This window comes from Trifolium pratense, linkage group LG4 (assembly GCF_020283565.1).
Source record: "Trifolium pratense cultivar HEN17-A07 linkage group LG4, ARS_RC_1.1, whole genome shotgun sequence".
Taxonomy (NCBI): domain Eukaryota; kingdom Viridiplantae; phylum Streptophyta; class Magnoliopsida; order Fabales; family Fabaceae; genus Trifolium; species Trifolium pratense.
In genome coordinates this window covers 5,023,347-5,167,525 of record NC_060062.1, presented here as the reverse complement: position 1 = coordinate 5,167,525, position 144,179 = coordinate 5,023,347, and the positions used below count along the sequence as shown (strand labels likewise).

The window sequence follows — 144,179 nt, the reverse complement described above, 5'->3', positions numbered from 1 at the left end:
TCAGACAGCTATCTTCCACCACCCACTTGTGATCTCTTAAAGTGAAAAAACAAATCTACAAATTACACCATATATTCCAAATCTTGACCTCTTTATTTTTGTTACTTTGGAGAAATTACATGGTAGTTCTAATATAGTAGTACATGGATAAAAATAACGTCCCATTCATTTTCTAAACTCAGTCCTGAGTTATCATTGTATATTGGCTATGACATCAATCCTTTCCTCTAATGAGTGACTTGCCAGTGTTGCCACTCAAGATGAAAATGACTAGAATTTGGGTTAGAGTACGTAGTAGTGTAGCACCACAAATGTTTTGGAAAAAAAAATAGTTACCTGAATCCATATATATTGAGCATGTTGAGCCATTTCTCCCCCAATAATATACTGTCTAGACTCGCATACTATAAATGTGAACTACACAACTTCTCCGATATTAATATGTCTCTAATAGTACCCAACTGAATTATCCTTACGAATTTAATATTCACGTTCGTAACTATAAAGTGTTGGAATGTAGGGGAACGTCGAAGAAACAATGGGCTGATGTTTCAGGATCACAAGAGAGAGATACGACACATCTCCACCTAAAACTTTAATGCATTAGGTTCATGAGTCATCCATCACCTCTCTTATGTATCCAACATTCTTTCTATTTATAGTCTATGTGAGATCCAATATCAGGATCTGCTCTTGTTCCCCACCAAGTCGAACCTCGACTTTGATACCACTTGTTGGGAAGTCTAGGGGCATGGAAAAACAATAGACTAATGCTTCAGGACTACAAGAGATGAAGACACTACATCTCCACCAAAAACCTTTAAGACTTTAGATTCATGAGTCACCTCTCTTATATATTCAATATTCTTTCGATTCATAGTCGATGTGAGATTTAATCACTCACACTTAAAACCCAAAATAAAGTATGTTCTAATTGTTATACCAAAAAAAAGTATGTTCTAATTGACTAAACTTTAGGTTCATGGCTCACCCAAATCTCGTCTTTTTTAAGGAGAGCTACAATTGGCTCATAAGAGCTTTTGCTCCGATCTCTTTCTTTTCTCTTATAAAAATTGAATCAAATTAGCAATTTTATCCGAGAGTCTATGAGAGCGCCATGAGCTGAAAGGATCCAAAACTAATAAGAGATTGGAGAGACCACATCTATGCTTAAAACCTTAATGCATTGAGAATGTTGGTCCTTTTTTATAAATTCAACGTTGAACCTATTTATAGTTGATATGAAACTAACCATTTTACACTAAAATCTAATAATCTTCTCATCAAATATGAGTCTCTCATATCTTATAGCACACCGTTATTAGTGTGACGGAATATTTTTCCTATAGTCTTTTTTCAAAGATAAATATGGTCCTATAGTTTTTTTTGTTGAGAAAAACATGGTCCTATAGTTGTATACTATATTATATGCAATGGTACATAACTACATATAGTTAATTAGTTATTAGTTATCAATGATTGCTGGTTTTTCAATTAATGGCTGATTCACTTGATTATTGATATTCGAACATGACAATTCTTTGGTGTATTGGTCTTATTCTTATTCTTTTGGTCCAATCGATTAAACTTTTGGTCCAACTCTTATTTTTATTCATTTTCATCCATGCATGTAGGTGACCACTATTTCAATCAGTGAATGTTTTTCTAATAAAGTAAATACTAAAATTAACAAATAATCATTAATTTCAATTGGTTAAATAATATAATTTTTAAGATTTGGACTAAAACTTAACACCTATATATCTAGATAATTCAATTGGGTCTATTATTATTTATTTTGCTTTCTATTGCTACTTGAATTCTTTGAGACTTACATGACATTATTTATAGAGAATTTCTTTTTCCATCTCATAGTTCTTAGAGACCGTTTCCATAATTCCATTCAAATTTATCTATCTCAATAGAAAAAAAACACCATTTTTCTTCCAAATTTATTCATTCAGACGCGAGAAAAATCACATTTTTTCCATCCAAATTGACAAATAATGTGGTTTTTCAGAAAAACAATAAAGGGGGTAAACGTAAGTAACACTCAAATTTGTATTGGGCTTTGTATAAGACATTGTGTTTCCTTTGCTTTGGGCTCTTTTTGAGTATGGTTGCTTATTTGAATAAAAAAATGGGGGTAAAAAAGAAATACGAAAGGTGGGAAGAGAAAATTCATTTGAATATGCACACCTCATTCAACACAAAAGAAGAAAAATAACATGGAATTGAATACGCACCATGTTCTTTTTTTCATTTTTCTAAAAAAATTACCAAAAATTGAGTGGATGTATTCTAGCAAATAATTATAGAAGTTGTCAACGAATTTCCACTTGTTCCTTTTTACTTTTAGCTGCACACATCTTGAAATATATTTAACCATTTTTTAGTCATAATTTGCTAAAACACTCCTAGTTAAAAAATAAGTGGATATAGATAGCAAATTCTTTATTTAATTTATAATCTTTTGGACATTACATATAAAATACAAAGAACCAAATTATTAATTGATGTGTTTTAGGAAAAGTAGTATCTTTGGAATACTGTACATAGAAAAGAGGAGGATAGTTAATATGTTGCTATAATCAAGGAACTGAATTAGTGTTAATCTGTAATTGAAATAAATTTTTTATTTTTTTATATCAGAGAGGGACTAAATCCTTGTAATTGCAATAATTTTGATAGGGAAAAAGGAAGGAGTAATTAACTACAATAATTACGATTTTTTATCATCTTTCCAAATATTAATTAAGGTTTTCCCTCCCTTGTAAATATGAGATTAGGGTTTTGATTATAGCTTGTTATTTGTATTAGAATTAGATTAGATTAGATTAGATTAGATATAAGAAGATAAGAAGTAGGATTAGGTGGTAATTTAATCTCTTAGAGTCAGTGTCCTAACTCCTATTTTAACCTCTCCGCATTGCGTAGGAAAAAAAACTCTCCGCTTACCGACTCTATGAACTCTACCTTTGTTTGGTAATAGTTTGTCTCGTTTTCTTTTCTATCTCCATTTATCTTTTCGCATGCAAATGATCATTTAGTTTTTAATTATTGTCGAGACCAAACAATCAATTTTATGAAATGGTTTTTGTAGTCATCTCATCCCATTTTATAAGATTTATTTTATTTTAATATTTTGATATAAGAGTTAATTTATTTATTTTTATTCATTTTTATTTATGTGTGATATAAAAATGACATAAATCATGAAGATACTATGAATCTCATTGTTCGTCCCTTGGATTGTATGTGATCTAATCGAACTCGCAAAATTCAAAATTCAAAATATATATACAATATAACATTACGTTACTTTTTGATACAACACAACACTGTTCTTTCTCAATCCCAAGAAGCTTTCATAATCCCAAGAACTGTTTACGCCTTCATAGAAAAAGAAAATGAAATTATTACTTTCTCCCAATTCGTCATAGCTGGTGATAATCTTGTTGCCAAATCCCCAAATTGGTCATGGTAAAGTTGTCATTTTTTGCCGAAAAATTGTATTTTTTTCAAAAGGGGTTTCAAGGATTGTAGGTTTATGTTCATCGTTATTCTAATTGGTTTTTTTTTGGAAAGATTTAATTGGGTATTTTCATTAAAGTTGACTTTTTTTACCGAAAAATTGTATTTTTTTTCAAAAGGGGTTTCAAGGGTTGTAGGTTTATGTTCATTATTGTTATGGTAGGTTTATGTTCATTATTGTTATCTATTAGCTAATATAGAAATTTTATTACTTGAGAATGAGAATATTAAAGAAACGGTCACTAATTTTTTATTCATGTTGTTCTTGAACTAGTATTCAGACCCGTGCCAAACACGGGTAAAAACACGTTTGTAGATTTATTGACTTATAAATAATATACTTTACTTCAAACTGAAAAATTAAAATTTTAATTGTTAATAGAAGATAATTAACGACAACTACATAAATATTTATAATCATATAAAATTTAATAATTAAAATAACACTCTGTGATAAAAAAAAACTAACTGTAAAATTTATGTATAGTATCATAGATCTTCTTAAGGAAGATTCCTATAGTTAGTATTTTTTCTTATCAAATTAAAAATGTATCATAATTGTTGTTTATATTATTCTCCACTAAAAGAATCGTAATGTTGATCGAAAATATATGGAAGAGACTTTGAGGTTTCGTAAAAAGGCTTTGAGGTGAATTTGAGTTACAAAAAAAAGTTTGTGTAACAATATATGAGTAGAAATATAGACTACAATATAAATAACAAAAAAAACCGATTCCCGTATTAATATTTAAGCAGAAATATACAGGTTCCCGTTGAAAGTTATAAAATAAATAGGTCTTCGTATTAATATATGACTAAAAATATAGAATCTATAAAAATTATAAAATAAAAATTACCGTAAAAAAATTATAAATAAGTAGGTCTTCATATTAATATGAGTAAAAATATAGATCTAAGTAGAAATTATAATGTGTCAAAAAAAAAGTAGAAATTATAAAATAAAAAAGTCATTTATATTAATGCATACAAAGAAATATACGTTCCCGTAGAAATTACAATAAAAAATAGGCTCTCGTATTGATGTATGAATTGAAAATATGAAATATATGTTCCCTAGAAAATGTAAAAAAGGTGACTAACTAACTCATAAAATCATAATATCTGCAAATAAAATGTAAAAAAGGTGACTAACTAACTCATAAAATCATATTGATAGAAATATATGATTAAAATGTATTGTCATACTATAAAAAATATACCAAAAATAAAATAAATAAGATTTTGGAATTGAACATGTGAAAAAATATATGACCATAAGAAAATTGTTTCAACGAAGAAGAAAAAACCAAAAAGATTTTTAGAAGAATTTCATAATGTATTTCCTAATTCCTAATGATTCCTAATGATGTATAAAAATGTGATACTCAAGAACAATATTTATAGAAAAGAAAAAAAAGCAATTAATCATATCAATTATTCCCTTATGTATCATCAAAAAAAAAAAATATTAATACTAGTGTTAGATATAAGTTTCAGAGAGGTTATAGTTACATATATCAACCTTGGTATGATTTTGATTCATCCGCCATCAAATTGTTGATATCCAACTTATAAGTTTCAGAGTGGTTATAACAAAAATGATTTTAAATTGTTGATATTCAGCTGATAATAAGTTTCATATAACAAAATAGTTTCTAGAGGTTAAATTCACAATTTATTTAGTTTATGAATAAAAGCATGTTTTCCAAGCATTGAGTTCTAGCTCTACCTCTTAAGCATAATTAAAACTTTAGGAACCAAAGGTTGCGTTAATTTAGGCTAGCTGACCCATTTCAACTCATAGATAGTTAATTTCCCTTCCAATCTAGGATATAAGAAAAGTCATATATGTTACTCTACGTGACAATAAGTAAAGCTAAATTTTTTATGTAAAGGAGAAAAATGTAGGAAGAAAGAGGATCTTCTTGCCGCATGCCACGAGTTGGAGTAAAACAATCTAACTTCTCATTATTCCACTTAAGAGATTAAGCGTAAGATTAAGATGTAATACAATATACTACAATTCATGATGCATTAAGGAAACCGAATTTAGACCGCGTGAGCCTAAAAAAAAGCCCCCAATCAATATGAGCATAGACCTTCTCAAAATCAATCTTGAACATGAGAAACCCCAATTTACCCTTCTTATGCACATGATTGAGCATACAATGTTTAACATGGGATGGACCATATGCCTTTTGACAAACTTAGGCATTAATGTTTGTTCCAACCTTTTTTTAAATTGGTTTACTTTGCATTCTTTGTAAAGCTTTTTTCAGTTCACCTTTCAATCATGGCCTATTCTAACATGAATAACCACATCAAGTGGTGCATCATGAACAAGTTTGTGATATCGCTATAACGAATATGAATTTTACAAAATCCACCGTTGGATTGAAAGTTTGTATTATATAGATCATCCATGTCAAATTTTTAAAAAATTGAAAATCATTTGATATGTCATTAAGACCCATCAAAATTAACGGTTTATAAGTTTTTATTAAATACCGTTAATCTTGATGGGTCTCAAAGACATATCAAATAATTTTTAATATTTTTAAAATTTGACATGTATGATCTATATGATACAAACTTTCTATCCAACGGTGAATTTTATAAAATTCGCATTCGTTATAGCAATATCAGTAACTTGTTCACCATACACCACTTAATGTGGTTGTTCATATTAGACAAAGCCTTCAATCATATGTTTTATTGAAAGGCCAACAAAAAAGTACATAACATCCAATTACAAATACACCCCACCAAAACATAACGTGATTGGGATTAGAACTAAGCCATTCCCTCTATGGTCTTTGAACTAAAAATACCAAGATTTCATAAAAACCTCATAAAAATCATAAGAAATATCATCATTAATAAAAACCTCATATATAAAAATTGGCATTATATCGGCATGGATTGCTTCAGAGGCAAGAAATTACCCACTTTTAAATGTGTTATGGTAATAAAAAACTTAAGGGTAAATAGTGTCATACCCCCCTGCAAAATAGGCGAGTTTTGCGTTACCCCCTGCAAAATATTTTTTTGAGATTACCCCCCTGCAATGTCAAGATTCCTTGCGTTACCCCCCTGGCTCAACAAGTGGGCATATGACATGGACGGATCTTGATGTGGCATGACACGTGGAAATTAATTTATTTTTTATTTATTTTTAATTGCCAACTCAGTAATTATTTATTTTTTAATTAAAAAAAATGAAAAAAACTTTTTTTTTACAGAAACTTTTTTTTTACGGTAACTTTTTTTTTTAAAGAAATCTTTTTTTTTTTAAAGAAACTTTTTTTTTAAAAAAAAACTTTTTTTTAAAGAAACTTTTTTTTAAAGAAACTTTTTTTTTTAAAGAAACTTTTTTTTTTCGTTCCGTTCATATGCAGCGATTGTTCTTCGTTTTCAATTTCAATTTGGGGGTTAGGGCAAAGCGATTGTTCTTGCGTTACTATGTGATTGCAGTTTTTTTTTTTGGTTACTCTATTATTATTAGTTATTATTATTATTATTATTATTATTATTAGTTTTTTGGTTACTATTATTATTATTAGTTTTTTTTTCATCTTCATTTTTTTTTGGTTACTCTATTATTAGTTATTATATATATATATAAGAATTTTTTTTATATATATATATAATAACAACTTTTAGTAAAAAAAAAAAAAAAACTTTCTTTTAAGTAAGTTCATAAAAATATAACAACTTTTAAGTTTTTTTTTTTCATTTTTTTAATTAAAAACCCACATTAATTAATGAGTTGGCAATTAAAAATAAATAAAAAATAAATTAATTTCCATGTGTCATGCCACGTCAAGATTCTTCCATGTCATATGCCCACTTGTTGAGCCAGGGGGGTAACGCAAAGAATCTTGACATTGCAGGGGGGTAATCTCAAAAAAATATTTTGCAGGGGGGTAACGCAAAACTCGCCTATTTTGCAGGGGGGTATAACACTATTTACCCAAAACTTAATCATTAACAGAAATATTTCTGCTTTAATTTTGCATATTTGTGAAAGAACATCAATTGAAAACTTCAAATAAACCATATTTAACGTTAAGGAAACATATTAGTTGATTGACTAGCTAATTTTAATCTATCTTTAAGCTCTTTTGATTTGCATATTTTAAAGGCTCATTCTAAAAAATTTCGACTCCTTTTTTATGACACATCCGACACTTACATGTCTTCGAGTGTTCGTTTAACTTTGTAGTTTTCTTTTCTTCATTTGGGGCAGGGGATGCCCCATTTTTGTACTAAAAAAAGTCATAAAAATAAATATATAATTTGAAATAAATGTAATTAATTAATAACAAAAATAAATATAAATAAACTGCATCATAGTTTGTCGACACCTCTCTCTCTCTCTCTCTCTCTCTCTCTCTCTCTCTCTCTCTCTCTCTCTCTCTCTCTCTCTCTCTCTCTCTCTCTCTCCCTTCCTTTCAACTCCGATTTGTCTCTTGAACAACATTTTTTTCTTTCATTTTTTGGTATAACACAAGTTTACGTGAGTTAGATTTCCGGGAGTCATTAGGGATTATGGCTCGAGTGCTCAACAAACAATAACAAAGAGATTCTCACATTGATTGAAGTTGCACTAACACTCTTGGGAAATATGAGTCAACTTTTTATCAATTTAATCAATTTATTTTGATAAAATGTAAATTTTTCTCTTTAAAATTAATTATCTCTTTTACATAAAGTATGATTTTTTGTTTTATAAATTAATTATTCCCATACATGTAATGGTTAAAACAATCTTTTAATTTTTCCAATAAAAACAATATTTTGAGTTATGTGATTGACAAATTGAACTCAAAGGGATCACACCATTTTGTTTTCAAAGTTTTAATGTTGTACTCTCATTCTCAATTTGAACTTTTGCCCAACTCAAATGAAAGATAATTTTTCCCAAAAGTTTCAATTTTAAAGTTCGGATTGGATTTAGAAACTCTTACTTAAGCTAGAAGAAACCATCACATCTCATCTAATTCTAAATACCCTACTCATCTAATTCTAAATACTCTACATGTGTAACTTATAATTTCAATTGCACAGTTTTTTCTTAAAAAGAAAATTTAGAAACATTACTTAAAACTCACATATTCTTAATACAAATTCAATTGAAAATGTCCAGCCAAAATATTTGTCAGTTTTTTTTATTATTTTATTTTTATTGATATTTGATGTTTTTTAGCGTCAATGTAACTAACTCATCGAAAAAACTCAGATCAATTTAAGCGTTAATCTCTTCTAACAAATATTGGTATTACAAATAAATGATTAAGAAACTCAAATACCTTACGATACAATCGTTGTTATTTTACTATATGTTATTTTTTAACGAGAAAATGGAACATGCACCGACAATATAAAATATTTTTACACTATCATCCAATACTTTTTTTTTTGGTACATAACTATCATCCAATACTAATCATGTATTATGTCAAATCATCCAACTGCTTATGACTTTCATGTTATAATGTTCATGTTATAATGTGGAAGAATAGTTAATTTCTATTAGACTTTAGTGTAAAAATAATTTTTTTTTACAATAGTGTAAAAAAAAAAATTTAATTTCACCACTAGTTTAATCCGATTCGGAGGTCAGTTTTGATATCAAGTGTTTTCAGCCTCCTCCGGTCGCATTTACCCCGATCAAACCGTGGTTCTCCCTACCAATTTCAGCGCAACCATCATTAAACTCTTTTTAATTAATCACAAATTTAATTATGGCTATTTATAGTTAATAATTAGGAAAACTAAAAATCACAACAAAAAAGGGAAGAAGTCAAGTGAAATTAAGGAGATGATTGTGCTTCGGACAAAAAGGGATTAGATTGAAATTTTGTAATAAAATATTTTTTTTCCTTTGTTTAAAAACAGAGTCTCGCTCACTTCCATGTTCCATTGTTTATCACTTGCTCTTTTCTCGGATCTCTCTCACACCCTTTCATTTTTTTCTTCTTCCTCTTCACATTCTCTTCAAAAAGTTAGTATTTTTTTTCATCTTGCTACCCTTTCTAATTCTGAAATGATCTTACATTTTTTTATCCAAACATTGATCTGATTTAACTATTTCATTGATTCATTGATTAAAGTTTAAATCTTTGTGAGTTATAAATTCAAATTATGTTTATTGTTGTATTATGTTGTGTTTTAAGGTTGTTTTGTTTTTTTTTATTTTAGTAACAAAAGAATTGTTTTTTATGGTTTATATGATCTGATGAGAAATGGGGTTGTGTTGATTTTTATTTGTAGGTGAAAAATGGCACAAATTCATCTTCATGGTACTCTTCATGCTACCATCTATGAGGTTGATAAGCTTAACGCTGGTGGTGGTGGAAATATTTTCAGCATGGTAATTTTTTTTATGACTTATTTGAATCTTGTGATTCAATTGTTTGATTTTGAGTTTTGGCTTATTTGAATCTTGTGATTCAAGTGTTTGTGTTTTCATTTGTTTTGTAAATGACTGAATTAAAAAAAGAAGAATCTTTTGATAGTGATGACTGATGGGTCATAGTGGACCCTGCTAGCTTTAAAGGATCTGTGATCTGTTTGGTTATTTTATATTGTATAGTACAAAATAAATAAACATAGTTCTATTTGTCTCTGTGAGCATATCTCATTTGACAGGAACATTACAATATGCAGGGGCCGATGTTCGAATCAGTGATTTTTTTGTTGTTGTGATTCTGTGATCATACTTACATTTCTAATCTGATCTTAAATTTTGTAGCAATAAGCATCATTTTGCTGATATTTTTGATCATTTGCAAACCTTTGTGTGAATTCTATATGGAAATGACAATGTTAATCTATATCATTGTTGTCAAATGTCGACCATGGCGGATTGTGGTGGACGGGTATGGCCATTGGCCAATTTGCTTAGGATGGCGGGGTCATGGTGTTTTTTGGCAGCTCTAAATGTTGACTTTTGGCTTTCCGCCATGGTCTACCATTTGCAATCAATAACACTGATTGATAGTAGTGGTTTAATTTGTTGTCATGATTTGTTGAACCAAACCTAATTAACACGTTGTAATTTGACTGCTTGCTTGAAATGATTCAACTTGTTTCCTTCAGTTGAAGTTACCTTGTGTTCATTCAACTGATCGTTTACCTGAACCATTAACATTATCTTATACATCATTTATAACATGATAAAGTTGATTAATTATGCATATTTGCATGCATACATTGCCCCTAGCGAAAAGAGAATATTCAGTTTCTTTAGTTTCGCTTTTTATTGTCCTTATTCGTTATTAGTGACTTCATTTAATGCTTATACTTAAACAGATCAGGCAAAACATTGAGGAGACTGTTGGTATTGGAAAGGGAGTTACTCAACTCTATGCTACCATTGATTTGGAGAAAGCAAGAGTCGGAAGGACAAGGATTATTGAAAAGGAACACACTAATCCAAAATGGTATGAGTCATTTCACATTTACTGCGCTCATTTGGCTTCAAATATCATATTCACTGTGAAAGATGATAATCCTATTGGAGCGACTTTAATTGGAAGAGCTTATGTGCCTGTCGAGGAGGTCTTGGGTGGTGAGGAAATAGATAGATGGGTGGAAATTTTGGATACGGAAAGAAATCCGATAGAATCGGGTTCAAAGATCCATGTGAAACTGCAATATTTTGATGTTACAAAAGACCGAAGCTGGGCTCGAGGTATTCAAAGTGCTAAATTTCCTGGAGTTCCGTATACTTTCTTCTCGCAGAGGCAAGGATGTAAGGTATCTCTTTACCAAGATGCTCATGTGCCGGATAACTTTGTCCCTAAAATATCACTCTCTGGTGGCAAGACTTATCAGCCTCATAGGTGTTGGGAAGATATTTTCGATGCAATCACTAATGCAAAGCATTTGATATACATTACTGGTTGGTCTGTTTATACCGAAATTTCGTTGGTGAGGGATTCTAGGAGGCCAAAGGCCGGGGGAGACGCAACACTTGGTGAGCTTCTCAAGAAAAAGGCTAGTGAAGGTGTTAGGGTTTTGATGCTGGTTTGGGATGATAGAACATCGGTCGGTTTGTTGAAAAAGGACGGATTGATGGCTACTCATGACGAAGAAACCGCACAGTTCTTTGATGGCACTGATGTCCATTGTGTTTTATGCCCCCGCAATCCTGATGATGGTGGTAGTGTCATTCAAGATTTACAGATTTCCACCATGTTTACTCATCACCAGAAGATTGTGGTGGTTGACAGTGAGTTACCTGGTGGAGGGTCAGATAAGCGAAGAATTATGAGTTTTGTTGGGGGTCTTGACCTTTGTGATGGAAGATACGATACTGCGTTCCATTCACTTTTCAGAACCCTTGACACGGCACACCATGATGATTTTCATCAACCCAACTTTCCTGGTGCTGCAATCACAAAAGGTGGTCCAAGGGAACCTTGGCATGACATTCACTCCCGGCTTGAAGGACCTATCGCTTGGGATGTTTTGTTTAACTTTGAGCAGCGATGGAGGAAACAAGGTGGGAAGGATATACTTCTCAATCTGAGAGAGCTTGAAGATTCTATTATTCCCCCATCCCCGGTAATGTTTCCTGATGATCAGGAGACATGGAATGTTCAGTTGTTTAGATCTATTGACGGCGGAGCTGCTTTCGGGTTCCCAGAAACTCCCGAAGATGCTGCGAGAGCTGGTCTTGTTAGTGGAAAGGACAATATCATCGATCGTAGCATTCAAGATGCTTATATTAATGCTATTCGACGCGCAAAGAACTTTATCTATATTGAAAATCAGTATTTCCTTGGAAGCTCTTTTGCTTGGAGTGGTGATGATATTAAGCCTGAAGAAATTGGTGCTTTGCATGTAATCCCAAAGGAACTTTCACTTAAGATTGTTAGTAAGATTGAAGCTGAGGAAAAGTTCACCGTGTACGTTGTGGTCCCAATGTGGCCAGAAGGTGTTCCAGAAAGTGCGTCAGTTCAAGCAATATTGGACTGGCAGAGGAGAACAATGGAGATGATGTACAAGGATATCGTTCAGGCACTCAGGGTCAAGGGAATTGAGGAAGATCCACGGAAATATTTGACGTTCTTCTGTCTTGCTAATCGGGAGGTGAAGAAACAGGGAGAGTATGAGCCTTCTGAACAACCAGAACCCGATTCAGATTATGAGAGAGCCCAACAGGCCCGACGTTTCATGATCTATGTTCATACCAAGATGATGATAGGTATATTTGAAAATTACTGTCATAAATTACAAGCTGCAGCAATTTCATTAATTTAGAAGCCATAATTTAATTATAACTTTTTTATCATTACTACTTTCATTACTATGTATTCTTTTTTCACTGTAGTCGATGATGAATACATTATCGTTGGATCTGCCAACATCAACCAAAGATCAATGGATGGTTCAAGAGACTCTGAGATAGCAATGGGAGCTTATCAGCCGCACCATTTAGCTACAAGACAGCCGGCACGTGGTCAGGTCCACGGTTTCCGCATGTCATTGTGGTATGAGCACCTCGGCATGCTTCACGAATCTTTCCTTCATCCAGAAAGTGAAGAATGTATCAGTAAGGTGAATCAGATTGCTGACAAATATTGGGATCTTTATTCCAACGATTCGCTCGAGCATGACCTTCCTGGACACTTGCTTCGCTATCCGGTTGGAATTTCTAGTGAAGGACAAGTTACAGAGCTGCCTGGATTTGAATTCTTCCCTGATACCAAGGCTCGGATTCTCGGCGCCAAAGCTGATTACCTCCCTCCTATCCTCACTACTTAGTTTGGTTTTTATACTTTTGTTCACAATATTATGACTGCTTACTTACATCCTAATCTTTGTTTTCAATACTATTTGTGGTTTTTATATTAATAGGAATCGAACTCGGTATCCTGCGGTACGCTGTTTATGTTTTGAAGAGTAATAATCTTTTTTTTTTAATATACATGTTGCGAGTAATATATAATAATCTTAATGTTGCATGTGATCATGTCTTGTGGAGATGATTTTAGCTTTCAAATACAGATTTTTGTGGTATGATGTTGTTAACAGCTATGACTTTAGCTGGTTTCTAATCTGTTTCTTTTATCCCTTAATGTCATTGTACACAAACTTTAAAAACTTTACTCTGTGACAAAATATAAGCAAATTTCACTTTTGAGGTTCATTGTGTAATTTATGTATTTCGTTTATATTGTATACCAGATACATCAATGAACCTAAAATATTAGTTTTACTTATGTTTTGTCATAGAAGGATTATTTGCTTAAATTATTCTGAGCAAGCTTACCTTGGCTAAGGTATTGGCTAACAAAAAGATTTCACGGACACTAAGTGCGGAGAAGAGAGGTATTGCAAGTTCGAATCTGCACTCCGAAGCATCAAAATGTTCTGTAGCCTTATATCATGTGCACTTATATGAGACATTAATCTTATATTTTTATATAAGTTGGCAAATGGGAACAATATTTTTTACTTGTTTGGAAACATTGCAAGCATTTCTATGATTAAGCTGGTCTTTGCACACTTTTTTTTCTTCATTTTTACTCAAACCAAGTTAATTCATTATTATTCAAAGTGTTTAATCAGGGGGATGAATGAAAGTTATTGTGAGGACTGAGGAGCATAAGAGATAGACACACTTGTTAAGGAATGAACGTTATCATTTGTTTGTCGCCTAGTAAAAATAACTTGATATTAATAATTCTGATATTTTTAAAGAAATTTAAGTCATTATTAACATGTAAAATTTTCTTTTTAATTAACATGTAAGAATTTTTATTTTTTTTTCTAAACTCAAAAAAGAGAAACTACAACGTTATTCGATGGAGAACAAGACACGCCCTTAATATCATCTTCTAACACTTGCACCAACCGAAGGCGGCTGATGATAAACTACAAGACCAATACCATGGAAGCAACCAATGTTGGCCAACACATCCGCACATCGATTCACCTCACGATAAATATGCTTGATCTTGATGTTTCAATCCAAGCTCAAGAGAAATCGAATTTTCTTTGTGAGACTCATCCGGACGCATTTGCTATGCTATTATTATTGATTGTCTGCACTATAATTGTTAAGTCCATATGCACCTCCACCTTGTTATGTGTAAATTCAAATGTTGACAATGTATGTTTTGCTTGTAACTCAAGGAATAGTTTGTTATAGAGTTTATAGTTAATGTTGTAACTTGTGGTACAAGTCAGTTGCTATATAAGCAAATGTGCCCTTTGTGTTAAGTGTTGTGAATAATAAACAAGCACTTCCCTAAACTCTTCTTCAATTCCCCAAAACTATTGTTCCATTAGTGATTCATTTTTCTGCTCATCTTCCTCAAGACAGTTTTCTGCATTTGAGGCTCACGCCTATTGCAGTGTATGTGTGTTACACAAGTGTGATTGTGTTCCAACACACCTTCTAATTATATCCCAACCTCCTCGCCATCAATAAATCTTCTAATAATCTCCATAATTCAACAACATACGCTGTCATTACATCCAGTATTTTAGAAAAACCACTTATCCACTTCCCTAAAATGTCTCTAAGCAAAGCAAACCACCACAGCTGGCATTGTTACCTTCACATTTAAAGGCCCAATCAGTATTTATGCAAAACAATTCATTCCCAATATGCTTATAGCATTTAGATCATGCAAAACTTTACCGTCGTTTCCTTTAATGTTAATGTTGTTTTTTTGACATAATGTTAAAGATGCTTATAGCATTTCATTCATAATAATATGGTTGATACATGTTGATACATCAATAAAAATATTAAAGCTAGCTAAAGATGTGGTTACCCTCGCAAGAGCATGAGCTGCCTCATTTGCTTGTCTCCTATTGAACTTAACATGAGAGTTTTCAAACTACAAACTAAAAACACATTTAAATTCATTCAACACAACACCAAATTCTGTAACATCATTTTGGCCTTTGTGAAAATAATCAACGACCTTTTTTGAGTCCAACACAAAATCGACTCCTTCCAATTGTAGCATATCCAAACGGAAGTCAATTTTGGCTTTTGATGTGCAATTTTAAGCACATTGTCATTATAGTCAGGTTTATTAGCATGTCCTAAACCAATTTTAGCACACTATGAACAAGTTTTTACACTATAGGCTTATGAATTTTAAATTTTAGCACTCTTATATATATATATATATATATATATATATATATATATATATATATAGAGTCAGGATCCGTTGACACCAACTAGTTTGACACCAAATGTTACACCTCTCAATAACGTTTTAACCGATATAAATTTTATAAAATCCACCGTTGGATTGAAAGTTTACATCATATAGATCATTTGTGTAAAATTTCAGACAAATCCAAAATCATTTGATATGCTATTGAGACACATAAAGATTAACGGCATTTAAAAAAATACAAAAACCGTTAATTTTGATGTATCTCAATAACATATCAAATGATTTTGGATTTATTTGAAATTTTACACAAATGATCTATATGATGTAAACTTTCAATCCAACGGTGGATTTTATAAAATTTATATCGGTTAAAACGTTATTGAGAGGTGTAACATTTGGTGTCAAACTAGTTGGTGTCAACGGATCCTGACTCATATATATATATATATATATATATATATATATATATATATATATATATATATATATATATATATGGGGAGGGATCATGTTACACCTCTCAATAACGCTTCAACGAATACGAATTTTACAAAATTCACTGTTGGATTGAAAGCTTATATCGTATAAAATGTTAAAAAATTGTTTTTCTTTAAAAAAAAATTATTTTAGGGATTTTGTTTTTTTGGTTTTGGTCCTTCATTAAATATTTTTTTTTGTTTTGGTCCTTCATTTGCCACGTCAGCATGCCACATGTCATGTCGTTAGCCACATCAACATTTTTGAGAGGGGAGGGGCGAAAATCGAAAGGAATTGGGCATGCAGGGACTGTTTTAAAAAAAAATCACTACTACAAAAATGAGTTTTAATAGCGCCCTTTTAATAGCGCTCGTTTAAAAAACGCTATTAAAACTTAAACTGTAGCATTTATAATAGCGGTTTTATGAAACACGCTATTAAAACCTTCAATCAGCGAACACTATAATAACGTTTTGTAAAAAACCGCTATTAAAGCCTAACACACAAAGCATTATGACATCGCTTTTTTAAAACACGCTATTAAAGCATAAAACGCGCGCTTGAAATTAATTAAAAAGGATGGTGGGTGAGTATCGAACCCTTGACCCCTTGAACCTTTTATTTTTATTTTTTAATAAAAAAAAATTAAAAATAGAAACAGAAGTTATAAAAAAAAACAAAATAAAAACTAAGAAATTAAACATTGAACACACGATGCAAACATTCTGAATTCATAGTTTCTTCAAACCCAATCTCGCAATCATAATTTCTTCAAACCCAATCGATTCCCAGCAAATCAAACAACCCTAGAAACGAAATTGTTCCTCTTCTCCCATCAAACTCAAAGCAATCGAACTCAGTGCAACCGTTTCCCAGAGAAATTCAACTCAGAACAATCGTTTTCCATAAATCGTCCCTCTCCTCCGATTGATTTTCTGCGATCAATTTCCTTCTCACATCGTTACGAACCCTAATATCCAAGAACCCATAAATCACTGTGAACCCTAACCCATAAATCCTGTTTTCTCCACCATATTGTGAACCCAGAACCCAGCAATTTAACCGTCCGAAGTGGTACTCGAGCTCGTTCCTTGCCTTGCTCATCACAACTCGTTCGGTCGCCCTTATCACAGCTCGTTCATTGACGGTGCTCATCACAACTCAAACCTCCGTCATGAAGGTAGGCTTAGGAATGGTTGAGAAAATTTAATTTACAAAATTGATTTAAGTTAGAAGACAAAGTTGTTTTGGGTGTTGTTCAAAATGTTTTTGTCTGTTAGCTTATGATTTTTGTTTGTTAGGACTTATTTAATATTTATAAGTTCAAAATTGATTTAAGTTAGAAGACAAAACTGTTTTTTGGTGTTGGCTATTCAGCTATGATTTTTTCAACCTTAGTAGATTGAAAAGATTAAATGGCAATGATGATATATGTATCATGTCCATTATGTAGTAAGGCGTTAACTTAAATGTATAACATATAGGTTAAAGAGTGTATAATTACTAATATCATAGTATTTGGTGTCACTGATGTTAATTTGTTGCCATTAGTTTGATATGATATCTGACTTTGTTCCTATGATCAGTGTTATGGACATGATTATTATGAAATGACAACCTTTGTATGAACTCTCTCCTATTGATATGTTTTAACTCTTAACATTTTGGTTGTCTTGTAGTCTGAACGTGCATGTAAACAAGTCAGTCGTAGGCCATAGCCCTTAAATTTGATAGAAAAGAGATCGATTTGGAAAATTGGGAAGAAATTGATTCATAAATTGCAATCGAAGAACAAGTCATCCAGCATGATGCCTTTGGCTGTTAGCTATGTTTTTAGGTGTTTATGATCAACTCATATCTACTCACCCTAATGACTTCTGTGGATACTTAGCTAAGGTCAGTTATACAGTTGTTATTAGTTTTTGCTACTTATTTGCCTTTATTTTGGTTTATTTCTAGTAGCATTCATATCTTTGATCTGTGTCTGCAAGGAAGGAGCAGGGTGCTTCGGTTCTAAATTTTGGTACGGTTGCTATGCTCATTGGTCATCGCAAAGCTTGTTTTGAGCTTCTGTTTGACAGAGTAGGTAGTCTCTCTTCTACTACTATCTGTTTGCTATTTGGCTAGTGGTGTTCAATTTATTTAAATTAATAATTCTATTTATTTAAGTTAGTAATGTATGCCATGTTAGATTGAGGAATTGACTTTGTTATGTAGCATGTTAAAATTGGAAATATATACGACAACCCAAAAGTTGTCATTGTGGAAATTAATAATTCTATAATTGAATGTATGTCGGATTATCCATTACACTTGGAGTTACTAAAGCTGGAGAAGGTGAGGATGGTAGAATAAAATTGTGATTGTTGAAAATGATTGTTTTGATTGCTTCATGCAATATTTAAACTTTTATTTTTGGTCTTATTTTATTAATGATGTAGTATCTGACCTTGTGAAACATCTATTTTAGTATAGTTGTGCTATAGTTACTCAATTGGAAAGGGACAAAGCATGCTAGTTTCAAAATTTTGGATCATTGAAAATTGGGGAAAAAAATCAAAAAGAGAGAAAATTTGTTTGATCGTTAGCTTCGACCATTGAGACATGGTATGCAACATCGTCTTGGGTTTGGTTGAGTATAAGTTAATTGTTTGGATTTTCCTGTAGAACTATTTATGCATATAGTTAGTTTGATGCACTCCCTTATTTTTCTTTCATTTGATTTTGATTATCAATATACCTTCTATTATTTCTCTATATAGCTGCTATGAAAAACATGTTCCTAAAATTGCAAGTCCCTTGGATTATATCTAGAGCAGTACATGGCAACATACAAATTAATCAAGCTGTTAATAAATACTTGTGTTTGCACATAAATAGGTACTCATGATAGTTTTCAAATTAGATATTATTGAAAAGAGTTACAAGCTTGTCTTATAGCTTTCAAAGAATTATCTTGATGTGGTGAATGTCAAATGACATTTGATGTAATTCTTTATGGGTAGTTCAATGACAATTTCTTAGAGGTATGTTAACATTGTTTTACATTTTGTGCTTTGGCAGATAATAATGAGCCAATGATTTTTCTTCAATTGTAACCCTTAGGGAGTCAAGAATCAAATTGCAGCCAGCAGGTATCTCTTTCTCTCTTTCACTTGAGTACTTCGCTGGTATTAAAAATAATTTAACACTTGAATTGAATACTGTGAATTGAATAACTTTCAGGTTAAGATGCTCTACACCTAGAGAGAAGATTAAATCAAATAGTAGATAAAGATCTAATGGGAGAGCGACTTAGTTAAATGGGAAGAAATGGTCCAAGTTGCACTCATGTGTAGACATTTTAGGGAACTTCATTCATTATGTAGAATTGCATATACTTGGTTATATTGTAGTGCACATAACTTATTTCTTATGTGTTGATTTATTTTATGATTAATAAAATTTGTTTAGTTTTTTTTACCTTATCCAAGTATAGCATAATTATGAAAAATATGCCTTTGAGCTCTCTCTGTTTAGAAAGAAAAAAAAATAGCATAATTTAAAACGATATGGACAAAAAAGGGATTATTATTTTTTTTGTTGAAAAAGACTTATAATAGCGCTTTTGAGCACGACCGCTATTATAAGTTGTTTGCTTGAAGGATTATAATAGCGCTTTACACGCGGGCGCTATTAAATAACTGACTTATAATAGCGTTTTCAGAATAAAGCGCTATAGAAACCTGTTTCCATAGTCCTTGTAGGTTGCGCAAGTTTACATACGAAAGCGCTTTTTTCAAAAACCGATATTAAAGGTTAATATTTGATAGCGTTTTAAAATGCTATTATAGGCACCCGTACCTATAATAGCGGTATCAGTGATAGCGTTTTAAAGCGCTATTAAAAGCCAAAATAAGCGCTATTAAAGGCCCTTTTTTGTTGTAGTGAATACATGGACTAAAACCAAAAAAACGGGAACATACAGGGACCAATGTGATATTTAAGCCTTAAAAACATGATGAAGAAAGCTTCCGCTTGAGGGGGGCATATCCAAGAATGGATGGACTCACACTTGAGGGAGAGATTGTTGTGCCAAGTGTGAGTGGTTAAGTCCCACATTGTTTAGAAAATTGGAGGTTGAACACTTTATTGTTGGGAAAAACAGGCATAGAGAAAATAAAAGAATGCAATCACAACACAAAAATATAACGTGAAAACTCCAAAATTGGAGAAAAAACCACGGCCGTTGTCAAAACCGACAACTAGAGAATAAACACTATGTGAAAATTGTTACAACACATAGACTTCACTCTCAATCACCTCATGCCCCAATACACCCACACTCTCCAAAGTAAATATTTGAACTACATCTCAAATACTCTTAAACAAGAGCATATGAGAAAAGAAAAAAAATACAAATATAAACTTAAAATGTTTACAAGTGTTACTGTTTGGTGTGTTGAAACAAGGAACTTGATGTCTCTTTATATAGTATTGAACTCTTCCACTCTTCACTTTTCTAAGTAATATGAGACTTCTCAAATATAATTTTCTTGACATTTTTTTCTTCATTAGCAATGTGGGACTTACATTGCAATCAACCCTAACATTTATAAGTGAGAGGACTCACTTATTAGAGTGTGATGTCCAACTCACTTATAGAGTAGTTCTTAAAACCCAATGTGTGGATGATCCCCGACGGCCCGTTGTGATAACCCAACATTAAAAACATTATGTTAATAATTTTGTAAACAAAGTTACATAATTGTGTCATTCATAAAAAATAAAATCGACCGAGAAAGCATTGAGATTTAGATCTGAATATAATATTAAAAAGTCAAGTTATCTTATTCTGTTAATTTAATTATTCAATTGTTGTGGAATATCCATTCTTAGAACATGGGGTGTCTATGAGAGGAATATTCAAATCTTCTCTGTCTAAAAACAACAGCATCGTGCTCAAAGTCAGAATCCATCGGGATGAATGAGAGAGTATGGGACACCAATGTTGAATATAAATTTCAGCCAATAACATTACATAGTATTTGTCCAAGGTGGGTTTGATCAAATTTGTTTTGCTCATGCTAGTTTATATAAACTATAAACTTGTTTGAAAAACAATATCCATTCATTAGTTAAAATAGTAAAGACAATTAGCAATAAGGTGTAGCATTATGAGGATTTCCATTAAATTATAAATCAATTAATTTTTTTATCGATTTACATTAACTTTTTACATATATAAATGTATTATTATAAACTAAAATTACAATATAATGTCATATATAGTCAAATTCTCTAAAATATTACGTTAAATATCAAAAGAAAATTTAATCTCATTTATTTATTAGTTCATTAATATATTTAAAAATAAGTATAATTATTTATTTAACTATGTTCATGTGAAATATGTTTTTAAACAGGCTAATAGGACATGTCAGGCTTTTAAAAGGTCAGACTCGAGCTTAAAAAATAAGTCTATGACAGATCTTCAATTTTTTGACAGGTCAAGTTCAAACTTGGCAAAGCCTAGTCCAACTTAGCGTGTGTTTGGTTCTGCGGCGGAGAGAATTGATTTTGGCAGAATTGATTCTGTAAAATTGATTCTGGCCAAAATTGATTTTAAGCTGAAGTGGTTTATGTTTGGATATATTCATGAAAAAGTGAGTTGAACAAAAAATTTGAGTGTAAAAATCAATTCTAGAATCAGAAGCTACGATTTCTAGCTTCAAGTAGAATCAATTCTGGAGGCAAAATCAATTCTACTTTTGAGAAACCAAACAAGTCAGAATCAATTCTACACGTCCAGAATCAATTCTGGATGCTCCAAAATTGAAACCAAACATACACTTAGTGCTTGTTTGGATCTGCGTTGAGAATCCACAAACGCACGTTTACAGTTTCAAACGTGATTTTAAGTTATTTGGAGGATGTTTGGCACAAAGCTAGGAACGTGATTCTTCGTTTTAGAATCAATTTCAGTCGAAGCTGGAATGTGTAGCTTCTGCGTCCACTAAAATCAATTCTGTGGAAGTCACATAATAATTTCCAGCTTTACCCTTCACCTTCCTGCTGCGTTTTCACTGTTCATGTTAAAGTTCTCTTATCTTCAGGTTGGGGAATGGGGATAGGCATGACCGCATGAGCTTTGTCGGTTTATACAGATGGCTTCTAATGGGCTTTTATTGCCTATCACTATACATTCAATTTATTTTCAATTTTTTGGTACATATGGCATTATGAATTTTATTCAATACTTTAGTGTAAAAAATTAAAGGAATTTTGTTTTTATGAATTGACGTTATATTTTTGCTTTACATGTTTGTATTTATTTTTTAAAAAAATTATGATGTAATTTTCTATAAAAAAAATTAGAAAGAAAAAAATTCTTAAAAAAATTTAAATTAGTTTAACACAAATAAACTAAAACCCATTTTAGTAATTATACATCCAAAATCAATTTTGATTCAAACCATCCAAACAACATGAAATGTTGAGAATTACTTTTAAATTAATGTATCCAAACATAAATCAATTCTGTTCAACTCACTTTTAACTAAAATCAATTCTATCAAACTCAATTCTGTCATAATCAATTCTTTCTAACGCTAAACCAAACACATACTTAGCCTATTTCCAACCCTAACTTACATCAATATTACAATGTATTTAATTAATTACTTTTTTTTGGTACAAAAATAATTACTTTTTTTCTTATATTAAAGACTGGATGAAGTATATAATTAGTGACCCAACAGATTTTTATATATTTATTCTATACCTAGATAATTTTGACCTCTAAATAATTTGGATAAGGATTTTGACCTCTACCTGATCTGATGCATATGAAAAAACATACTATATAATTAGGAGTATAAGACTGTTTTTATCCTTGCTAAAAAAATTCGGATGCCATTGAAAATTGCAAAGAGTATTTTTTTGAAGAACACACTTAAAGTGAATAAGCGGAGTGTTTGTAATTCGAACTTCAATTTTAAATATAAATGTTATGTCCCAACTACTAATTGAGTTAAGCTCATATTTTTTATATTATTCTTATCTTAACTAACGTAATAATTTTTTTTAACTTATACGAAAATAATGTTTACAAAATAAAAGCGCAACTTTTTTTAACCAAACAAACTTAATTCATATCATTAACTAATAAACGTTCAATACATAAGAAAATAATCTTAAATCTACGGAAACTAGCTCAACCTTTGAGTATTGAAGAAAGTCCAAAATAAAATTAGTTGACGATATACTGTACTCCCTCCGGCCCTATTTATAAGTAAAGTAACAAAATATTTTGGCCTCAAATATAGGTAAAAGTTACCAAAATCAACTTCATTTAATGATGTTCTTGCAAAAGTACTCTTATTAATTGTTCTACTTTTTAACATGATTGTAGAGTCCCATTTCATATTTAATATATTGTAAGGTAATTAAAATAAAAAGGGTACTCCATAAATGTGCAAAAATGAATTTTTACTTATAAAAGAGGCCGGAGTAGTACTTAGAGAGGAGGGTGTACCACTGTACCGTGTCGTGTGTACGACGTTCAAGAATATCTATGTACACGATTGATTAATCTGAATATGTTATGTTATGTGGTCCTTTTCTCATTTACTTCTTCGCCGTGTGAACGTTGTGTGTGACTACAACTGTTCATATGTGACAACCTTGAAAATGAAACTGCTTCTCATGACTGTTCCAATTAATGATACTAGTACGAGGAACCAGCTTCTTCTTCTTTGTCTTGCAATTATCCAATTTAGTTAAGGGTGTGTTGGTTTGAGAGAAAAAATTGTAAGAGAAAAAAAAAAACACGAATTTTAAAAAATGTATTGACCCACTAAATTAATTCACAAAAGCATTTTAAAGTATGAAAATACTCCGTTCGTTTCAAATTATAAGAAAAAAAATTCAATTTCCTTGTCTCTAATTATAAGAAAAATAAAATAAAATTTATTTTTTCCAAGAATTATTTCTATTTATTCTCATAAAATTAAATGCAAATTGCATTTAATTTTTTTTCTCTCAACTTTTATCAATAACCAACAACCAATAAAAATTATTTGTACATTTTTTCATGAAATTTATTTCAAGAAAAATACAAAAATACATACTCCAAATTATTATGTTTTGATTTTTCTTAATAACTGTAATTTTTATTTTTTCCCTTATAGTTTGAAACGGATGGAGTATGAAATTTTAAAATCAAAATGTCATACTTGATCTTATTTTAATGAAGTGATTACATTTTTTTAGTATCATAAATTAAAAATGTATATGATATCAAAAATTAAAAATATATATATAATATTAAATAGTGATTACATTTAAATAATTAATGAGATCTACATATAATAACATATCGTTAAAAAAACACGTGCGCAATCTCATCTACATCAGTCAAGAGTTGATGAGGAATCAGACAGATGAGTCAAGACTTTTTCAACAAGACTTGTAACCAGAAGAATATTGTCTTCCTTCGGGATTAATTTTAATCCTTGCTAGCGAGCATCCCTTTACTTTCATCCTCGGTGGCATTTGAAAACTCCATCTCCTTCGGCTTCGGAATCAAGACTATACCCTTTGGCAGCTTATTTCTTGACGTGCGATGTCATCAGAGTGCTTCCTTTTCCGCATTGTAATTCGCACCAGATCAGGATGTTGCATTTTTCTCTAAATACGGACTTTCAGAACTGACCTATGAGTCAATTTTGTGTGGAAAAACACCAAGGAACAAATTTTTGAGAGTGCTAGGGCTGGTGACTCATCCGAAAAGAAGATTCAACATATTTATTCACCAGATTTAATGTAATATTTCTCAAACTTCTTGCTATGATTATTGTAATTATGAGTAGCTAAGTTTTTGTTTGATTAGATTCATAGATGATATTCCTCATATCGGTTTAGAACATGTGAACTTCTGAGATTCTTATTATTTCAATTTTAATTTTGTTGTTATTCAATTATCTCTCTCTGTGTTAATGCTTATATGAATTACAACCTTATAATTGTTCATAAGTTTCAATTGATTATTAACCCTAATTGTTAACTGGAACCTGAGATAAACTATTCGGTCAATATTTACTTTAGAAATATCGAATAATTGACCGTGATTAAAGAAAGAATTAACATCCAGTAAAACTTTTTATAATTTTTGAATTCGTCTAAGACATTAATGTGTTATTATTGTAGAAAGGGTTCTTAGTCACTAAATAATAACTTTATTTAAAAATAAATAAAAGATAAATTCGAACATGAAATTGACGATTTTGTTTAAATTCAGAACAAAAGTTCACCATTTAATAAAAATTCTCTCATACATATAAAATAAATAAAATATAATATCCACTAAGTCTTGGTAGGATATGAAAAAAGAAAACTTAATAGTTTATTAAAAAAAAAAACTTAAACTACTCAATTATTATGTTATAAATTAATTTCACTCTTAAAATTGCCAAGAGTTGGAAATAGTCAAGCAACTATTTACAACCACAAGAATACATTAGATTTTTCTCCCAATTTGATCACCTACTTCACAAAAGTACCTTTCCATATTCACAACTATTTTTCGGTTAATTAGGACTTCAAATATCGTTTCTAACACACCCTCCTAAATAAAAAATAAAATAAAAAAGAAATAAATAAATAAAACAGAGTATTTCTACACCATGAAAATTCTCTCCCCTGTTCTAACTTCTAAGATGAAGATGATGATCATTGATCAGTGACAACACCCCATTCTTTGAACTCGATCCCTTAAAATTCCATTATACAAAGCAATTCTATTTGCTGGCATTCCATGTTTTTCTGGAATTTCATTTCTGCATTCACTAATTGATGATACTCTGTTTTTCTTCCCCTGTTTTTCTATATTTTCCTCATTAATTTCACTTTTTTCTTCCTTCACCATAACATATTCTGAAAATTTCACTTTCTTCTTCCTTCTTTTTTCCCTCTTCTTTTTATCTATATAAAAAAATATATAAAATGAAAATAAAGTAAGTATCATAGTAAACATAAATTCAGATCATATTGAGAAGGACGAAACTTAGATACAGTTCTCGAATACAAGATATAATATTATTAAACACCGCATGACACGTGAAATATTTATTTCAAAATTCAACGTGTCATGAAGTGATTAAAAAAAAAACAAATAATATATAAAAATAATTTTGTCAAAAAAAAAAAAACAAATAATATATACAAAATTATAATTTATATCTAAATTTTTTCAATAAAATAAGGAAATTCATATTTTTCATGTGAAGAAACAGAGTAATTTTTTTTTTCTTGAATGAATTGAATTACCTGAGTATAAGCAAGAGCGTAGAATTTGTTTTTCATGGGAATTGGGGGTTTCATGAATTTTAAATGGTAATGAATTTTTTTGTTTACAGAAAGTAAGGTAAAGAACAGTAGTTGAGACAACCATGGCTGTTGTTAGAACAAGACCTTGAGAGATTGAAGACATATTGATGTTTGGAACAGAGCAAAGAAAAGAGAGAAGAAGAAAGAAATAACCGTTGTCTTGTATTTTGAGAAACAGGGGACTTGTGTTGACTATTAAGATGAAAGAAAGAGCCTTTTATAAATATTGGGGGAAGAGAGAGAAAGAGAGATTATGAAGAAGTGCTTTTTGTGAAGCTTCACATGTGGCACTGGTTGGGAAAAGAACAATTTAAGAAAAACAAATTAATAATTTATTAATTTTAAACAATTATGGTAAGAGAGAGAGGAAAATAAATAAATAATATTGTTATTTTTTTACTAAAAGGGGGAAAAGAAATAAATAATGATTTTTTTTTTTTTGACAGTAAAATAAATAATGATATTGTTTTGTGGTGTATTGGTTGTTTGAGGCTGGTATAAGGAAAAGATATGACCAAACTACATTTGAATGAGAGATTCTTTGTTGGCCTAAAGGGAGTTTCCTAGAAATGTATGTATGTTGGGAAAGTGGGATAAAATCAAAGTTAGACAACAATAAATTATAAGTTAATCTTTTGGTGTATGAATGTTAAAAATATATTAGTATATATTTATAAATTAATCTATTAGTCTCACTCTCTTAATCTTTTGTCTATGAATGTGTTTTTTATATGTTATTTTTAAGAGGATTCATCTTATCATTTAAAAAGAGTTAGTGGGGGCAATTTATTGTCTGTTTGTCTTATATTCATGTGTAATTATTATATATTGTTAATTTGAAAAGATAAAAAAAAAGGACTAAAATCTTTTGCTAAATGATTTTAATCATTAATCTATTTTTAATAAACAATTTTAGGAGTGTTTGTCGCCTTTACTAAAAACTTTTTGTTTGTTTCAATTGTAATTCAATTGATAAGGTTGATATTTATTAGATTGAATATTGGAGTTTGAAATTGAGACCTCAAAATTATATATTTAAATTTCGGTAGTATTTATTGTTCTGTCTATAGACAAAAGAGTTTAATTGATATGCACTGACGGTGTAAAATAGTTTTACACCATCGTCCAATAAACAACCATTATTTTGCCATGTCATATCAGGAAAGTGGGGTGAAGTGGGGTGATGTGGCGGAAAACATGGTTGGTATTGGTTGATAGTGTAAAATTTTTTTACACCGTCGGTGCATATCAATTAAATCCTAGACAAAAAGGTAGACTTTTATTGACAAAAAAGAAAGAGGTTTAAGAGCATCTACAATGGAGATACTCATTTTTGAGTATTTAACTGGACCTCACGTGTACACATTATTCATTTATAATTTTTTAATAATAGTACCTAATAAGTATTCAATCCCTCCAACCAACATCTCTTAAAAAGTTCTAAATAGACCCTACCAATAACACATCTTACCAATAATTATACATCATTATAAATGAGACCTACAAAAACAAAATAGGTACTAATGCTTATACTCAAATGGACATTGTTCCAATGGTAGTACCTAATAAATATCATGAGTATTTAATAGATACTACACCATTAGAGATCGTCTAAGTCCTGCATTTTTCCTTTCTTTTTTTGTTGTTTGTTGGGTGTAGCTCTCTGTTTTTATTATAAAAAAAATCAACAATCAAGCATTAGCAAATGACAGATGTTTGGTCAGAAGCTCTTAAGTACATTTAGAACAATGTTTCTTTCTACACCATAATTTGGATTTTTTTTTTTGTTTGACACACACCATAATTTGGTTTAGAAATGTTATTTGAACCAAATTTCATAGCTTTGAAATTGACATAAAAATGGTGTAATCTTTGGATTTGAACTTTGAAGTGGCTCCAATTTGAAATAATTTTTTTTCAACACCGGTTTAATCTAGTTCGGGTCGGAGGTCAGTTTTGACATAAAGTGGTTTCAGCCCCTCCCGATCACAATTGTGGGGATTAAACCGTGGTCCTCCTTATCAATTTCGGCGACAATCACCACTAAATCAACTAACGATTTAGAAATTTGAAATGATTTTAAAATTATAAGGAAATGCTTTTATTCATCTTTCTTCGAGATTATATTTTCAAAGTCGGTGTAAAAATGATCTGAATGGAAATGAATCACAATGAATGTCAACAATTTCAGCAATTTGATTCACTGCGCATTATTTTTTCATCATCAGTATCTGGTCCATTAGATTGTTTAATCTGGTTCAGATGTCAGTTCTGACATTTAGTGATTTCATCCCCCTCCGATCGCAGTTACGAGGATCGAACTGTGGTCGTCCTTACTAAGTTTAGCGCTAATAATCATTGAATCAATTAAGGATCGTTATTCACTGGCCATTTTTCTTTGCTAATCATATAATTTTTCATTTTTGTAAGTAGACTAAAAATAATTCAACTAAATTATTACTAACCTTTCCTTTCTTTAATTCCTATGAATGATGTTGGACGTGTTTCTCTACCGCATGGTTTCTTAATACTCCGTATTATCTTTTCTTGTATTTTGCTAATAAAATTTTACAGTGAGCATAAGATGTCTCCATCTATTAATGTAAAGAAGATTATAAGACTCAAAAAACATTTATAAAACTACGTATATTTACCACCTCTAAAGATACTAAAAATATATATAATTTATTTACATAAATAAGTTTTCACTAGTTACAAGGGGCACTTAAAAGAGAATATAATTTCTTTACGTATTTTATGTTTTGTTTTGTGGGGATGAGTCAAAGCATGAAAGATCTATCTTTCTAGAAGAAGAAAGTGGTCAGGAAATAGGACTTTGCTTTTGGGACTGAGAATTGGATTGTTGCGTGTGACTCTATATAAAACAAGGACTAAACTTTATGGTCGTTTAGATTAACTTATTTTTCAACTTATGTAAAAAGTTTATCCAATATAAATTAAGTTTTATGTTATTTTATAAACTTACACTGGTGAAAATTGTATTTTTATAAATTATTTTATCATAAACTACATTGACAAACTTATAATAATACATAAAAATTGCGTAAATTCAAAAATAAGCTAATCAAAACGGGGTCTATATCCATTTTCATCAATTTTGTTTTAAAAAATACTGGAATATATATAATATATGTTTAATTTTAAAATTTCTATAATGCAAAATAGTCCACATATAAAATCACTTTTTCTTTTTATGTAAAACAAACATTTAATCAAAATTGTTTTGTTGTAAAAGTATATTTGAAAACCATAGCTAGTATGATCCAATTGTTGTATTTTATATGATTTATTTTAATATTAATGAATTTATTTTTCTTTCTTCTTCTTCTTCTTCTATTAATGGATCTCAATTACTTTTAAAATAAAAACTCTTTGTGAGTGTCTAGAATCGTGAGAAAACGCACTGAACGTGACAAGTTGTGCTATGGATATGTGATTATCATTACTGCCCCACATATCCTAATGTAGAACGTGAGCCTCACAATGATGCCCTAAACGACTTCTAGTTTTTTTTTTCTTTCTTTTCGATGAGAGAACGACTTCGATTAACAATTTATATTGGGGGTGATACACCTTAATATTTTTCTATAATCGAATACTTGTGCTAAATGAATATATAAAATATATAATTTAATTTGTATTATTCCTAATATTATTTTATACACACAAAATTGTAAATTTCCATTTTTTCATACATATGTGATCATTTTTTGTTTTTTTTATGAAATGGTTAAAGTCCTAGGTTCACTGGTTAGTTAGCAAAAAAATATCCACACTAAATTAAATATTATTCCCAATATCATCCCACATTTTATGTGTGTGTGTGTGTTTTGACTAATTTTTTATTTATTTAAAACATCATATACACTCACTCCACCAAAAAATAAAATAAAATGAATAGACACTTGTGTTGAGTCTGTGTGTGAACTGTGAAGTGTTGGTATTACGTGAAAACAAAGGCATAGGGTTACCTTATTGACTATGGAGAGAAGTGCACCACGTGTATGTGGACTCATAACGTAGACCATACGTAATTATTACACTCCAGAAATGTGATACTCCAATGCCACACGCACAACTATAATTTCCCAATTCTTAAAAAAAAAAAAACTATAATTTCCTAATAATTTTTTTTTGATAGATGTAATTTAGGTTCACGTAGTCTAGTAGTTAAACATTTTACTTTTAAAATGAATAAGTAAGGTGTCTGAAGTTGGAACTTCAAATCTTGTATATAAATATGATATGCTTACCAACAAAGCTATAAGCTTGCGAGACCATATAATCCTCTTTCCCAGATGAAGTAGTAAATTCACTGAAATTAAACTCACATAATTGTGAGATCCCGGATTCGAACCCGGGTCACGACGTTTTGCCTAACAATTTCGGCATTTTTTGTCAGTTGAGTTAGGACTTATGGGACTAATCCTCTTTACTTATGTGAAATAAGTATTTATGATCTTTGAAAAACTAGTTAAATTCTAATTTTGATCTTAAAATAATTGGTTCTCTTTCGTTAATTTTGTTTTAGACGTTTTCTCTTCCGACCCTCCGTGTTTCTTTTATACCCCTGAATTTTAAATTTTGTCCTTGCAAAAAACTTTTTAAAAATCAATTTTTTATTTTTGCCTTGAAAAAAAGTTCGATTTTTAAAAACCAAAATTTACTTTGAATTTGCACTAGAAAAAATTCGGTTTCTGCGAACCGAATTTTTTTGCATGGGCAAAATTGGAATATTAAGGATATAAAAAAATCACGGGTTTGGAAGAGAAAATATCTTTGTTTTATTTCTCTATGAATTTTTATGATTTGTAGCTTTTATGGACAAAGAGCCCACTTATGACGGCAAGATAGCAGAAAGGGTCCATTTCACAGCTCAAGTCTAGAAGTTTTCTCTCCCGACCTCCGCCTTTCTTTTATACCTCCAAAAATTTTATTTTGTTTTTTGTGGTTTAAAAAATTTTGGCCAACTTATTTCGATTTATACAAACCGAAATTTTTAAACATGGAAAAAAAAAGTCGGTTTATATAAACCGAAATAACATAAATGTTAAGAAAATAAGAAAGATTTATGTGAAAATTCGTGTAGAGCTACATGTAGTAAATTTAGCATATCTCTCTGAATATAAGTCGTATGCTAATGATTTTTAATCTAGTGTAAAGAAGACAAAATTTACTACAGGATTACACCGGAATTGTTAAATTTCATTAAGTATAGTATGAGAAAATCTACCTACAAGTTTGAGAAAAGTTTTTGCTCTGTTTCTGTACCAGTACCCATTATTTGGTCAAACTGAACCAATTGGATAGTTAACCCTCAAAACAAAAATTAGATTTGTAATCTTGACACCCTAAGCTTTTCAACGATTGGTCATTTACTCAAATCGGACATCGTTTAGTATTTCAAATAAATTGTGGAAGTTAAGGGTTTGATGCTGAATTTATGCGGGAAATCTGGAAAAAAAATTGGAACACGAAATTTCGGTTTTTATTAACCGAATTTTTTGAGCATGACAAAAAAATTCGGTTCGTACAAATCGAAGTACCCCCAAGGGCAAAAACGGAAATTCAGGGGGTAGAAAAGAAAGGCGGGGGGTCGAGAGAGAAAACATCCAAGTCTAAAATGAACAAAGTACCTCCCTATTTCTATTAGCAAGGGCCCACTTTCAACGCATTTAGCTATTTTGCAGGTTTTTTTTCTTTCTTTCAAACTTTTATTTTTCTTGCTTCCAAAAATTCTCATGCATCTTCTAAAAATTATCAAATTAACCCACAAACAATGTAGGGTACTAGCAGCTCTCGCATTCTAGAATACGAGTGTGTTAAAAATCATTCTAGAATACGAGTGTGTTAAAAATGTGATCGTTGTGCTGCCCTCAAAATGCATCCACTCTCCATGTGGAATTTTGAAAGAAAAAAAAAAGGTTTGCATCCTAAAGGCGAACACCTTTTATTAGTTAGTTACGTGGAATGCGAACTTGCCTCTTATATAAGGCGTGTCCCATCTTCTTCCCCTCATTTGAATAGTTTGCAGAAAATAACAAAACTCTCCAAAAACCCTCTCAAAACCCCAAAACACAAAAACATCACCAAAATCAACAGGTTGCTGCCCATTGGTCAGGATCCATCAAAATGTTACATTGAGTGATTTGAAGAGCCAACTGCAGTGATTCGAGGGTGTGTTGATTACTGTTGTCCATTAATGAGCTCAGATGGATAGATTTGGTTCATCAAAATGAAACTTGAAAGCGACGACGATATATTCACACGAGACTATGATAGGTATTATGCCTTCCATTCTGAAATAAATGTCGTCTCGATACAAGCAGAATAATGGAGTCTCTGCAAGAAAATTTGGAGGATTATGGAGCTTGATTTGGAAGCCTGTATTCGACAAACGTACCGGAAGGCCAACTTGTGTGCGCTGAAACTCTTGCACATATTGGGTGCGATTTGGGTTCCAATGTAATTATTTATGAGTACTAAAATATTTCATCTGTAACAGCTGAGGGATTCCCATCCCTCATACATTCAAATTTTTTGGAGTAACAATCTATAGTTTCAACTTCAAATGCAAAGCAGGTCACAACATGATTCTTCCCTATATCTATCTATGTTGCATAACATTTGTAACTATTTTTCTCCCTTACTAACATTTTTCTGACACATATAGTCCTACCAAATTCATTATCCATACCTAATACTGTACAGTATTGTTACAAGCAACATTACCAATGACATTGTGCTACTGATTATATAAAGTATAATATATAGTTTAAATAAAAATAAAGATTAAATGCACATCAACAAAACCTTCTATTGCTTCCATGATGATGAGCAAAAAGTTAAATATTCAAGCATTTGTCGCAGCACCTTGTAGTGCAGCCTTCACAAGTTCAATATTAGAATCAGAATTTTGCATAGAAAGTAAGCTCCGCACAAAATTTTCTGAAATGACATTGTCAAATTGTTGACTTATCGAAAAAACAAACTACAATTATGTATCAAACAGAAACTAATATGCAGAAGTAGTACTTGATCATAAATATAAAAGATGCGGTGTTCTCCCTGCAAATCAATGTCTAGCTTGCGCAAATTCGTTTTCTGCAGCAGGTTGATCAAAATGCTGCTAGCATCACTAGTGCTCACGCACGTTTGGCTATTATCGATTTTCTCATCACAATCTTCACAGCTGAAGTAGTTTCCCCTTTAGGATGCAATCTTCGATTCTGCAGCATTTTTACTTTTTATGCTTTCAAACTTAAATTCATCATAAATGGTATTGTGCTACCTAATGTCTAGTTGCATCCTCATATTGAAAGCCGTAACTGTGAAAGTTATTGACTATTGATAAAGAAAACTTAACAAAGAATACTCAGAAGACAGAAGCTAAGAAATCGGTGGAAGATGTAAATAATTAGTTCTTATAGTGTCAAAATCTTGTTGCAAAGATTGTTTCAACGCTTACTGTTCAAATTTCTTTGAGGACTCATAAATTTTCATTTATAAGCTTTCAAATGAAACTCTTGCAAATCTGAACATGTTTTTCCTCTTGTTGTAAAGGGCTATGAGCCACTATGCTTTGCTTCATTAAAAAAGAAACAAAAAAAAAGAAGGAATAAAAAGAAACAAACTTTGCTTCATGATGAGGTATAAAAAGAAGGAATACAGCTTTGAACAAGGAAACTCTTGCCAAGGTTGTGATTGAATGAGCAACTCTAGTTCACATTGCAGCAAATAAAAGAGAAGACACAAAGTTGGATAAATAATATACTCTCTTCGCCTACTATTAATGCAAAAACTTTTCAGATCCATTGAATAACAGCAAATTTTATTTTTTAACTGCTAAATTTTATTAATAACGCAACTCAGCACATCGCGTGAAACAAACACATTACAAGATAGAAAATAAAACTAAAACAACACATAAATCCATTGACACCCAAGCTGGGCCTTGCACCAAACACCATCAACCCCGACCCATCCAACTCAAGCTCGATCACCACAATAACAATCAATCCTGCTCTGATATTAAACCAAAATCCAAAATCCAAAAACAAAACATAAAAGCGACGGCATTCCTACTTTAGGAGTTGTGAGTTGTGACATTCCTACTTCAACCGGAGCCAAACATCAACGGCAATAATGATTGCCGCCAAAGGCAAAAACAGACAAATTGAAAGTCAAATTCTAATTCAACTAAAAGTCTAACATAAAACTCCAACTATATATCACAATGCAATCATCATCTAACTTATCCGGTCAATCAAGATGACCTCTTGAAGAAGCTGAAATTTCTTGCAGAGATCGTTAACACATTGGCGATCGAAGAAAGTACTAGACAATTTAATCTATCCGAGATTATGATAATGCATCATCATTGAAATTTAAAGTTAACAGAAATCACAGGATAACTGCGTTCAAGTGGTTCTTTGCGTGAAGGAACACAATCAGCCACTAAAACAAGATCCTTCTTGTCAATATAACACATTTGGGAACAATTGGTAAATAACATTCTTATCTCATTCGACAGAGGTTGGATCCCATCGGGAAAATTGCCGGAATGGTCAGAGAGATAGAGCGATTTGATGTCTATAGGGAAAGTAGAGATTTGGTTACGATTAACCCTGAAGTAATTGTTTTTGTCGCGGAGAATGAGATTGAGTAATGTGAGATTAGGGAACCTTTGAAAGAGACGAGGAAGGAAAGGGATTGTTTGATCAATAACTGCGAGAGAGAATCGAAGACGGTTGGTGATGGAGAGAAACTGTTTGGAGACAATGGAGAGAGCCTTCAACGTGTGGTGGTCGTCGTGACTGAGGAATTTGAAGATAAACTCCCATAATTCATCTGGTACATGTGAACATGCTGCTTCTACCGCCGCCATTGTAACTAACCAAATATCTCTCATTCTTTCGTTAACTCCCAATAATATATATATTATAAAACCCTAATTTTTTTTTTTTTTTTTTTGACAAATTTATTGGATTTGACAAAATCCTTTATTAAGGCCCCATGACATGTTTTTGTTTTTTCTTTATTAAAATATTCAGATAAAGACACCAAATGTTAGTTGGTTCAGTGGTGATTGACGCTAAACTTGGTAGGGAGGACCACGATTCGATCCCCGCAACTACATTTGGGAGTGGACTGAAACCACTTGATGTCAGAACTCGAACTCGCTCTGCCCTGAACACTGGACTACTATGACCCCCCTTCCCCTATGAACCAGAGGGTGAAAATAAATAAAAAATAAAAATACTAAACAGTTCCCTGGGTAACTCTTTAAGCATCTTAAATAGTAAGTTTTTGTTAAAATTTTATGAAAATGTGTGAAGTCAATGCATTGAAAATTGAAATGCTTCACTTTATGGATAATTTATTTCTTTAAATGGAAAGCTTAAAGAGTGTCCTGGAGCACTGTTTAGTAAGACAAAAAAAAATTAAGATAGAGACGTTGGAAGGAAAGTCTCAAACAATTAGTACAAAGAAGCACCAAATAAAGATTTGTTTCTTTATAAGTTCCAACATGGTGAAACCAATATGGCGAGTCGACTGAGGTAGGATTTTTTTTTTTAAGGATGGACTGAGGTAGCCTAGTTAACGGTAAACCCGTATAATATTTTTGTATTGATCTTTATGTATTGATTTATGTGTACATCAAATTTATTTTGGTCGAAAAAGTTTCAATAGATAGAAATCCAATTCAAACTCTCTTCTAGTATTTCTTGAATCTTCAGTAGTTAATTGCTATTTTCCCTAGTTAGATCCCATAATTTATTATCTTAGTTAAATTATTTATGATTTTCCTATTACAGAGTTGTTACCAACTTCTTTATAAAGCCATATAAGTGAATGAAATAAACATATCAATCGAGTTGTGTGGTACGGAGGGAGTATATAAGAAAGAAAGAAAACAAGAAATTAATGCAAATATGATTTAGGGTTTTGTACAGGAATCAGTGTTGTGTTCTTCTTCTCCTACTAAATCATCATTGTCAACTTTCAATTTCTTTATCGGTCGAGCAAAATCCTTCTTATTATTCTCAACTAATAATCAAAAGAAAACAAACAAACAAGAAATCATCCATTTCAATTATTTTTTAATTGTAAAAATTTGCAATAGTGGTGTGGTAGATTATTAAATGAGTCAAAACTTTAAGGTCAATTATATTAGGAGACAATTCAATCGAGTAGCTCATGATCTTATGCATGCAACTCGTTTTAATGTTAGTCCCTAAATATTTGATTATTGTCCACCTTATATTTGAAACTATAATTATAAATGAAATGCACTTGCTTAAAAAATATATATAAATGTAATAGTTTATAGTACCAACTAATCCATCTAATATACTGTCAACAACAAAACAACTAATCCATCTAATAATTGTCAAAATAACTAATCCATCTAATAATCATAAAGAAAAAAAAATCCATCAATAATGCATCATAAAATAACTTTAATTAAACTTACATTTTTTTGAGAAGCTAAATTAGCTCACTCAAATTGACACAAGAGAGAATCAAACCTTAGACCTCTGGAGGAGTACACTCACAGGTCTCAGGTCCCAAGTTAATTAAACTTACATTATTTTTTTTTTATTTTTTTACAATAGTTACATTTTTTTAAACAAGGAATATCATTCATATTCTGAATATATACATTTACATGTAAAACATTTTTTACATATTTATTCAACCAAATTAATCTATATTTTAATTATCCGTCTCAAAATAAGTATTATAGTTTTATCATACGTGTTAATTCTAAAACATATTGACCATTTTTTTTTATCATTATACAAAGACAACTGTTAATATGTAAGATATTATCCTTAAATAAAAATTAAGGTATCATCTGCATAGCAGAGTACATATCAATGAATAATTGAACTTTAGATCAAATAGCTAAAGATTCGAGTAACTACCATCTATGCACATATTTTTTTATTTTGGTAAGGGCATATGCACATATTGTTGATAATTAATATATAAAATTTTGAAAGTTATGCTAATTTTGTATATATATTGTTGTTAATGTATTTTTTTTTAATGAAAAAAGTGTATTTATTCAGTTACACTAATTTTTTTTAGTTTAATTGTGTGCAATGTCGGTGTAAATTTTTTTTACACATACATCCAATAATGCGTTGTCACATCGTTTAATGAATGTGACATGTCATGTGTTTTTAAACACAATACATAATTTGTTTGTATATTATTAAACACATTTACACTGACAGTGCATATAAATTAATTTTTTTTTATATATAATTTTTAATATTATTATTTTACATTTTCTTCATACATAATAATTAATTAATCTGTTATAGAATAAAGATGAAATTAAACAATTAAAGTAAGAGATGGTATGAGTAGCTTAAGTGATTAACCGGACTCTCGAGACATTTATTAAACAACAAAAAAAAAATTACATAAGATAAAATTTCCATATTAATATATTTAACCGGTGCTTCGGGACACGGTTTAAAAATAGCACCAACATGCAATATTTTATTCCTTTTTGGTTTTGAGAGAGAGAGAGAAAAGAAAGAAGTCTCTGAAGGAGAAGAAGAAGAATCCAAAAGCAATCCCATCTCTTCTTCTGCGTGTCTCTGCACATCAGAACTGAGAAGGGAGAGCTATCCAACAACACCGACCGACACACTTATCATCTCAATAAGGTTCCTTTTTCTTCTTCTTCTTCTTTTCATTTCTCAATTTTACATTTTTTTCATCATCATCATCATCATCATCATTTTGATGTTTTTTTTGTTGAATTTGTTAGGATTTCTTTGGAATCGAATTTCGTCCTCTTCAATTTCATCTTTGGCAGATCTAATTTGATTAGGGTTTTGTATTTTGGGGGTGTTTCAGATACTACATGCATATGGGGTACGTTTTCTCAATCCAATCATCATAATAACTTTATATAAAGTTTATTCCTTTTTAAGATTTTCAATTCAATTTCCTTTTATATCTTTATGGGTTTCTATGTTTTCTCCTATATTGATTCTTTGTATATTTTTGTCTCTCTTGATTTACATGGTTGTATAGAAAATTCATGAAGATGGATTATTATGGAATCCAATAACTGCATTTCTATTTTAGGAATAGAGAATACCAAGCTATGTACTTCCTCCGTAACATTTTATAAGCAAATTTTACTTTTTTTTTTAGGTTCAATGCATAATTAATTTATCTGGAGTCTGGATACATTAATTATGAATTGAACCCGGAAAGATGAAATTTTCTTATAAAATGTCACTGAGAGGGAGTATTTTTTAAGATGGTGGTCAAAATTGATTAAAATAGCTTTTGTCTTTACAATTGATTTTTAGGTTTGAATTTATTGTTTAACTCAATAAAGTGATTAGATTACAGTGTATGTTGATCAATTTGCAGCTAAGAAATTGATGTGTTTTGATTATGGTGCTGGCTGTTTTAGGAAATTGTATTCAATTATAATAATGTGGTTCATAACAGAAATTAATGTGATTTGTAACAGAGCAGTGGTTGTGTTGGATGCTATAAAAGGCCCGCACTAGTTACCACTGTGGAAGGACCATCAACAAAAGGGTTGACAAAACAAGGTAAGGCCGTGGAGAAACCTAGTACATCAGAAGATTTCTGGACTACAAGTACGCATGATATGGACAATAGTATTGTTCAATCACAAGGCAGTATATCTTCGACAAGTCTAAATAACCAAGCTGTAGCTCCTCATGGCAGTTCTTCGAACAACCCACCTGAATTTGTAAATCATGGTATTCTTCTTTGCTTTTGTTGTGCAGATAATTTACTAAACAAGCATTACATATTTTTTATATTGCTTTTTTTGTAATATATTCTGCAATTTTAATTAAAGAAAAGAAAAGGGGATGATATGGACTTGAATAGCGGTAACTGAAAGCAACTATGCTATCTTTTCAACAAGACGTTAAGCTATATATAATATGTTTATGTTCATTTGGGGGGGAGTATTGTGAACAATGATCACATTTAGCTGATGTCTCGGTAATGTAGTTACTTTACAGTTCAGTATTTCCTTTAGGGTTTGTTTTGGAGTGAAATGAAAGGAAGGGTTTTGGGGAAGAGATGGAAGGGCAAAGGGTTTGAGTGACATGGTGTCATATGGTGATTCAGTTTAGTTTATATTGAAATATCAAATAATGTTTTTTGAACACACACGCATTTGTGAAATGTGTTTCTTTTCCTATTCATGTGGTTTTGCCCACTGAATCTTCTTTCTGATCTCATGTTGGTTATCTTTGTATTGCATACCAACTACCAAGTTTCATGGAAATTGCTCGCCAGTTTTGCATTTTGTTGTCTTATTTATATCCTCTTGATTGTTGATGTCCCAATATTAAGTTATGCAACACAATTTTGGCTGCAGGTCTAATTTTATGGAACCAGACCCGGCAGCGTTGGGTTGGAAATAAAAAGCCTGAGAGTCGAACACAACAATTGCGAGAACCTAAATTGAGGTGAATAACATCCTTGCCGTTGGATTAATTCTATTAGAAGCTTCTTATTTCTGTAATTTTGTTTGTGCTGAGATTACTGCAAAACTATTTTTCTGTAAGCTTTTATTACTCTCTTTCTCATGTCTGAATTTTGTATCAAAGACATTGTGGACTTGTGGTTAGGCGGTTATACATTTTCCATAAGTTATTGCATGTTGGTGCGGCATGTTGTGAAACTATTCTAATTGGTCGATAAGATGTGAACTTGTGTGTCTATCTCTATCTTGTCAGAACTTATTCTCTGTGCCTTGCCAAAAATTTTTGGCTTTGCAGTTGGAATGCAACATACGAAAGTTTACTGACAAGCAACAAGCCATTCCGCCAGCCTATCCCTCTCGCTGTAAGCATCAACTTCTGAAGAGTAAACTATCACTTTAGTCCCTAAATTATCACTCTCTACAATTTAGTCCTTAAAGTCTATGAATATTATTAGTCCTTAAAGTATATAAAATCCATCAATCTAGTCCCTGCAATTAAAATCTTAGGGACAAACATGATAGATTTTCATATACTTTAAAGACTAAATTGACGGATTTCATATACTTGAAGGACTAAATTGGAAAGAGTAATAACTTCGGGACTAAATTGACAGTTTATTCACTTCTGAACAACCATGTATGCAATTTTGTTTGAAAATGATGATCTGATTGTTTGCTTATATACACATTGGTAAATAGGAAATGGTAGATTTTCTTGTGGACGTTTGGGAACAGGATGGCCTGTATGACTGAGCCGATGATGGTTGAGGAAGTGCCCTTTCGTTTGTTTGATCCCTGAAATAATATTTAGACCTTGCTTCTTTAGGAACAGGAGGAAAGGGAATGAATATGTTGCAGTTTGTATATCAATTTCGTTACATGCCAAAGAGTGTAATTTCTCTCTGCAGGCTTTAAGATAATTGTATTATACTTTATTTAATTGATTGCCCTGGTTTCCTCTCTGGTATCCACAAGAGGCAAGTTTTGAAAATTTCTCATTGTTGACTGCATGATGCACTTCCATTTGCTATGCTTATCTGTTAAATTTGACCAAAATTAGGTAAGGAAATGGTCAAATAGTACATCATTTCTGACTTGGTTTCATATTCATCAAACATGGCTTTTTTAAAAATTTAAAAATTTATGGGGGTCTTGATGGAAACCTTGTCTTAAATATATTAAGAGTGGTCAAATGACTATTTGACATTGATTCTTATTGGGTATTTTTAATTGAATTATGCTTCATTATTATTATAGGTACAAAAATTAGGTAGGGAAACCAAGTTATTTTTTCCCCTCTCATTTGTTATCTATCAATATATCAATGCTGCATACAAGAGTGGTGCATCTTCTCTAATGAAATTGCATTTAATTGTTTTCATTATTATGATGCAGTATGGAAATATGACACAAAATGTATAGTCAGCTTGGATTCAAAAAAATTTGTAGAAATGTTTGTATAAAAATTACATCATTGAATAAACAATAAACTGTAAAATCATCATCACCTAAAATTTTACATAAATATACTTGAATAAATCTCTATAAAGTGAGATATGATTAAACCATATAAATTCAATTTTCTTTCTTTTGTCTTAGACAAAAGTGACAAACACTACTAAAGTTTACACACATAATTGAGCTAGGACTTGTTGACCAATTAAATTTTTTACATTAATAAACTATACTGATTCCTTAAAATTATTTTTTTGTTGGAATTTCATTCGAGATATTAAAGTATATTAAATTTTAACCTGGATTAAAAAGAGACCTTAATTTGAGCCCAGCCCAATAGAATGAGGTCCACTAGAAAAAGAGATGTTTGGAAGATTCTTGTAAATTGTTCTTTCCCTCTCTGGAACACTCTTTGAATATCTTAGACCCTTCTCTAAGCATCCAAATCCTTATTTAAGCTGTCTCAACTCCTTCAATTATTCTGAGCAAAAAATAAGTACTTGAAGATTAAGGTAAACAAAATGGCTTTGGCACGTTTGGCTTTGAGAAATTTACAGCAAAGGGTATTATCAACAGGGTCATTGCAAAAACAATGCAATAGATTGAGTAATAATAATGAGTTGGTAGCAAGGTTTTCAACTGCAGTTGGTGAGAAGGGAAAATCTGAAGGTAGTGAAGTAGCTGTCTCAGAAGATAAGAAGTCAAGGTTGTTCCCAAGGAGGAGAGGTAGAAGATGGCTTTCTAGAGATTATGATCGTGACTTTCTTCCTGCTCCTTTTGGTACTTTTCTCCCTCTTGCTATATATTTTTTATATTAATTAATCGTTCGATAATTCAGAGTTCAATTGATAGATAAATAAAACTTGGTTTGAATTTCATTCACATTCACATTAGTCAAAGGAATTAGTTTTGTCACTTCTCAACATTTCATTCACATTAGTCAAAGGAATTAGTTTTCATTGATAGTAACTGAATTCTCAGTATCTGGATTGAATTTTATTTTATTTTATTTTCCTGTAACCAATATTATAACTTCAATTATATTATGAACTCTGTTTTTAAGTGGTAGGCATGTTTGTTGTTCAATTGTCTTTCATTTATGTGTAATTATTTTATATCTACTAATTAAATTTATTCGGTTGAATTACAACAAAAGATAAATTGGTAACATTGTCATATTTGATCATTGGCTAAATTGTATTTTTGTCCCTAACTTTCACAAATTTGTAATTTCTGCCATCTAACTTTCATAATGGCATTTTCCCCCTAATTTTAGCTCATTTTGCAAAAGGCCGACTCCTAGTTGATTTTAACTAAATCAATGTACATGTGGATCAGACTGACATGTCATGTCAGCATGTCTTGTAATTGCAACATAGAGTCACCGTCCAAGTGTGTGTTGATTTGATTAAAATCATTGGAGGTCAAAGTCTGTTATACGTGTAAAATGGTAAAATATGACAATATTATGAGACGAGTAAGTAGTTTGAGATTGGAAAAATCTTGTAAATGAGATACTTTATATCAGACAGAGTGAATAATTTTATACTAAGATACAGATGAAGTATTGAATATTTTCTCTAGTAAGATATGCTTAATCACATACAATTTTTGTTTATTTTTTAATCACATTTATTGTGTTTGTTGATTTTCAGAGCTATTTCCATCAGGTCTTGGAAATGCACTAATGCAAGCAACTGAGAACATCAACAAACTATTTGAAAACATGAATTTAACACCATGGTCATTAAGTGGACGTGTGAAAGAAAGTGACAACCATTATAAACTAAAGTATGACATGCCTGGAATCCCTAAAAAGGATGTGAAGATAACAATTGGTGATGGAGTGTTAACTATTAAGGGAGAACACAAAGAAGAGAAAGAAGAAGCAAGGGACAATGATGATCATGAGTATTGGTCATCATATGGTTATTATAATACTAGTTTGGTTTTGCCTGATGATGCTAAGGTTGATGAAATTAAGGCTGAGTTAAAGGATGGTGTCTTAATTGTTACCATTCCTAGGAGTGACAAGCTTATAAAAGATGTTAAGCATGTGAATGTTGAGTGATAAGGCCTAAGGGGATTCTATAAGAGTGTTGTGAAATTGTGAAGTTGAGATGGGTTTGTGATGTGAAGTTTGTGACTTTGTGAGTCTAAGATGAATATTATATATAACTTGTTTGTAGTTTTGAACCTAATATTAGAGAATAAATAAAGTTTATTACATAAATAAATTGTTTCATGAATAAAGTTTTTTTTTTTTGTTAGTGGCTAAAAATTCTATCTTAAGTGGTTAAATAGGATGACCAAAGTTCGAACGTTGTTCCACTACATATATAATTTAATGTTCCCGTCAACGGAGCAAAGTTCACCGAGTATGTATTTTGCAGGCAACTATAAACTTTGAGTTTGATTCACTTCAAATAGAATTATCTTGTTTGCTGAAGAAACAAAAGAAGTTTGTTTTGTACTTTTGTTTATTAATTTTACAGAAAAAGTTTGTTAAAAATAGTTTGTATATAATATTAAAAAAAATCATTTACTAATTTTATTTAATAATTAAAAATATTTGAATAAGTGTTAAGAAAATTTAGATTAATAATGCTCACTAATATTAAAACAATTTTTAATTTGTTTTACATTGATTGCTGACCCATTTTAAGGCCCAAACTGGATGTGGATCCACTCAGATTTCCTGATCAGTTCAATGAATCATCTATGACTTTATCACTTTATACTTATAAGCTCTTTAAGAGTATTTTTTTTTAATTACCATGATACGAAGTTTCTATCGCCGTTATCGATGATTAATTCTCATCGAAGAACCTATAAGATACACAAGGTAGATTCTCTCCTCCTAACCAAATTTTTTTCATAAGCATGAATCAGAAACTAAATTTTTAAGAGTATTCTCTTCTTTCTACTAAACATAAATGGAAATATATTATATTCGATGTTTCCCCGGCCCCACTCTTCTGAACTTGACTTAACTCTCAAGACTCAAGTACGTGCATTATTGTCCTCAACTATGTGGACAGGAACGAGATACGACCTTCTCCTTGTTTTGTTACTTACCAAAAAAGTTGTATACATTATTTTAAGGCACAAACTAATTTCAACGTATATAATTCCATCTTAATACAGTAAGTAATATTTCCGTATAAAGATATAAATTTATTTTGAAACAATAAGCTTCTCAACATTAAAATATGTATATACTATCTCAAAAGTGGATAGACTTAAAAAGCTAAATGTAACCTCATGACCTCTCTACTAATTAAGCATATACGATGTAGGAATAAATAATGGTGACAAATAGTGATGCTAGTAATAATCACTTATTAAGGTTGAAAGAGCTTATTTCCACAACTACATTTCCATGCAAGAAGGTAATAGGTATCATCTTGATCCCCACGAGATAACACTTTGAAACTCTTAATTATTTTTTGTTTATTTGGAACTACCAATGTTGCTATGCAAGGCCTACAATTCAAGCATTTGTTTAAACAAACAGGAGGCTTTGAACCTATCATTTTCCTTTCTTCCAAACTCTCATTTCTCTCCAACACCACTGATCCACCTGCTCAAGCACAGCTTAATTATAAAGGAGAAAATATATAGTACATGATTAGAAAGATTAAATATCATAATGCTAAAAAAAGTTTCCCTCCATCTAGCAATCTAAGAGTAATTGTTGTATAATATTTGACTATTTCACACAGATTTTAAAAATATCATATACGAAAGAAAGATAACGATAATTTTACTAAAGGTTTAATTAGTTTATTGGTCCCTTAAAGACATTTTAAGTTTTATAATGGTCCCTTAAAGAAAAAAAGGCTCAGATTGGTCCCTTAAAGACATATATGTTTGCCATATTGGTACTTTCCGTTAAATTTTAACTCCAAATATAACAAAAAATTCCAATGGTTAAAATTTTAAAAATTAATAAGGTTTTTGGTAGACCACTTACATTTAATGACATCCACAATCCAGTCAATTAAAACTAACGTTTTTTGTAAAAAATTGACAGAAAGGACCAATTGAGAAACGAATGTGTCTTTAAGGGACCAATCCGAATCTTTTTTTCTTTAAGGGACAATTGTGAAACCTAAAATATCTTTAAGGGACCAAAAGACTAATTAAGCCTTTTACTAAATTATATCCTAATTAAATATTGATTTATTTGTATGTAATATTCTACGAGTGACTCATTTATAAAAAAAATGCCTTAAAATAATGAAAACATTTTTAATTTTCTATTAAATATAAATTATTTTTGTCAATTGTACCCTTTAATTAATATATTCTATTTTTATTTATGATAATAGTAAATTCATCAACATTTGATAAAAGGACTTTAATAAAAACTTTACCAAATTATTTTTATTAAATATTAACATATTCATCACACTACTATAAAATGTAAAGCGAAATTTTTTGAATCCGAAATGACACATGCATTGTTTTTAACCCTCTGATTCCTAGTAAAGGAGTTTGACCGAGAATTGTTTCTATTAGAAATCAAATTCAAATTCTTTCGAACATTTCGTCTTAGAGGAGACTTATTAACCACTCAAGTTCAATGTTTTGATTGAAGTAACAAATGTATTATTATATAGACGGTATAATTAGAAACTCTAATTGATATTAATTACATTCAAAATTAAAAATGTCATTTATTTTGATTCAATTTTTTATTTTTGCAAATGTATCACTCATTGTAGCCCGAAAGGAGTAACACCTATAAGACTTAGCAATAAAATTAAAGATGAATTTTCTGTTCTTCATTAACCAATTCAATTGTTTTCAAATAAAGAAATATATATACAAACTAAAATAGGAGTTGACAATCAATACTAAAAGAATAAGAGAGAAAAGTATAGAATTTAAAACAGAGGATATATAAAAGAAATAATGTAAAAACTACTATGAATGAAAATAACTATTTGGATATTTGTAGAATGAATTCTCAACAGAAGATTGAAACAGTTTTGTTTAGCTTGAATAGGTTATAATGTTGGTGATAGGTTTTTACCTGATATGGAGAAGAAAAAGATGAAAAGCACAGTGATGATGATTATTGTTGCAAGTTTGAGTCCATGTAGATGATGATAGGATCTAGTAAGTGGAGCCATAAGTGTGATTGATGCAAGTAACAGTAATGAAGAGTTGATGTAGAAAAAAATAATGAGGAAAAGCTATATAGAAGCAGTGAAATATACTGTGATAGAAATGAAGAAGAGATTTTAAATGTGTTTGACAAAGTAAAGGGATATGTTTCCTGTATGAGAGACAGTGTTCTGATTCCATGGCTTGTTTTTCACCAATGAAATATGAAATTCACACAGTGAAAATTTATTTGTTGATTAATTCGGTCCTTTTGGGAATTTGAAGAATAAGACTTTTTTTATTTATAATTAAACACATTCTTGACTCAATTTATTAGGAGTGCTGAATACATTGAATTGGATCCTTTCCTCCATTCTGCGTCTAGTTCTCTTACTTTTTTTTTTAATTCAACGATTGTTGATCAATAAAGAAAAAAATGAGTGAATGATAGTCTAGGATTCTCTACTGTACTGTTTTCCCGTTGTAGATAATTTAGACGGTGGAAATATAATCACACGGCTCTGATTAATCTGATTGTATTTAACTACTTTTTCACAGTTTTAATCTCAGCTACTCACTTTTGATCGGACGGCCATACGCAGTTACTGCGTTAACATAGTAACTGTGTTTTATCCATTCCCGTGAATGATTGATATGAGGCAAAAAGAACCGCATGAAAAAAAGGGCCGAAGAGGATACCATCCGAGAATAAGCTTGATTGTGTTGATTTTAATGATAAAATTAATTTTATTTATTTAAATACATTTATTAATAATAAGAAGTTGAGTTGGGGTTCTATTTTTTACCCTTGTTGAAAATCAGTGCAGAAATGGAGATACCTAAACCTTTTCGAGTTTTGGAACAGAGAAGGCAAACTGTCTTTGACCCGTTTTGTTATCATGCTTTGTTTGGATGATGAGAGAAAGATAAAGAAAAGAAAGTTAAAGGAATCAATGTTAAAGGAAAGAAAGTGAGTGGAAAGTGGATCGAAAATGGAATGATTGTTAAGGTCGATCTCTAAGATTCTTCCTACTTTCTATCCATCCACTTTCCCTCAAACCAAACAACGTGTTAAGGTCGGGGAAGTATCCGTGAACTAAATAATGCATGAAAGCGTACGAAACATTCATCTATTTATGGTACATCAAATCCCATGTAAAATAAAGATAGTGTCATTTTATAAAGATTAACACCTTTTCTTTTTAATTATAAGCTAATTTTATAAGAATGGTAGGATCAATATAAAACCGGAATACATAATTAGAGTCTACCAATTTAGGTAATCCTTCAATTATATTTACACGTTATTTTTAACCTAAAAGTATGAAGCGTGAGAGAGTGTAGAAATCAATTAAAATACACTATGTAGAAATCACTTGTTTAGATTAAGATGAATTAATAAAGAACACAAGTTGATTTTATATCAACAAATGATTGTAATATAAAATAACTTAATAATATACAAAAATTACCTTCTTTTTACAAATGAGAATCAATTAAGCTACTTCTTGCAGAGATCGATTTTTGAATCCAAAGTTACTACTATACATACACTATTAAGCAATAGTTGTTCATATACTGCGTACAACTACAAGTTTCCTTTTTCAGGAAACGAAGGTTTGTGGTAGTTCTCGAAAATTGTTGATTTATCAAGCACACGGAAAAAGTTAAATTCATTACCATTACCAAAGTGTGTGTTTTGTGATACATGTTGGGGTTGGGTTGGGGGGGTGGGGGGAGGGGGGTTATGCATCATTCAACATGATGTCAGATCTGGAAGATGTCTATTTTGAGATAAATTTGTTAAAATTATTCTTTTCATTTAGTTAAGCACCTAAGTTTGCTAGCTTAATTATATATTTAAATTTGTTAAAAGTGCATATAGAGTATGTGTTGATGTGATGATTAACAGAGATGTTTGGAAAGTGAAAGGAGATTGACAATAATTATGGGCTTTACCTATTCCTCCCAAGGTCAAGAATTTCCTTTGGAAACTTGGAAGGGATTGTCTACCTAATAGGCAAAGATTAATGAGCAAAGAAATTCATGGTGATTCTAATTGTGTTGTGTGTCATAGATACACAGAATATAATTGGCATTTATTTCTTGATTGTGCTGATAGTATAACTTGTTGGCGACAAGTTAATTTGTGGAATGCGTTGCAAAATTTAATGGAAAATGCTGAAGGTTTTAATGATGTTTTCAAACGTATTTGGCACAATTTCACCACTCAACAATTGGTTTCTTTTGCTATGATATCTTGGAGTTTATGGCGCAAAAGAAACTTGCAGTTATGGGAGCAGAAAACTGAGAGCATGACACAGGTAATTGGCCGCGCCAATGGTACCCTCCAGGCCTGGCAGCAGGCGCGTCATGTAACACCCTAACCCATACTACCCTTAAAAACGTAATTTTAAAAACTTTTCAACAAGTGTAAAGGCAGAGTGCCACGCGGTAATTAAAACACATGCATACACACAGAGCATCATGAAATTTAACATGAAAAGCAACAGCGGATTCCAATCAAACCAAGCATTGCATATATATACATATATATATACATAAGCCATATTCATCCCTAAGGATGTCACTTATACAAGAACTAGCATAACAAAAAGGTAACACCGATATACGATGAAATCCAAGCGTAATCCCCGACTCGATGTTACATTACCAGAGCATTCACTATTTACAAACTCTAGTCAAAAGCTAGTACTAAGAGGAGTAATCTATGCTAAGTCTCCTCACCAAAAGGTACTTCAACACCACGCTAGAACAGCAGTCTAAACGTCGGCACAATCCTCAGCCTGAATATCTGAACCCCCAAAGGTCCAGCAAATAACACAAAGCAGAGAGTTAGAAAACATAATCGCATATCATACGAGCATAAGAAAGACCTTACACTTTCGAACTACATCATACATATTCTAACTCACGCCAAAACATCGCACTAAACGATTATCAATTAATAAAGTTCAACACCATTCAACCAGATAATGTCACATACCATTTATCAAATATATGCGCATTTACCCTAAGGTATCTAATGCCAATTAATTCACTGTCATGCCATCCCTAGACATAACTAAATGCATGTGGTACCAAAATGTCTCACCAACGGTGGACCAAGAACAGTTTTATATCATGCTGGATATGTCGGAACTTACCGAACCATCTTATCTCCCTTGGATAAGCCAAAACAGTTTTATATCCTGTTGGATAGCAGCTCTGGACTCATGGATTCATCTAATCCGATCCTCGGCTTCATTATGGACACATAATCCATTTTCGTTATTGGAACCCAAGTTTCCAATGTTCACATACAATCATGAATGCATGTATGCATACACATATCAACCATATGATATTCTCTAGCTCGAAGCTACTCTTTTATGAATGCGGGAACACAATCCTAACACATTCACTTAACATTGCAAATTAATGCCAAAACATAACATTGCTCACTTTAAGCTACAACTTATTGCATACACGTTTATCAATCATATAACGATTAACAATAAGCATTAACAGTATCAACATGTATCAACAATCATGTAAGGATACTCTAAAACCATGTTACAAGTGCCTGAATACACTTAGAAACATCAACAAGAATTGCTGTCACAGAGGCCTTCGCTAAGCGAAGCCTTAGCGAGACTTGGCGAACCACACCAGGAAGTCACCTGCTCATGGCGAGACTTGGCGAGACTTGGCGAGCTTCAACGAACTATTCGCTGAGCGAAGGCTTAGCGAGCCTCAGCGAACATCACCAGAGAATCACCTGCTCATGGCGAGACTTGGCGAGCTTCAGCGAACCTGTTCGCTACAGCGAACTACTGGTCGCTTAGCGAACCACACCAGAACAGAATATCTGTTCTTGAGTTATCTAAGGCGGTTTAACCTCAAATCAACTCAAAAATTCATCTAAACATGTTATAAATTCATATAAACAGCCATTCCAAACATATATGGTATCAAGGAACATTAATCATCCCTTCCAAACATCCAAATACCTCTAACGATCAAAATCATGGCAATTACTTGAGTTTTAAGTAACTTTCTCAAACTTTTCAAAAATGATCCAAACACATACATATTCATCATGGAATCAAACTAGTGATTAACACATACAAAGTGATGATGAAAAACATCATACTCACATACAAAAGCTTAATCAAAGTCTAAAAGAAATTGAGTGGGAGAGTTCGGGAACGGAGACATAGACAATCTCCCCCCTCCTTGTCACTCAAGAATCATGAATTCTAATCTCTTACCTTAAGCAAAGATGATGATCCAAGCCTTCTCTTGCTCAAGCTTTCTCTCTTAGCCAAAACCCTAGCTCTTGCTCTATCTTCTTCTACTCACTCAAACTCAAGGAAATGAATTTATGAAACTATTCATAAGTTTGACTTGCTACTTATACTACTTCTCATGAGTCATGAACCAAGCCCAAATCCAATTGGCTTAAGCCCATAAGGTCTCTCACGCCCCTTAAGCCCAAAACAAGGTTCTCGCGCCTAATAACTTACGATCGGCTAAATAATTATTCGTCGCTCACTAAAATAATAAAAGCCAATCAATAAATAAAATAACATTTAATAAAATATACGAATACGAAAAACGGGTCGTTACAATCCTACCCCCCTTAAAAGAATTTCGCCCTCGAAATTACCTAGAAACAGATCGGGATAAGAATCTCTCATCTTGCTTTCCAACTCCCACGTCGCATTCTCACCAGCCGGTCCTCCCCACACGACTTTCACGGATGCAATCTCTTTGTTTCTCAATCTCTTCACTTCTCTTCCTTCGATTCTCAAAGGCACAGTCTCAATGGTCAAGTCATCCCTCACTTGAACATCGTCCGATTCAATCACGTGTGTCGGATCAGACACATACTTGCGCAACTGTGATACATGAAAAACATCGTGCAAATTCGCCAATGATGGCGGTAATGCAATCCTATACGCAACTTTCCCAACTCGCTTCAAAATCTCAAACGGCCCAATAAATCTCGACGTCAACTTTCGTGACTTCAACGCACGTCCTACTCCAGTAGTCGATTTAACTCGTAGGAATACATGATCCCCCTCTTGGAATTCAATGTCCTTCCTCCTCTTATCATGATAACTCTTCTGTCGACTCTGAGACGCTTTCATCTTCTCACGAATCATCCGAATCTTCTCGGTTGTTTCTTGTACAATCTCTGGTCCAAGAATTGCACCTTCTCCAGTTTCATACCAACACAGAGGTGTCCTACACCTTCTCCCATACAAAGCCTCAAACGGTGCCATTCCGATACTAGAATGGTAACTGTTGTTGTACGTAAACTCTACCAACGGCAAACAAGAATCCCAATTCACGTTTTGCTCCAAAACACAAGCTCTCAACAAATCCTCTAAGGATTGTATCGTCCTCTCCGACTGACCATCTGTCTGAGGATGATACGCTGAACTCAACCTTAACTTCGTTCCTAAAGCTTCTTGCAAGCTTTCCCAAAATCTAGAAGTAAATCTCGGATCTCTATCCGAAATAATACTTGTTGGAATACCATGTAGCCTCACAATCTGCTCCACATAAATCTCGGCCAACTTAGGCACCAAAGTACCTTTCCTAATAGCAATGAAGTGAGCACACTTCGTCAAACGATCTACCACTACCCAAATCACCTCGTTACTTTTCTTGGTCTTCGGTAAACCTCCCACAAAATCCATTGCAATGCTATCCCATTTCCATTCGGGTATAAACATTGGTTGTAACAAACCAAACGGCTTCTGATGCTCAATCTTCGATTTCTGACAAGTTAAGCATGAATAAACAAATTCAGAAATTTGCCTCTTCATTCCCGGCCACCAAAATAACTTCCTCAAATCCTGATACATCTTGGTTACTCCAGGATGTATACTCAAACCACTTCTGTGACCTTCCTCCATGATCATTCTTTTCAATTCGGGTACATCCGGTACACAAACTCTTCCGTGAAATCTCATGACTCCACTTTCGTCAATCTTGATATTGGTCTCCTTACCTTCATTGATGAGTACCATCTTCTCCATCAATCTCTTATCCGATTTCTGACGTTCTTTAATATCTTCAAGAAAAGGATTCGTCAACTTTAACATTCCTAGCTTCACACTTGTAGAAGTAACCTCGCACACAAGACTCAAGTCTCGAAATTCTTCAATCAACTCCAACTCTCTCACCATCAATGATGACATATGCAAAGTTTTCCTACTTAATGCATCGGCCACCACATTGGCTTTTCCAGGGTGATAACTCAATTCAAAATCGTAGTCCTTTAAGAATTCGAGCCATCTTCGTTGCCTCATATTCAACTCCTTCTGGTCGAATAAGTACTTCAGACTCTTGTGATCACTAAACACTTCAAACCTCGATCCATACAAGTAGTGTCTCCACACTTTCAAAGTAAACACCACTGCGGCTAACTCCAAATCATGCGTTGGATAGTTCCTCTCGTGAACCTTCAGTTGTCTTGAAGCATATGCTACCACATTACCCCCTTGCATAAGCACTCCACCAAGTCCTAACTTCGAAGCATCGCAATACACGACGAACGACTCTTTGGCATCAGGTAAAATCAACACGGGTGCAGTAGTCAATCTTCTCTTGAGCTCTTGGAAACTCTTCTCACAAATACCATCCCAAACAAACGCTTGATCTTTCCTCGTCAACTTGGTTAACGGCAAAGCCAACTTCGAAAAACCTTCGATGAATCTTCTATAATAACCGGCTAAACCAAGAAAACTTCTAATCTCTGAAACAGATTCCGGCGTTCCCCACTGTGACACAGCGTCAACCTTCGCAGGATCTACCGCGATTCCCCCACTTGAAATTATATGCCCTAGGAAACTCACCTCTTTCATCCAAAATTCACACTTCGACAACTTGGCATACAACTTCTTCTCCTTCAAGACTTGTAAAACAATCCTCAAATGCTCTTCGTGCTCTTCCTCGGATTTTGAGTAAATCAAAATGTCGTCAATGAACACCACCACGAATCTATCCAAAAATGAATGGAAAATTCGGTTCATATACTCCATGAAAACTCCAGGTGCATTGGTCACACCAAACGGCATAACTGAATACTCGTAGTGCCCATACCTCGTCCTAAATGCAGTCTTAGGTATGTCTTCCGTCTTCACTCTAATCTGATGGTATCCAGATCTCAAATCGATCTTACTAAACACACAAGCTCCAACTAGTTGATCCATCAAATCATCTATCCTCGGAAGTGGATATTTATTCTTAATCGTCACTTTGTTCAACTGACGATAGTCTATACATAATCTCATGCTTCCATCTTTCTTCTTCACAAGTAACACTGGCGCTCCCCATGGCGAAACACTCGGTCGAACAAACCTCTTCTCAAGCAGCTCTTCAAGTTGTTTCTTCAATTCATTCAACTCTGACGCTGACATTCGATACGGCGCCATCGATATCGGACTAGTTCCAGGTACTAGGTCGATAGAAAACTCTACCTCTCGCTTTGGAGGCACGTCAGATATATCATCCGGAAACACATCTGGGAATTCACAAACGATCGGTAACTCTTCTACCTTAACTCCTCCTTCGAGTTTCAATGATGCAAACATCATGAACATCTCGGCATGTTCTTTCAATGCTTCCGATACTTCCTTCCCGCTCATCAAATGCAAGTTCTCCTCCGGCTTCGGAAAAACAACGGCCTTCTCACGACAGTTGATATGAATTCGGTTGAAGATTAACCAATTCATACCAAAAATCACATCCATACCACTAAGTGGAATACACACTAAATCCATACCAAAGTGCCTATCAAAAATGGTTACGGGGCAGTTACGACATACTTGTCGGGTAATCACTGAACCATTAGCAGGAGTTTCTATTTCCATCCTACCCATCATATCCGTTAAAGGAATACTAAGACGCTTCGCACAATCCAAAGAAATAAAAGAATGCGTCGCTCCCGTATCTATAATCGCAATTAAAGGAGTGTTATAGATGAAACACGTACCTCTAATGAGATTGTCCTCAAGGCTAGCATCCTCTCCACTCAAAGCAAACACCTTGCCCATCACCTTCTTGGGCTTCTTACAAGTCGGACTCTTGTGGCCTTCCTCACCACAGTTGAAACACACCACCTTTGTCCTACAAACCTCGGTCTTGTGGCCCAGCTTTCCACAATTCTTACACCTATCTCCCTTCTTAGGGCAATCATAAGACATATGACCCCTTTCTCCACAGTTATAACAACTTCCATTCGTCGGCTTCTTACCACCACTTGTATTACCCCTACCGCGGTTATCATAAGGTTTTCCGCGCTCTTGTCCTTTCCCTTTTCGGTCATTCGCAGCCTTGTAGTAGTTCACCTTAGCTCTACCATCCTCATCACAGATCCTACTTTTGTTCACAAGGGTCGCAAAATCCCTTATCTGCGAAAATCCAATCATATGCTTGATGTCTGGACGTAGACCACTTTCAAACTTCACACACTTGTCGTTCTCCGCTTCCATAGTGTTGTAATGCGGACTAAACGCACACAAAGTCTCAAACTTGACGGCATAATCAGCTACCGTCATATTTCCCTGTTTCAACTCCATGAATTCCACCACCTTCTTATTCTTCACATCCACAGGAAAATACTTAACCAAAAATTCTCTTTTAAACATTGCCCACGGTATAGCCATACCACCGGGTCCTAACCTCAACTTAGCGTTCTTCCACCACACGTTCGCTTCCTCACGCAACACATATGTCCCAAGGGTTGTCTTCCCTTCCTCGGAACAATCCATTGCTTCAAAGATTATTTCAAGTTCCTCCAGCCACTTGTGAGCTCCATCCGGGTTGTAACCTCCGGTAAATGTTGGCGGTTTCTGCTTCATGAACCTTTCCAACCTCATCTCTACCTCTCTTCCAGGTTGATGATCTCTAACCACGATGTTGGTAAGTGCGGCCAAAGCTTCCGCAATCTGAGCATTCGTTCTCGCAGCAGCCATGATTCCTGAACGAATCACAACTAGACGTTAGAAAGTACTAACAGTGTTCCCTACACATGCTCATACGGGGAAAAGAAAAGTCCTAATTGGTTCACATGAACCGACCTGCTCTGATACCACTATTGTAACACCCTAACCCATACTACCCTTAAAAACGTAATTTTAAAAACTTTTCAACAAGTGTAAAGGCAGAGTGCCACGCGGTAATTAAAACACATGCATACACACAGAGCATCATGAAATTTAACATGAAAAGCAACAGCGGATTCCAATCAAACCAAGCATTGCATATATATACATATATATATACATAAGCCATATTCATCCCTAAGGATGTCACTTATACAAGAACTAGCATAACAAAAAGGTAACACCGATATACGATGAAATCCAAGCGTAATCCCCGACTCGATGTTACATTACCAGAGCATTCACTATTTACAAACTCTAGTCAAAAGCTAGTACTAAGAGGAGTAATCTATGCTAAGTCTCCTCACCAAAAGGTACTTCAACACCACGCTAGAACAGCAGTCTAAACGTCGGCACAATCCTCAGCCTGAATATCTGAACCCCCAAAGGTCCAGCAAATAACACAAAGCAGAGAGTTAGAAAACATAATCGCATATCATACGAGCATAAGAAAGACCTTACACTTTCGAACTACATCATACATATTCTAACTCACGCCAAAACATCGCACTAAACGATTATCAATTAATAAAGTTCAACACCATTCAACCAGATAATGTCACATACCATTTATCAAATATATGCGCATTTACCCTAAGGTATCTAATGCCAATTAATTCACTGTCATGCCATCCCTAGACATAACTAAATGCATGTGGTACCAAAATGTCTCACCAACGGTGGACCAAGAACAGTTTTATATCATGCTGGATATGTCGGAACTTACCGAACCATCTTATCTCCCTTGGATAAGCCAAAACAGTTTTATATCCTGTTGGATAGCAGCTCTGGACTCATGGATTCATCTAATCCGATCCTCGGCTTCATTATGGACACATAATCCATTTTCGTTATTGGAACCCAAGTTTCCAATGTTCACATACAATCATGAATGCATGTATGCATACACATATCAACCATATGATATTCTCTAGCTCGAAGCTACTCTTTTATGAATGCGGGAACACAATCCTAACACATTCACTTAACATTGCAAATTAATGCCAAAACATAACATTGCTCACTTTAAGCTACAACTTATTGCATACACGTTTATCAATCATATAACGATTAACAATAAGCATTAACAGTATCAACATGTATCAACAATCATGTAAGGATACTCTAAAACCATGTTACAAGTGCCTGAATACACTTAGAAACATCAACAAGAATTGCTGTCACAGAGGCCTTCGCTAAGCGAAGCCTTAGCGAGACTTGGCGAACCACACCAGGAAGTCACCTGCTCATGGCGAGACTTGGCGAGACTTGGCGAGCTTCAACGAACTATTCGCTGAGCGAAGGCTTAGCGAGCCTCAGCGAACATCACCAGAGAATCACCTGCTCATGGCGAGACTTGGCGAGCTTCAGCGAACCTGTTCGCTACAGCGAACTACTGGTCGCTTAGCGAACCACACCAGAACAGAATATCTGTTCTTGAGTTATCTAAGGCGGTTTAACCTCAAATCAACTCAAAAATTCATCTAAACATGTTATAAATTCATATAAACAGCCATTCCAAACATATATGGTATCAAGGAACATTAATCATCCCTTCCAAACATCCAAATACCTCTAACGATCAAAATCATGGCAATTACTTGAGTTTTAAGTAACTTTCTCAAACTTTTCAAAAATGATCCAAACACATACATATTCATCATGGAATCAAACTAGTGATTAACACATACAAAGTGATGATGAAAAACATCATACTCACATACAAAAGCTTAATCAAAGTCTAAAAGAAATTGAGTGGGAGAGTTCGGGAACGGAGACATAGACAATCTCCCCCCTCCTTGTCACTCAAGAATCATGAATTCTAATCTCTTACCTTAAGCAAAGATGATGATCCAAGCCTTCTCTTGCTCAAGCTTTCTCTCTTAGCCAAAACCCTAGCTCTTGCTCTATCTTCTTCTACTCACTCAAACTCAAGGAAATGAATTTATGAAACTATTCATAAGTTTGACTTGCTACTTATACTACTTCTCATGAGTCATGAACCAAGCCCAAATCCAATTGGCTTAAGCCCATAAGGTCTCTCACGCCCCTTAAGCCCAAAACAAGGTTCTCGCGCCTAATAACTTACGATCGGCTAAATAATTATTCGTCGCTCACTAAAATAATAAAAGCCAATCAATAAATAAAATAACATTTAATAAAATATACGAATACGAAAAACGGGTCGTTACACGTCAACCAGCTAACATAGCCCACCCACGACAACAACAGGTCCAAGTTACACCATGGCAACCTCCGCCGCTAAATTTCGTCAAGTGCAACCTTGATACAACCATATTTGCTCATGAGCAACGTATAGGCATGGGAGCTTGTCTTCGCGACGACAAAGGGAGTTTTATCTTGGCCATGACAGCACATGAAGATGTGGTAATGACAGCACATGAAGCAGAAGCGTGGAGCTTATATCAAGGTATACAATGAGTTGCTAGCTTGGGTTATAATAAAGTTGTCTTTGAACTAGATTGTAAGATTGTTGTGGATGATGTGAACAAGATGAGTATCAACCAATCGGAGTATGGTTCAATCATTCAAAATTGTCGAACCTTACTTCATCACTATAATGACTTCATAGTCGTTTTTACTAGGCGTCAAGCAAACGGTAGCGCTCATGCACTCGCACGAGCAGCTTTATCTCATGCTTATCGCAGTACTTTTAATGCAATCCCTCATTGTATTGCTACTATTATTATGAATGAAATGGCATAAGTTTTCTCTGCGTCAAAAAAAAAAATTATATATTTAAATGTTATAGCGATATAGTGGATAGTGGGATGAACGTTATTGTGAAGATCAAAAAATCATGTACAAATTAAATATAAATTTCAATAATATACATAAATATTAAAAAATAGAAAAATATACAAAATTAAAGGGACTTTCATACTTAATAGTATACTAAATATTGTCATTTTTTAGAAAGGTGATCATTGAAGGAGAAGAGTAGAGGAGCGTTTAAATATGTGAGACGCGTAGAAACGGCGCACAGAGAAAGGTATCACAGATTCACATGATATTAGAACTTAGTGCACCAAATGAGTGCGGAAAAGCCCAAAATACCCCTAACTTTATTTTCTCTCAATTTCCCTCAATTTTCACTTCTCAACCATCAATTAATTTTAATCAATTTCTTTTAGATTTAAATATTGTTTTATATATACAATCTAATAGTATAAATACCAACATTATTTCCTCAATTTTTTTTCAAATTGAGAGATCCTTTCTCCTCATCAATGTTTTCCCGGCAAAAGCGGCCGGATATCGTTAGCCACCACTACGAAATATTACAATATTATATTAGTTTTTTTCCTTACCAGAACTTGAACTCTAGACCTCTAACTCTTTAACTCTTAGCTCAACTGACATAACTAATTGAACTAACTTAACTAATTGAGCTACTCATTTTACTCATTTTCTTAAAATTAATTGATTCTATAAAATTAGATGTTACAAAAAAAATGTTTGTCTGCGGATCATGTGCATCCACAGTCCTACAAAATGTCACGGATCAGGAGGTGTATGAATGAGTCCAAAACCTTAGGGTTATCCATATAGTTAAAGATTAATTGGAAAAAATTGAAGTTTCATATGTACCAAAAAAGAAATTGAAGTTCCATGTTGAAAACGAATGAAGTCTAATTATATTAAGCTCTATAGTGTCGTAGGTAGTAGAAGAATGATAATCAAAGGGTTTAATTCTTTATGATCCCTAACTAACTAAAACAGGTTCCCATTCCTTACTATTCTAATTTCTAACAGAATTGAAACTATACTAGCCAGTACCCGTGCGTCGCACGGATTTTTGAAAACGTAAAAAAAAAACTATGCATAGACAAATTAATGCAAGAAACCAAAAAAATTTGTTATGACCAAACACACAAAGAACATAAAAATTAAAACCGGATAATGATATCGTTAATAAATAAGCAATTACATGTACGTATATTATCCACTCTGAACATAAATATAAGAGGTAAAAAATTATTTTTTCGGTATTTAACAGATTTACCTAAATATAGTTAAATCTAATATATCAATAATTTAAAAAAGGTAAAAGGACAAAACTGAAATAAATATAAAATCTTAAAATAAATATAAATTAAATAAGAATATTAAAAAGATACGTTTAATTAGTTTACAAAAAATAAAATTATGTTTAGGATAATAACCAAATTTTAAAGTATAAATTTAATTATATTTATGAACCGAATATAGCATAAAATTTAATTGAATCGTCTAATGCAATTTCAAAATATGGAATTATTTAAAGATGACTAATTATCATCCCTTAATTATCGCATATGGGCCAAGCTTAAAATATATTAGAGATGGGTTAATTAAAATAATCAACCCAAGGGTATAATAGGGCTTGAATTATAGATTTAATTCTTATTAAATTGATTTCTTATAAAAAGAATACATTGAACCGGTAACAAACAAAATATTAATGCCACCAACCCCCCAACGAATAATTGCATGACACGTTGAATAAGTTTTAACCACCAACTAAAAAACATATCAATAATACTCTGCTAAAGAAAACAAAAGATCATTTTCTCGACAGTGTTTGGCACAAGAACAAATCAGTTCAACTTCAGATCTAAATGAAAATACCAAAATTCTTTAAAATTTATCGACATTTATCTTCGCAAACTTGTCAATTTTCTTTTTTTATTCATGATCCATGGAACAAATCGCAGGGAGAGACTATCGGATCCGAGATTTTGACTGGAAAAATCGCAGTGAAAAGCAACATAAAGGTTGAATTTGTGGAAGCCAGATCTATCAATATTAAGCAAATTCCAGGTGATATTCATGATCCTTTTACTCAATTTTATGTTATAATAATAATATATATGGCATTCTTTCCAGTCTATTTGAATCTGGTATAAATCTTAATGATCAAATTAGAGCCTATATAACATATATAAATGTGTATCCCCCTTATTATATCTGCAAAGCATGAAAACTATCATCAACATACATAGTAAATTCTTCAAAGTATCATTATAATCGAAGAACGGACCGATTAATACTTTAAGTCAACATAATTAAACATAGGGAAAAACTGGGAAAAAAAAAGATCCAAAATATAATGTCTTGGTCATATAAATTTCAGCACATCGCAGTATTAAACCATAGAATCACATAATCACTTCATAAGAGAGTAGATATTAAACACTAAACATAACATACTAAAGCAAATATCAGATTAAGTCGATTACGAAACAAACATTTATAAGACTGTAGATTTAGAAAACAACACTAAGTTGACATCATCACACATTTCCGGGAGCACACCGAATGATATTAGCTAGAACAAACTCAGGAGAAATTGGAAGTGTAAAAACGACTTTATCACCATGCTTCAATCGAGCATCCTTTGCAAAGCCATACCAACCTCGACCAATACGTCTGGTACAACGGCCAGGAGGATAACTCGTGGTAACAGCACACAAGTAAAGCTGTTCAGTTTCTTGATTAACCAAAACAACACTATTTTGATCTGGTGGAAAACACTTATCGGCAATATGCTTCGGAATATGCTTCAAAACAAATATAGATTTAATGTTAATACACTTGAAAAAGTACCCAAACAATATATAATTATGGTCTATGAATTAATAGCTAAAAAACTAACCAAAACATTTCTTCCTGCAGCCATAGATTTAGTAATTTTCACCTCCCAATGAAAATATTCTTGGTTAATGTCCACATCAGGGTGTTCAATATTAAGAGGGACATCATCAAGACCGTTATAGCCAAACACAACACCATCTTCCCGTAATAAAAGTTGAGGCAAAACATTGGGCTCAAACGAAGCAGTATCAACAAAAGCAGATTGAAGAACACAATTAGGAACAACGCTTCTAAGACTTTGTTGATCTTCTGGAAACAGTAAACCAAGGTATTTGACCTCCTCACCGAGATCATCAACAACCTTCATTTGAAACTCATTATCAATTATTTGATAACTAAGTATAACTTTCTGGGGTTTTGAAAAACCACAGTACATAGCAATAACACTCCCATCGTACAGACAACCTCCATCACCATCATTACCGATATAAACCTTAAAATAGTTATTATAATCATCTCTTATAAATCCTACACCCTCACTCAACAATCTAGTTTTTTCCACCATCCAGAATTCATTGGGGAGAGGAATTTTCGGCTACAACAAAAATAAACTTTATTAAATTTCCCACCACAACCAAGAAAATATAGTAAATAAGCAGAACTCTTGGAATAAATCATACCTCATATGGCGAGATTATAGTTTCCATTTCAAAATGAGGATTTGTTCCCATTGATTGGTAAACACTGAAGTAAATCAAAATGAAACCAAATATAAAAATGCATAGTAAAAGTATAATCACAAAAGGGTGATATTTGTTTGCAAAAACAGAGTTATATAAGACAGTATAACAAAAATGGATTTAAGAAACACACCTTTTCAAACTCTCAGCAATATCTGGAAAAAGGTAGGAGAAAGGGAAATTCATGGTGAGGATAAATGAAGTGTGGAAAGTGAATCACACAAGTAAAAGATGTAGATAAGACATATATATACTCATATAAACTAATAAAAAAATTTAAAAGCAGAGAGTCGTGGGTCTCAAGAAGGAAAAAGACTAATTATAATTGAAGTTTTTTAAAAAAACTATAGCTAAACCACATAAATAAATAGCAGTAATTTTTAATTTTTTTTTTGATATTACAACGATTTGACTAAATAAAGATATAAAGGTGAAAAACAGCTCATACAAATTAAAATAATGTAACTTTGTATGAACTCATCTAAGATATATTTCAGACTGAAATTCTGACACAGAAGAGAGAGTGTCACGTCGGAAAGAAAATACTAATCTTACTTAAAGGAACGAAGTAGGAAAATAAAAACTTGGTTAGATAAATCAAAATGTCTGGAACCTGACGACGTTGATATTTTTTCAGCAAAATACAGTGAGACAAAAGCAGATAAATGTGACATTCTTTCACTGACAGGATTTGTAGTTAATCTATTATATAATTCAATTGAAACTATTATCATATGGAATTATATATATATATATATATATAATAATAATAAAATCTTAATATAAATACTTTAAATAATGCTTTTAAAGTTAAATTTATTATTTTATATAATTAAAATTATTTCATATTCTTAAACATATAACACTTACAAAAAGTAAAATAAATAAGGATTTACTAATTATTAAAAAATAAAATAAAACATGAATGGTTGAATGTATTACAGTAAAACTGAATTTCAATCAAATACCTGTTGTATTAAAAATCAAATAATACAGCTAAATACATAATAGAAATGCTATATTCTTTGAAAAACTTCCGGATAAACAACATTAATCGTAGAGGTACACGATTCACCAATATCATTTAACATTAAAACTTTAAGACCACACCTAGTTTTAACCCGAGATAAAGCTACATACAACTGTCCATGAGAGAAAACCGATCTAGGCAAATAAAGACCAACGGCCGACAAAGTTTGTCCTTGACTTTTGTTAATAGTCATTGCAAAACAAACACAAAGAGGGAATTGAAGTCTCTCGAAAGATATCGATACATTAGCACCAGACGGAATCAAACTCATTCGAGGAATATAAACTTTCTCTGTTATACCAGATTTATCCACAAATTTGGCCCCAATAACATGTATACCCAATTCAACAACTATCAAGCGAGTTCCATTGCATAAACCGGAAGCAACATCAATATTACGAAGCAGCATTACAGGAACCCCAATTTTAAGTTTCAAACTGTGATTCGGTAGCCCAGAACATTTGATATCATTCAAAAATTCAGGAGTGATCCAACGATGATCAATTCCTAATTCTTGATCACATTTAATAACTGTATCACAACTCAAATATTCTTTATAATCACTTGGAATTAATGACATCACATGGTCATTCACCTTTTCTACTATTTCCAATGTAGGACACAATATTGCACGATCTTGAAAGAAGTTGAGATTGGATAATTCTTTCAACAAATTTGGATAAATTATATCAACTATATCAGAAACATGATTAGTAGAATTTTTCACACAAATATCATCAGGTATATCTATCAACGCCTCCCCATCTTCAGATTGACCCAATTTCCCATCACCAACATTAAGAACCCACTTTGCAAAATCCTTAACCAAATTATTCTCGGTAGTATCCAACGAAAATTGCAAACGCATATTTTGCGTCAATCTCAAAACTCTACATCGACGCCATAATAAAGATGAATTAATGCATGCATGAACAACCTCCCCACGACCACCTTTAGGAATAACAGGTAAAATTTGTCTAAAATCTCCCCCAAAAACAATTGTCTTTCCCCCGAAAGGTTTATCAGATGCACCAACAACAGTTTCTTTCATAATATCCCGCAAAGTCCTTTCAAAAGCTTCAATCCCCCAACGATGAATCATCGGGGCTTCATCCCATATAATTAAACTTGCCGCAATTAAAAGTTCAGATTTATCCGTTTTCTTCTCAATGCTGCAACAGGATTCTTCGTTTAAAACCAATGGTAATCCAAATTGAGAATGTGCGGTTCGTCCACCCGGGAGTAAAAGAGCAGCAATACCACTTGAAGCAACATTAAGGACAATTTTGCTTTCTGATCTAAATCGAAATGATAGCGTGTTCCAAAGGTAAGTTTTTCCAGTACCTCCGTAACCATCAATAAAGAACATGACGCCAAGATTATTGTTAACTGAATTAACAATTTCTTCGTATGCCGACAATTGTTCAGTATTTAGAGAGGCAAAACAATTCCGATGCAATATCAACATCTCTTCCGAATCATAAGATAACTCATTAGCTAATAAAATATTGTTAAATGGAACATGATCGGGCAAATCCAATTTAGGCATGCACGAAAAATTTTCAAGCAGCTTTCCATTTTGACGTAGATTTTTGTCAATCTCATACAAACAAAGTTGTTTTAAATCATCATTAGATATCAACAACTCTGCAACAATATATATTAACTCCATTAGAAATTCAAGTCAAATACACAAAAATGTAACAAAAAAAAAAAAAACTAACCTTCATTGTTTAACAGGCGACGCCTACTATGCAAAATGCCATCAGCCAAGATTTCCCAAGATTGATCCCACACATATCTTGGATCACTCAACGATCCACCCAATAGGTATTTAGTAAACAACTCACGGATAGCTCTTCCGGAACCTAAAACAGAAACCTCACGAATAGCATCAATAAACTCACGATCATCAGACAATAAATGCATAGCAGCACAGGCTTCACGATTTGAATCATATGTAACTCCATTAACAGTTCTAATATCCTCATAACTGGTACAACCAACTTGACGACTCAACAATAACCTTAAATAATATAATTCCTGAGAACTATGAGGAACAGAAGTCAACCTTCCAACCGAAACACCTCGTTGACGGGGATGCCAAGAACACTTTGTAGAATCATAAGTAAACATGCTTGGGTATTGAATGTAACTTAATGATCGTCCAAAAGGATATTTTTTATTAGCCTCCATCCAAGCAAGAAACATTGTATTCTTTTGTTGATTCTTGCGCAAAACATTCTTCAATTTCGAATTATCATTAAAAGTTACACGCTGTTCACGAAAAAGGTGGAAAGATAATCTTTGAACTGAAGGCCATCTATTGTGAATATCAAAAGAAAAAATTCTCCAAATTGATTCAGAAGGAGACAAATATCTACAATCATAAAATTGTTGTATCTCATCCACACAATCCTCCCCACCGGACTGTAGCGTTGCAGTAACCCTATCAACACCTTTGGTTATATATTTGAATAAATACTTGATGCAATTAGACTTATTGCATATTTCAATATTTACATGTGCCTGATACTTCATAATTAATTTTGGATTATAAGGAACAACACTTCGATTATCTAACTCAACTTCCTTTTTAAATACTGTAACACCTGTATCTCTTCTTCTATATATAGGATATCCACTTTCATCAAATCTTGTACATGAGATAAACTTTTTTGGATAAAACTTTGAACATCGACGATTTTTAATGCACGGAGAATTTCTATGGCCATTGCCACATGGACCATGTATCATGAAATTGGAAACTGTGGCGAAAAGCTTTGGAAATCTTACTGGGTCAGGTAACTCAGCACAAATGACAGAATCAATGGCTGAAGCAGAGTTGAGTTTGTCCCGATAATCGAGCCAAAGTAATATATGTGCATGTGGCAAACCCCGTTTTTGAAACTCAATGGTATAAACACCTAAAAAAATTAGATTTTCAATTTACATATACATTTTTAACAACATATAAACCATCCCAAAATATTCAAATGAAATAACTTTGAAATAAAAAATTGAATAAAGAAAGATAATAAGGATAAGAAAACAAAAAACATGACTCACTTACTTGCAATAACACGTCCGAAGAAATCACCTTTTTTAAAGTCATTCATCATTTCATCAAGCTTAAGTTTAAATACTCGACAACAAATATCAGGTCTAAAACATGCATATGTGCCACTTCTTAACAAATGACGTTGAATTTCAACCCATCTTGGATTACACGTTACTGTTAAGAATAAATCTGGATATCCATACCTCTTGCACAATGCCATTGCATCTTGACAATTATTAAACATATACCGTCTACCTCCAGTAAAAGAAGATGGCAAAACAATTCGTGCACCTATCGAAGATGCATCAATATCACCACGATCAACAGCTTCTTCAATCCCAGATAAAAAACCAGATCGAATAGTACTTTGATTCTCTCTATAAAAAGACAACCTTTGAGCCTCAAGCATTGAATACGAATCTACGACGAATTGCTGAAATAGTCGTCTACCTTTTAAAATAACTGAATCTTCAATTATCCTTTCTTGTAACCTAAACGCCAGAAATTCCCTCAAAGAAACACGAATGCGCTTGTTAACACTTGTGGAAGTTGAAATTTGATTGCGTTCAATATGTTCATTAAATTGATCTTCCCCATAAGGAAATAACAACGGATACTGAAGTGGTAAGTACTTTGGATGAGTTTCATGTATACGCTTAAGATATCCATCTTTCTCATTAACAATGATATCCCTTCCAATTTCAGATGTATCAAAATCACCAACAATTAATGCTGCAATTTCATCAACTTCAGGTACATTATACGTTCGAGAATCAGAAATTCTATTTCTAAACAAACGTAACTTGACTGAAACATTTTGATTTATACATCGATAGTCACGAACCAATCGAAAACACTTGACCAACTTATTATGAGAATCCATCGAATGTAATAATTCTCTTACTAAACTCTCATCAATAGCACTTTCTGGATCATCAGGGCTGGAGAAAAAATGGGAAATTAACACTATACACATAAATCATTATAAAAAAAAACTAAATATTATTATAAATACTTCCAACATAAAAGATACAAAATTAATACCTGAAATGCGCCATTCTATTAGATATCTCATTTTGAGTATCGTATATATAGAGCTGAACAAATTTTGGAGGATGACCTTCTGATGGTAAAAGAGTGCCGATTCGGTGGTAATTTTGTCCAGAAATGACGAATTGGGGAGGACCACCACCTTTATTTCTTTCGTATTCAATTTTACCACCCAACGATGTAAAAGCAAACATGTTATTATACATTCTTAAATTCAAGAGGAAATTACTGCTTCGAGGATCAGTGCCATTAAACAACAATCTAAGAATAGCCGGTGGTTCAATCATATACGGCAACGTAACATCACCTTTCTGACAACACAAAGAAACTGCGGGAATACTATTAAATACATTTTTTTCAGCTCTCTCGTTATACCAAATAAGTGCTCCACAATTCTGACAACCAATCGTCATGTCTCCCAAATCCAAATATTCTACAAAAATTAAAATAAAATAAATAAAAATTACATAATAATATATCTAAGATAAAGTTAACACGAATAATGAAAGAGTAATTAATAATATTTTACGTTGATATTCACTTTCACGAAACATTTCGAAATTGTCCACAGGAATCGCGTTCGGTAATTGTCCAGATAGATGATTATAACAAATATCATTGGCAGCTACATTAAAAAACAAAAACTGATTATATTCAATAACATTAACGTTGTTATAGTACAAATTTTTGTTACAAAGAATCAACACAAGAATTTATCAATATGATCTTACTCACGCGAAACACGGCGTAAACATGATGAAGAGCCAATGATAGTTTCAACAAAATTGGTTGACTTACTGTTTGAAACTGGAAAATGAATCCAATAGAAGTCTATTAATAAGAATTACTACACAAAAATAATAAATAAATCAAAGGAAAATACAAAAATAAATGATTTTCTTTAGCATTAATGGTCATTTAAGCCATGAAATATATTTAGTCAAACTTCAAACAAAACACGGAGAAATCCTACGTCCTCTACGAACAACTCGAACATTCGGACACACAGCTGAAAATTTCCGTTTGGATTTCAATTTGTTAACTCTGTCGAGCCTCCTTTGCTTTGATAATAATGCAGGATACAACCCCTCTTCCATATAAAAAAATACTTAAAATATATTAAGTTAAAGATTTTTGTAGTTATAGTCTTATAATATAAATAAGAAAGAACTTCTATTATACTCTTATACAAACCCAACAATATAGTATTATAATATAGTATTACAAAGTGTGCTGACACTCTGTTCCACAAAAATCTAGACGCAGCCTAAAATACAGACACAGTCTGCAGGTGCTGCAAAATTTGAAGATAGAAAAAGCAGACATCATATCCATCAGAATCAGAAATCAGAAAGTCAGGCTAATACCCTACAAAGAAGATATAGGGCACAGTTCACTACAAATAGGCAATAATTAAAACATTAAAAAAATAACAAATAATAACACAACCAAAAGCATCTCAACAAATACCGAAAAATACCTCAACAAATTATATATTAATTAAACATTGATTAGATGCCATAAGAGTAATGGAAAAATATGAAAGACACATATAAACCACAATTAATAATTGTTATATAAAAGTTTTTAATTAAAAAAAATAAGTTTTATTTATAATTAAATTTAAAATTGTAATTAATAGTAGAATAATAGCACGAAAACAAAATAAATAAATATATCAAACACATATCCATAATTTGCCTTGAATTACAAAAACCTAATTGGCTTGCAAAATAAAGAACAATAAGGCACTAACTGGTAAAAAACATATGGATGAAACCTATCTAATATTCCATCCAGAAACAATGGAAAATACAACTTCTCCAACATTAGAATGCTAACAAAAACAACAATGATATAGTTTTTAAATCCTAAAAACAACACATTTATATAGACATAAGTAGATACCCAAACATAATTCTTTTCAAATGCCACGGGATTTCTTTAATGGAACACCTTCAAGAATATGGCACAAATTTCTTTTGGCCACAATTGGTTCCCCAGCAGTTAATCGACAGTCGGATCGAGCAAAACCTTGTAAAACAGGAACAACGGTTGGACCTTGGCAGCAACCCAAATTAGATGTACCAATAATATCAAAACCAACTGGAACAATCTCAGAGAATGAAGGCTTGAAAATGCACTACAAAAAAAATAAAAGAAAACAAATTTAATAATATATTAATCTGCATGTATATACAAAGGCAAATTGACTTAAATACAAAATGAAATTTTTCAAAACTCACACAAACCTTGGTTGGAGTGTATGAGCTGCCTTTTGATAAGAAACTTTGAATGATGGTTAGATCCGAAGTCATCTCAACAACTTCAAAGACAGCAGGCAATAAAATATTTGGACCATGTGTTTTGCGCACAACATAAAGATAATTCTTCCCCAGAAAATTGCTATAGGAGTTGTAGGAGTCTTTCTTATTCAAACCCTATTATAAAATCAACAGAATTTGAAATTTTAAAAATTATTAATAATAATAATCCTAATTAAAAATATAATATCTGTAAACTAACCATTTTGTTTCCTCTAGTAGAAACACATCCAGTAATTAACTCATCAAAAGCAGTAAAAATAGCCTTTCCAGTAGAATCACCAACAACAAATTCAACTTTCCGCCTATTAGGACAACATAAAATTAAACATAAAACCCCAAAAAAAAAAATTTATACTCAAACGAAAACCAAAGAAATAAATCATTACTTCGGAGAAACCCGGAATGAGGTACGGTGACATTCAGTGCAGTAGAAAGATGAATTGTATTTAATTAGATTTCTTTGACAATCACATACGGCATAAAACCAATCATCATAGTTTGTAATTTCAACCATTTCGGCAAAGGTAACAAACAATCCATAAACCGGGGATTTAACCAAATCATATAAGGTTTTCACCGGATAACATTGATCAAAAAGACGATAATTTTTCTCAATCATCTTCATTTTAACTGCAATAGAGCGAATATAGCAGCGACTAAACTTCTTCTTAAATCTGTAGAGAATATAAATAAATTCGACGACATTAATAAACAAATAACACAATAATTTGAACATAATATTAAATGAAATACATAAAATCCTCATTACCCCATCTTAAAACTAATAAGTTCAGCAATATGAGGATCAACTAATACTCTTGTAACATCATCCACACTTTCAACAAACACATAACCTAACAACATTTTAAAATATAATAATATATCATCAGTATCACAAAAAATGAGCAAACACCAAATGCAAAATATAATGTTAAACAAATAGAGAAAACCTTTATCCATTTTCACTCTAGCAAATTGAAGCATAACAATAGGTAACCCCTCATAGCAGTTGTTGAAAAGACTTTGAAACTGAGTAACAGAGGAACCGCGAAGTTCACAATCAAACCTACCCCTGCGAAATACACTAATTAAAATTTACTATTTTTTGGTTTTTTATAAAATCTGGTAACAGCTAATAAAAAAAATTGTTTGTATATACCTGCGATCACTTAACTGTAATTTCACAACAGTCTTCATATTACCATTGAAATCAAGGAAAACTTCATAGTGCAACGCTGTCAACATTCCAATAACATCTAAAATAAGGGGAAAAAAAAACAAAATAAGAAACAATCAATATAAGGTAGAAAAATCAAAGTATATAAGGTAATAAATAAAAAGAATACTAATTAAGATTGACAAATTAAAAAATACTGTAAATACATACCAACATAATATCTATGTGAAATAGAAGAGGTTAAAACCTCAGACGACGATAAAAGAGATAATCCACTTCTTTTGATCAACAAACAATTAGAGAAGTATATTTCTGTCTTTTCATTGAAAGAAATGTTATATTCACTGAAGACACCAATCCCACAGTCTAAATTTCGAGAAACATTGAAGGAAGAAATAACATAAACATTGTATTCACGTAAAATTGGAGCAAATTTTTGAAGACAATGAGTAGGAACCGAAGCCTGTATCTGTTTACCCTATACAAAAAATTAAGAATGTTTAAAACTATTTATAACCCTCATCAGAAAACGAAAGAAACAAACAAATAATATGACCCAATATAAAAAGTAACATACTTCCTGGTCAAGCAAAATCAGTTCCATTGTATTAACCTTTCCATTAACTAAAACACTACCAACAGTCCAAATCCTAATAACTCTGGCTTCCACTCTCCAATTTACTCTCCCAGGTTTAAGTTCACTGAAATAGCTTAAAGGGATATTCATAGTAGCTATGTAACTTGGGATTGAATCTATAAATGTGAGAGTGAGATGTGACTCTGATATATAGAAAAAGAAAGAAGCGTATATTATGCAACTAATATAATAAGTGAGACCCACACCTTGAAAGCTGTAATAGCTATATAACTATTGAATTAAAATATAAAATTATATGCAAAGACATAATTACTCTTGATATCATGAATTAGCATTTAATGCTCCACTGTATATTTGATGTGGTTATAGAAATAAAATATATAATTTATTATGTGGATAATATGCAACCTCACACAATCCTTTATTACTCCTTAGAATAACCAAAATAAGTAGTAACAATTTTCATGCAACAATGGACAACAACATTTGATCACATGCTATTCTCATGGAAAGACTATATAACCAATTGACTAAACATGTAACAAAATTTTAGTCAACAAAACTTCTTGGCATAAAAATAAAAATTCAATCAGACCTTTTTTTTTTCCCTTTTTTCTATCCCTCTCTAAAATAAGATCTTGTAATCCATTCATCTTTAGAAAACAAACAAAATTATAAAAAAAAATTACAGGCGAAACTCTATGCATAATTAACTTAATAATTTTATACTTACCAGCGATTAATAAAAAGAAACTCTATAATTTCCAACTTGTAACATCAGCAAAGTATTAAGTTTATAAATCATAGAAATAGCATAAAATAAACATCTATATTTCGTAGCTCGAAATTCAAAATGTATATAATAAAATCAATAATATGAATATAAAAACGAAATGAATAACAAAAACAAATCATAGTTTAATTTATATTTAAATTGAATTAATAAATCATTATACATAATTCAAAACTCATATATAAAACTTTCAATAAAGATAATTCATTACACATAGTTCATTAATAAATTCATTACATATAAATAAACCTTAGGAATGAGATAACAACACAAAACCACCAACAAAGTGTCCCTAACACAATTCTGACACTTATTTATTAAATAAAACATCATAAGTTTATTATTTCTAAGGCAAGTCACAAGTGAACTTCTGGACTTTGCTGGATTCACCAAGAACTTCAAATGCTGCAGGAAGCTTTCTTTTTGATCCACTAACATCATCTTTCGCAGCAGACACAACTACCTCATTTTGATCACTAACAATTGTAAAATCAATCTGATCAAAGTCATCAAAGTCATCATATTCTTTCAGTGGAGAACCTACGGAAATATCCCTTTTTCCAGCAAACACACTCTGAAAAGGATACATAAATCCAATAAACTTGATAATAATTTCAATGAATACAAATAAATAAAAAACAATAAAGACTTACCTCATCACAACAAACTGAGAGATAATTTTCAATGAAAAAATTCACAAGTTGTGAATCAGCACAAACATCCAAAACATCATAACATTCAGTGGAAACTTTTTGAGAAACCCCATATTTTTTCACTTTGAATAAGAAAGGATCACCAAAGAACGAATCAAGTTCATGGGGATACAGAGAAGCTCCTTCTGGCTACATCAATACAAACACAAATAACTTTATTCAATCCTCAATTAGAATAAGAATAAATACCTATAAACAAAATTACCATTGAAGACAAAGCACCAAAAGTATCAGGAGCTAATTGCTTAACAATTTGGTCAGTTAACTTGAAAGATGCTTCACCAGTCAAATCACCCACGGTAAGAATTAGACGGAACCTACAAATATACATTAAAGAATAAGTTACCTAAAAATGGTAATCTAAGAATAAAATCAAACAAATTAAACTCTTTAGCAGTATAAGAAACCTCTGTGAATTATCGTCTTTGTACCACATATCAATACCCTCAACAACACCAAAAAAACATGCACAGACAACAGCAATACCGTCTAGCTTCGAATCAGCGAATTTGGAGAAATTTTGAATTTCATGAACTCCAATAAAACTTTCAACCTTAGACAGCAAGTTAGATTGAGTAGGAAAAACATCGCGATAAACCATAATGTTTTTTTTTTTTTTAATGACAAAGGAAAAGATATGAAGGAAGAAATGATCCAACCTTCCTTAAATAACATAAGATCTCTGATAATTAAGGACATGAGGAAAAGGGAAAATATATATAATAATATTTTATTAGAAGAATAATATTCAAAAGAGAAATGTATGGGGGGAAACTGGCCAAATAATTTAATATTCATTAAAGTGGCAAATCATTACCTCTTTTCAAGCATAAAAAAATACAGGTAAAAAAAAATAATAATACTATATAGAGTTATAATAAGGAATCTACATGACAATTATTCAAAATAAATAGGTCTATGAGGAATCTATTAAAAATTGTCAATGAAACCAAAATAAAAATAAATCTTTTATAAAATGAAGTATAAAAGTATTTAACAATATTTATTCAACTTCTATTGTTATACAACTATATGGATAATCTAGATAAATCAATATACATAAATAGAAAAGACTATAAGGTATCGTTTGGTCAAACATGTTTTTGATATTCTTCTCCAAAAATATAGGAGTCGGGGCAAACAAATTTTGTTAATTAATTAATAAAAATAAGTTTCCTAATTTTTATGTGTAAAATACATCAATAATGAGGTTTTTATAAAATTAATATATACAACTTTTTTTTGTGGAAAATCAACTTTTCGGCAGCTCTCCCTATTCGAATCCTCAAAAACACAAAACCATTATCCTATATTTAACCGATACAATATTTTTTTTTTGGTACATTAACTGATATGTTCATATACACTATTATTTATTCGCCCTTATGTCATGTCCCCATTATTGTTATTATTATTCTTCAAAAGTGCACTATTATATTTTTTTTTCTAAAAAACTGAACTCTTATTATTTTATTTTTTAAAAATAAGGCATGAATATCAGTATTCAATGTACTGGTAACTAAAAAAAAAAATCCTGTAGAATTTTTATTCTTCAAAATATGAAATTAATAACATCAATAATTATACATGTATTTGGATTAAATTACAAAAAAAAATTAACATTGTTAAAGAAAACTCTATGATCGGGTTTGAACTTTTCATCCTTCACACCGATATTTTTACACCGTGTAATAATATTTTAAAAAATATACAATTTCCAAAATATTATTTACAACGGATTTAAAGTTTATGTCATTTAAATTATTAACATAAATTTTACACAAATATAAATTTATTTGATATGTTATGAGTCCTACTAAAATATAAAACAACAATTTTAATTTTATGAATTTAAAAAATATATCAAATTGTTTTAGATTTGTGTAAAAACTGTCATAAATGATTTAAATAATATATACTTCTAATCAAGAGGTAGATTTTCTAATAAAGTGGTAGATTTTATAATATATTATTATTAAAAATGTTAAATTTAGAAACACAAAATAAAGATAAAATATTGCAAACAAAAATTTTAATATTTGTTTATTAAATTTTTAAAATATTATATCGTTAAATATAAAATATTTAATATTTCATAAAAACTTATAATTATTGAAACATATAGCTTAATATATTGATTCTGAAATAGAAATAATAATTGCAAGCAACCATTATATTTCAGGTAACCTTGTACAAAACCACCAAGAAAGTGATCGAAATACACAACTGAAATAAAAACATATACTTCAGATAGTACATAAAGTCCTGTGATTATTTACATAGGTAAAACAAACAAACAACAACAGTACAAACAGGACATCTTAGTAGACCTGGATCTACTCTTTTTCAATCTTAACAGATTTCAATGTAACTTTAGGATATAGAACATCAGATTCTTCAAAAGCCTTGGACAAATTCCTCTTAGAACTACCACCAGCAAACACTTTAGTAGGAGGAGCCAAAGCAGTTTCAGGAGTAACCAAAAGATCAGAGACAAATCCATCTAACTGAGTTTCTTCAACAATCTCTTCTTCAACAACCTCATCGTCAACATCATCAACTAACCCACCAGATTCAGGAGATTTATTATCAATCTACAAATACATATTGAAATCTTAGATAATTTGAATTATTTCAATAAAGAATAAGAAATTAATAATCTATAACAACCTCTTTGGTAGAAACTTGCAGCAGAGAAGGATTGAAAATTTGCATAACGGATGCATCATTGCAAATTCGCTTGACCCTAAATGAACCATCAAATAAAACATGGGTTGAGGAAGATTTCTCAACCTTGAAAAGCAGTTTAGTACCAACCAAATCCTTCAGTTCACTTGGATAGAAACCAGCATTTTCAGCCTGATTATAAAAGTAAAAATCTACGTCAAATCACCGAAACAATAAAATTAGCCTCATTGTACAATAAAACTGGTACTAATATAAAAATACCTTTCCAGCAGAAACCAGATCACTACACTGTTTTCCAATAAGGTTGAACATATCCGAATCGAAAACAACAAAAATAGCATCACCAGTAGCATCGCGAACACGAAACTTGACTTTAAACCTGCAAAAATGATTCAAATTAATAAATTCAATAATAAATATATGAATATATATATTTTAAATATATAATAAACAATGTGAAATAAATAACAGTATTACAAACCTAGGCACCATATGAAAGACATGCTTTACACACCCTTTACAATAATAGGCACCAGAATCAGCACTGACAATTCTATGACAACGACAGGCAGGATACCACCAGTCCTGCCCTTCAACCAAATCACTGATTATACCCAGCACAACATATATACCATCTTCAGATGAACCCAACAGACTTGAGATAGTGCTTTTTGGATTATCACGGATAAAATCTTCTTCAAAAGTAGGTTTGGCACGAGGACCAAGTACAGGAACAACCCCGGTTTGGTCAAGCCCAGAAGAAATATCCCTTATAACAAATATAAATATAGTAAATGATCCCAGTAGTTTGCAAATATGAAATAAATAACAAAAAATATATATAAGACATAAAATGTAATACCCAATTTTTAATTCGACAGCCTCTGGAATATCAGGATTAATGAAAATCTGAGTAGTATTCATGACATTTTGTAGAGAAACTTTATCTGAGAAGAAATAAACATAATAGATAAAAACAAAGTTAAATAATACCAATTTGACCCAAGTCTTTGCCATTAAAATTTAATTTAATAAAAATAACAAAATATTGATTGGCAACAATGTACCTCTAAAAATCTTCAGCTTCGCAAACTGGACAGCTACAACCGGCAATCCTTCGGAAGTATTCTCCATTTTCTTCTGAAGAATATCAACATAATCTCCAAACAATGCAACTTCACATTTTCCACTGCAAAATAACAAAAAGTTTAATATAAAAAAACATATAGATAGACTGCCAAATCCAATTCAATAATTTGAATAAAAATTAATAAATGAAAACATTGAATTACCTCTTATCAGTCAATTCCATGACTATCATTTTTGTAACCCTTCCATCTTTAATGTATTCTCTCTCAACAGATATACCAGTCATTATACCCAGCACATCTAAATATACAACAACCACCAGATAACAAAATTGACATAAAAATGAAGAAATAAAAAAAATCTGCTAATGAAAAATAAAAGACAAAATAACTCAATTTAAGGAAAACAGTAATAATAATAACTAAATGAAAATATAGACATACATACCAACCAAGTAATCATAATCAACCGTATGGGATAAAACATCGGAGATATTGCTAAAAGACAACCCAAACTTTGGTATGGAATCACCCTCACAGATTTGGACTTTGGTTTTCATCTGGAAAAAAAACTTGTATGGATGCAGAGTGGTACGATAGCTACCACTGCTGGGTGCAACAGCCAAGTATGAAAGTTTATAAGTCTGACCCTCCATAATCTTAAGCTTAAAAAGATACAGCAGTTGTTTCCTAATAGTCGCATGAATCTTTCCTCCCTACAAAAATAAAATTAAGAAAGTTTATGTTACATATATAGGAAAAAATGAATTAAAGGAAAATAAAGATATATACCTTTTCATCAATCAAGACCATTTCAATAGAATTAGTCTGGTCATGATTCAAGAAATTAGGAACTTCCCAAACACGAATAACCCGAACCTTAACCCTCCATGATTCTCTTCCAGGAACAACATCACACAACATATCAAAAGATGGATCCATCTGATTAAGGAGTAACTCAAACAAATACTTTATAAAATATGATATCACAAGTATACAAAAGCAAAGACAAAGACATATTTATACCCAAATGGTTCAAATACATAGATGATGGAAGTAATAAATATATGAATCAAATAAAAATGAACTGCCAAAAATGAAAATTATCTGAGCCAGATATCTGCCAGACTGAGTGATATGACAAACCGTTCAGATCTGACAAAATACATTCCTTATGCAAATGCTGACAATGATGACAAACATATAAATGAAAAATAAATTATGAATTTCAAATATAATAAAATAAATGAAGTAACAAAAGATAAATATAAATATAATCTTTCTGCAGACATACAATATAGTATATAAATATTGATAACAAAATAGTATTTTAAATCATCCAATATGTTTTGTCATAGACTTTATTAAATAATCAAGTAATAAAAACTGGACAGGGTTGGTAAAAAGTTTAAAATGAACTGAATGTCAATGCTGAATAAATAGAATATGGGAAAACATAATTAGATAGCAATTGACATTGTATAAAGGTTAATTTACACAAATATAACAGACAAACTGAAATTTTGACAATCAGTTCAATATATAGAAATCAAGTAAAATAGAAATCAAGAAATAATTCATCACATTTTATATAGTCAAAACCTTTTAAAAAAATAAAATAAGAAATTTAAGAAAGATTGAGACCCAACTGTAAACCCTAAATCATCAACAAAATTAAACAAATCTGAGGGCTACATCTTTTTGATAAAACAAATAAAAATAATCATTAGGGGAGAAAACAAAATAATTAGGGGGATACCTCAATATTCAACCCATGTCGTTAGAGGAATTTTTTTGAAGTCTCAAGAGAAGAAGATGCAAAAGCAACGATTGGTAGTAACGTTTATGAATGGAAAGGTAAAGATATGCTTTCCATTGAAAAATAAAAGTAGAACTTGGGCCATTTGGTGTTAAAATCCCTACCGGAGGCCCACTTAAAGCATGAACCATATAATTTTTGTATTTAGGCACAATTTTGTGTGGAATTATTAACAATAAACCATAAAACGTACTTAAAAAAGGTAATTGTTTATAATTTTAAATCAAACTTAAAATGAAGTATAAGATAATCAATTATGTGGTATGGTTAATTACCATTGAAAATATCATTTCAATTTGTAAACATAAGAGGGATATATGATATTAAAATCAATTTAAATCTATTTTTAAATTAAGAAAATTACAAAATTAATCATGTATCCGAGTAAACAAAAGTAATAATTAATTTTAACATAATCCACCATCAATTGATTTAATTTATTAATATAAACTGAACAAAATTTCAATGGCCATTGAAGTACTAAATATTCAGGCCATTGATTATCATTCATAACCTTCAAAAAATGGCTATAAATTATATATAAAAATGCAACAATAACAACGGCAATGATGACCAAATTGGCAAAAAAATAGGCAAGATAATTATCCCCATAGTAACTAAGAATAAAACAAATCCAAAACCAAAACACAAGCAGTCAAATTGATTCAATCACCAACTAATACCACTTATTAATAATGAAATATATATATATATATAAATTTACACAAATCTGGCAACAAATACCAATTATAACACATGATTTATAATAGCAAACAAATACGTCATCTGTCAGACACATTACAAAATCATAATTATTTAGTACTTAACACATTAGACCCTACATCTCAGCATCATTAAAATTACATCAAATAAAAATAAAGTTACAAACAACATTTAACAATCTCTAGATCGCTTGTGATGATCTGCAATTTCCTCAACAATCTCTAGATCGCTTGTGATGATCTGCAATTTCCTCCCCAAGTGTATTATCAAATGAACCAGCCAATCTTTTCTTTGATAAATATTCCCCATGTTGATTGATCTCTTCATTCAAACCCGAGGGATAGACAACCTCGCTCATAACTGGCCTATAAACCTGCTAAATTAAAAACCATACATCAGAAACTATAAAAAAAAGCAAACACTATCTAAATGAAATCACACATCAACAATAGACAACCTTTGCAGGAGTATGGCGTGTTCCCTTAAGAGAAAAAGCATTGAAAATATCTGGATCAAGACAAACCCTAGAAACTTTGAAAGCACCTTTGTATATAGGATTCAAAGAAGACACCATGACAATCTTAAACAACAATTTTAAACCTTCAATTTTCATCAAAGCACTAGGTGGATTAATTCCTTCCAAAACCTGCTAAATTAAAACCATTGAAAAAAACACAAATCAAAAAAATATGGGAATAGAACAACAACAATGAGATGAATAATAGAGAATAAAGTAACAACCTTGGATGATGAAAGCTGAATGCTACACTTGGTACGGGTCAGGTAACGGACATCATCATCAGAAAGAACAAACATGGCATCATCAATGCCATCGGTAACATGTATTTTGACGCGAAACCTATATGCACGAAAATCCATTATTTTTTGTAGAGGAAAATATAAAATTACAATAAACAACAATAACCACATAGATCAAAAAAACTTTACAAAAAAACAATAAAAGGCTACCTAGGGACAAATTCAAACACATGCTTTGAACAACCTCTACAGTAATAAAATCCAGCATTAATTATTAAACGTTTTGAACAACGACACGAAGGGTACCACCAATCTTCTCCAATTACCAAACCATCCACAACACCAGATACAATAAATGGCCCATCATCAGGAGTAGATTTCAACTCAGCAATAGTTTTCTTTGGATATAGACGAAGAAAATCATCCACGACCGAAGGTTTAACGGGAGGACCAATTAACGGAACAGTCATTGCAGGTCCACCTCGCATTTTAGATAACCTATCAATAAAAAATGTGGAATATATCAAATAAACAGGAAACTCAATTTCTAATTAACTAAGTGAAACGAATAATGGAAGGAGAATGCTTATAGAGATATCCAATATACCTTCTTCCTAAAAGTACAGATTCATCAACTGGAGGATTAAACAACATCCTAGTTAGATTTTGAATATTCTGTAAAAGAACACGACCTATACAAAAATACAAAAAACATTACAAATCGTTAGTTGATTTCCAATACTGGGAAAACATCAATATACATTTTCAAATTAAAAAAATTACCACGAAAAAATCTGATCTTGGCAAATTGAATAACAACCACCGGTAGACCTCCGTCGAGAGTGGTCATCATCTGAACCAAGTAATCAACAATTTCGCCAAACAGAACAACATGACAGAAACCTCTTCAAATTGCAAACATAAATCATCAAAAAATAAAAAAGTAACCACAAAGCAATAATCAACAAACAAAGTATGGATTACGATTAAAAAGAATAATATAAAACAACAATAACCTGTGATCAGATATCTCAACAACAATCATTTTGACACGTTGACCATCTTTAAGAAACTCATTCTGGGAAGATATACCAGTCATTACCCCCATAAAATCTATAGGTTAACAACCAAAATTTAATAGAAAATCAATGTAGAAAATAAATAACGAAATTCAAAAAACATATAAAACTTACCAACTAAATAATTACTATCACATGAATGAGAATTAATTTGGCCAATGTCCACCAACGACAATCCATTCATTTTGATTGCTCGACACACCATTTTCTCCAAAATAGTAGTAGAATGAAAAAACAACCGACAAGGATGCCTAGTTGGCCTGCATAATCCATAAGCATCAACAACAGAAAACGCAGATAAAGTATAAACTTCACCTTCAATAATAACAGCTTTAAACAAAGGAATCAAGTGTCTCCGGACAGTAGCATGTATCTTGCATCCCTGTGAAACAATTTTGTGTAATAAGGAAAACATAAATACAATATATAAAATGAACAAAAATAAATCAAATAAAATATTTAACCTTTTCATCAAGAAGCACAAGTTCAATTGAATTTTCTTGCCCAGAAATTAAATTGGATTTGACCACCCAAAGACGAATCACACGAACCTTCAAACACCATGGAAAATTTCCAACACGAACATCACTTAAATTGCTATAAGCATCAACCATTGCGCCAAATAGCAAACAACCTAAAGCAAAACAAAATAAACCCAGATTTCGTTTTTTCAATAGCTTTTGAGGTCGTTATATACCACAGACATGAGCTTATGTAAAGCTTAACGCTAACAATCAACATTTTAATTTACAGATCTGAAAAGCAACCAGGAATGAAGGGAATTTTGCATACTGACAATCTGGAAAGCAAAGTATCGGTCCAGACTTCTGAGGTTAAGAGCGAATTACTCGGTGACACGCGAGCAAGAGCAGGCAGCAATTCGGTTCAGCAAGGGGCAGAAACGCGAACCACCAAAAAGTGGGTATCAACAGTGAAAGGTGGAGTTATCCCCTTCGTGAAGAGTATAGATATCAGCAAGAAAATAACAACTAACAGGAATATAACTATGAAGATATACCGGCAAAGGCAAATAGTCATTTTGGTTGTTGTATTAAAACTACAACACCTAAAGTAATTTTATAGATTAATAAAGAAAAATAAATTTGAGGGTTAAATTAACCACTTAAAATCATATTTAAATATTAAAATGATTAATAAAAAAGAAATTTATAAATATATTTGCAATATTGATACACTTTGGTCCGTTTGATTCAGTGGAAAGAAATTGGGAGGAAGGAAAACTACGGAAATCAATGAATGAACTTAGACAAAAGTTTGTTCAAGTTCATTCATCGGTTTTCATAATTTTCTTTCCACTCAACCAAACAGACATCAAGTAACGGTGAGTTATAATTTCAATGACTAAAATTGTGATTCGCCTAAAAAAATATATTATCATATTTTATCTATTAAATTGCATTAACTTAAAACTAAAATTTTTGTTAAGACGTCTCACATCAGATACGAGATGATCTGAATATAAGTTTATAAAGTACAAATAATTTTTATTTTACAAGCCAAATTTATAGAGTCAAATTAAGTCAACTTTCAATTCTAAAATGACATTAGAGATGACCTGAATATTCTTTTATAAAATAGAGCCGATCTACCCTTACAAACCAATTTTATAATAATGAATTAATCGTAATATGTTGTCTCAAAACATAAAAGATCACAACATCTTCCACTTTCCGGATGAGGCGGTTTAGTCGGTTGATGTTTGGTTTGGAGTAACCTAACCTGGCTGTGGCTGATGTTAGGTGTACGGATATATATAAAAGGCAAAGTGGAAAGGACATACATACTACAGTGCTCATAATTCATTCACAAACTGTTTTCATTCAGGAACTTCTTTCTTTTCTTTCCCATGCTTAGTTAAACTTGCACATGCACGTTCAAAACTGTTTCAGATCAATCAATAATAGTGATACTAGTATTACTATTACTATCACATCATTACCGTACATGGTACACCCCTTACTCTACTTTTCATTGTCTAGTCTTTTCACTAGTACTCTACTCTTCACTTCACCACTTATCAGTACTCTTCACATAATGCACCTACTCTGAATTTAATATGGGGACCATACTTCAATATTTTAAAATCAAGAAATGCTAAATAATGTCCCCTCAATTATGTTAAGAAAATAAAAATTGGTAATTTCATTTTCAAAATTGTGTGTTTAATTAATTTTTTATTTAAAGCATTTGTTTTTATTTTAATTTTTTTTAATAATAGTTTTGAGACGCTGTTTAGCATCATCCTTAGAAATGTTAAACATCTAAACCATCATTTTTAAAGTAGAGATTAATTTATATGTTCCAAGATAACAACTTAATGGATATCAATTTAATTAAAATAATAGAAAGTAAATATATGAATTTGTATTTGTGATCTTATCACAATTGGTAGAAAAATTATATTATATATAAATGATCGAAATTCAAACGCTATGTTTCATTTATTGATCATTATAAGAGTAAAATTTCTAACCAATAAATTATTCGACAATATATATATATATATATATATATATATATATATATATATATATATATAGGGGAGATATCAAATTACATCGGTGTAAGCTCAATAACGTTTTAGCGAATACAATTTATAAAATTCACCGTTGGATTGAAATTTTATATCTTATAAATCATTTATGTTAAATTTTACAACAATCTAAAATCATTTGATATGTTATTAAGATCAATCAAGATTAACGATTTATGAATTTTTATTAAATACGAATAACATATCAAATTATAATTTGCATTGAATTGTCATCAAACTGGTCACATTCTTAGTTGTAAATTAAACAAAAGGTGAATCTTGAATTTTTCCTTACGAAGAGTCCAATAAACTAGTTTATAGTTTATTGGACTAACTTATAAGTCTGTTTGATAAAAATGATAGTGTTTGGTAACAAGCTTATCTAATTGGAGTACCATTTTTTGATATGCTAAGTAGAGTATATGAGCTTATAGCTTACATTTTATCTCATTTTTATCTATATTTTTATTTTTTTAAAATACACTAACTACCCACTAACTATATACTTTTATGTAGCATGAAAATAAAAATGGAAATATTTTCCTTTAGTACTGCATCTACCTGAAAGAGAAGCTAGAGAGTGGGCCACGGGGCCCATATATAGGAAATATCAACAGATATTGAGGGTGCGGTCGATCATAGCCTATAGGATCCATAGTTTAGAAAGATTGTGAAAAGGATGTTTTTTTCCTTCCCTGGTTGGAATTTTTCATTCACTCTCTTGTGTTTAGGTTGATTTTTATTTTTTTTGTATTTTCTTAATTTAATTTAAAAGACAAGTCACTGCACCACCAGTGTTTTAAAACCGGATCGAACAGGCCGGTGGGACTGATCGAACCGTGAATCAGAGGGGTCAACGGTCTGGTTCAAATCATGTAGTTAGATCGGAGCGAACTGCTAAAAATTGGCGAATCGACGGTTACACCAAACCGCCGGTTTGATTGCACTATTAGATTTGAGTATTATGTCAATAATGATGTCATTTTGATGTAATTTCTATATGAAATTGAAAGGGGACTACTAAATACTAAATAGTTTCTTCTTTTGCCGCCCTACCCATTTTGGCTTGCGCCCTACGAATTTACTAAAATACCCCCGTCTGCTACTTAAATAGCGGGCACCCACCAAATTACCCTACCTTTAGAACATCCGCTACTTAAGTAGCGGACATAATTTTTTAGAAATTAGTAAAAAGGAAAAGGCGTAGGATGCACGAATAACTGATAGAGTAGTAAAAGGAAATCTCAAAATAGTTATTGGGACTAGTGTACCAGCCCATTTCAAGGCGCGAGCCAGAGAATATTGGGCCATAAATTTATGAATTGAGCCCAAACATTTACTACCCAACAACAAAACATCACACAAAACTGAAAACAAAAAAAAGACAAAATCATGAATTCAATTCATAGACGAAACAGAAGAATCTGTGTCATTCATTCATTCATTTCATTTTTGGTTTTTCAACCTGAAACTGAAATGAAATGAAATGCCTCCAAATGGCACTTCTCAATCTTCCACGAATCTTCTCCACTATCCCTCCTTCTCCAATCTTCTCAATCCATCCTCACCGTCCATTTAAACCACTCACTTTTTCCTCCACTTCTCTCCGTCGTCTTCGCTGCCGTGTCGCTTCACCGGATCCTCCTCCTCCTCCGCATAACTCTGACCCACCTCCGGGAGAAGATTCATCACAGCTGCAAAGTAAATTCTTTATGCTTCCTTCATTTTGTTTTTTATTTGTTTATATTTATGTATGTTTTTTGTATGACCTTAGTTTAGTTCTATCAAGTATATATTTTTTTGCCATTAGAGACGGTAGTTAGAATTGTTTGTGTCTATTAGTTTGATTTTCTTTTTGATTGAAAATGAAAAAGGATAAGAATTTAGGCAAATTTGACTTATAGACCACACATAAAAATCACTTGAAACTTCAACTACAACTTAGAGTATCCACATCGGGTGCGTTTGATTTGCTAAAAATTAAGGGACTGTGATTGATTTTAAAACTATTTGTTAAGAATAATGGTGATTAGCTAGTAGCTTCCATTAGTTAGTTAGAGTTTGTATTAGTTTGTTAAAGTTTGTTATTAGGTGGTTAGTTAGTTAACCCCTAAATTGCTCTGTATAAGAGCGAGCTACCATTGTACTATTTTCACCATCTTTTATCAAATATGAAATTATGAATCTTTATGATTTTTACTATCTTGAAGACTTTCTAAAGTTTTCTCCATTTTCCCCAAACCATGGAAATCTTAACACTATTTATGGGAGTGGACAAATTGAGGGGCAAGAGACTGAACACAAACTTAAATTCATGTTACTTACTAAATAACATGACAACGTTTTGTTCAAGTACAAATTGTCTAAAATATCAAAATAATTATTAGTCCACCAAACCAAACATTGTACAAGAGAAAAAGTTGTTCAATACCTTAAAAGTTTGTCATGTGTTGTTTGTGTTGTAACATACGAGTACTACCTTTTACAAGTCAAGCAGGCCCGGAAAGTTGTAAAAAGTAGTAGCTCATGGGATAGTGACTTTACTGGTGACAATTAAAACGGGGAAAATAAATATGAGTGCTTCAAAACCAGACTCATATTTGTTTCCCTTAGTTTTTGTTAAACTGACACTGATTAAGTCATTGTCCCGCTCATGAGAACACGAATGTCTATGAGCTTTTATTTTAAAAGGATGACATTGGTCGTCTTGGTGATCGAGTGATTTTCAAGTGAAGATTCATCTTAAACCATTTATTAAATATCAAAAGGGTCTATAGTATTAGTATTGGTGGAAGTTTATAATTCAGTTTCTAGAGAGTAGAGAATAAAAAACAGTTAGTTATAACAGTTAGTTAGTTGAGTTAGTTTTTTACAGTTGTAAACTTGTTGTAACTGATGTGGGACTTAGTGATAGTGTATATAATATATATATATATATATATATATATATATATATAAACACTTCGCTCTCTTAATGAAAATTAGAACTTGCTCATTCTATATTTTAAATTCAACGGTTCACCAAGAGTCTCACATTTTATTAGCAAGTTAAAATTAATGCATATTTTAGAAAATGGAAATAGAAAATGATTTTAGAAAGTAAATATGATCTTAGTTACTTAAGGTTATGCTTGGATTGGTGGTATAGGATGGAATGGATTGAAATAGAATGATATTACATCCATTTTTAAAAATCTAACTAGCCTATTCCATTCCATATAACTTATATCACCAATCCAAACATAAATGGATAATGTTGAGTCATGTGATAATTGTCAACGTCTTAAGAAATGCCAGTGTTATTTGGGATGCTGCGCCAAGCCACCACCATCATGCTTGGCATTCGTTGATAAACGTTTTTCTTTTTGTTGAAATGTTAGAAGTATTATGTATTATCATAATTTATAACCAGTCGTTCATATCTTGCTTTGAGATTACATTAATTGCCAAATCGTTTGCCTTAGTTTGTATTCTGCAAGATATATTTTCTACTGTGGATTTTCTTGAAGGCTTTTATTTACTTTCCTGAGAATAAGTTTCAAGAGTTTGTTGAAAACACAAGAAAAGGGTGAAGAAAGTCCATACAATGCCTTTTTTTTTTTGAGAAATAAGTCCTTTGGGTTGGTTCGCAAATAGATACTCAAATTCATTCTGGAAAATGATTTACAGTTTTAAAGTCAACAGCCATCTCGCCACACCTGTAGATGCAAACATCGAAACTAGCTAAGACAAAGTCAGTTTATGATACAAAAAATTTATTTGAAATGTTCTCTTGTTAGTGTTGTCTATTTTTTTATGGCTGAAAATAGCGGTTTGTTCAAATTCCGCTATGCTTCGGTGATATAGTGTCACTATTTCAGCTATTTGACAACAATTCATACCAAATAGCAAATTGTAGACCAATATTGATTTGTTCAATCTCTGCTACGCTATAGCCTCTATTTAACAACCGCGTCACTTGTTTGGTGTAGCATAAAATTATTTATATATGATTAGTTTTTCATTGCTCTCTTGTTTCTTGTAAAAACCATTTTATGTGTTGTCAACTTCATTTATATTCTGTTGACTGTTAATCTTTATTCAGTTACATTTTGGTATTTGCGATTATGAAGGCACTAATACTGGACACTTATGTTAGTATCATATTGTTGTCGGATATTGAAGAGTGTCAAACACCGGACACCCATTTAATATGGTGTTTATGCTTCTATAGCAAAGTGTAACTTTCGGTATTGACAAGACCCTTTTTCTTTGTGAGGAACAGATGTTGCTGCATCTTTATCAAAATTTCAAGATAGAGTACAGATCTTCTTTGCTGTTCTTTTCTGGATGTCTCTATTCTTTTGGGCTTCTGCATGGGATGGAAGGAATAGACCAAACAAGGGATCAAGATTTAAAAAATAAAATAGTAAGCATTTAATTTGTATATATTTATTGAATTATTATAACTTAGGAGAACAAAATTATAAAGTAAAGCAAAAATAATTGAAATTAATATGTTGAATGAATGTTCTGTTTCTCCATAATTGTTTCTTCTCTAACGTATTTTACATGCTAAAGTCGAGTCAGACGTAGTTTATGTACACCAAAACGTGGTTTGTTTGAGTGGTAAGGGACTCACACACCATAAGCAAGTAGTTAGTGGTTGGGAGGAGAGACCCCACTATCTGCGTCCAACAGGTTCTTTGACGGATATTAGTCACAATCACAACAGTTACTTTGTACATATAATATCTATATAAAATGCGGTACTAGTTTGAGTAGCTTCGGAAATCAATTGGACATCAACAATGCATTTTTGCATGAAGAATTAGATGAGGAGGTATATACGTCTTTACCCCCTGGTTTTGCCATCCCAAATTCTGATTGTTCCAATAAAGTGTGCAGACTGCACAAATCTCTCTATGGTTGAAAGTGGAATCATAAGCTTACTACAACCTTAATTTCCCTGGGATATTCTCAATCTCAGGCTAATCACTCACTCTTTGTGAAAGCTTCTGATTCTACTTTCACAGCATTTAGCTGCTAGTGTATGTAGATGATATTGTATTGACTGGTAACTCAATGTCTGAAATTCATTTTGTCAAGCAGACTTTGGATAGTTGGTTTAAAATAAAAGATCTTGGTCCTTTGAGATTCTTTCTTGGTCTTGAAGTTGCTCGTACCAAGGATGGTATTTCCCTAAACCAAAGAAAATACACTTTAGAATTACTTAATGATAGTGGTACACTTGCTGCTAAACCTGCCACAACACCATGTAACCCTCCCACTAAGCTCACCAATGAAGGTAGCCCTCCTTACTCTGATAATTCTGCTTACAGAAGACTTGTTGGTAGGCTTCTTTATCTTACTCATATCAGGCCAGATATAGCTTTTTCGGTTCAGCAGCTTAGTCAATATGTTTCTCAACCTCTTGAATCTCATTTTCATGCTGCAAACCGTGTGCTCAGGTATCTCAAATCTGCCCCTTCTCAAGGACTTTTCTTCCCTGCCTCTAACTCTCTACACTTATCTGGTTTTGCCGATTCTGATTGGTCCTGCTGTTTGGATACTAGAAAATCCATTACTGGATACTGTGTGTTTCTTGGTTCTGCACTTGTTTCCTGGAAATCTAAGAAACAATCCACTGTTTCCCGATCCTCCTCTGAAGCAGAATACAGGGCATTAGCTAGCTTATCTTGTGAGATTCAATGGCTTCACTATCTCCTTGCTGACTTACACATTCCCATAACATCCCCTTCTTCGGTTTATTGTGACAATGTTTCAGCAATCTATCTTACTCATAACCCTACTTTTCATGAGCGCACCAAACATATAGAGATTGATTGTCATGTGATTAGATAGAAGATCCAAAAGGGCATCATTCATCTATTATTTGTTCCTTCATCATCTCAACTTGCTGATGTATTTACTAAACCTCTTCATGTGACCTCAATTCAAGGATTTATTTCCAAGATGGGACTTTGCAATCCCCACAGTCCAACTTGAGGGGGAGTATTACCATGTATTTTCTCCTTGTATTTAACTATAGTTAGCCTTTAACTAGCTTGGTTAGATTAGAGATAGACAGTTACAATTTCTCAACTGTTCCTTGGTTAGTTAAGCTTACTTTTACCAATGTATATAAACTACTCCACTGTATAGGTTACATTACTTTTGTGCATTTTATCAAATTGATCAATGAATTCCATCTCTTCCTTTAGTTCTTCTCTGCATACCAAGACCTTAATTAGTGTCCCAATGACAATAGTTAACATTTTCTTTAAGACAAGCTAAAAATCTAGAAGGAAAGCAGATTGTTTCTCATATTTTATTTTCTATAAATCTTAGTTCTCCCTCCACAGTATGTTTCTGTCTTATGGATACTTAACGTCAATTTAGATTTGTGTTGTTTCTTTTTTTTTTCTTTTTCGAATTAGCAAATATATTATAAATTCAACCATAAGTATAAGGCATACAAATGACGAGAGAAAGAGTACAAAACTGCAAATAAAAGCTACAGAACAACACCAAATGAAACAGCACCATTTCAAATCAAGAATAACACAATAACGTCCTACACAAACCAACAACTGTAATTGTATAAAATTGACTGTATAATTTGGATTATTCGATTTCAAATCGACAGTTATAATGAATTCACGCGTAAAATTGTGTGAATTTGCAATTGCAGCGAATTCATATCCTGCTAAACATATACATTCTTATTCGTTTTTCTTCTTATTTTTCCATAGATTCTTCTTAGAATAACAAATACTCATATTTAAGACTCTCTCAGATGCTAAATGCAGTCGTCCCTTCCAATTGAGATTCAGACATTTTCAAAACATTGTGATTGAGAGACTAACATCTTCTGTTAGATCCAACTCTTGTGCTCTAATATATTTTTGCTTTTATATATGATTATTAGAATTATTGTGGCAAGTCTGACGTAAGTTAAGTCTCACCGTGGAGGTTGAGTACTTTATAGTGAGAGAACTCATAAAACCTAATGCCTTGAAATTGCGGATAAAGATGTGGTGTCGAATTCACGTGTATAGTTGCTCTGAGCCTAATGTGGATAATTCCTCGGCTTCTCTATTATGACCCAATAGAATATCATATTAAAATAATCCCCTCCAAGTCGCTTTCCACTTTCCAACCTCTAGCAATGGTTACATGCTCCATTATTAGAAAATGTCATATGCCAACAAAATATGCCCATGGTTCCTTGAGCAGGTGAGGCTATATTGTTGGCCTCACTTGTGGAAGGCTAAGTCAAGATGGTGATTGCACTTATGTCAAACTAATTTCAGGCCGTCCAATTTTGCAACTCACAACATACAAAAACTGCGGTGTAGGTCCCTCCATTTCATGCATTGCAATATTATTATTCATAGTCAGGCTTGTACGTTGTGCTCATTGTTTATGCAGGATTGAACATCACTTTCTACAATGAGTTAATCTATTATGTAATGATGTCTTGTATTATAGTATATGGTTTGTTCATTTAATATTCACCAGCAGAAGATGGAGTATTTTGTATGGAGTGATGTTAATGTTGTTGTGGCAAATGTAAAGATGGTAGGAGGGTTGCTTTAAAATATTTAGGTTGGTGTTAACTTCTCGCTTGAATGTTTGCGTATGATTAATTGAGATATAATGAGTTAGAATACTCTTTGTACTGTTATTAAAAAAGATTGTTTGTAAAAAGTTATTTTAGATTTGAATCCCCTACAGCGGCTGCACCGCGCTACACGGTGCAGCAACTATGGGGGATCCACATACCCTTATTTTGATAACGTTGTCATCACTTTGTTCTTATGTTGCCCTGCTCAGTGTTTTTCGCCACTTCGCCCTACACTCTCGTTGCACCACCACCCTCTAGCGTTTTAATTGTAATCTAAGACTTTTTTAAGCATCATACTTCGACGTGCACCACACTCAGATGCGTCACTTTGAGTAGATAAACATTTTGTAGGTTTGCTTTGTCTATATAGCCTATTCAATTCAGAAATTATGCCCCAATACACAAAATACACTTTTTATAGGCACATATTAGTATTTAGTTACGTTAATATTTTTTCATTTATCAGTTTGAACTCTGACCATTTCACTTCTTCTATGATCTATCCTTACTTACCTAAAAAACACACTTTATGGTTACAATAAAATCAACCATTTTATAAATACCAACTTGTTTCTTAAATTTACTTGATGTCATTATGGTAGGGTTAACAAATTAACCTCACTCTCAATCAATTAGTTTCTCAATGTTTCTCTTTCCTTTCTTCTTAACCAAGTAGATTCCTTTCACTTTTAAGTATTTAGCTCTATTCTCCATAGTTGTGTCAATTTGTACCACTTCTTTCTCACCTTCCTATATCTACCCTCACCCCTCTATCTACATTGGCTAGCTTTTATATAATATTGCATAACACCTTGATACTATCTTTATTTATTTTTCAAGATGTTACTTAGAAGCTCCTCTGCACCAATTCTAAGTTCATTGTTACTCTATAATTCCAAAGAGTCTTCTCTTGATCTAGAACATACTCTTAAGCTTCCTAGAACAATATCATTTTTAAGTCTAAGCCAAAACTTGGCTAAAATAGACTTTCAAAATTCTTCTAGTCCTAAGAAAACAACTTTTGTGGGATGTAGTAATGTTCTAAGTACAAAGTTTAAAGAAAGAAATGATGTGAAAGATGCTATGATGGTGGAGAGTTCAGTGATGGGTGGGGGTGTGAGTAGTAATGGTGGATGTAAAGGTGGTGGAAGAGGCTCAGAGGGTGGAAATGGAAGGAATTTCAATGGAGGAAATAATTATGGTAGAGATAGGATTGATGCTTATTACCAAAACATGATTGAAGCACACCCTTGTGATGCTCTTTTGCTTGGAAATTATGCAAAGTTTTTGAAGGAGGTAATTATATATTTATTTTTTTTGCATGGCCATGTATGCTTGAACTTGTCTTCTTTTGAAAAATAAAAAATGAATTTAATGTGTGTTTATTTTCAGTGTTTCATAAAAATAAATTGATTTTTTTGTAAATTTTGTAAAATTTTAAAATTATGTTTTTTGTGTTTTTGAAAATGCATTAAGATATTTATAATCAATTATCTATTAAGATATTTGACATCAATACAAGGCCCAACGTATTTCCACAACATAGTTGTATTTTTAATATGGAGTTAGTTGTCTCTCAAATGCGCATTCTAAAAATCAAAATCAGATTCTTTTATGGGAATAGTCATGTTGCAAAAGATTTCAACACTATGTTGGTTACATATGCAATGGAAACTATAGGATTCATCTAGATTAATCTGGATTATGTAAAATAAAATAAAATTAATTGACATATGTTATATTTGTCCTATATTCCATTTTTTAAATAGGTTTGTGGAGATTATAGAAAAGCAGAGGAGTATCTAGAAAGGGCTATTTTGGTCAATCCTGGTGATGGTCATATTTTGTCCATCTATGCAGATTTAATATGGAAAATAGAGAAGAATGTTAATCGAGCTCGACAATATTTTGAACAAGCTATTCAAAGTGCCCCAGATAATTGGTATGTAGTATATAGAAATTGAAGCATCTTAGTTAATTTGTTGTGTTTCTTTTTTTATTGTGCACTTTTTCTTTTTTTATGAATTCAATTATTGTGCACTTTTTTTTTTATGAATTCAATTATTATCAATATCACTAAAAACAAAATTATATTATTATTTAGTATATCTTATAATATAAATATTTATATAGATATTTTAAAATAATAATATTACAACATAACATGATAATATAGTAAAATTTGATTAGGACGTATGTGTACAAATATTTTATATCAAGTATTATAAAATATTAAGTATAGCAAGGATTTTTGTTGCCTCTCCATAAGTATTATATAGTATATGAGCTAAATTTTAGTATAATCTCTTGATGATATGTGTCAAAGAAATTAATTTTCTGTACATATAGTGTAATATTATTTTTAAAAGCTTTTGTTCAAAAAAACAAGTATTCTAAAAGGGAATTTAATTTTAAAAATTGGCAAACACTTGCAAAAACCACAAGTTTCTATGTGATTTTTTTTATCCCTTAAAACAATGCCCTGAAGAGGATCCTCTCCAGTAGACTTTTCTGTCTAGTCAAATCACAACCTCACATTTTATTATCATTGTAATTTTAATTTTTTATTTAAAAAAATGAATGGTTGGATTGGGCACTAGACCTCCTGCAGTGGAAACTGCACCGGAGAGAATCTAGTCTCAACAATGCCCTAATAAGGGCGCCAGTTACATTTTCCATCTATTTCCCAATAAATAAATAAAAGGGTTTATCGTGTTGGTAGAGAACTACTAATAGATATACTTAACAATTGGCAGCTATGTGCTGGCTTCATATGCAAAATTCCTTTGGGATGCTGAAATTGATGAAGAAGATGAAGACTCTCAAATTAAATTGGATCACAGCCATCTATTTCAAGAAACAAAACATTTCCCTCCTTTAACTGCAGCCTCATAAATCTTAACTCAGTCTCTTTGAGTGAAGGTGACTATGTGGATATTTGCATGAAAAAATAATGAAGCATATTGTCTCAAACAATCGGTGGAAATTGGTCTAATAATATATATGAATGAGTATGTATCAATTGTGAATAGCTTAAGTAAATTAATATTAGTAAGGTTTGAAATTATGTATCTTTACAAATGTAAAGAGTATGCGTGAGCGTGACACATCTATTAGTTATTGTATACCACCATCATGTGGCCTAGCAATGTATAAAATTTATTTCTAATTTGTTTTATTTTGTGTTCATACTTTCAAATATAAAAACTAAGATTTAAAAGTTGGCACGGATAATTGTTTGTTAGAGTATAAACATAGTTGAGATGTCGCATTTTTTTGTACCAAATCGACGAGTGCTTTGGATAGATAAGGAACTCTATCATATATATTGTATCGTGGACATGTTCTTTGGACACATAGGTAGCTCCTCCCGTAGCTATTGACTATAGGATATTCCCCCAACGTGCTTAGTGTCTATCACTTTTTTTTTTTGTCAGGTAGCCTAGTGACTAGACTCTCACACACTGTTTATCACACACTTTGATACTCATTGTTTAAGAGTATTTTCCGTAATGATTTCGTTGGGCACAAAAACGCTAATATTAACATGCAATATTTTGGGCTAGATCACATACATCCGCTCTACTCATCTTTCTTTCGTGTTTTGATTTTATTTTATTTTATCAATCACAGGCTAATATATAGCGCAAGAAGGAACCAAAGTATGTGTGATGAATACAAATATGTACTCTAAACACTTGAGAAGTTTAAGGGTTTATAAAGCACAACTAAAGTAGGTTTTAATTTCTTAAAATTCAATAAGGCAGTTGTTTGTTTGCAAATAAACGCTAGTAAAATTGAGAACGAACTACAATTTCCATGTGAATGAAGAAATTTAAAAGATCTATAATTTACTAGATATAAATAACTCAAACAAACGTCTAAATTTAGAAAAAATTTAAATAACGATAAAAGTCAAACATAATCTTTTTGGTAGTAGCGAAAATAGGGATGACAATGGGTAGGGTATGGGTAGGGGTACTATAGTACTCATCCCCATACCCGCAGTTTGAAAAAAATACCCGTACTCATCATCATATCCGCGTGGGTAACAACTTTTGTACCCGTCTCCATACTCTATGGGTACCTAAGTACTCATACCCGTACCCGTTACCCGCATTTTTTCTAAAAATAAATCGATCAATTATAAAATATCATATCGTTTAAATATAATTATTATTATTTTTTTTAAGATTTTATTGTTGAATCATGAAAATTATAAACAAAAATTTTATTAACCTCATGTTAAAGTTCATTTCTTTGTTGACATATTCATATTGTGTTTGTATTATGTTATAAATAATTATTTTTATTAAAAATGTGTAATAGTTTAATAGTATTGTATTTTTTAAATTGATATACATATGTTATTATATAATAATCTATATAAAATAAATAAATAAATATTACGTGGGTATGGGGCGGGGTGTGTACTAAGATACTCGTACCCGCACCCATACCCGTTCATTTTTACGAGTAATTATCCATACCCGTACCCAAAATGCGGGTTTTTACCTTACCCGTTATGGGTATTTTTGTGCGGGTCCCACTAGATATGAGTCAAATTGTCATCCTTAAACGAAAAGTTAAAAAAAAAAAAAAAAAATTGGATGAAAACTGAAAAGGTTAAAAAAGATTTATTTAATTGAAAGAATCAATGTAATGTAATATTGTGTCAACTTCCAATTTCCAGAAATAGAATGTTATATGCTAGCACATTATTAGCAAGTTTACTGTACTATGCCAAATTGCCAACAAACAAAGATATCTAGTTTCCAGAACCCCAGTGTTGAATGTTGATTTGATACATGGTTTGGCCCTACTTGGGGAAACCTTAGGTCAGATGTATAGTCACTGCACTTGTCTCAGTTGCACTTTCAAAACTAGTTATAGGCCGTTCAATTTTTCAAGTCAAAACAAAAGTACGCAAGAGACAAGAGTACTCATTTGCTGCATTTAAAAATAAATAAAATTGCTGCATTTTTTTTAAAAAATAATTATAGTTATGTTTCACTTATTTTTGTATTAAAAAGTGTGATTTAACATATTTTAAGGATTAAATACCTTTTTGATACCTTTAAAATAGAGATATTCTAATTTTAGCTTTTACTTAATTTTTATTGGGAAATATAGTATTGGTTAATCCGAAAGATAGACAGAAGAAAGTGAAGAATAACACTAGCCTCTACCGAGTGTTTTGTCGTTTCAATCATCCTTACAAAATAACAACATTTGTTTTGTTTATATTTATATTATACTCCATATAATTTTTTTTTCTTTTAAGTTGTAAGTTATCTCGTGTTTGAGCGAATTTGTCATTTTCACTTTTAAAATTGCATCTTGATCTTACTTGTCAATATATGGGAAATGGCAATATAATCAATCACTGTCCTTTTCTCTGTCCTTGTAATTTAGCCGCAACTTGTTTAATAATGTATTAACAGTAGTTAGTTACCGACATCAACTAAATATAATTGGTAATGTTTTTAATTATTTAACAACGAATATACTAATACTTATTTTTCTTTTCCACTAGCTTGAGTTACAAGATGAAAGGGGGTGGTGTATTAAGCCATGTTACATTGGACTTGTGAAGGGCCCATCTAGTTAGTCAATGCACAACTTGGTTCCCAAATCGCCTTACAACAATGATTTAAGGTTTTATTTGCGAAGCAAAAATAAGAGTTTTTTTTTTGTTTGTTTAGTCGTTAGAAATTTCACTTTTAAAATGAATAAGTAAGGTGTCTAGAACTCAAACCTCAACTCTTATATATATAATACGATATCCTTACTAACTAAGTTGGGCTCACGAAGACAGAGTTTATTTTTATTTTTTAAATTAAAAATACTATAAAGTATTGCTTTAAAATAATTTTAAGTGCTAGTGAAGCATGCATGCGCAAGACAAAGTCGGTGAAAAAACCTAATAAAAGCATGTGCAAAGGTAATTGTAACACAAATTTATTTCAAGAAGGTATGTAATGAATGAATATAGGTCTTAGAGATTAAAATAGGTCCAAAATGCATTAGTTAACCTTAGGTGATTAGTCATGCTTTCTAGGAGGATCTAGAATGATCCAATTAGATGAGTTATTGATTAGTTTGTTATGATTAACCATACTATAAATAAAGGCATGAGTGAATGTAATGAGGAAGCAAAATGAATGAAGAAGTTTATCCTAAGATGGAGTCTAAGATGGTTTATTAGCTTAGTCTAATTAGTTAGTAGTTTCTAGCAATTATCTCTTCAAGTTAAGAACAACTAAAAATTTGTTCATAACAAGGTACCTATGGTAAGAGAGATTGAGAGCGATTGTGCGAGACAAACACGGAAAAACTTTGGCTGCGGCGACTTGGAGATAAATTGGTCCAAAACGTTAAATTTGTGTTAACTATGATGATATGTCCTTACTTTTGTCACGTCAGATACTTATGTGTGATGTTCACACTGACCATGGACCAAAATAAAGAGACGATAAAGAAACACTTCATCTTCTTAAAAATAGAAAAACATACTAAAACACAAATTCATATCAAAGTCATCTAAGCTTGAATCTTTCATCCATCTGGAAAAATATGGAATCATCCCCAACCGATTAAACCAAAACTCTTCCACATACATCAAATAGAGAAAGTGAAGCACACACATTAGCACAACCACAAATAAACACAAGTATTGTTATTGAAATTAATTGAAGTAAATGAGTGTTATAACAAAAGAGATATGTACAAAAATTTAAAGAATGAATAGAGACATAAACACATATTTGTCAAAACCCTTCAATAAAAGATAAGTCAAAAATCAAAATCATTAACTAATCAAATTCAGAAGTGTTAGCTTTAAAACTCATCACCATAATTTGTTCTCTTCATTCTAACTCGTCTACTCCTAAACTCACTTTAACCTTCGTTTTTAAAACAAAAACAAAAATTAATCACATCTCAAATTATTCACAACACCACCGACAATCTTAGATATCACAAATTTCAAGAGTAATCACTCAATTTAGTCCCTAAACTATCACTCTCTCACCAACTTAGTCCCTAAACTATTAAAAACAACTAAAAGGTCCCTAATCTATTTTTCATCCGTCAATTTAGTCCTCGGTTAACTTGTCTATAAAACCCTAAAATATTATCACCCTTTCTTTTCCACGTGATTCGACAAAAACAACCACCCTGCTTGCCGCCAACCACTCCACTCTCCGGCAACAACCGTTTTGCTCGCAACGCAAATATAACCTCTAGTCGCCGAACTCAATTCATTTTTTCAGAATAATCAACCGTTACTTTAGTATGAAAAAAGTGGCAATTGCCGGTTTTTTTTTTTTAACACATAATATTTTTTTTATTCAACTTTTTGACCGAAAGATTAAAAAAAATGATATGATTCAACCGTTTTTGATTTTATAGCTTGTTGTTTTGTCTGGTTTAATAATACTGCTTATCCTAGTGAGTTTTATAGTCCCACTGGACCGGACGCTTCTCAAGCTCAAGCATTTACTTTTCTTGTTAGAGACTACGCTAAAATCAAGTCTGTTTTTTGTTCTCACTTTTGTAAATTTGTAAGGGTTTGTGATTTTGTTTTATCCCTTTGAAGTTTATACCGTGATCTCTTATTTCTTGCGGGTCTGGGAGTTTTTTTATCCTTCTATTCATTTTCTTCTGTTTTAGTATGCTAACAAAGTCTTATTAAATTCCAAGTATTTGTATGATGAATTATCTTTGTAGGCTGGTTGTGTTATTGATGATACTAGTAGGAGCAAGCTTTTTTATCCATGCTAGTGTGTTAAGAAGTGCCTTGAGATATTATAACAGGTTTGTTATGAATCATAAAATGATGTTTATGAGGGACTAAATTGAAGGATGTGAATATAGTTTAGGGACCTTTTAGTTGTTTTTAATAGTTTAGGGACTAAGTTGGTGAGAGAGTGATAGTTTAGGGACTAAATTGACGGATGAAAAATAGATTGGGGACCTTTTAGTTATTTTTAATAGTTTAGGGACTAAGTTGGTGAGAGAGTGATAGTTTAGGGACTAAATTGACCGATTACTCCAAATTTCAATTTTTGTTTTAGGAAATTTCCTTTGAAAAAATCTGAAATTGTGAAACCAAAATAAATAGCAACACATTGAATATGAATATCGGATACGTACTCATAAAGATATATTTATACCAACTTCTCCCTCAACAATGTTTTTCCTTTTCTATTTCTTTGTGTTTAACAATTTTCACAATGTTATTGTCTGGTTGTCATTACACAACGATCGTAGTTTTTTTTTTTTTTTTTATTTGAAGTTTCCATGTTATACTATTGTTTTCTTATCGTTTTTTTTTCTCAACAATTGGTATGAGTGCCTGATTCGGCTTGGCGAGAGAGCGGAAGTGGATAATGGTATTGGATCAATTATAGGATGTGGGAACTCACACTTGGGGAGATTGTTGGATTTCAAGTGTGAGAGTGGTTAAGTCTTACATCGACTATGAATGATAAAAATGTTGGATTTATAAATTAAAAGAGATGAGCAATTAATCTAATGCCTTAAGATTTTGGGTATAGATCGATGTGGCGTCTCACTCTCTTATGATCATGAAGTATTTGACCCAATGTTTCTCCGGACTCCCCATCAAAAGTTACACATAAGTGTGAAACAAAACATAAGCATATGATATGGTCAGAAATTGGATACATCATCCGAGTTAACAATAATTTAACGTTTTAGATCATTTTGGCTAATAGTGTCGAATGAGGGACTTTTAAATGTTTTTTTTTTTGCTGATTTAAAGACTATTATGACCGTGAGTACACTTTCAAGGCATTAGGTTCATGTATACTTTTACTTATAAAATGTTCAACTTTGATATTTTTTTTATAAAAACACACACACACACATACATGCTAAGAGCATCTTTATCCCTAATTAATACTTAAACCGAGGTTTTTAACACTATTCACAAAGATCCTACCGTGTCACGTAGGATTAAGTAACTCTTAGGCTATGTTTGGATTGATGGAACATAATGGAGCGGAATGGAATGGAACATAATGGAATGGAGTGGAATGGAGCGGAATGGAATATAAATTTCATTCCATTGTTTGGATACTTTATGATGCAACGGAATAACGTTTCCACTCCATTGTTTAGAAACGGATGGGACGGAACAAGTTATAATTTTTTTATTCCAGTTTTACCCTTAGTTAAAAACTATTATTATATATAAAGCCTCTTAATTTGATTTACGATGGCAATCAATTTTTTACCAAACTGTTATTTCAAAACTCTATATTAAAAAACAGTATATATAGGCAAACCTCTCAGTTTGTTATTATAGCTCAGTTGTATATACATTAGCAAAAATTAAATTGAAGATTATACATATATAAACATAAGCAAAAGTTTCACAACATGGAATAAAAATTATTGACGATAGCAAGAAACATGCTGACAATAGCACACGCCATAGCAAGACTCATGCTGGCAATGAAGAAACGAAAGAGAATTTATTGACCATGAGGAAGCAACAAGCAATGAACAATGAACGACGAGCAGAAGAAAAGGTATATAGAAGGAAGAGGTAGCTGGTAAACAGGGATATAAAGGTAAAATTTTAATTATAAAATTCCATTCCATTGGATACACCCCAAATTGGGAGGAATGGAAAATTGAAAGATTGGATGGTAAGGGATGGAATGTGTTCCATTATGTTCCATTGCACTCCATCCATTATTTACACATCCAAACAATGGAACTTAATTACTTACCATTCTATTCCATTCCATTCCATCACATACCACCAATCCAAACATAGCCTTAAGGAACTCATACAGATTTTGCTTCATCAACAAATTCTTATTTTATGATATTTAACACCATTCACTAGGTCCCCACAATACAACATATATTTATATTATTTATTTCCACCTAATAAATAAAAATACATTTTAAATGAGATTTTCAACGTCCTCATAGAAAAATTATTCTTTCCTCAAATAGTCATACCATACCTTCCTGAAATACAACATAAAAAAAAAAAAAAAAAAACACATCTGAAAATTGCATTTTAGGAGAAGGAGAAAACATAAAGAGAGAACAAATTGCATTTCTGGAATAACATAGAACAAGTGCCACTGATTTGTCGCCTCCACCTCGTCTCAGTAAGCCACCGAGCCACAGATTTGTGTCCTCTCTCTCCCACCCCGCACCACCACATCTTCGTCCTCTCTCTCCACCCTCAACCTCACTCTTCACGGTCTGATCCGACCACTGCAACAACAACCACAATATTTATTTTTTGTCCATCTCCTTCTCTGAACTTTTTTGGTAAAGTTTCAATTTTTAGGATTTATCTATTCATTTGTTTATTTCGTTCTTTGGATGTGATTCAATTAATTTTCCCCTAGTTTTGTTTGTTTTTATTGATGAATTAAAGAGAAAGAATGTATATTTTAATTTAAAATAAGAATTAAACATCGCCACATATATTTTCTTCAACGACAACAAAATATAAGATCATATATTTAGCCACTAAATATCTTCCGATAAAGTTGCTCTAAGTCTTAAAAAGGGAAACTACAAATTAAATAAGTCTAATTTGAATGAAATTATGAAACGAGCGGAAATTGTACTCCTATCTTATGAAGCAATGGCAACAAAAGTTTGAATTTAAAAATGAGTTTCGGATTTGAGATCCCATTTAATTTTGGTTACAAAAATAAAAAAATCGTATCCACAAGATCACAATATGCTTTTCAACCGTCACATGCCGCACTCTATGGCCCATTCACGCGCTCCATATAGCCACATGCACTACAGTGTCCACACTTTTTCATGAGTAACAAAATAAAACTTAAATTAATTCTTGTTATTTTTATATTAGGAATAAATTAGTCCCTAAATTTATTAATAGTGACTATTTTGTCTACCGTATGAAAACTTCAAAGATTAATTTGGATTTTTTTATTAAAGATTAAATTGTTCCGTCAAAAATTTGTGAATGACTAAAATGAGTCTTCACTCTTAAAGTTAATGTTAATCCGGGTACTATAATCTTCCAATCACAATTATAAACAAAAGTTCACTATTTAGATTTATTAAATAATTTGATATATTTTGTCTATTATATAGACCAAAGATATTGCTTATAATTTTGATAGGAGGAGATAAAAAATTTAGTAAGACAATTTATGTTATACTGCATTTAATTCTATGGCTATATCTATGTTTCGACATAATATTATATGAGCCTAAAGTTAACTTTGAAAAAAGACATTTATACATTTCATTTTTTATTTGTAATTATAGCTGAAAAATAATTTCTTTTCTTATAATAATTTTATAGTTGAAAGAAATAAATTTTTTCGAATCAAATTTACCATAAACTAATTTAAAGACCCGTGCGAATGCACGAGTTCATTGATTTTTATTCGATATTTGAGTTCGTCACTATATTAATGTAGAAAATTTATTTAAAAATTTATTATATAATATTTTTAAAATATAAATGGAATTATTGTGTTAATTATTTGTTGTAAACTTATTTATTCAATTTTTTATGTTTTAGTGACAAATAATGATCATGTGTATATTTTTAATAAAAAATTATAAATTTTGTTAGGAATATTTAACGTAATTTAGTAACTTTATTATATTATTATTAATTATTTTTTTTCTTCTATTTTTATGTATAGATTGTTATGTTTCGTTCCTATCTATAAACAAGTTTGTTCTTATATTTAAGCATATCATCTTTCTATTTTTTTATAAATTTTTTTTAATAAAATTATAGTGAAGAATATAAAACTTGTAACGTGATTAAAAATAATAAGGATAAATTAAAAACTTTAGCGGTAATCCATTTTAATATATTAAAATAATGCCTGAAATTGACCTGTGAATAAACCTTACAGTAAAATCATGAAAAAGACATGTGACCTAAACAAAGAAAGGAAGCGCGTGATGATTTGGTGAAATCAAGTTTGAGGTAAGGCTTAATAGTAGTAGTAGTTGTTACGTGTCAATAATACCAAACTTTTGGCTATGGAATTTACTGACCAACATTGAACTTTTGTGCAAAGAATAAACTAACTAAATTCGATGAACACTACATGTAAAAAGTAAAAATATTAATATTAATACAAGGCCAATTTTAACATGAACAAGTGCATCAAGTTGTGTATGGTGCATAAGTAGCGATTTATATTATAATTAATATGAATTTTACAAATTCATCGTTGAATTGAAAGTTTATATACTCATCAAAATTAACGGTATTCAATAAAAACCCATAAACCGTTAATTTTGATGGGTTTCAATAACATATCAAATGATTTTTAAAAAAATTCAAATTTTTTATAGATGATCTATATGATATAAACTTTCAATCCAACGGTAGATTTTGTAAAATTCGTATTCGTTATAATATAAATAGCTACTTGTGCACCATTCACAACTTGATGGAGTTGTACATATTAGACAAAGCCTTAATACAATACAATTCTAACTTCTAAGTAATACTCCTTGAAGTCTATGTATATATTCTTCTAGTCCTTATAATAAGAAGTTTTATTTTTTAGATTCGTTGGAAAATTAATGTATCTAGACTGTAATATTGTTCAGATACATTAGTTTTATAATGAAGGTATAAACTAAAATTTCTCTTATAATAAGGATTTGATTTGAAGAGTATATATTATTAAAAAATTTATATTTTGGATTTATTATAAAGTTGATGTATTTAAACAACATTATATAGTTTAGATATATCTATTTTAAAATAAATTAAAAAATGAATTTTTTTCTTATATATAAAAATAGAGGAAGCGGAGGAAGTATCCCATTTTAAGATAAGTAAGATCTATATTTTCTATTATTATTTCTCTCATTTTTTATAGACAATATTGAAATGAAGTAGAACTAGTCATGTGAAAGAAAGAATATCGACATTTATAATTGAGTTACTATTTCCTAAGTAATACTCTTTCCATCCCAAAATATAAGATCTTATTGAGTTTTGCACGTATATCAATACAAAAGTTTGATTATGAATATCTTTAATTGTGTATTAGTAAAAATTATAAAAATTTAATATTTTGAAAATAGTCATTGAAACAAATTAAACAAGATCTTATATAATAAGGAAAATGCTAAACAGTGCCCCCGGGGCACTAGTTAAGGATACAAATATAGAAGTTTTATCTCGTAAATTGTGCATTTAATGTTTTAATGATGTGAAAAGTTATTCTCTCTCATCATTAACTTTATCATTTGTTTCCTTTTTTAGTATGCTTAACTAGTGCCCTAGGGACACTGTTTAGCATGACCCATATAATAATATTTACATTTATATACTTTTAAAAAAATACGGTCAAAACAAGACATATAAATAGTGCATTTAGTCAAAATAAGTCTTATAAAATGGGACGGAGGAATCAGAATGTGACATAAATAGTAGATACTTGAGTCATTTAATTATTTGGTTTTAGGATCGATTTCCGATCGGTGCATATGGAAAAAGATTTGTTGAGAGAAATCAATCCTTAATAAATCTCATATATCCCGAGAGAATTAGTCTCTGCAATTACACGTAGAGTATCCTTTGGTTTTTTTAAAAAGCAATATAATATTTATATAATAATTTAGTAAATACAGTAAAAAAAAAATTGATTGAAATGAAATGAAGTTTTTGGATGACAAAGGTGGTGTCTTATTGGAGCGTTGACAAAAGTAAGTAAAATAGAGGTAGGTGAGTTTATCAAATCCCGGATTCGAAATTAAATTTGGTGACAGTTTTATTTATGAGAGAGGAGAGAGAAAAAGAACCAAACCAACCATATCCTAATTTGTAGCTAACTACTACTAGTTAGCTACACAGTACATTACGCACGGTTTCTTGTTTCTTGTCTTCCAATTTAGCATTAGATTAGATTACATTTTTTGTTTCAAATTTCTCACAAAAAAGTGTTGTTGGTGTAACTGAAACAACAACAACAACAACAAATGGAGATTGAAACGCAGCAGAAGAATGATGTCAAAGATGAGGTTTTGTCGGTTGAACTTTCAGCTCCTCCTTCTTGGAAGAAACTGGTCTCTCTCTTTCTCTCTCCTTTTTTTTTTTAATTTAATTTTTTAATTATTTTATTTTATAGTAAATTTTATTTTTTAAATATCTTATTTTTATTGAGTTCATTTTTTTAGGTGTTTTTTTTCTTTTGAATTTCCTTGTTTTTTCTCTTCAAGTTAAGTTATTACCGTTATTGTTACTGTAGCTTAATTTCTCAAGTTAATTGTCTGAAATTCTGTCTTTCTTTTTCCTTAATTTGTATTTTTTTTTGCAGTGTAAAATATAGTAACAATTTAGTTCTAGATTTTGTTCTAGGGTTTCTTGAAGGGGATTACCTTACTATAATTAGCTAGGTTCCCAGCTAAATTTGTCTACTACAATTTAGATTTTTTTTTTTTTGACAAGACAATTTAATTTATACCTTGTATGTAATTTGTTTTTGTTTTTATGTTGGGAATCTAAGAGGTGAAATGTTCCATATTTATTGGGTAAAAATGGATTAAATAAGATTATGATATTAGATTATATACTCTTATACCAAAATGGCTAAACATTTTGGGAAGAAGATATAGTGTGAAGCCATGTAGTACTGACTCTTTAGAGTAAAGGCGTGTTTGGTGTCCTGACACCAACATATGTGGTACAGTACATTCAAGAACTTCCAGTTTTTTCAAAAAGTCTTGCTAATTTATGTCTTAATGATGAATTCAATGCATAAATTCTAAGAGAATGTTTCTATATTTGTGTCTGGTATTTCCTATATGCCAACTGCCAAGTGTTTTTCACTTCCACTTTTTTCCATGTCCTGTGTGATTCAGAAAATTTTGTTGAAAGATTCCTTTTAATACCTGTTTCTTTCCATATTAAGCTTATTATGATTCAGTCGATTTTCACTGCTCTGCACTTTGATTTTATCCCCACTGGATTCTAAATTATAACATCCCAAGCTAAATGTAATAGACATGAAGTATGCTATAGATAATGGTGAGGTGTTAGGGGAAATTATTGTTGACCAAGTAATATTATTTGGTGGATATCCGCCGGCACATAACACTGGTCATGTTTGAATTGACGTATTTGAGCTTATCAACTCTGGCATAAGCATTTGTAAGACTGGTTCGGAGAACTTATGGAAATGGAAACAACGTATAAGTTGTTTTTCAGCTTATTTTCATAAGCTCTCTACTATAACTTATGAAAATAGCTTAGAGTTTATATGAAAACAATTTGATTTAATTTTATCTTGTTATAGAAATAGCTTATGCTAAGCGCTTAATATGATAAGAACTTAATTAAACTGTTTATGCTAACATAGCCATTGTCTGAACTCTAGACTAGTGCACGATTACTTGTTTATGATAAGCTCATTGTGATTTCGTTTTATTGATGTGATTGGATCTTGAAATTCAATTCAGATTGTGACTTTTGCTAACAAGTTTTACTTGAATCCTTTTATTTGTGTGCTGTATGGAAATCGTCTTATAACACATTTTTAGTTCCACTGTGCAGTTCTTCCCCAAGAAAGTAGGAACACCAAGAAAAAGCGAGATCGTATTCGTTGCTCCAACCGGAGAAGAGATAAGCTCCAAAAAACAACTGGAGAAGTACCTAAAGGCACATCCAGGGAATCCTAACATATCAGAGTTTGATTGGGGGACTGGCGAGACACCAAGACGATCAACAAGGATTAGTGAGAAGGTCAAAACAACTTCGCCACCCTCAGAAGCTGAGCCTCCGAAGAAACGTAGTCGAAAATCATCTTCAAAGAAGGATGACAAGGAAACTGAAACTGAATCCCCTGCAGAGGAAGGCAAAGAAAAGTCTTCCGCAGAAGAACCGAAAGGCGATCCAATCGATGCCGATAACAATGTTGATGATAAAACAAAGAATGACGATGCAGAGGAAATTAAGCAAAGTAATGCAGAAGGTGAATCTTTTCAAGAAGCTTTGAATGCCGCGGTTGATGAGGAAATAGTTGAAACGCCAAAAGAAAACGGTACAATTGACAGTAATAAGCAGGAAAAATCAAGTGGCACTGAGGAAAATGAAGGAGCTGAGAAAGTGAGCCTCAATGTTGAAGATACTAAGGCAGAAGGTGAACTTGTTCATGAAACTTTGAATGTTGTGGTTGAGGAGGCAATAGTTGAATCGGAAAAAGAAAACGGAACAATCGATGGTAGTAAGCAGGGAAAATCAGGCGGTGCCGAGGAAAATGCAGCAGCTGAAAATGCGAGTCACAATGTTGAAGATATTATTAATGGTAAGAATGAAATTCCAGCAAGTGATGAAAAACAAACCATTCAAGGTGAGGAACAAGTGAAGAAAATGGTTGACAATGAAAGTGTTATTTGGAGCTTTGCTCAATGAAGTACTACTATAGTACCATTAGTATTCATCAGCTCTTAGTGTAGTCTATGTAGTACTGGTATTTTAGATTGAAGGCATGTTTGGTGTACGACACATGTCGTCCGACACGACACTGACACATGTGGCACATTCAGTAATTTCATTGTCTCAAATTGTTACCGGTGTGAGTGTTGTGTCCGATTGTGTTCGTGCTTCATAGGTTTTAGTTATTTTTATTTTGTGACGTTCTGGATGACTGTAGTTTTTGTATTCTGTGATAACATTTGGTTGTATTTTAGGAGATTAAACTTGTATTGTATTTTCTGAGTTAGATTAGATCTTTTGGTTTTCCATAGAGCATATCTGAATGTAGATTGTTGACTTTTGTCACATTTTTATGTGAACAATATTAGGAATTTAATTTTATTTTGGATTTACTGACCTATCTTTGGCTTTGGATTCTAGTTATAAGATACTGACTTGGTTATCATGTGTTAATATGTGTGAAGTTAATTAATCACAAAATGGATAATTTCATATCATGATAACACAATATGTAGTAGAAACATACCTTTCACATGAGTATGGACCCTTTACATAGGTGAGATATAAAAGATTATGGATTCGAGACGGTTATGTAGTTGCATATTATTTGACTGTGTGAATTGCAGATCACCATATGATTGTCATTAGAGGACCATGATCTGATCGCAAAAAATTGATTCCCTATAATGCAAAACACGATATGGTTCATATAGTCGTTAGTTGATTATTTTCGAATTAAGCTGCGTGTGCCAGATCGACGAAGCATTGATCCAATGCAGAACAATTTTATACATGAATTATTATGGACATGTTTAGAACTCAAACACATCACAAAAATATGCACATAAATAAATTATTAAATGATGTGACTCATTTAAGTGACAAAGGAAAACTAGTTTATTTTGCTTTTTGATTATTAGGAACCAGAGCTTGAAGAGAAAATGCTTCATTATTTGTTGCTCGCTTAACAGAACTTTTATACTTTGTTTGTAATAACTATAGTAAGTCCCACATCGCTTACATGAATGAGGTTTACAGTGTTTATATAACGCTACAGAACACAATAGCTTGTCCCTTCGGGGACATCCGATAAAATTGGAACGATACAGAGAAGATTAGCATGGCCCCTGCGCAAGGATGACACGCACAAATCGAGAAATGGTCCAAATTTTTTTGCCATTTTTTTCTGAGATTTCTTCTTCTCGTTTGTTAATGTTCAACCTTTATTCTGTTATATCTCAGCTGCAATTAGTTCTTTTTTCAGGTATTTTTATCATCACCGGTGAACTTTTTGATGAAAAATAGGGTTTAGAGTTTTTGTGGCAATTTTCAATTTGGGAAGAGTCTAGGGTTTGTATTTTTGGATACTAACATAAGCACTTGTAAGTCTGTTTGGTAGAGCTTATGGAAACAACTTCGGATACAACAATAAGTTGTTTTTGTGACTTATATTTGAGCTTATTCAAAACAACTTATACAAATAAATAGGTTTTTATGCATTATTTATAGGTTTGTTAAGGTATTTTATGAAATAATAGCTTATGAAGATACAATTTTTACTAGCGAGAATCTATGAATTAACATAAAAACTTATTTATTTGCATAAGCTAGTTTTCATAAGCTCAAAAATAAGCTAATCCAAACGGACCCTTATATGATAAACGCTTATATCATAAGTGCTTAATCAGTTGTTTATCCAAACATGCCATTGTCTGAATTACTCTAGGCTAGAGCATTTTGTGAACTATAGTGCTGAGAGATTTATTAATGAAGAGTCTCCTATGATGTTGTTTTATTGATTTTTTTTTTGACAGTATGTTGTTTTATTGATGTAATTGGTTGTTCTTTAATTTAATTAGGAATGTGACTATTGTCAACAAATTTTACTTGAATCCTTTTATATGTGTTCTGTGTGGAAATTATTTTCTAATGCATTTTTATTCCACTATGCAGTTCTCAAAATGGATCCCATATTTGCCATCGAATTGAAAATGGAATGTGGATACTGGATGGCTCTTTGTGAGGTAAACCAGGAAAGGCAGATTATTAGCTTCTTGGAGGGGTGTTGAGAAATGAATACGGTTCCATTCTTGCAAGATTTTCAGCTTCTGTTGGAATAAGAGACTCTGACGGGGCGGAATACTTAGCGATTGTGTTTGCTTTGGAGGTTTCAGCAGATTATCTTCACTTATTTCCTGATTGTCTTTGTTAAAATTTCTTTTACTCATGTCAATAGGGAAGCCAATTCCATTGCAGATGCTCCAGCTAAGGAAGGTTCAAACATAAAAGGCAGATGGATCTCTTGGACATATATTAATGGAAGCAGTGTCAACAAATGAATTGAGGACTAATGTATTTTTACTGCTGAACTGTCTCTATAGGTGCCTTGATTATGCACATCTCGCTGCTGCTGCAGTTATTAGCATTTTGAATTGATGAGTTGAAGATGGTTTCATGGATATATATTGGGTACCGGTTTCTGGAGTATTTTCTGCTGTACTGAAGTTGGGCATCAGGATTGTCAATCATATTTGCTTGTGTTGGCCTGATGGTGCTTATAATATTGCTTGCTGCGCATCGGTGTGTATGCCTTGTGCTGTTGTGTCCTCAACAAGGGATAAAGTGCTACCTCTGTGTCTTCTGCTGTCTGTCCCGAAGTGTGATTGCATCACATGGAAAATGCAGAGTGAATTAGTCTACTATTACACTGGATTCATCATTGTATGAATGGAAGAAAGAAAAATTAAGGTGTGCCAAAGGAGAAACTGTCAAGTGAAGTATAGTTTGTTGCTAGGTGATGCTGCAATGTGAATGCAAGCTAGAAATTGGAGTGAGGCAGTTAAGTATAAATTTTTTTCTTTAAAAGGATATATGTGATACCTATTTTGCGCCAAAGATACGGCTCAAGATGCTGCTAGATATTGCACAGATTTTAGCCTATATTAAGTACTTTTGTGTTGATGTTGTAAAAACCATTATAAATGTAATTTGCTTTTGTCTGGGTGTCTAGTATGTGATAGTGTAGGCCTTTTGCAACCATTCATAGAAGGTCGGTACGTGATGTTGTACCAGACGTTCCTATTATTAATGAAATCTTTTTATTCATCAAAAACAAAGTTCTGCAGATACGCACTTCAGGTATTAATCTTTATCTGTTCTCACAATGGAGTAACTAGTGAATTGTCAGATTTAGTGAGCATATGTAACAACTGGTATTTACATTCTTGATGTTTCTTTTTGAGTAGCAAGCTCGTTTTATTTTTGTTTAATTACTATTCTAAAAGCCTTGATAATAATGTCTAAGCTAATTAAGCAAAACTAATCAAGTTAAAATACACAATTTAAACAGAAAATTAGAAAATTATTATTAGAAAATAAAGTTTGCAGAGAAAATGCATCATTGTTTGTAGCTCGCTTAACAGAACTTTTATACTTTGTTTGTGACTATAGTAAGTCTCACATTGGCTACATTTGTGAAACATTCAGTCTATATATAGCGCTACATAACACAATAGCTTGTCCCTTCGGGGACATCCGATAAAATTGGAACGATACAGAGAAGATTAGCATGGCCCCTGCGCAAGGATGACACGCACAAATCGAGAAATGGTCCAAATTTTTTTGCCATTTTTTTCGAGATTTCTTCTTCTCGTTTGTTTATCTTCAACCTTTACTCTGTTATATCTCAGCTACAATTAGTTCTTTTTTCAAGTATGCTTTAGAAAGTTATGATTTTTGGTGGAAGTTATCAACTGGCGCATAACATCGGCCCTATTTTGGTTGGCTTATTTGAGCTTATTTATCGATATAAGCACTTGTAAGACTGATTGGGAGAGCTTAAAGAAACAGCTTACAACAATATCATAAGTTGTTTTCAGCTTTTTTTTTATAAGCTCTCCGGCTATCAAATTAGTTTATATCTTATATGAAAACAATTCAATTTTGTTTTATCCAGGGAGTAAATAGTAGAATTTGAAAAAGAAAATGGTACAATTGACAGTAGTAAGCAGGAAAAATGAGATGGCGGCGAGGAAAATGAAGGGGCTGAAAAAGTGAGTCTCGATGTTGAAGATATTAAGGAAGAAGGTGAACTTGTTCAGGAGGCAATAAGCAGGAAAAACCAGGTGCTAAGGAAAATGAAGGAGGTTAAAGTGAGTCTCAATGTCGAAGATATTAATGGTAAGAATGAAATTCCAGCAACCGATGAAAAATAAACAATTCAAGGTGAGGAACAAGTGAAGAAAATGGTTGACAATGACGGTGTTATTTGGAGCTGTACTCAATGTAGTATATTGTCATTAGCATTCATCAGCCCTTAGTGTAAGCTACTGATATGCATATTATTAATACCTAGTGCCCTTAACTTTTTTTTTTTTTTGGTATTGTTATTCAAGATGTTTTAGCCTATGTAGCACCGATATTTTAGATTGAAGGCTTGAAAACGTGTTCGGTGTCCAACATATTGACATGACACAGACACATGTGGCACATTCAATAATTTCATTTTCTCAAATTGTTACCAGTGTCATGTCACTGCTTCATAGGTTTTAGTTATTTTGTGACATTCTAGATGTGTCTGCATTCTGTTTTAACATTTGGTTGTATTTTAAATGTGCATGCCTCTTAGTTAGATTAGATCTTTTGGTTTTCTGTAGTGCATACCTGAATGTAGATTGTAGAATTTTGTCACATGTTTATTATGGATTCTTGTTTTAAGACATTGAAGAAAAGGGTAAAAGAGGTGCTGGTTATTATGTGTGGACTTCTAACTTGTTAAACATTGAATACTTTAAAAATAGATTTTCATATGCAAGTTTCATAACTAGTGCCCTTGGAAAATTCCATATTTGATACATTTGAACTTCCAACAACTGATGTGATAAAAGGTGAATGGACTAGATGATATGTTGAGCTTTTGCCGGTTTTGTCTTACTGATAATGTGAAAGTGAACCAATGATGCTGGAGTCCCTTGGTTTGGCACAATCATGTTTTTTGAGTCGGGGGTTGCATAATGGCAGCTAATTATGTTACACCATATCTGCATGTTGGTTTTCTTGGAATATGTAAATTGGTACTCAGGTTGCTTTGTTTGAGTGCTCGGTGATGTAATACTCTAGTGTTGATTTGTTCTGCCTCTCCTCTAGCCGAATTAGGCTTATAATTACAGAATACAATTATATTTGCATGTGTTGATCTGATATTGGTGCTTATACTATCGGTGTGCATGCCTTGTGCTTCTGTGATCTGGGATCTTTGCACCGGATCTTCGACAAGGGGAGAAAATGGTATTTTGGGTGCTTTATAAGACTGGAAATAAATTGGAAGGTGCGAGGTGTGAAGTAAAGTGCTACCTCTGTGTCTTCTGTTGTCTGTCCAGATTCCATCACATGAAAAATTAAGGAGTGCCAAAGGAGTAAGTGTCAAGTGAAGTATAATGTGTTGCTAGGTGGTGCTGCTATGTGAAGGCAAGTTAGATATTGGAGTGAGGCAGTTAAAGTATGTGATTCTTTTCATGAAATGTATATATGTGATGCCTATTTTGTGCCAAATATAAGGCTTGTGATGCTGCTAAATATTGCGCAGATTGTAGCCTCTATATTAAGTTCTTTTCTGTTGAAGTTGTAAAAACTAATATTCTTGTGATGCTGCTAGATATTGCGCAGATTGTAGCCTATCGTTGTGGTCCTCTTAATGACTTGTATAGGCCGTGGTAGAGTACTTTTTTGTATTCTAAAATAGTACTTAAAGAAAACAAAGTCACTTCATTTCTTTCATAATAGTAATCGTAATATAAGATGGACAATAATTAAAAAACCGGGAACTAACACATAAACGAGTTACCTGAGCTAAGTCATGAAGTACCCGATTAACTTATTTCATAAGATAATTGACTTGTGACACTTGGTAATCATAATACCAAACTTGGAATTATTTTTATAACCTGAGTTAATTGCATGCACCACTCGTAAGCAGTCCGTTTCTATGTGATGGACTTCCCGGATCTCAGGTAGAATATCATTTTATTTTCTTTGCTAAAAGGGGGGCTTCCACCTATCTTATACCCGTTTAGAATAGTAACACCAAATTAAGAAAGTGTATTTTTGCACTTTATCTACTTAATATACTCTACTTTTAACCCACCAATAAATTTCTATTTTTTTGCACATACTTTTTCTTTCAAATAAATATAATATATTATGTACAAAAAAAAATGTTATGCACAAAAAAAATTTAAAAAACAAACTTTAGTTTTACAAATATATAGCATTAATTAGTTTTATTGAAAAATATAAGAGTAATTTACAAAAGGTATGATTGACAAATTGTATCCTTAAAACATCAAATGGACAGTTAAATAAGAACGCTAAATCCGATGTTCAGACTTGGTGTGTTGGAACATGATGAAGAATTTGGAGGGAACTTGGTATTGAAATAAACACAAGTGCAAGAACCATGTGTAGTGTGAATTGAAAAAAGACTCTTTGAGTCCCACATTGGAAAAATCACACCACTTGGTAGTGTTTATATATCACAAGTTGGCAACCAAGGGTGTGCCCTTGGGGTACCCACTTTTGTAAGAAAGGGAGACCACACACAATGTCGAATAACACGTGCGCCACCGCCGGCCGGCTCGGTTCGGGCCGGGCTTGGGCTTGGGTGATATATTAATTTTTTAATACTAAGAAAAAAGAAATTTTTGAATTTAAATTTCTTTTATGTGTGTCCCTTAATTCGCACATGTTAAATGTGCTGAGACCAAGTCTGAAACAGATTTTCAAATCTGTTAACGGTCAAAAACGTGTCCCTAATTTTTTGCCACGTTTTGAAATTTGACTGAGCTTTAAACGGTCAAAAACGTGTGCCTTCAGCTCCTGAAATTGCTCTGATTCCAGCTCCCTACTTGCCTATAAATACCACTTCTTTTCTTCAGTTTTCACACACTTCTTTTTCTCTGCATTCTGAGAAAACTGCTTCTATCCTTCTCTCATTTTTCTTCTTCGAAATTAATTTTTGTTGTTTCAAAATTTGAACGGTTGTTGCCGTAGAATTGATATTCGTATATCAATTAGAGTGGTTCGAAATTTTCGACCATACTTGGTGTTATTCTGGTCGATACTACAGTGCAGTAGTTTATCGGTATTTCCATTGAAAACGGCTGTTTTATCCTGGGGACTTCGCGGTTGATATACTACAGTGCACTACTTCGAGTAGTTCCGCGAAACGTCTTAAAGAAAGCGACCTAGTACGCGACTCAGCCAATAATAGTTTTGTTGCCATTTTTTAAAAATTCGTTTTCTGTTTTTTATTAAACTCAATAAACCGTTTTACAACATGGTGTGATTCTTCATTATACAATGATTGGAGAACATCCTTATGGTTCTATGATGGATCCGGAACTCTGTCAAACAATTGTCAACTCAGGAGATGTTTCTAAGATCAAGCAAGACAAGCTCACACCTGAAATGTTCCAACTAATTTATCGTCTCCTATGATGTCAGTATGACGAGGACATTTTAGCCCACCCTGCCTTCTGGATAGATCATACAAGGCAGATTTTTTAACCGCCGCATATAGTTTAAGTATGATAAAAAAAGATTTTGCAGTATGTTGTTAGTTATTGTGATTGCAACGTCTTTCCAATGATATTGGTATGTTGTTAGTTATTGTGATTGCAATTTTGTTATTTTAATTTAGAGCATTGCTATGTCAATTGCTAAACTCTCTAAATTGATGTTATTGTAGATAATTAAATTTGGATGAGGTTGATGATGATGCACAACTCAATTCTTGAGAAAACGTGGAACAAAGTAATAATAGTATTGTTGATGGGGGAGATGACGTGGATGCTTTTGATGTGGATACTTTTGATGAATGAGAGTCCAACGTTGAAACAACTATGCCTCCTTAGAATTAAATTTATTAGATCGACACTTAGTTATTTCGTTTATGTTTTATGTTGCAATGACACTTTGTTTAAAACTTATTTGTTTAGAAAATAAAAGATGTATGTTAACCCAAGTGTGGTGACACTTTCTTATTAACTTTTCTGTTTATTTCTACTATGAATGAAAAAAAATATATATCTGTGATTATAAACAGAACTAATTCTCTTTAATTTTATTGTGTGTTGTGCGTTTGATTTGCTAAAAAACAGAGGACTGGACAGGACAACTTTTGTTGTACTCTGTTTGATTTGAAATTGGTTATGGGACTGGACAAATTAGGTAACAAGGGACAGAACAAAAACAATATTTTTTTGTCCCTCACCAAACCACGGGACAACTTTTTGTCCACAGTACAACTATAAAAAATACGAAAATACTCATTTTATTTTCGAATATAAAAATATTATCGTCTTATATCTTTCCGGTACAGGTTTGTCCTGTCCTGTATTATCTTGTTTTGTCCTGTACTGTTCTGTCCAGTCCTTACTGTTTTACGAATCAAACGCACCCTTTGTGTGTGTTTATTACTACCATATCCACATGTATTTGTCTCAAACCAAGCATTTAATTTCATGTTCCCTGATCTCAAGCACACCTTCATCCATGATGCTACAAAAGGTATTGATGACCCTTTTACATATCCTTCATATCTAGCTGCTTGATGAAAAGGTTGAAAATCAATAAAAAGTACAAAAAAGGTATACTTTAAGAATGAGTTAAAGGGTGATGAAAGGAAGAATCTATTCTAAGCTGATGAAAACAAACTTTGTTAAATTGCAACCATCTTTAGTTTAAGGCTAAGAATCTTATTCAACTCATGTTATAACAAATTATCCTATTTTGAAGAAAAGTTAAGAATCTTTAGTTAGATTATGACAAGAGATAAAGTTTTCTTAGCAAATGAAGTTACCTTTATTGAATTACATTAATACAAGAGAGCACCCTCTTAATTTGTACCAAGTGGAATATATCTTTCTCATTCTTAATATGCTTAGAGTTCAACATCAAATGGTTTTCTCTTCCTCATGTTCATTCTTTCTTTGGCTTCTCATTTTATCAGCAACATTTTCTCTAGGTGGGTGTTTTATTGATCTTTATAAAAATTGATCTTTATTGATTCTTGAAATATTTGCGGTCACAATCTCATACATTCGCGCAGTCAATATATTGATAGTCATATGATCGAGGCCAGATATATAGAGATCTTGATTCAAAAACTAAGAATGTGTTGACTGCATGAATGAGTGAGATTTGTAACTGCAGACAATGAAAATCGGAAATATGCATGCTCAACATTTATTTTTACATAACACATGTTAGTATATGAAATTGAATTCTTGATCATTTTGCTGAGCTAACTTTCAAATTTTTCTATGGTGCAGTTTTAGGGAACAAAGCATTTACTGGAACATATGGAGTAAACTATGGTAGAGTATCTGATAATCTACCACCCCCTGAAAGTGTAGTTACACTTCTCAAAGCTGCAAAAATCAAGAACATAAGAATCTATGATGTAAATCCTCAAGTCTTAAGTGCCTTCAAAGGATCTGGAATAGGAATTATAGTATGTCTTCCTAATGAACTTTTGACAGACATAGGTGTAGCCGAAGATCGCGCGATGAATTGGATCAAAGATAATGTTCAACCATATCTTCCAGGAACAAAAATAGTTGGCATTTCTATTGGAAATGAAATTTTAGGTAATGGAGATGTTGGAGTTTGGGAAGCTTTGCTTCCGGCGTCGAAAAATATCTATAGTTCTCTCAATAGACTTGGTCTAGCACATGAAATTGAAGTTTCAACACCACATTCAGAGGCTGTTTTTGCCAATTCATATCCACCATCTTCATGTACATTTAGGGATGATATATTACCTTACATGAAACCACTTTTACAATTTTTTTCACAAATTGGAACCCCTTTTTATATTAATGCATACCCTTTTTTAGCATATAAAAATGACCCTTCACATATTGACATAAACTATGCTTTATTTAAAAAAAATCCTGGCATATATGATGCTAAGTCAAAACTACATTATGACAATATGTTTGATGCTCAAATTGATGCTGCTTATTTTGCATTGGAAAAAGTTGGATTTGATAAAATGGAAGTGATTGTTGGTGAGACTGGTTGGGCTTCTCATGGTGATGATAATGAAGCTGGAGCAACTGTGAAAAATGCAAAAACTTATAATAAAAATATGAGAAAGAGGTTACTTAAGAGAAAAGGAACACCTCATAGGCCTAAAATGTTGGTGAGAGCTTATATATTTGCTTTGTTTAATGAAAATTTGAAGCCTGGCCCTACATCAGAAAGAAACTTTGGATTGTTTAAACATGATGGAAGTATTGCTTATGATATTGGATTTACTGGACTTAGACCTTCATCAGCAACTTCCTCTTTACTTTCCTTCAAGGTATGCAATTCTTCTTTTCTTTTTTACTGCCGTTTTTAAAGTTCAATGTAACGTTAATTGTTGATGTGTCGATAAATAGAGAGAAATAGTTTTCTTGGTATGTGTAAATATTTTTAAAACAACAATTTAAACGAATATATATAAAATATAGAAGATTCGTCTAAAGAGGTTGCTCTAGTGGAAACAACCGGACTACTACCAATCCCCTCATGTTTCTTGTCATGCGATGATCTTAGTCGTTCACTCATTATTTGTTTAAATTTAGTGGCTGAAATTGCACAAGACCATCTAATTACTTGAGAGGATCTGGATCCAAACATGCATATATAAAATACTTCTTAATGAAAAATCTATAGTTCAATCCTTATGAAAAATTAATCTCTAACACTCATGCTTAAAGATTTCTAACAATTATAAATTGCAGGGTATTGGATCTTCATACGTGATGGTTTCTTCAAGCTGCATTGCAATACTTCTTCTTCTTATAGCATTGTAATTAGTCAAAAGATTGAAGATACAGGAGAATTAAGTTAATGATTATTTGAACCTTGTAACAATTTTCTAAACACATTGAATGTATGGGAAAAAATTTGTACCACAACCTCCCTAATTGTTAGATATCTCACTATATAGCTTTTGATTTTATTTTTATTCCTCGCTAATTTGTTTTCTAACACAACCTCCCTAATTTATTAACACTAGCAGCAAGGTTGGATTTGGACCAAAATATTGGGCCGGTATCAAGCCATATATTTTGAAGTTTTTCTCTTCCCACCCCTGTGTTTCTTTTCTACACCCCATTTTTCCAGTTTTGCCCTTCGATAAAAACTTCGGAACATGTTTTATGAAGTTTTTCTAGTTCAAATTCGGAAAATACATTTCGAAATTTTTTCAAAGACAATTTTTTTTTTTTGAAAAACACGTTCCGAAATAACTATTCAAGGACAAAAATGGAAAAACAGGGTAGAAAAGAGACACGGGATGGAGAGAGAAATCTTCGATTTTTTTCTTTCTGGATGATAAATTTCAAATACTTATCATTATAAATTCCTATTTAAGGAAAAAAAATAGTCATAGTTAAATTGTGGCGGTCCACGTGAGCTTACTCAGTTGATAAGGATATCATATTTTATGTGTAGGTGTCGGGGTTCGAATCCCGAACACTCAACTTATTCACCTTTAAGGTGGAAGTTCTAGTCACTTGACTACTTGACTCGAAAAAATGGTGGCTAAATGCATTTTTTAGAATTTTTTTCACATCTAAAATATTAGATGTATAAAATACATTTTTCTTAAAAAGATCCTACTAAACCGGGATGGACTCCAAGTAGCCAGCTTATTACGTTAAAATAAAAAACAACTAAAGGATATATATGGAATATGAATTATTGTTTGAAACTATAACCTTGTAAATATATATTTGTTGTTCTAGGTTGAAGAACACACTCAATCTGTCTCAAATTTAAGTAACAATCAGTTCATTATAATTTGAAGAATATTAATAATTTGGACTCTTGACCAAAATAAATCTTTAAAAAGACATCCATAAAAGCTAATGAAATACTTGCATATTATTAGTTTCAAATAGTCTTATCGAGCCATATTGTTTTCACGCTTTCCGAACAATTGATCAAAGAGAAAAACGAAAATTCGAGGGTTTGGTAATATCATGAGGGTCTAAAGAGTAAAATTCGGAAAAGAAATAAGAATTATAATTCGACTTCCTAACGAATTTTTGAAAGATGCAAATGTAGAACATGAATTGGATCAAAGAAAAGGTTCAACCATATCTTCCATGAATTGAACTTTAGGAAATTTTGCTTCATGCATAAAAAACATGTTTAGAGTGCCCATCATGAGAGACTTGGTTTAACACATGAAATTGAGGTTTCAAGTTCACATTCAAAAGTTGTACTTACCAATTTTCATATCATTCATCATCGTCATGTACTTTTAAGGGATGATATACTACCTTACAAGAAGCCTATATTGAAACCCCTTTTTATTTAATTGCATACCATTTTTAGGTATATAAAAATGACTCAAAATGTTTAAATTAACGGTTTTATTTAAGAAATTTTCTATTATTTATGATGTCAAGACCAACCTAATGCTCTAATTTATAAGATGATTTTATTTTTGTCAAATAGTCAACTGGCTATAAACTTCACTCTTAAGATAAATAAATGGGATGTCTGAGATTTAAACTACGTACGACCCCTACATATATAATGCACTTTGTGATCTAAGTCAACCTAATCTTAAGTAATGGTGATTAGTTTCATACATAAAAGAGTTTTTTTTTTTTTTAATGTTTAATACATAAAAAGTACATGATGATGATATGAATATAAATCTGAAGCGGGTAGAGATCTAATATTGCTCAAAAACCATCTTGCTCTCCTCTATAGAACACCCCAAGTCCCCAACTTTGCTAGCATGTTTGCACACTGATTCGCTTACCAGAAAGAATGATGCAACACAACTTCCACTCTAGATCCATAAGGCGACGGATCCTTTCAACAAGTAATCGACCCCGGGCTACCACTCCCACCGCTTGTAAGCACACTCACAACAATTGCCGGAACCACCACATTGAATGCATCTCAGGCAGCTCAAAGAGGAAACAATCTAAATTGTTTGATCGGTATTTCGTACCTAAAAAAATATATGAAAACACTTCTTATGATTTTACAACAAAAAAGAAAAAGACTAATTAACAAATCTGATAATAATACTACATCGTCACAATCATTTCTAACTTGACACTTCATCTTCAATTAAGCAAAAATAAAGGGCAAAATTTCACAAAATTATGTTTAATTTTTAGTGATAAAAATTACTCCTACTACATAATAGTTAGCTTGTCACCTTTCACAGGTTTATTTCATTGATAAAGAGTTGAATGATATAGGTCAATACCATATGCAGAAGGAGAAGAAAAAAAATACTAACATAAGAACCGAATACTAGAGTATATTTGTGTATTCAAAAAATTAAAATGTCTAATTACTATTTTAGTTTCCTATTTTCATCTATCCAATGAAATGGTCCCCCAATTTTTAAACATCCTAATTTTGGTCCTAAACTAAAAAAGTGATGATTTTATATATATATATATATATATATATATATATATATATATATATATATATATATATATATATATATATATATATTAAATGATATGATATAATGATGTAAAATTATCCATATTTTTGTGGTTACTACTTACAAGTAGAATCATCCATATGAAATAATTATTTACCTATAACTAATTAAATTGCAAAAGTGTAAATAAATTTTCAAGTTAAGACAAAAAAATTTAGAAGATTTTATTGTAATTTCTTCATAATTTTTTGTCGCACTGTAATTTCATAGTTAAGTGTTGATTATTGTACATCATATGTCACATATTAAACTTTTTATACCACCATTTTTATATTTTAGATATTTAAGCAAGAGACCAAAACTAAGGATTAAAAAAAAAAATGAAAGGACAAATTCCACAATCAAACAAAAATGAGATCAAATTAAAAGTGCAATTATTATAAAAAATAATAATAATTAAAACTTCAATTGAAGAACGATATACTTGCATTGCAAGTTGCACATAGGCATACCAATTTTATTTATTTGAAACATGGCTTGAATTTTCAAAGGTATAAATGTACACCATTCACCAATATTTTATTAATAACATTCATACAATAATGGAAGCACAAGTAGAAAAAGAGGAAAATTAAGATGTGTTTGAGAAGATCACAAAACTTTTCTATGAAAAAATAATTAAATAGAAAAACGACAAATCTCAAAATAAAACCAAGTGATAATTCCTCAATCTTCTGTAGTAGGGTGCACCGAGGTCTCAGTGGTCCCATTATCAAAGAAATTCTCACCATTGATCTGATCAAGTACTAAGACTAATCCCATGGCAAAGGACACATCAAAATCAGGTTGAACACAAAGCATGAAAACTTCTTTACCAAGCATGACACTAGTAGTGGGGTCCACCTTGCGACGAATCTCAGCCACTAATTTCTTAGTGGCGTTAAAAATCTTACAGCATCTTTGTGGGAAACATCCTTCGATGAGGTACTCCATATTTGGGTTATCATGTACCTCCACTGCTACGGTCGTTCTTGACCGTGCGATTATTGATGATCTTCTTACATTGAAGATTGGTTTATCACCCTCTTTTCTCTCTCCTTTGAACCCTTCCCATCTTTGATGAAGACTTGGTTTCTGATTGGCAAATAACAAACAATCCATGTTAACAATGAGTAGGCTCAACAACATCAATTAAAATTTTATGGCTTTAATAGTATGATTCATTCTAGGTTTTGAAGTTGGTCCTTATATTAATGATGATAGTCAGTATATAAGTTTGTTTTTTAGTTGAATTTTGAGTGAATTTTGTCTAAAAAATTTGCGCAACACCCTTTTAAATTATTCATATATGCAACTTTATTAGTCACATGAACGATATAACAAAAATTTGAAAAAAAAGATGACGTATTGTAACATTAGTACACAATATATGAAACTAGTTTAAAACTTTTTAAATGTAGGAAATTAAATTAAAACTTAAAATAAATATAAGGGACAAAACATTCAATTTAGATTTTTTTTTCTTTATACATGCATAGAAACTAATTTAAAAAATAGATAAATCCTAACTATAATGTGCACCATTTTAAATTATTATATTCTATAATATGTATATGATAATTGTCTATTATTTTGGGTTAGAACAGAAAAAATTGTCTAAAATTATGACAATTTCTGCCTCAATATTTGTTTGTTAAAAAATAAAAAAATTACTTACTCATTAAATTATTTTTTAGTGTGAAAGCACTTTTTTTTTTGACAAAAGTGTGAAAAACCTTGAAACAGAGTGATTAAGGTAGGGTATGTTTGATTTTTTTTGTTGGCGTAAATTCGGTATCTTTTGCGCACAACTGTAGAAACTAATTTCCCGAGCTTTGTGAGACTCAAATGGACGACAAACTTTTTCTAAGAGTTTTAACGCCGCTATATGCCAAAGTCAGAGATCAAATATGAGATTTTAGTTAAACAAGAAACATGCGCCATTTTATCATAGTGTTATTAAATAGGGTAGGTTTGATTTTGAATTAGGAGCTCTCAAGTCTCAACCATATGTTCAACAAGAAATTTGATTTTTGGTTGGATCCGATTGTCAATAAAACCTTACCTCATTTTTCTCAAAATCTAGATTGAAATTTAAAGGAGAGAATACATTTGCAATCTTAACTTACAAATCAGAGATCGAAATCCCAAACTTTAATTAAAGTAGAAATAATCAAGATCATCCCATCTAAATACTCTTATTCAAATCATATAAATAATTAACGTGGATTATTTATATGAGGTGACGTGGATTATTTGTACTTTAATCAAAGTTCGGGGTTTCCATCTCTGATTTGTAAATAATCAAAGTTCGGTCAAAACCCCATCTCTAAATCACATGAACAGCAGAACATGTAATTTTTGTTTTTAATATTTAGTATATGGTCTAAAAATAGACCAATCCATATGTAAATAATCAAAGTTAATTCACAAAGATAGAGCAAGCTATTAAATCTGAATCGGTGAGTAGATTTAGCGAGTAAACTTAGAAACAGAGGAAAACCCAATTATGAAGCACAGATACAATACAGACACGGACATGACATAGACACTGACACATCGATAACCATAATCATTTGAGAAAAATGACATAATTAACTGTAATCATAAGTGTCGGTGTCGTGTTGGTATTCGCCACCGACGCGTGTCCGACACACATGACATGTCTAATTTCAGTAATTTGAGAAGTGTCTGTGCTTCATAGATCACAAAAAGCTGACGAAGAGTAAAGAATGGTTATGGTGGTGGGTACATACCTTTTTGCGCAAAGTGAGAAGAGAACGACCATGTGTATTCATAAGAACAAGTTCTTCCTTATCACGAGTGTTTGGTCCATATGAGTCGAATCGGAAAACGAGTTGTCCCTTACAATCATACACAACAAAACCATCACCACTGAAAAACCGAGAAGTTTTTAGAACTGTTAAAAGGGTTTCTTCTTTGTATACATATTCATCTTGAACAACTAATTCTTCCATATTCATTCTTTTCTATAGAAACTATATATGTAACTTTTTTATGTTATTGAATATGTGTGAAGATTTTTTTTGGAATTGGAAGATGAATAAGTGGAAGGTGTTGAGAGGAGAAAAGTTATAGTGTGACTCACTTTATATAGAAGAACTTTTAAGCTATGCTTTTTTATTTTGTGCTGTAAAGTTTCTGATTTCGTATTAGAAACGTGTTTTTGTTCTAAATGGAAAAAGAATATTGATTGAGCGGTTAAGATTGTAAAGGTGGATGGATTATTTTTGTTGTTTGGTTCGGATATTTTAATGCGTAATCATAGAGATTAATTTTTTGAGTCGTGTATACGTACCATTATAATAGGTGACAAATTTTTCTTTTCAAGAGATTTGACATTCATGCATTCTCGATGCTTGGTTCAAACCAAATCCAACCATAGTTTTAACCCAATGGTTGAAACTAGAGCTGGGTATATGGATCAAGGTCCGCGGGCCGACCCGTTTAACCCGCAGTTCGCACGGACTTAAGACCAAATTTTTTTGGCTCGTTTACATTTTTGCCCGTGTGGGTTGGACCGTTAAAACCGCGGGTTATGCGGGTTAAATCCGCGGGTTCGCGGGTTAGCCCGTGGCCCGCCTGCTTTTTTTTATACAATTAATTACAAAATTTATCAAATATAAATAACTTGGTCCATGTCCAAATTCAACTTTTTTAACCACAAAAAAAAAAAAGGACTTAGTCTAAACCCTAATTATAAAAAGCAACAACACACTCCAATTTTAATCAAGTAGACAACAACACAAAACATCATGTTTCACTATCTTTTACTTTGTCTTAGCTGTATATACATTTGCTAGTATTTAAAAGATACATGTCCAAATGGGTAGTTATTTTTCTTGAGGGTATTTTCCGCTATTATGTTTTGAATAATTTGGTTACCTTGATTGAATAATTTGGTTACCTTGATGTGATTTAGTTAAGTTGAATCTGTTAATCTTTTTATGCTTTTTTGGGTACATGTAGAAAGTTTTTCTCACTAAAATGGACGGTAAAAAAATGACGATAAGAATCAGTTGAATTTGATTTTAGTTGCATTACTTATAAAGAGAAGATAGATAAACTCAATGATATCACAAACTTTATTTATTTTTATTTGTTAGTTACAATTTATATGTTATAACATAAAATTATTAATAATATATTTTTTTAAGCTTTCATTATATCAATATTTTACTAATTTAGTTTATTTTTTGAAAAAAATGATTTATTATTTTTTTTGGTAATAGTCCGCGGGTTAACCGTTTAACCCGCGGGCTTATGCGGACCGGACTCGGGCTTAATATTATAACTCGTTTATATTTGCCGACGGGCTTGTTCGCCCCGTTTAATATGCGGGTTTATGCGGGGCGGGCTAGCCCGCATACCCAGCTCTAGTTGAAACCCAACCATCTCATTCCATTGTTACATTCTCATTGTTGGGTTATAGGGTCACTCGTTGAATTAATTGAACCGTATGACTGTTAATTTGGTTTATAATTTTTTTTGAAAAATCATGTCTTAAATTTCATAACTATAAAATTTAATAAAAATAAATATATTTTTAATTAATAAATACATTTAAAAAATTCAATTAACAAGAAAAGTAAAATTAACAAGGTTTTTATAAATACATGATAGATAAGCTATGGTTAGAAACGTTTTAAAAAAAATTAGAATTTTTCATAAAATTTAAGTCAACCAACAAACCGATCCAATTCAGTCTATATGGTTCATCGATTTGACTGCAAAACTATCAAGGTTATACTGGGTTTTACTGATTTGCTGAATGACACATTGACCCATCTGGTTCCCCGTCGGACCAGTCCGGCTGGCCAATCCGAGTTTTAAAACACTAAACCCAATATTTGATTAAAATGAAAGAGACTATTATCGTCTCATTCAAGCGTTCTTCATTCGTAGAGAAAAATTATTGGATAAAACTAGATTGCAATGTAGAATAAAGATAAAATATAAAATAATTTTATAAAGAGTGACACTTGTATTATATTACTTCATAAGAATTGTATTAGTTTGAAGTTAAAATATAAGATTTACATAGTCGATATTATAAGTAAAATAATTTTCCAAAACTAACTTATAATTTTAGTTTGACATTTGTGTGTATATAAATTTACCTTAACAATATAATTTTTTCTAAGTTTATATTTAAATTTTGAAACATAAGTTGTCAATATTAAAATTGAAATTTTAATATAACACACACGCATATAATTAAAATATATTATTTCGTTCCACTCTCAAACGTCACACAATATTTCGAGTCTCATTGGTGTAAGTGTTGTATATAAGTGAATTGGACACCACACTTTTACCCAAAACCTTAAGGTGTTAGGTTTATGGGTCCTCTCACATATAAAATGTCTAGCCTTCAATTTTTTAAGTAATGTGAGACTTAATTCACACTTGACATAACAATCTCTCCCTCAAGTGTGAGTCCTTCAATTCATTATGCTCCCCCTCAAGCAGAAGCAGACACTTTCTTCATCCATACACTTGCACTGTCGTTGTTGTCGCACTCAACGAGACACATCGTCTAATCACTTTTGTCAGAAAGACTTTCGATACAAGGAGCCGGTAGAATATTTTATTTGTCGAACTATTGGCTCTGATACCATTGTTGAGTCACGAGGGGGCAGTTAAGGATCATCCAAATTAAATTTAAGAACAAGTGAATTATTGAACACGACACTTTTAGACAAAACTTTTGTAAGTATTTGTGAGACATAAATTACACTTACTACAACACTTTTTACCATCATGCGCCACGGCAGGTGCGGTTGGGTCGGGATTGTGATTGGGTGCGGTTAATAATATTAACGCAGAAGTCTCACAACACAAGGTGGTGAATAAAGTTTGTAAATGCCTATAGAAGAAATGTTTCTATTTTCTATATATTAATATTATTCAAATATTGAACAATAATCAAAAGCTTATGCCTGTAGAATAAAGTTCAATTATATCTGTCACTGCATGCACATTGTGATGGCATATATCTTAATGATTTGTGTGTCTATCATTATTTTTCTCCGTAGTTATTTATATTTATTTTTTTGAATGATGTTTTTTATATTTATTAAATATCGTATTATATTTTATAGAAAGAAACACGTGAATTTGTTTTCAAAAATAACAATATTTAATTATCATCAGTATGGTATTGAACTTATGGAAAAAATGATACATTACTTTACACCAAAAAAGACATTAATTGACTATGTATTTTTAATGATTGATTCATGAGTAGATATACGTATACATGAATTTCATATGAAGATGCCTATCTTCACAAGATACGCCCTTATAGTTATTATTAAGGACATTATTCTCATGGGATATTTAAAAGCAGGAGATATAATATGACCACAAAAATGCCATAAGCAGCATAACTATTCTGAATTGAATTTATTTAATTTAATGATGAATTACAACATGAATATGATAACACAAAACATATTTAACTTTTCATTTCTTGCTTTTATTTCATATTTATAATATCTTAAAACAGAAATTTTGAATTTCTCAGAGGGTCAATTATTTGCCAAAGAGTAGTACGTACCAAAATAGTTCTTCAAATTTTGGGACTTTATGAAGTAGAATGACATAGTTTATATTTTTATTCTCATAGTTTTTCTCTACCGAAAATAATATTTAAAATGTGTTGTGTATTAGAGGTAAGTACATCTCTCCCTCGGGATAATAACATAGTTGTTTTATTTAGCATGAATAAAATTAAAGTGGCATTTTTTATCTCACTTTCTTTTATATTGATTAAAATTTATATGAAAACATCAAATTTATATTGGATCTACATATTATTTTTTGAAACTTATGTGAATTTTATTTTATTCAAGAAAACGTGTTGAAAGTGCATGTGCAGTGTATTAGAGAATATGTTTTTCAACATATTTGTTTTTTTTTTTACAATGAGCTGAGGTCGAACCCAGAACCTATAACATATTACCCAAATTCTCAACCACTAGACAAAACCTAGTGACTTGTTTTTCAACATATTTGATTAGCTACAACAGTTTAGAGTATTTGGAATGCTAGAAATGATGTTTATAATCATAAGTTTTTTGAAATGGATCATCTGCTTCTTAATATCTAACTTCAGGTGTGTCAAAAAAAAAAATCCAACTTTAGGTGTGGTGGTGATTTAGCTTGAAATTTAAAAACTTCGATTGTAGCTTATATATATGGTATTCAAACCCCTTAATTTGCTTGGGTGCTATTTGATGTGCTTTTTTTTTTTTGCGGTGTGACTTTTTATTTTGGTGATTTTTTTGTTGTAATTTGACTTTGTTTAACCTATTCATTATGCATACCTTGTGCTAATGTAAAGTGTTTTATTTTGTGTTAATATAATTGTTTTCTTGTTTGATTAAAAATCTGTGAGCTTAATTCAAGTGGTAGAAATATCTCATTTTATATACATGAGTCATGGTCTTTTTAACAAGTTCAACGTCAATTATCACGAAACAATTAAATATTTATTTTATATTTTAAAACATTAAATTTTGATTTGAATGGCCTAAATATCTCATATGCACCGTGAGGAATCCTTGATTACACAGGAATAAGATCCATATATTCCGTCATTCATTAATTTGAGTTTTTAAGTTTTGGCCTACCTGGTGCCACCTAAGGTTTGTCTCCATATGTTTTGAAGAAATGTAGGAACTGAGAATTCACCATATATATTATGCTATAGTGTTTTATTTAATAGAATATATGCTATTGTTGGGTGAAGATTAAAGATTCTGAACAAAAGTATTTTATATGTAGGTTTTATTTTGTTGTAAAAAATGACAATGTATTTTTATTTATTTTTTGAAGCAAAAAATGATAATGTATGTTTCATTCTAAGATGACAAAACTCAATTTAGATAAATCGATTATGACTATTGTGAATTAAAGATAAAAGTGTTATGTAACCAAAAAAAGAAAGATAAAAGTGTTATAATTAACCATATTTATGTAAAAATGAGATAAGAAATGAAAGATAACATAAGAAAATTTTTTTTTTGAGAGGATCCAAATTTACACATAACAAAAGTATTCACACATAATTTTAAAGTGTTATAATTTTTTTTTTTTGAGGTACGTAGTGCAGTTTTTTTTTTTCAAAAATAGGTGGTGCGGTTGAGTTTGGGTTTTATTCATTTTTGAGAAACTTGAAATCAAAAGCACCGAACCAGGATGAGGCTGAAACCATTTGATGGCAGAACTGACCTCCGAACCAGATTCAACTGATAATGAAAGAAAAAAAAATGTTAGATTACAAAAATATCTTTTTTATTTTTTGGTACATAAATATCTTTTTATTCTTTAATAACACTACAAAAATATCAATTTCTTACGAAGAATGAAAGGTTATTATATACTCCATTAGTCAACATTTTGGGTCCCAATAATTGTTAAAATAATGTTAGGTAAGTATATATTAGGTGAAGTTTGTTTTGCCACTTACCAAAACCAGAAATCTATATTAATCTTACCTAAATTAGAATAGAATCTGCACAGTCCGGATGATTAGGACTTCTATTTAACCTTTTAAGATCACTTAACTATTTAAATTGAGAAAACATAAGTCTTGTACAAAATCAATGAATTTCAAATTTCAATACCTAATATTAAAACAAGTTTAATTAATTACTTTACACAATCGTTCAATCATGGAGTATATCTATATCTATATGTAAACATATTTACAAAATATTACGACATAACATCAAATTAAGATACAACCTCCTGTCATTTTAAAAGAAATAATTGATTTTTTAGGTTTTTGAATAATTGGTGTAGTTGGTATATAATATAGACTAGATACATCAAATATTCAATGAACATATAAAATAAGAGTGGGGATATATTGACTCCAAGAGTAACTCAAAAAAATTACTCCATATCCTTACCCTTGATTATATTTTAATCCAATGGACTAATATCAATGCTCATTAATAATCATGGACCTCATCTTCCTTAATCATTCCTCACAAATATTTAAAGTTTCCTTTTCTATTTATTGTCAAGATTTATAGCCTCCTATTATTATCATTAACGTTTTACTTTGTTTATCAAACAAAAAAAATTAACGTTTTACTTTTTTTTTCCGTTAATTAAAGAGCAAAATTATTTCACAGTTTTCTTTTAACTTTGTGAAACATTTTTATGAACAACCGAATCGATTCACAAACCAAATTTTCGTATCTCGCTGGATATAATCCTTTTCCTGGTAAATTGGATCATATGTGGTCTTTCATCTTCAAAAAAATAAAATATAGAAATAGAAAAAAATATGCGATTAAATTTAATTTAATGGTTTGATTAAAAAAAATAACTCGGTGGTAAACTAATGACTAGAGTGAACGCAAAGTAATGCAACAGCAGGTCATTAAAGAGATTTAGATAAAGAGGATATAAGTTTTAGAAGAATAATTGTGAACATAATAATAATAATGATGAACATGAATATTGAGCAAAAAAGAAAATCGTGATTATTGGACTAGTAAAAGGAAGGAAATCATAAAACATTGTGGGAATAGTTAAAAAAGATGAGGTCACATGATTATCAATTAAAATTGAATTTAATCCTTTAGATTAAAATAAAATGAAGGGTGAGGATGTGGAGTAAATCTAATGACTTACTCTTGGAGTCAATATATCCCTCCTCATAAAATAAATTGGTTCTTATAAAAAGGACGGAAGAAAATATGGCTAAACATATATTTATTTAAATTTGTTTGTGACATTGTTTGATAATTAAATTATGGAAAAAAAGTTGATGACTCACCGTCAATTTGATAATTAGCCTCATGAATAAACTCAAACTTAGATAAACTAAATTGCAAAAATATTTTAGGACGCTTGTCAGGGTGAAAAAGCTTGGGTCGAAATGAACACCAATAAATTAAATATGTACCAAAAAGGTAAAGTTTGCAAGGCTACCACATTAACAAATAACCGTTTGTTATAATTTCGGTCAAATAATTTGGTGATTAAACTTACACACTTTTTTTTTTGAAGAAGCTAAATTAGTCCATCCAAATTGGTACCAGAGAGAATCGAACCTCTCAAGACTCAAGAGGAGCACACTCTCAGGTCCCAAGCCAATACCAATGCACCAATTAACTCAACTTATTAAATATATAAAATGAAAAAATATAAGGTTGAACCCAAAATCCCAACAAATAATGTCCCTAGAACTTGAAGCTCAACCGATAAAAAAGAATGGAGATATTAATATATAGAATGGGAAGTGGAAGAGGGAACAAATACCTCATTAGGTACTATAAACAAAATGGGTCCAAATGTATGGGATTCAATTGGATGATGGGATTGGTAGTGACAATGCCATCCTTTCTTTCCAAAGTTCGAAAGTCACCACCACCCATGCTTGTCATAATCAAATCCAAATTCAAAGCTAATATATTAAACTATCATTTAATCGAGCTTATATATATGGACTATATTCAATATTAATTTATTTTTTGACCAAAGGGACCATATTTCAATTTCACATAGTCAAAACATGCATAGCTATGCTATATTTGGTGGTTGTGTGGTGGACCTGCACCGTCCTAAATCATCGCCCACAAAACATGGTTAACAAGTAATCTCTTTCTCGTATCATCCTCTTCTATGCTATATTTTTTTCTTAATTTTTTCTTAAAAATCAAAGTATCCCGAGAAGACTAATTCATTCGAATTAATTGAGATATATTTAAAAGGTTCACCTCTCCCAACAAATAATTTTTCATAAACACCGGTCCAAGACCGAGAATCAAACTAATAACCAAATTAATGATTAAGGGGTCCAAATACGTCAGTTGTGTCATACTATATTGATTTTTCTTAATCTTTCTTCAAGAGATAGATGATTAACAAAATTCATCAGAGGAATAACATTAAAAAAAAATTAAACTTAATTTTAATCATAGAATTGTATGTAATATAGACTTAAATTTATTTAGGGAAATAAACTTCTGTCTTTTTTATTTTATTTTTTTTTAGGAGAGGGAAAGTAAACTTCTTAGTACTTGAATAAACACATTAGTCAAGTGATAAATATTCAAATTCATAACAAAATTATTAATATATGCCAACAATAAAAGGTTCATATGGTCCTAGGTCACTTTCATACGTAGTGAGATTGAATTAATTTGCGTGTACTATATAGAATAATAATAGGTGTGGAAGACATTTATAGGCTATAGCCAAAAGACTTTGTTTGGAGAAACACAAGACTATCTCATGCATATGCTAGTTGATACTTTTGGCAAAAATCTATTGTCTAATAAATGTGATCAAGACCTTTTGTGAATAATAGTATAGCATCCAAAGTCTCACTTTGTGGTAAGTAATTAACGGCTACAAATTTCATTGTGGAAATATTATTTCTCCACTTTCAAAAGCCATTACATTAGTTCAATGTGAGTGAGCAAAAATTGTGTTAATACCAAACTACACAAGTGGGGTGGTTGAGAATGGGCTTACATGTGTTGGGTATCAAGAAATGTAATAATTTTCAATTCGTAGGGTACCTTCATGTCGCACACATTCCTTTTAGAAAGGTGTTTTTTTGCGCTCTTAGTGTTTTTCCCGCGTCATATTCTTTTGCATTTTCATATGTTGCTACTTAAGTAATGGATGTTATAAAATGAGAAATTTGAAATAGAACAAAAAAAAAACATCGCCTACTAGTTAAGTAACAGACAATGTTGAAAAATTTCAGTGCACCAAAAGAAATACTCTTCCTTTTATATATCATCACTTACTTTTTATTTTGGAGATGTCATATTATTTCAGTGTCCTAACTACTTGTTGGGGGTGTGAGAAGAGAGCACTAAGGAGTGAGTGAGCAATAACAAACACTACAACAAATATTATTAGATGGAATCTAAGTATCTGTTTGATTGCACGTTTAAGTCGTCAACCGTGCGTCTATTGCTGATAAACGCAAGTTATACTATTTTTATCATGTTTGGCTTTATGAAGGTGATTTGATGGAGAAGCATAAGTGAATTGAAGTGAAATAAATCATTGTAATGAAACAAATTTATAAGAAAGACAACTTATATTGAATGTCTTGAAATTAGAATATAGATGCAGTGTGATCATTTACTTTGTACAATTAATAATTCCCCTCCCACATCTCCCAATATGCAATACATTATTATTTCATTTCTAGATAGTCATGAATAACATCAAATTTCAAGGTTGTTAGAATCGGACCGGTCATCGAACCGACGAGCTCACCGGTTCAAGGTTCAATTGGTCGGATCGGGTTCAATCGGGGTCGAATCATTTTTAATTAAATATATATTTTAATTAATATATAAATAAAATATATGAATAATTGCTCAATATTTCATAATTTCACACATTAAAAAGATTAAATATCACAAGTCAAAATAAAATAAAATTTATAATTCAAACCAAATGAAAAATAGATGAAAAACAAAAATCTTTCCTATTCCTACGATATCGTTGTTTTGTTTCAGATTTTTTTTTTTTAAAAAAGAAGTTAAAACGACGTCGTTTTGCCCTGTTTTTTTTATAAAAAAAAAATCTGCAAAACCGCTTGAACCGTCTGGCCGGTTCGTCCCGGTTCGACCCCGGTTCAAGCGTTTTTTTTGCCGGTCGATTTCCTATTCGTTTTTTGCTCAAAACCGAACCGTTTTCATGACCGGTTCACGGTCCGACCGGCCGGTCCGGTTTTGATAACCTTTCAAATACATAACAAAATACCTTTTAGTTTAGCTAAACATAAGCACTTATTAATTAATATATGCCAACAATAAAAGGTCCATATGGTCCTAGGTCACTTTCATACGTAGTGAGATTGAATTAATTTGCGTGTACTATATAGAATAATAATAGGTGTGGAAGACATCTAGAGGCTATAGCCAAAAGACTTTGTTTGGAGAAACACAAGACTCTCTCATGCATATGCTAGTTGATACTTTTGGCAAATATCTATTGTCTAATAAATGTGATCAAGACCTTTTGTGAATAATAGTATAGCATCCAAAGTCTCACTTTGTGGCAAGTAATTAACGGCTACAAAAAGTCCAGGACCAGATGGTGTGAACTTTGGCTTTATAAAAGAATTTTGGGAAGACATCAAAGATGATTTCATTCGTGTAATGGTAGAATTTCATAGTAACGGTCGGATAGTGAAGGGGGCGAATTGTTCATTCATTGTGTTGATACCAAAGAAAAAGAGCCCAGTGAAAGTGACAGATTTCAGGCCTATTTGTTTAATCGGGTGCATCTATAAAGTAATCTCCAAAGTATTAGCAAATAGACTGAAAAGGGTGATTAGTTCGGTAGTGTCAGAAACACAGTCAGCTTTCATATCAGGAAGACAAATTCTTGATGGGATCCTAATTGCAAATGAAATTGTGGATGAGGCGAAAAGGAAGAAAAAAGAAGCGTTCATGTTTAAAGTGGATTTTGAAAAAGCATTTGATTCCGTTGATTGGAATTTCCTTGACATTGTCATGCAAAAGATGGGGTTTCATGAAAAATGGAGGAGCTGGATCACGGAATGCTTAAAAACAAATTCAATATCGGTGCTAGTGAATGGGAGTCCTTCAAAGGAATTTGAGATGGGTCGAGGGTTAAGACAAGGAGATCCTCTATCACCATTCCTTTTCTTGATAGCAGCAGAATGCTTTAATTTATTGATGAAGAAAGCAGTGGATTTAGGGAATTTTTCAGGATACAAGTTTGATGGGGGTGACGAGTGTTTCTCACACCTTCAATACGCTGATGATACCTTAATCATTGGTAGAAAAGGGTGGGGGAACATTCGGATCATAAAGGCCATTCTTCTGTTGTTTGAGTTAATGTCAGGTCTTAAGGTGAATTTTCACAAAAGCTTGTTGATTGGGATAAACATCCATCAAATTTGGATAGAAGAGGCGGCTAAAATTTTAAATTGCAAAGTTGGATCTTTTCCGTTCAAGTATCTTGGCTTACCGATTGGGGCAAACCCGAGACGAATTGCAACTTGGCAACCGGTAATTGACGCAGTGAGATTCAGATTGTCTGGATGGAAGCATAGTCAGTTGTCCATCGGAGGTCGGGTGGTTATTTTAAAATCAGTCTTGTCAGCTATCCCAGTCTATTATCTCTCATTCTTCAAGGCTCCGTCAGGTATTATCTCAAAACTTGAATCTATGTTTAAACAATTTCTATGGGGAGGGAGTGAGGAAGACAGAAAAATAAATTGGGTCAAATGGGATAAGGTGTGTAGACCTTTAGAAGAGGGAGGTTTGGGTTTAAAAAATCCGAGAGCTTTTAACGACGCTCTTTTGGGTAAATGGGATTGGAAGATTAGATCAGAAAGAGTAGGTCTTTGGTATAAAGCTTTAGTTACACCTCCAATACGCTGATGATACCTTAATCATTGGTAGAAAAGGGTGGGGGAACATTCGGATCATAAAGGCCATTCTTCTGTTGTTTGAGTTAATGTCAGGTCTTAAGGTGAATTTTCACAAAAGCTTGTTGCTTGGGATAAACATCCATCAAATTTGGATAGAATAGGCGGCTAAAATTTTAAATTGCAAAGTTCGATCTTTTCCGTTCAAGTATCTTGGCTTACCGATTGGGGCAAACCCGAGACGAATTGCAACTTGGCAACCGGTAATTGACGCAGTGAGATTCAGATTGTCTGGATGGAAGCATAGTCAGTTGTCCATCGGAGGTCGGGTGGTTATTTTAAAATCAGTCTTGTCAGCTATCCCAGTCTATTATCTCTCATTCTTCAAGGCTCCGTCAGGTATTATCTCAAAACTTGAATCTATGTTTAAACAATTTCTATGGGGAGGGAGTGAGGAAGACAGAAAAATAAATTGGGTCAAATGGGATAAGGTGTGTAGACCTTTAGAAGAGGGAGGTTTGGGTTTAAAAAATCTGAGAGTTTTTAACGACGCTCTTTTGGGTAAATGGGATTGGAAGATTAGATCAGAAAGAGTAGGTCTTTGGTATAAAGCTTTAGTTAATAGATATGGAGAGAGTAACATGATGATTAGTTGCGGGAGGAGAGGGAGTTCTCAATGGTGGACCGATATAAATCAATTAGATATAGGGGTTCGAGAGACAACTAATGAGTATTCTGTTAAAGGAACCTACAAGAAGATCATGGAGACTAATACAATTTTGACCAATCTCTCGTGGATGAAGATTTGGAATAAATCAATCCCGTCAAAAGTCTCATGTCTTGTTTGGAGGCTTCTTCAGAATAAAATAGCTACAAAAGATAATTTGTTTAGGAGAGGTGTCATCAGTCAAGGTTCTTTGATGTGTTGTAGTGGGTGTGTAACCGAGGAATCGATCTTCCATCTATTTTTTGAATGTCCGATTTTTGCAGGTATCTAGTACGATGTTTCGAAATGGATGGGTATATCAACAGCATTGCATAAAGAAGGGATGAATCATTTAGAGCAATTCGAAGGTCTTATCGGAAGTGGAAGAGCTTTCACCGAGAGAGTTAGGGTGATATGGTTCGCTTGCATCTGGTGCATATGGAGGTCCAGAAATGAGAAGTTGTTCAAAAATAAGGAAATTAATTTGATCAATATGGTTGAATATGTGAAAAGGTGGTCTTGGAATTGGCTAAAAGTTAAATCAAGCAGCATAGACTATAACTTCATTCTTTGGTATTTGAATCCTAGAGCATGTCTTGGCTGTGTGGACTATTAAATCTACTGCGGCTGCGATCTTTAAGAGAATCAAATTGGTACCGGAAGTGGATTTTGCTCATACTTTTGATCTGTGGCGTAGAATCTTGTAAAGGAAAGGTGATTGAGTTTTCGGTATCTTTTTGGTTGAATCTCAAAATCCTTGTCCGGATTTGGCTCTAGATTTGAAGTTCTTGCATCATCGCATGTTCTTCAACCGTCTGGATGCTCACTAGTGACTTGGAGCGAGATCCCAAGAGATCCAAATTTCTCGATCCTTATTTAGATTTTATGTTCTATCCTTAATTTGATTCTATGCCTGGATGAGTAAATCTCTGTTTTCTAATCTCAGTATCGGTGATTCAGCTTAATTCTATGTAGTGGTGATGTTCATATTTTCCTGTAGTGTTATGAGAGGTGTATATCATGTATTAGACAATAAATTCTTGTACTATTATTTCTTTACCTTAGCATTCCTTATGCTTGAGTTTATTAATATATTAGCTTTTGCCTTTCCAAAAAAAAATTAACTGCTACAAATTTCATTGTGGAAATATTATTTCTCCACTTTCAAAAGCCATTACATTAGTTCAATGTGAGTGAGCAAAAATTGTGTGAATACCAAACTACACAAGTGGGGTGGTTGAGAATGGGCTTACATGTGTTGGGTCTCAAGAAATGCAATAATTTTCATTTCGTAGGGTACCTTCATGTCGCACACATTCCTTTTAGAAAGGTTTTTTTTTTGTGTTGTTAGTGTTTTTCTCGCGTCATATTCTTTTGCATTTTCATACGTTGCTACTTAAGTAATGAATGTTATAAAATGAGAAATTTGAAATAGAAAGAAAAAAAACACTGTCTACCAGTTAAGTAACAGATAGTGTCGAGAAACTTCAGTGCACCAAAAGAAATACTCTTCCTTTTATATATCATCACTTACTTTTTATTTTGGAGATGTCATATTATTTCAGTGTCCTAACTACTTGTTGGGGGTGTGAGAAGAGAGCACTAAGGAGTGAGTGAGCAATAACAAACACCACAACAAATATTATTAGATGGAATCTAAGTATCTGTTTGGTTGCGCGTTTAAGTCGTCAACCGTGCGTCTATTGCTGATAAACGCAAGTTATACTATTTTTATCATGTTTGGCTTTATGAAGGTGATTTGATGGAGAAGCATAAATGAATTGAAGTGAAATAAATCATTGTAATGAAGCAAATTTATAAGAAAGACAACTTATATTGAATGTCTTGAAATTAGAATAGAGATGCAGTGTGATCATTTCCTTTGTACAATTAATAATTCCCCTCCCACATCTCCCAATATGCAATACATTATTATTTCATTTCTAGATAGTCATGAATAACACCAAATTTTAAGGTTGTCAGAACTGGACCGGTCATCGAACCGACGAGCTCACCGGTTCAAGGTTTAATTGGTCGGACCGGGTTCAATCGGGGTCGAACCGTTTTTAACTGAATATATATTTTAATTAATATATAAATAAAAATATATGAATAATTGCTCAATATTTCATAATTTCACACATTAAAAAGATAAAATATCACAAGTCAAAATAAAATTTATAATTCAAACCAAATGAAAAATAGATGAAAAACAAAAACCTTTCCTATTCCTACGATGTCGTTGTTTTGTTTCAGATTTTCTTTTTTTTTAAAAAAAAAATAATCTTTTTTTTTTAAAAAAAAAAATCTGCAAAACCGCTGGAACCATCTGGCCGGTTCGACCCCGGTTCAAGCGTTTTTTTTGCCGGTTGATTTCCTATTCATTTTTTGCTCAAAACTGAATTGTTTTCATGACCAGTTCACGATCCGACCGGCTGGTCCGGTCCGGTTTTGATAACCTTGCCAAATTTATTTAAAATCAAACAATGAATACATATGTGGAAATAGATGAGGCTCAGTTTTACTTAGCATGATGGGTTAAGAAAAATTACTATCCACACTCCCTCATTATCACCCCCTAATTAAGTTCCACGGTATTTGATTTTTAAACTTTTTATCACAGCCAACATTGTTATAAAAGCTCATCCAGCAGATTTAGCTAATAAAAATTCTGCTTGATCCTATATTTTATTTAGTAATAATAATAAACAAAAACTTGAGGAAATTCGTTTCCTTGTTTTTTGGGTTAGGGCCCTTAATTTTCTCCATTTTTATAAGCTTGTGTGTGTGTGATTACAATCTATCAGTGGTGCTAAACATATCTTATTTTTCTAAATTGTGATGTTATTTTTCGTTTGGTTCTATGGAAAGAAAGTGTGAGGAAAGAAAATTACGTAAATCAATGCATGAATTTCGACTAATTTTGGTCCAAATTCATGCATTGGTTTACGTACTTTTCTTTCCTCCTACTTTCTTTCCATAGAACCAAACGGACCCGAGTTGAGGTGTTTGCATTGACCTTGATTTAATTGGTTGAAGCTTCTATGGTTCCTGCTTCATGTCTTGTACATAGTGTTTCTTGTACTTTATTGGCATTCCTTATGCCACTGTTTTTCCTTTTATAAAAAAAAACTTATAAGTTTGATAAAGTAATTTATGGAATAACAACTTATGAAGATATAATTCTTACTAGTGAAAACTTATGAATTAATATAAAAGTTTATTTCTCTATAAAAAAATATATAAAAGCTTATTTATATCTATAAATTCAAAATAAACTAATTCAAACGGGTCCATAATACGATATCTCAATAACTGAGTTAAACTCACGGGTATAAATTCACTATATATAGTATTTGATTAATAAAATGCATCCAGTTAGTTGAAAAATTAGTGAATACTAGTACTACTATATGATGATGTTTTCTCTCCCCACCCCTCGCGATTCTTTTAAACCTCCTGAATTTCCAATTTTACCCTTGCAAAAAACTTCGGTTTATAGAAACCGAAGTTTTTTTTGCCTTGAAAACCGAAATTTACTCAAAATTTGTACTAGAAAAAATTCAGTTTCTGCGAACCGAAGTTTTTTGCAAGGGTAAAATCGGAATATTGGGGGTATAAAAGAATCACGGGGGGTGGGGAGAGAAAACATCCTATATGATTCTTTGAGTATGGCCTCTTTTTCACTAAAGCCCAAAATTACATATATATATTGGGTCACCATGAGCCCAATGATTGAACTTTACGCTATTTAAAATTAAGATATGGACAGTAAACTGCCGGTTCACTTGGTTAGTATGGTATGTGTTTGAGAACATAACCTGTCTGACGCAGGTTCGAATCCTGGCATTTGTGGTGGTGGTGGTGATCTGTGGTGGTGTTGTTGTTGTTGATTATGATGATGATGATGATATTTGACATACATGAGGTATTATAAAATACCTCTCTTTTGCTCTATTTCATTATCATATATCAATAATATTTTTTACAACTACCCTGCTCACATATCGTGATGATGATGGATAAAAACAACGTATCAATTGAGAGAAATATACAATATATGCATTCGAGTATCATTTTAAAAAATAAACATCCACACTTCAAAATTGAAATCATATTAATTTATTTATTTATATAAAAATCAAATAATATCCGATTTTTTTTAGTTTACAATGAGTTGAAGATCGAACTCAAAACCTATAACATACAACTCAAATCTCTCACTACTAGATCAAACCTAATGACTTAAATAATACATGCTTTATTGAAACTCATATTTTGTTGTTTTAGAGTTGAATTTTTTTTTTTAATCTACATAAATATTTTAAATTTCTTTTTTGGTATTTATATTTTATTAAATAAACCAAATAATATATTAAAACTTTCTAAGCACAAGGTGTAACTAAAAAGAAAATAGAGTTGTTACAAAACCAAAGAGAATAGAGAAAAACATAATTCGTCAAATAGACGCATATTTTAAACAATTTGACGAACTTTCCATCCAAAGATTCAAGTCACAACCGAAGTTCTTACGTTTTGCCTTCAACCACCACCAAACGTCAATCTTGATGGTATTAATCAGCTTGTTGATGAAGACTCTTGTTATCGAAATACTCTATTATTATTTTTTCTTTTCATGTGATCCAAGAAGTGACTAACCAAATTGTTTGGAAACCCACCCGAATATCCTTAAGGAAAATATGAGCTCCAAAAAATTGAGTAACAAAAGAGATTACATTACGGGGAAGAATACATTGCACACTGAACCATTTGATGATACCTCTCCAAATTGACCGAGAAAAGTCACACTTCAAAAATAGTAGGTGATTCAAATCTTCACTATCTCCATATACCATCGAGCAAAGCAGCGAATCATTGTACCAAAAAAAAAATTAAAAAAATGTACAAAAAAAAAGCAGCGAATCATTGTGTAGGCATCCACAAAGAGAGACTTTTATTAGAATTTGGAAGACATATACTCAACCACAAAATTAGTTTGAGAGCTGAGGTTTGCACTACTATTATAAAGGTTATCTATGTCATATATCTAGCCAATGTGGGACTTCTAACACACCCCTCACGTCTAAGACTGAACAAGCAGGAACGTGGAATCAACAACAACAAGTGGCCTAAATATGGGAGGTCTCCACAACACAAACAACAAATGGATCTATGATAGGATCTGATACCATATTAGAATTTGTGAGGCCTATATTCAATCACAAAAACTAGTTTGAGAGTAGAGGTTTGTACTACTATTATAAAGCTATCTATGTGATATCTCTAGGCAATGTGAGACTTCTAACAACTTTCAACTAGATGAACTTAGTTTTTTAAAATAATTATAAAGTTTTGTTCCTCCAAATATTTTCCATCATGATTTTTGGTCATTGCTTTTAAATTAACTTGTATGTACCCTTTACTCTTTAAATTAACTTCCATGGATTTTTTGTATTTCTCATCATGATTTTCCCCATGTTAATATACCTGCCTATGTAGCATGGATACGTCTTAGATTAGATATTTTTTGGTGTCGAATATATGTTGGTGTCTGACACAAAAAATTATGATTATAGTGAATTCTATTATCTTTTTGAATTATTATCATTGTTAACGTATCAATATTCGTGTGTGTCTAGTGTCCGTAATTCATATCTACTCGGTACCAGTTGAGAGTAACTATATATACGGAAATATTATTAACTGTACATGGGCAAAAGTTATCATGCATAAGTGTTTTTCTTATGCATGGTGTATAAGGCAGGGGCGCTAATCCCCTACGCGTGCGCGCATCGTTACTTCCACGCGTCATTCCATTTTAGCCTTTGATTCTTGATCAAGCAGACTTAGTGCTTCCACCCTCCTGATCAAGCATGAGTCGTTTGGTTAATCAAACAGCCCAGATCAACCCCCTGTTTTTTTTGTTTGTTGCTGCGCTGGGCCTTCTTGTGGGTTGGGCCTGTATTCTTTCATGCTACATGCACCTCTCCTGCTTACTTTATGCACCCTTGTGATGTTATTTTATTTTTTTTATTTAATTTAAACCAAAAAATCAAAAAAATGATAAAAACCTACAAAACAAATTGTAATTAAATAATTTGGATTTAAAATGGACCGGCGGGTTTACATCCGCTAAACCCTCGAATGACCGAACGTTGATCGTGCGCTTTGCTTACCGGTTGTTTGTCTTCCGCAAATAAAATTAATAAATAAAATTGGATTAAAAGGGGACCGACGGGTTTACATCCGCTCATCCCTCGCTCATCCCTCGAATATCGAACGATAAAGCTTGACAAACTAATATTAATCCTATTTGGTATTTTCGGAATCTCATCTTATTTTGTATGTTAAATGGTTTCAAGATATTATACACCGAAACAATTAGTATTGTTAAATGGTTTTATATAAATACTAAGGTGAGAGAAACATATATATACATAAATACTATTTATGCAATATTATTCTGGAAACCATTATACTAGTTCAATGGTTTTAGAGAGTTAAACAGTGAAATCATTTGTATTGTGAAATGGTTTTATGTGTTTACTGACACCAATATTGTGTTTTTATAGTTTTTAAAATCCTGGAAACCATTATGCTGGTTAAATGGTTTCAGATAGTTATACACTGAAACCATTTGTATTGTAAAATGGTTTTACACTAAATGGTTTAATGGTTTTAAATACTGATTATTACTGAAACCATAAGTATGGTTTTATGGGAGGCGCGCGAGTAATGAGGTAGCATATGGAAGGCGCCCAGAGTAAATGGGAGGAGGGGCCTTAGTAATGGGGTAACATATGAGTGTGCGTGGAGTAAATGGGGGTGCATTGAGTAAATTTAATTATTTATGCATACCCCTGGCCCTGTACATGAACTAGACAAGACACATTAGTTTCGTTTCAGTCGGGCGCTTCTTCCTTCATATCCATCTGCCATGCAGATTCAATTCAGTGTGTTGTTCTTAATATATGCACTGACCACACACCAAATTAGGTCCTGCTTTCTGGATTCAATTTTCTGTACCTTGGTCAACAATATGAACGTGAGTTGCCACATCAAAACAAATGTATTAAGTAAGTGAATGTGCCTTGACTTAAATTAGAATATTGCATAGTGTTTCTGTGTACATGATTGATTCTACTACCGAGTGTTTTGTGAAATATTTGATGTTGTTCCATGTGATGATTCATGTAATCATGTATAGTTAAGCTATATAGTATATTTACTATTTACATAGTGAAGAGACCCATTCTCTAATTGGAATTATTGTTCAGCCTTATTTCTTTTTATTAATTCAACGGTTGAATCCATGCAAATAAAAAAGAACATGACATAAGAGAAAGAGAGAAAAAATAAATAAATGAATAGCTCAGATTGGAGCTGAATAAACAACATAAGAGAAAGGACCGAAGAGATCTTAATGAAATAATATGTTAGGATATATAGAGTTGTTTCACGATAGTTATTGAATTGAAAACAGCTTGACTACATGTATAATTTACATCGTCTAATTTTAAATTAACGACTGAGATTAATTATTGTGTATAATTTTGTGATTTTTTTACCGCATTATATAGAGTTGTTTCACAATAGTTATTGAATTGAAAATAGCTTGAATGCATGTATAATTTTAATTATCTAATTTTAAATTAACGACTAAGATTCATTATTGTGTGTAATTTTGTGATTTTTTTGCCGCAATATTTAGCTTATAAATTATCTTTATCTCATTTTCAAGCAGAACTTTCATGTATATTATTTGAAGGGTCATGCTAACCAGTGTCCTCGGGACACTAGTTAAGGAACTAAAAAGGGAAAGAAAAGGAAAAAATTGCATTGAAAAAACAAAATTTTAAATT

General features: G+C 31.8%; 16 protein-coding genes, 2 long non-coding RNA genes and 2 other non-coding genes across 24 annotated transcripts; 12 read left to right on the top strand and 8 right to left on the bottom strand.

The window, feature by feature from the left end:
• The first annotated feature begins 9,320 nt into the window (after positions 1–9,320).
• Positions 9,321–13,468, top strand: LOC123921554 (phospholipase D alpha 1). 2 transcript variants are annotated; one of them, XM_045974143.1, is made up of 4 exons: positions 9,321–9,541; positions 9,811–9,910; positions 10,852–12,751; positions 12,878–13,468. In XM_045974143.1, exons 2-4 carry the CDS (start codon positions 9,818–9,820, stop codon positions 13,309–13,311), a joined length of 2,427 nt encoding a protein of 808 aa, XP_045830099.1. In that variant the 5' UTR covers positions 9,321–9,541; positions 9,811–9,817; the 3' UTR covers positions 13,312–13,468. The 2 variants fall into 2 exon arrangements, with proteins under 2 accessions (XP_045830099.1, XP_045830098.1); XM_045974142.1 differs by having other exon boundaries at positions 9,339–9,661.
• A 5,291-nt stretch (positions 13,469–18,759) lies between these two features.
• LOC123921553 lies at positions 18,760–19,554 on the top strand. The gene is made up of 3 exons (XR_006814120.1): positions 18,760–19,049; positions 19,233–19,303; positions 19,395–19,554. It is a non-coding gene; the product is annotated as an uncharacterized LOC123921553 (long non-coding RNA).
• Positions 19,555–25,584: 6,030 nt separating this feature from the next.
• LOC123921552 lies at positions 25,585–27,016 on the bottom strand. Its single transcript, XM_045974141.1, has 2 exons — positions 26,478–27,016; positions 25,585–26,132 (listed from the first exon to the last, which is right to left on the bottom strand). Exons 1-2 carry the CDS (start codon positions 26,638–26,640, stop codon positions 25,888–25,890), a joined length of 408 nt encoding a protein of 135 aa, XP_045830097.1. The 5' UTR covers positions 26,641–27,016; the 3' UTR covers positions 25,585–25,887.
• Positions 27,017–34,935: 7,919 nt separating this feature from the next.
• On the bottom strand, positions 34,936–35,445 carry LOC123921993. Its single transcript, XM_045974743.1, has one exon. The coding sequence runs from the start codon at positions 35,443–35,445 to the stop codon at positions 34,936–34,938; it is 510 nt and encodes a 169-aa protein (XP_045830699.1).
• A 2,614-nt stretch (positions 35,446–38,059) lies between these two features.
• Positions 38,060–41,078, top strand: LOC123921550. Of its 3 annotated transcripts, none has more exons than XM_045974139.1 (6): positions 38,060–38,245; positions 38,350–38,456; positions 39,075–39,328; positions 39,961–40,051; positions 40,364–40,430; positions 40,768–41,078. In XM_045974139.1, the coding sequence occupies exons 2-6, from the start codon at positions 38,446–38,448 to the stop codon at positions 40,819–40,821; spliced, it is 477 nt and encodes a 158-aa protein (XP_045830095.1). In that variant the 5' UTR covers positions 38,060–38,245; positions 38,350–38,445; the 3' UTR covers positions 40,822–41,078. The 3 variants fall into 3 exon arrangements, with proteins under 3 accessions (XP_045830095.1, XP_045830094.1, XP_045830096.1); XM_045974138.1 differs by having other exon boundaries at positions 38,075–38,245; positions 40,322–40,430; XM_045974140.1 differs by lacking the exon at positions 38,350–38,456 and having other exon boundaries at positions 38,080–38,245; positions 39,070–39,328.
• A 150-nt stretch (positions 41,079–41,228) lies between these two features.
• Positions 41,229–43,783, top strand: LOC123921549 (26.5 kDa heat shock protein, mitochondrial). The gene is made up of 2 exons (XM_045974137.1): positions 41,229–42,303; positions 43,179–43,783. Exons 1-2 carry the CDS (start codon positions 42,045–42,047, stop codon positions 43,592–43,594), a joined length of 675 nt encoding a protein of 224 aa, XP_045830093.1. The 5' UTR covers positions 41,229–42,044; the 3' UTR covers positions 43,595–43,783.
• A 978-nt stretch (positions 43,784–44,761) lies between these two features.
• LOC123921548 (EPIDERMAL PATTERNING FACTOR-like protein 5) lies at positions 44,762–46,804 on the bottom strand. Its single transcript, XM_045974136.1, has 2 exons — positions 46,565–46,804; positions 44,762–45,106 (listed from the first exon to the last, which is right to left on the bottom strand). The coding sequence occupies exons 1-2, from the start codon at positions 46,662–46,664 to the stop codon at positions 44,868–44,870; spliced, it is 339 nt and encodes a 112-aa protein (XP_045830092.1). The 5' UTR covers positions 46,665–46,804; the 3' UTR covers positions 44,762–44,867.
• A 13,990-nt stretch (positions 46,805–60,794) lies between these two features.
• LOC123921546 lies at positions 60,795–62,368 on the bottom strand. Its single transcript, XM_045974134.1, has 4 exons — positions 62,292–62,368; positions 62,099–62,162; positions 61,480–62,013; positions 60,795–61,384 (listed from the first exon to the last, which is right to left on the bottom strand). The coding sequence occupies exons 1-4, from the start codon at positions 62,342–62,344 to the stop codon at positions 61,118–61,120; spliced, it is 918 nt and encodes a 305-aa protein (XP_045830090.1). The 5' UTR covers positions 62,345–62,368; the 3' UTR covers positions 60,795–61,117.
• Positions 62,369–63,174: 806 nt separating this feature from the next.
• On the bottom strand, positions 63,175–70,871 carry LOC123921992. Its single transcript, XM_045974742.1, has 13 exons — positions 70,786–70,871; positions 70,577–70,698; positions 70,396–70,480; positions 70,013–70,300; positions 69,826–69,928; positions 69,552–69,740; positions 69,256–69,442; positions 68,035–68,106; positions 67,829–67,924; positions 67,294–67,732; positions 66,262–67,190; positions 64,913–66,115; positions 63,175–64,835 (listed from the first exon to the last, which is right to left on the bottom strand). Exons 1-13 carry the CDS (start codon positions 70,869–70,871, stop codon positions 63,175–63,177), a joined length of 5,460 nt encoding a protein of 1,819 aa, XP_045830698.1.
• Positions 70,872–75,300: 4,429 nt separating this feature from the next.
• Positions 75,301–77,730, bottom strand: LOC123921547 (replication protein A 70 kDa DNA-binding subunit B-like). The gene is made up of 8 exons (XM_045974135.1): positions 77,476–77,730; positions 77,132–77,399; positions 76,888–76,984; positions 76,663–76,784; positions 76,458–76,542; positions 76,077–76,364; positions 75,857–75,974; positions 75,301–75,766 (listed from the first exon to the last, which is right to left on the bottom strand). Exons 1-8 carry the CDS (start codon positions 77,623–77,625, stop codon positions 75,560–75,562), a joined length of 1,335 nt encoding a protein of 444 aa, XP_045830091.1. The 5' UTR covers positions 77,626–77,730; the 3' UTR covers positions 75,301–75,559.
• Positions 77,731–79,436: 1,706 nt separating this feature from the next.
• Positions 79,437–81,715, bottom strand: LOC123921991. Its single transcript, XM_045974741.1, has 9 exons — positions 81,528–81,715; positions 81,178–81,445; positions 81,001–81,097; positions 80,768–80,889; positions 80,592–80,676; positions 80,195–80,482; positions 79,967–80,084; positions 79,683–79,871; positions 79,437–79,598 (listed from the first exon to the last, which is right to left on the bottom strand). Exons 1-9 carry the CDS (start codon positions 81,675–81,677, stop codon positions 79,437–79,439), a joined length of 1,479 nt encoding a protein of 492 aa, XP_045830697.1. The 5' UTR covers positions 81,678–81,715.
• Positions 81,716–85,016: 3,301 nt separating this feature from the next.
• Positions 85,017–88,143, top strand: LOC123921545. The gene is made up of 2 exons (XM_045974132.1): positions 85,017–85,318; positions 87,882–88,143. The coding sequence occupies exons 1-2, from the start codon at positions 85,099–85,101 to the stop codon at positions 88,019–88,021; spliced, it is 360 nt and encodes a 119-aa protein (XP_045830088.1). The 5' UTR covers positions 85,017–85,098; the 3' UTR covers positions 88,022–88,143.
• Positions 88,121–89,461, top strand: LOC123921989 (uncharacterized mitochondrial protein AtMg00810-like). Its single transcript, XM_045974740.1, has 3 exons — positions 88,121–88,159; positions 88,317–88,439; positions 88,709–89,461. Exons 1-3 carry the CDS (start codon positions 88,121–88,123, stop codon positions 89,459–89,461), a joined length of 915 nt encoding a protein of 304 aa, XP_045830696.1.
• A 2,598-nt stretch (positions 89,462–92,059) lies between these two features.
• On the top strand, positions 92,060–94,404 carry LOC123921544. Its single transcript, XM_045974131.1, has 3 exons — positions 92,060–92,522; positions 92,996–93,168; positions 93,983–94,404. Exons 1-3 carry the CDS (start codon positions 92,067–92,069, stop codon positions 94,119–94,121), a joined length of 768 nt encoding a protein of 255 aa, XP_045830087.1. The 5' UTR covers positions 92,060–92,066; the 3' UTR covers positions 94,122–94,404.
• A 10,589-nt stretch (positions 94,405–104,993) lies between these two features.
• On the top strand, positions 104,994–108,079 carry LOC123921542 (methyl-CpG-binding domain-containing protein 11-like). The gene is made up of 2 exons (XM_045974130.1): positions 104,994–105,311; positions 106,798–108,079. The coding sequence occupies exons 1-2, from the start codon at positions 105,225–105,227 to the stop codon at positions 107,653–107,655; spliced, it is 945 nt and encodes a 314-aa protein (XP_045830086.1). The 5' UTR covers positions 104,994–105,224; the 3' UTR covers positions 107,656–108,079.
• Positions 108,080–108,612: 533 nt separating this feature from the next.
• Positions 108,613–113,352, top strand: LOC123921543. 2 transcript variants are annotated; one of them, XR_006814119.1, is made up of 3 exons: positions 108,613–108,943; positions 109,633–110,817; positions 111,635–113,352. It is a non-coding gene; the product is annotated as an uncharacterized LOC123921543 (long non-coding RNA). The 2 variants fall into 2 exon arrangements; XR_006814118.1 differs by lacking the exon at positions 111,635–113,352 and having other exon boundaries at positions 109,633–111,300.
• On the top strand, positions 108,750–108,852 carry LOC123882639. Its single transcript, XR_006799951.1, has one exon. It is a non-coding gene; the product is annotated as a U6 spliceosomal RNA (small nuclear RNA).
• LOC123882637 lies at positions 111,198–111,300 on the top strand. The gene has a single exon (XR_006799950.1). It is a non-coding gene; the product is annotated as a U6 spliceosomal RNA (small nuclear RNA).
• Positions 113,353–116,447: 3,095 nt separating the features above from the next.
• LOC123921541 (glucan endo-1,3-beta-glucosidase 14) lies at positions 116,448–118,671 on the top strand. The gene is made up of 3 exons (XM_045974129.1): positions 116,448–116,701; positions 117,009–118,045; positions 118,470–118,671. Exons 1-3 carry the CDS (start codon positions 116,527–116,529, stop codon positions 118,539–118,541), a joined length of 1,284 nt encoding a protein of 427 aa, XP_045830085.1. The 5' UTR covers positions 116,448–116,526; the 3' UTR covers positions 118,542–118,671.
• A 2,969-nt stretch (positions 118,672–121,640) lies between these two features.
• On the bottom strand, positions 121,641–124,366 carry LOC123921540 (protein LURP-one-related 5-like). Its single transcript, XM_045974128.1, has 2 exons — positions 123,952–124,366; positions 121,641–122,290 (listed from the first exon to the last, which is right to left on the bottom strand). The coding sequence occupies exons 1-2, from the start codon at positions 124,177–124,179 to the stop codon at positions 121,883–121,885; spliced, it is 636 nt and encodes a 211-aa protein (XP_045830084.1). The 5' UTR covers positions 124,180–124,366; the 3' UTR covers positions 121,641–121,882.
• Between the last annotated feature and the right edge of the window lie 19,813 nt (positions 124,367–144,179).

Excerpts from the sequence above, each read along its gene's own strand:
- LOC123921554 (XM_045974143.1), top strand. The coding sequence starts at position 9,818 with ATGGCACAAATTCATCTTCATGGTACTCTTCATGCTACCATCTATGAG. Across the intron at positions 9,911-10,851 it reads GTGGAAATATTTTCAGCATG|ATCAGGCAAAACATTGAGGA; the intron begins GTAATTTTTTTT and ends ATACTTAAACAG. Across the intron at positions 12,752-12,877 it reads TCATACCAAGATGATGATAG|TCGATGATGAATACATTATC; the intron begins GTATATTTGAAA and ends TTTTCACTGTAG.
- LOC123921552 (XM_045974141.1), bottom strand. The coding sequence starts at position 26,640 with ATGTCTTCAATCTCTCAAGGTCTTGTTCTAACAACAGCCATGGTTGTC. Across the intron at positions 26,133-26,477 it reads ACGCTCTTGCTTATACTCAG|ATAAAAAGAAGAGGGAAAAA; the intron begins GTAATTCAATTC and ends TTTTTTATATAG.
- LOC123921993 (XM_045974743.1), bottom strand. The coding sequence starts at position 35,445 with ATGGCGGCGGTAGAAGCAGCATGTTCACATGTACCAGATGAATTATGG.
- LOC123921550 (XM_045974138.1), top strand. Across the intron at positions 40,052-40,321 it reads TTGCGAGAACCTAAATTGAG|AACTTATTCTCTGTGCCTTG; the intron begins GTGAATAACATC and ends CTATCTTGTCAG. Across the intron at positions 40,431-40,767 it reads GCCAGCCTATCCCTCTCGCT|GAAATGGTAGATTTTCTTGT; the intron begins GTAAGCATCAAC and ends ATTGGTAAATAG.
- LOC123921549 (XM_045974137.1), top strand. The coding sequence starts at position 42,045 with ATGGCTTTGGCACGTTTGGCTTTGAGAAATTTACAGCAAAGGGTATTA. Across the intron at positions 42,304-43,178 it reads CTTTCTTCCTGCTCCTTTTG|AGCTATTTCCATCAGGTCTT; the intron begins GTACTTTTCTCC and ends GTTGATTTTCAG.
- LOC123921548 (XM_045974136.1), bottom strand. The coding sequence starts at position 46,664 with ATGGCTCCACTTACTAGATCCTATCATCATCTACATGGACTCAAACTT. Across the intron at positions 45,107-46,564 it reads CTTTTTCTTCTCCATATCAG|GTGGATCAGTGGTGTTGGAG; the intron begins GTAAAAACCTAT and ends GTGCTTGAGCAG.
- LOC123921546 (XM_045974134.1), bottom strand. The coding sequence starts at position 62,344 with ATGAATTTCCCTTTCTCCTACCTTTTTCCAGATATTGCTGAGAGTTTG. Across the intron at positions 62,163-62,291 it reads ATTGCTGAGAGTTTGAAAAG|TGTTTACCAATCAATGGGAA; the intron begins GTGTGTTTCTTA and ends GATTTACTTCAG. Across the intron at positions 61,385-61,479 it reads CTGCAGGAAGAAATGTTTTG|CATATTCCGAAGCATATTGC; the intron begins GTTAGTTTTTTA and ends TTTGTTTTGAAG.
- LOC123921992 (XM_045974742.1), bottom strand. The coding sequence starts at position 70,871 with ATGTTGACAGCGTTGCACTATGAAGTTTTCCTTGATTTCAATGGTAAT. Across the intron at positions 67,191-67,293 it reads AATAGAATGGCGCATTTCAG|CCCTGATGATCCAGAAAGTG; the intron begins GTATTAATTTTG and ends TTTTTTCTCCAG. Across the intron at positions 66,116-66,261 it reads CTTCGGACGTGTTATTGCAA|GTGTTTATACCATTGAGTTT; the intron begins GTAAGTGAGTCA and ends TAATTTTTTTAG.
- LOC123921547 (XM_045974135.1), bottom strand. The coding sequence starts at position 77,625 with ATGGATCCATCTTTTGATATGTTGTGTGATGTTGTTCCTGGAAGAGAA. Across the intron at positions 76,785-76,887 it reads ATGGAATTGACTGATAAGAG|TGGAAAATGTGAAGTTGCAT; the intron begins GTAATTCAATGT and ends GTTATTTTGCAG. Across the intron at positions 76,543-76,662 it reads GAAGCTGAAGATTTTTAGAG|ATAAAGTTTCTCTACAAAAT; the intron begins GTACATTGTTGC and ends ATTTCTTCTCAG.
- LOC123921991 (XM_045974741.1), bottom strand. The coding sequence starts at position 81,677 with ATGGTTGATGCTTATAGCAATTTAAGTGATGTTCGTGTTGGAAATTTT. Across the intron at positions 81,098-81,177 it reads TGATAGTAATTATTTAGTTG|ATTTTATGGGGGTAATGACT; the intron begins GTAAGTTTTATA and ends GTTAACCTATAG. Across the intron at positions 79,872-79,966 it reads TTCAGCTTTCATCATCCAAG|GTTTTGGAAGGAATTAATCC; the intron begins GTTGTTACTTTA and ends TTAATTTAGCAG.
- LOC123921545 (XM_045974132.1), top strand. The coding sequence starts at position 85,099 with ATGAAATGCCTCCAAATGGCACTTCTCAATCTTCCACGAATCTTCTCC. Across the intron at positions 85,319-87,881 it reads AGATTCATCACAGCTGCAAA|ATGTTGCTGCATCTTTATCA; the intron begins GTAAATTCTTTA and ends TGTGAGGAACAG.
- LOC123921989 (XM_045974740.1), top strand. The coding sequence starts at position 88,121 with ATGAATGTTCTGTTTCTCCATAATTGTTTCTTCTCTAAC. Across the intron at positions 88,160-88,316 it reads ATAATTGTTTCTTCTCTAAC|TCACAATCACAACAGTTACT; the intron begins GTATTTTACATG and ends GACGGATATTAG. Across the intron at positions 88,440-88,708 it reads ATGAAGAATTAGATGAGGAG|ACTTTGGATAGTTGGTTTAA; the intron begins GTATATACGTCT and ends TTTGTCAAGCAG.
- LOC123921544 (XM_045974131.1), top strand. The coding sequence starts at position 92,067 with ATGTTACTTAGAAGCTCCTCTGCACCAATTCTAAGTTCATTGTTACTC. Across the intron at positions 92,523-92,995 it reads ATGCAAAGTTTTTGAAGGAG|GTTTGTGGAGATTATAGAAA; the intron begins GTAATTATATAT and ends TTTTTTAAATAG. Across the intron at positions 93,169-93,982 it reads CAAAGTGCCCCAGATAATTG|CTATGTGCTGGCTTCATATG; the intron begins GTATGTAGTATA and ends AACAATTGGCAG.
- LOC123921542 (XM_045974130.1), top strand. The coding sequence starts at position 105,225 with ATGGAGATTGAAACGCAGCAGAAGAATGATGTCAAAGATGAGGTTTTG. Across the intron at positions 105,312-106,797 it reads CTCCTTCTTGGAAGAAACTG|TTCTTCCCCAAGAAAGTAGG; the intron begins GTCTCTCTCTTT and ends TCCACTGTGCAG.
- LOC123921541 (XM_045974129.1), top strand. The coding sequence starts at position 116,527 with ATGAAGTTACCTTTATTGAATTACATTAATACAAGAGAGCACCCTCTT. Across the intron at positions 116,702-117,008 it reads ATCAGCAACATTTTCTCTAG|TTTTAGGGAACAAAGCATTT; the intron begins GTGGGTGTTTTA and ends TCTATGGTGCAG. Across the intron at positions 118,046-118,469 it reads CCTCTTTACTTTCCTTCAAG|GGTATTGGATCTTCATACGT; the intron begins GTATGCAATTCT and ends TATAAATTGCAG.
- LOC123921540 (XM_045974128.1), bottom strand. The coding sequence starts at position 124,179 with ATGAATATGGAAGAATTAGTTGTTCAAGATGAATATGTATACAAAGAA. Across the intron at positions 122,291-123,951 it reads TTCTCACTTTGCGCAAAAAG|AAACCAAGTCTTCATCAAAG; the intron begins GTATGTACCCAC and ends TTTGCCAATCAG.